General features: G+C 36.4%; 9 protein-coding genes across 21 annotated transcripts; 7 read left to right on the top strand and 2 right to left on the bottom strand.

Annotated features, from left to right (window-relative positions):
* Positions 1 to 932: 932 nt before the first annotated feature.
* LOC127969272 (pancreatic secretory granule membrane major glycoprotein GP2-like) lies at positions 933 to 12,306 on the bottom strand. The gene is made up of 14 exons (XM_052571120.1): positions 12,261 to 12,306; positions 10,475 to 10,867; positions 9,627 to 10,016; positions 9,475 to 9,546; positions 8,039 to 8,431; positions 7,519 to 7,920; positions 7,093 to 7,197; positions 6,807 to 6,991; positions 2,208 to 2,365; positions 1,881 to 2,126; positions 1,495 to 1,657; positions 1,134 to 1,234; positions 1,089 to 1,098; positions 933 to 1,031 (listed from the first exon to the last, which is right to left on the bottom strand). The coding sequence occupies exons 1-14, from the start codon at positions 12,304 to 12,306 to the stop codon at positions 933 to 935; spliced, it is 2,763 nt and encodes a 920-aa protein (XP_052427080.1).
* A 4,618-nt stretch (positions 12,307 to 16,924) lies between these two features.
* Positions 16,925 to 23,412, top strand: LOC127968812 (pre-mRNA splicing regulator USH1G). Its single transcript, XM_052570170.1, has 4 exons — positions 16,925 to 17,242; positions 20,375 to 20,825; positions 21,630 to 22,202; positions 22,944 to 23,412. Exons 1-4 carry the CDS (start codon positions 17,079 to 17,081, stop codon positions 23,226 to 23,228), a joined length of 1,473 nt encoding a protein of 490 aa, XP_052426130.1. The 5' UTR covers positions 16,925 to 17,078; the 3' UTR covers positions 23,229 to 23,412.
* A 3,206-nt stretch (positions 23,413 to 26,618) lies between these two features.
* LOC127968819 (fatty acid desaturase 6-like) lies at positions 26,619 to 36,383 on the top strand. The gene is made up of 6 exons (XM_052570180.1): positions 26,619 to 26,975; positions 29,495 to 29,661; positions 30,924 to 31,104; positions 31,285 to 31,469; positions 33,660 to 33,839; positions 34,678 to 36,383. Exons 1-6 carry the CDS (start codon positions 26,786 to 26,788, stop codon positions 34,825 to 34,827), a joined length of 1,053 nt encoding a protein of 350 aa, XP_052426140.1. The 5' UTR covers positions 26,619 to 26,785; the 3' UTR covers positions 34,828 to 36,383.
* Positions 36,384 to 37,688: 1,305 nt separating this feature from the next.
* LOC127968810 (tripartite motif-containing protein 16-like protein) lies at positions 37,689 to 45,751 on the top strand. Its single transcript, XM_052570168.1, has 6 exons — positions 37,689 to 38,302; positions 41,322 to 41,417; positions 41,930 to 42,163; positions 42,895 to 43,066; positions 43,203 to 43,298; positions 44,563 to 45,751. Exons 1-6 carry the CDS (start codon positions 37,757 to 37,759, stop codon positions 45,132 to 45,134), a joined length of 1,716 nt encoding a protein of 571 aa, XP_052426128.1. The 5' UTR covers positions 37,689 to 37,756; the 3' UTR covers positions 45,135 to 45,751.
* Positions 45,752 to 46,574: 823 nt separating this feature from the next.
* tvp23b (trans-golgi network vesicle protein 23 homolog B (S. cerevisiae)) lies at positions 46,575 to 50,584 on the top strand. The gene is made up of 7 exons (XM_052570188.1): positions 46,575 to 46,666; positions 46,921 to 46,994; positions 48,240 to 48,384; positions 48,487 to 48,576; positions 49,650 to 49,787; positions 49,871 to 49,999; positions 50,099 to 50,584. The coding sequence occupies exons 1-7, from the start codon at positions 46,658 to 46,660 to the stop codon at positions 50,123 to 50,125; spliced, it is 612 nt and encodes a 203-aa protein (XP_052426148.1). The 5' UTR covers positions 46,575 to 46,657; the 3' UTR covers positions 50,126 to 50,584.
* An 810-nt stretch (positions 50,585 to 51,394) lies between these two features.
* Positions 51,395 to 69,531, top strand: LOC127968809 (exocyst complex component 7). Of its 11 annotated transcripts, XM_052570165.1 has the most exons (22): positions 51,395 to 51,569; positions 51,845 to 51,910; positions 52,347 to 52,531; positions 53,388 to 53,493; positions 53,568 to 53,790; positions 55,195 to 55,359; positions 55,569 to 55,580; positions 58,752 to 58,841; positions 60,298 to 60,360; positions 61,584 to 61,729; positions 61,804 to 61,956; positions 62,042 to 62,140; positions 62,924 to 62,986; positions 63,059 to 63,125; positions 64,332 to 64,370; positions 65,402 to 65,467; positions 65,595 to 65,715; positions 65,896 to 65,991; positions 66,071 to 66,134; positions 68,839 to 68,880; positions 68,995 to 69,128; positions 69,205 to 69,531. In XM_052570165.1, exons 1-22 carry the CDS (start codon positions 51,510 to 51,512, stop codon positions 69,305 to 69,307), a joined length of 2,163 nt encoding a protein of 720 aa, XP_052426125.1. In that variant the 5' UTR covers positions 51,395 to 51,509; the 3' UTR covers positions 69,308 to 69,531. The 11 variants fall into 11 exon arrangements, with proteins under 11 accessions (XP_052426125.1, XP_052426116.1, XP_052426118.1 ...); XM_052570156.1 differs by lacking the exon at positions 60,298 to 60,360; XM_052570166.1 differs by lacking the exon at positions 55,569 to 55,580 and having other exon boundaries at positions 51,402 to 51,569.
* Positions 69,532 to 73,267: 3,736 nt separating this feature from the next.
* Positions 73,268 to 102,934, top strand: LOC127968804 (vinculin-like). Of its 3 annotated transcripts, XM_052570150.1 has the most exons (22): positions 73,268 to 73,561; positions 80,875 to 80,945; positions 83,594 to 83,744; positions 83,842 to 83,950; positions 85,118 to 85,240; positions 85,635 to 85,795; positions 89,450 to 89,540; positions 89,623 to 89,770; positions 90,669 to 90,822; positions 90,904 to 91,079; positions 92,271 to 92,461; positions 92,551 to 92,750; positions 94,585 to 94,713; positions 94,808 to 94,957; positions 95,030 to 95,138; positions 95,937 to 96,239; positions 98,256 to 98,282; positions 99,589 to 99,713; positions 100,549 to 100,734; positions 100,815 to 101,018; positions 101,969 to 102,073; positions 102,152 to 102,934. In XM_052570150.1, the coding sequence occupies exons 1-22, from the start codon at positions 73,394 to 73,396 to the stop codon at positions 102,296 to 102,298; spliced, it is 3,228 nt and encodes a 1,075-aa protein (XP_052426110.1). In that variant the 5' UTR covers positions 73,268 to 73,393; the 3' UTR covers positions 102,299 to 102,934. The 3 variants fall into 3 exon arrangements, with proteins under 3 accessions (XP_052426110.1, XP_052426109.1, XP_052426111.1); XM_052570149.1 differs by lacking the exon at positions 98,256 to 98,282 and having other exon boundaries at positions 95,937 to 96,266; XM_052570151.1 differs by lacking the exon at positions 98,256 to 98,282 and having other exon boundaries at positions 73,269 to 73,561.
* Positions 102,935 to 103,893: 959 nt separating this feature from the next.
* LOC127968820 (adenosine kinase) lies at positions 103,894 to 112,047 on the top strand. Its single transcript, XM_052570181.1, has 12 exons — positions 103,894 to 103,966; positions 106,055 to 106,107; positions 107,525 to 107,599; positions 107,703 to 107,756; positions 107,899 to 107,977; positions 108,060 to 108,232; positions 109,085 to 109,193; positions 109,264 to 109,434; positions 109,792 to 109,827; positions 109,966 to 110,080; positions 110,163 to 110,249; positions 111,417 to 112,047. The coding sequence occupies exons 2-12, from the start codon at positions 106,094 to 106,096 to the stop codon at positions 111,539 to 111,541; spliced, it is 1,038 nt and encodes a 345-aa protein (XP_052426141.1). The 5' UTR covers positions 103,894 to 103,966; positions 106,055 to 106,093; the 3' UTR covers positions 111,542 to 112,047.
* On the bottom strand, positions 111,866 to 121,663 carry dusp29 (dual specificity phosphatase 29). The gene is made up of 3 exons (XM_052570189.1): positions 121,115 to 121,663; positions 119,784 to 120,007; positions 111,866 to 112,596 (listed from the first exon to the last, which is right to left on the bottom strand). Exons 1-3 carry the CDS (start codon positions 121,273 to 121,275, stop codon positions 112,379 to 112,381), a joined length of 603 nt encoding a protein of 200 aa, XP_052426149.1. The 5' UTR covers positions 121,276 to 121,663; the 3' UTR covers positions 111,866 to 112,378.
* Between the last annotated feature and the right edge of the window lie 233 nt (positions 121,664 to 121,896).

The raw sequence follows: 121,896 nt of genomic DNA, 5'->3' as shown, positions 1-121,896 counted from the left end.
TTCCCCAAATTCCTCATCACTGCATGAACAGTGTTAGTAATATCATTCTCCATTATCATGCAAAGACATATTTGTTGTTTGCAAAATTAATCATATTTGCATTTAATGTATTCATTACCCAGCAAACATCATCATGACATTTAAACAATTTGGCTATTTGAGGAAAGACTTAACCTCAACCCCATGAGAAATAATGATGCAAACACTGTGGCGACATTCTTTAGATCCTTTATAATTAAAAATAGAAATCACATTTCTCATGCATATTACACAACCTCTGGAAAATGAGCAAAACAATCACTTTACTATTTACTATTCCTGAAGGTAACTGATTACAAAATGTAGACTATGAAACCTTGCTTAATCATTAAAATGAGTCTTTTATCATATGCATTGTTATACTGGAAAAAATATTAAGATGCACTTATAAAATGAAAAATGTACAACCTATTCAGAAATATTATTTTAAGTCTCCAACTGAAATGTTTAATGTCTAAAACTTTTTTTAGGAATATTGTTTAAACTGAACATTAATTTAAATGATTTCCTGTCTAAATGTAGCATGTGCATGTGCAAGATCAGTCAACTAGATATCATCATCACTGATTCAAAAGATTAAAGATGCTCTGATGAAATACTTCCTTGATTCATTTTTTTAAACAAGTTACAGAACTGAAAGGAATTGTAGAACAGGAATAACACATTTAATCATTTTGCATGATTTAAATAAACATGAACCGGATTGTCTTTGCTAATGCAAATCATCAATTTGTTGAATCATTTATTTTTGAGCTCGTAAATTAACAAATACAACATAACAGCTATAACTTTAGGAAATATTAAGAAACCCACAACCAGCATCAGAACCACATTCATTAAAATGGAAGAAGACAATATGCATGTAAAATGCTACATGTTTTAATGAAAATATACTAAAAGAGGGTCAGGACACTCGTCAGATGAATAAATAAAAGCATCAGAGAAGCACATAGAGAAGAAGCCTCAGATACCTTCACTTGATCTGGGACCCACTTATCTGTGAACAGGGAATATAATGCAATCAAATGTTATGTATTCACAGCAGAAACCATTATAAACCTTTAATTAGTGACTAAAATAAATGAAATATTCACCTGTTCCCTTCAGACAACATCAGAGGACCCATGGATATAGAAGCACTGTCATGGAAGTCCAGAGACCTGCGCTCTCTCCACTGCTGTCCAGAGTTACAGTCCTAAAAGAGAAAAGTAAAAATCCTGCTGTGTGAATCCCTGATAAATTTCACTGAAAAAAAACATGATAGAAAGGAGTACACAAATTCTTCAGAACAGCTTAGCCAAAACAAGTTTTTGAGCAGCCTTGAACATTAAACATCCACGCCAACCATTTTAACAAGGGTTTATAAACTGAAGATTCGCAAAACTACACATTTACCTAAAGCTACTTTCTAAAATGTAACATTACTGTTGTATAAAAGAGATATTATAATCTCACCGTTGAGCAGCGATTGCTTGACATAAGGCACAGGTGAACAGCACAGTGCAGGTAAAGCTTAGTGGAGTTTGCAGTGAAGATGAACATCCTGAAGGAGAAACGGCTGGATGTCGAGACGCCGTTCTGCAGCAGCTCCACTGTGTCGTCATTTGGATTGGGACACCTGAGAATAGCAATTATGACAATTAGTATTTATTTTTTTAATCATTCAATACACAAATGCATTGTATTTACCAAAATATGTATTTTTTGCATTAGTTGTGAAAGACAAAGTAAAATCTAATGCAATCCTAAAAGTTATATATATATTGAATTATTTAATCTGTGTGCAAATGAAAATGCTTTTCAAAATGTTACAGTGAGTTAAGCAAAAAGCAGAGCTTTACTCTGTGACGATGAGATCCCAGCGGAGACTGTAATCAGGATCATTCACAGGTGTAGCCCAACACATGTCCATAATTGAGGCAAACTGATGGTTGTCCACCCCTTCGACACGAACTTCCACATTCATCTTCTGGTCCAGCTCTGCATCCACTCTACCAGTGAAGGGACGAGTAAACTCATCATCCTCATATGGAATCATCCGCACCTGATATCTGCCTTCACCAGCCGGGAGGGTCTTGTGCACAACACTGTTGAAATGTTCAAGATGTATCATTTTCACACTGCTAATTTTTATACTGCTTAACTACTGTTGCTTAAAAGATTCCAACCTCTCCAGTGGGTTGATTTCCACGTTCATGGAAAGTGTTTGGGTTTGAGGATAAACACAGCTGAAAGAAAGCTTGAGGATTTTCTCTCTGCTGATGAGACCCTCTGACCTCGGTGTCCCCAGAATAAAGTTATTGTAGATGAAGTGGGTGCCGTTGGCCTGTGGACCACAGATATATTATTTGAACATGTCAATCATTTAATTTCACTCAATAAAGGAAAAGTTCACAGATTTTCATGTCCGTATGAAAATGAATAGTGTCTACTCTGTCTTTGAGGAGGGAGCCTTTGCCAGCGTTCCCCACACTGCTGGATTTGGCGGAGGGAATGGAGACGGGTCCCTATCTCCTTTCCACTTCCGCCAGATCCGGCACCCATTCTCTGTAGTCAGAAGCAGCTCTGCGGTTCCTTCCACCCAGGGAGAGGGATCGACACTCTGCCTCTCTTCCTCCGAGGAGGTCGATGTGGAGTCAGTCGATAGGGATTTGCCAATCCATTCACCACAATTTGAGGAGCTCTTAGAGGTGGTTACTCGCGCGGTGGCCAAATTAAGCATTGAATGGCCCGCCAAGAAAACAACTGAACCGCAGCGAAGCAAGCTCGATGAATGCTTCCTGCGGGTGAGTCAACCACCTCCTAGCCGGGGCTTTCCATTCTTTTGAGATCTGCACAAAGAAATAGCCAGATTGTGGAAACGCCCATTTTCAGCCTGCCTCTACATCCCCTCATCAGATTACTAAGGCCATGTGGTGGGGGTGGGAGAGCACAGCTACAGAGCTCGCAAGCTATCTGTCCCCTGGAGCCGCATCGTCTCTGAAGGCCCTGGCGTTGCCCTCCAAGCTGCTCAGAACAACCTTTGGTATGCGGCAGCAGGGCAGGCTGGTACATGTCTGCACACCATGGCGGTGTTACAGGCGTACCAAGCCGACCTGCTTAAAGAGCTAGACAAGGGAAAGGAGATCAAGTCCCATGATATCTCTGAGCTAAGAAGGACTGCTGATCTCTCCCTCCACGCCACCAAGGAGACGCCAGAAGGTCAGGGCTTCAGAGGGCAGCCTCTGCTGGTGTAGAGCGGTGTACACCACAGTACACAGTGCCCGTCTTGCCTCAGCGCCCTCTGGGGGCAGCGGTCCCAAGCAAGCCTTGTTCTCAGTATCTTCCGCCCATGCGGTATTTCATAGTTCCAAAGAAGGTTGGGGGGTTGTGTCCGATCATAGATCTGCGGGTTTTAAATCGATCAGTTATGAGACTGAAGTTCAAAATGCTCACGATCACGCATGTTGTAGCTCAGATAAGGTCCGAGCACTGGTTTGTCATTATAGATCTCAAAGATGCATACTTCCACACATCCATCCTTCCACAACACAGGAAGTTTCTGAGGTTCACTTTCGGGGGTGAAGCTTACCAATATCGAGTACTTCCCTTCGGCCTTGCACTCTCACCCGCAGGTTCACAAAATGTGTAGATACGGTTCTGGTCCCCATGCACATGCAGAGCATCCGCATTCTCAACTATATGGGGGAACTATTGAGGGGGAAGTCGTGGCCTAATGGTTAGAGGGTTGGACTCCCAATCGAAGGGTTGTGGGTTCTAGTCTCGGGCCGGACGGAATTGTGGGTGGGGGGAGTGCATGTACAGTTCTCTCTCCACCTTCAATACCACGACTTAGGTGCCCTTGAGCAAGGCATCGAACCCCCAACTGCTCCCCGGGCGCCGCAGCATAAATGGCTGCCCACTGCTCCGGGTGTGTGCTCACAGTGTGTGTGTGTGTGTGTGTTCACTGCTCTGTGTGTGTGCATTTCAGATGGGTTAAATGCAGAGCACAAATTCTGAGTATGGGTCACCATACTTGGCTGAATGTCACTTCACTATATCGATGATTGGTTGATTTTAGCTCAGTCAGAGCAGGTTGTGGCTCGGCATCGAGATGTCATTCTCGCACATATGGGGGAGCTGGGTTTGAGACTGAATGCCAGGAAGAGTGTACTTTCTCCAGTTCAGAGAACCATCTATCTAGGCGTAGTATGGGATTCTACCGCAATGCAGGCATGATTAACCCCTGCTCGTATTGAGTCGATCCTCATCTCAGTCAAGAGAGTCAAAGAAGGCCAGTCATTCACTGTCAAACAATTTCAGAGATTGTTGGGTCTAATGGCAGCTGCGTCCAATGTGATACCTCTTTGCATGCTGTACATGAGACCCCTACAGTGGTGGCTCAAGACCAAGGGATTTTCTCCCGAGGGGCAATCCACTTCGAACTATCAAGGTCACGCGGCGCTGCCTCCATGCCTTGGAAATGTGGAAGAAAACTTGGTTCTTCAATCAGGGCCTGGTACTGGGAGCTCCTTGTCACCGTGTAATACTAGCGATGGATGCATCCCTCATTGGTTGGGGTGCGGTCATGAGTGGCCACCCTACCCGTGGTCTGTGGAGCAGTCGCCATCTGACATGGCATATCAATTGTCTAGAGATGCTTGCAGTTTATCGTGCACTGAAGCACTTCCTCCCAGACCTAAGGGGTCACTATGTGTTGGTGTGCACCAACAACACATCGGTGGCCTCTTATATCAACCGCCAGGGAGGTCTGCATTTGCGCCCCCTGTACGAGCTGGCGCACCAGATTCTTGTGTGGTCCCAGGAAAAACTCCTCTCATTAAGAGCAGTATATATTCCTGTGAAACTAAATATGGGAGCAGACATACTGTTGAGGCAGGGGCTGAGGCCTGGGGAATGGAAGCTTCACCCCGAGGTGGTGAAGCAGATATGGAGAGTTTTTGCAGAGCTCAAGTAGACCTCTTTGCTACTCAAGAGACATCACAGTGTCCCCTTTGGTTCTCTCTAGTTCATCCAGCTCCTCTGGGACTGGACGCTATGGTACAGACCTGGCCAAGGTTTCGTCTGTACGCCTTTCCCCCCTATTGCTCTGCTCCCGGGAGTTCTGGTGAGAGTACGCCTGGACGGGGTCCGTCTGTTGTTAGTAGTCCCATTCTGGCCGGGCCGAGTATGGTTCGCAGATCTGGTCTCGCTCCTCGATGGCTCTCCATGGGAGATACCGATCAGGACAGACCTACTCTCACAGGTGCAGGGCACAATAATTCACCCTCGCCCGGAGTTGTGGAAGCAGTGGGTGTGGCCCCTGAGAAGGCACAACTCATAGCATCCGGTCTCTCAACCAAGGTTGTTGGGACCATCCTCCAAGCCAGAGCTCCCTCAATGAGGAAACTGTACACCCTGAGGTGGAAACTCTTCACCTCATGGTGCAGAGACCACCAGCTTGACCCAGCAAACTGCCCAGTTGGTACAGTTTTGGAGTTTCTACAAGCCAGGCTCTCTGCAAGGTTGACCCACTCCATGGTGAAGGTTTACGTGGCAGCCACTGCGGCCTACCACGCCCTTCTTGATGGCCAGTCTCTGTGAAGACACCTCCTAGTTGCATGTTTCCTCCGTGGTGTGCTGAGGCTGAGACTTCCAGTACGGTCCCGTATTCCCCCGTGGGACTTGGTTGTGGTGTTAGAGGCTCTTTGCAAATCTCCATTCGTGCCGATTCAAGATATCTCAGACAGACATCTGACACCTTTCTGTTGGCCATTACCTCTCTGAGTTGAGTAGGAGATTTACAGGCCCTCTCAGTGGCCCCTACCTATCTTGATTTTGCACCTGGCATGATCAAAGCATTCATATACCCTCGAGCGGGATATGTTCCTAAGGTTCCCTTTATCACACCACAACCTGTAGTGCTGCAGGCCTTCTGTCTTACTCCCTTTCGGGAGCCCAACCAAGAGAAGCTAAATTGTATGTGTCCAGTTCGAGCGCTGGACGCATACGTCCACAGAGCTGCCCTGTCTGAGAAAAACAGACCAGTTTCTTGTATGCTACGGTCCCCCCTAGAGGGGTTTTCCTACTTCTAAGCAGACTATTAGTCATTGGATAGTCAAGACTATCAACACCAACTATGAGTCCTCTGGTCGTTCCCCACTGTCGGGAGCCAAGGCTCACTCAACATGGGGTATGGCTGCCTCCAAGGCCTTTCTAGCAGGTGTGTCCATGCTGGACATCAGCAATGCTGCGGGGTGGTACACACCTTCTACTTTTGCAAAATTCTATGGCTTAGACATGCAAGTCACTCCAGGCACTTCAGTCCTCTCGTCCTAAGCTGTGCTCTTCAGATACACACTAGGCAGGGGTTTGGTAATCTGGCAGCGTGGGTACTCGTTCCCCGTAGTGCTTCGAAGCAGCTCGAGTTCCTGAAGAGGAACGTCTGTAGGTTATGTATGTAACCCTAGTACCTCGAGGGAACGATACGCTGCATCAAAGTGCTACGGGGAATGCAAATCCCCAACCTTTATTTAATGCCACAACCTTTTTAATCTGTTTTATTTTGTCAAGGAGCACAGCTCTTTTAAAATATGCCTTTATATTACATAAAAATGCAAGTTTCCTTCTTTGTACAATAGAATAGCTTTGTGAATTAGTCTCTTGTGAACATTATATTTAAATTTGTCAAAAGCTCTTTACATGATAGAGATTTTCTTTATTCTTTTTCTAACAAGGTTGAGATCATATGGATTTTGTTAGCATGTACTGTATGTAATACATCCTACCACAAGATTTGTGCCACAGATGTGTTCATCGTTATCAAAATGGAATTCCACTCTGCCATTCCGCACCGTTCCTCTGCAGCTGGGATCATTGAGGTGCAAGACGTCAGCTGGAAAACCAGCCTCAAAGAGCTGACAGCGAGACACAGACATAGAGCCAGAGCTGCTTTCACAGCTTTCTGAGAAATCTGAGAGAATTAAAAACATCCAAAACATTGCCAGAAACATTAATGATTACTGAATAAATACAGAAAATCCTATATTATTATTATTGTAGAATAAGTTTCACCTAAAGAATCTGGTCTGGTCTGATTCTTGCTACACAAACAGCCATATACGCTGTTTTTCTCTCCACACCATTCATCCTCTGTGCAGTTGAGTTCAGCACAGGGATCTGAAAGTGAGAACCAAAGATGAATGAATGAAATGAAAAAAGTTAATTAGGGGCATAAATTGTGTTTCAGTGTAACTCTTTTATAAATTAATGGCAAACACATCTGTCAGAGTGTGTTTAATGTGATTCTTACTAATCTTTTATTAATTTTGTACACCCTTGTGTCATAAATTGTACGGTATACTGATACTTTACCAGTGGTTGATGTCTCGTTAAGGCCTCCAATATCTGATTTAAAAAAAGAAATAAAACAAAAACATTCCTGTTAATGACACTAATTTTAGTTAATGACCAAAGTGTTTGTGGTTAAAGTATATATACCTGCACAGTAAACTGTACAAAATGGTGTCTTGACAAATTCATAAACATAGTAATTTCCAGGACAGGCTTTGACTCGTATAGGGTGGGATTTGTAACCACAGCAGTCACTCCATGTGGAAGCACAGACCTGACGGGTGACCACTCCATCTTCCAGATGTGGATGAGATCCGTTGAGCCACAGTGGCTCATAACTGCCACACATGCCTTGATTAACACATGATTCGGGCATCTGGGTATTTTGACCATTGTAGAACATCCTGTACCAGCCATTCCACTCCACATTAAAATCACACATGCCATAGGCGTAATAGTTACTATCATAAGGGTTATTTGTGGCTCTCCAAGGGTCATCAAGAATGGTGTAGTTGTAGCAGGGATCAACAATTGGGATGGTGAATAATACTGTCATGAAGAAGAAGAGAGAGAACATTACATATTGCAGACTAAATGGGTTAATATTAAAACCTCAAGATAAGTATTTATAAAAATAAAATAAATAAATAAAAATAAATGAAAGTACCTGCACAATACACAGGAGCTGGGATTGAGACTGTTGGTCTGGTGAATTTGTAGACATAATAATCTCCAGGACAAGCTTTGACTTTAATTGGTTCAGATTTGTAGTAACTGCACTGATCATAGTGAGAACCAAAAACTTCACGAGTAACAACTCCATCTTCTAGCTGAGGATGAGATCCACCAAGCCACAGAGAACTATAACCTCCACATGACATGGAGGATATACACCATTCAGGCATCTGAGCATTTGATCCATTAATGAAGAGCCGATACCAGCCATCCCATTCAACACGAGCATCATCAAGTCCATTTATATAGCCGTACCAATACCAGTAATTGAATGTGCTTCTCCAGTGGTTGTCGAGTTTGTTGTAGTTATTGCACGGGTCATAATCTGTGTTAGTGAGATCAGAAAAAAAATCTATAATATTTCAGTGAAGAACTTCACAAGAGCAAATATGAAAATATCATACACAACAACAATCATGAGACTGAGATTCTAAAAGCAGTGCTGAAAGTATGAGGTTCCATTTGTGCCAAAATTCTGTCGACATGCTGTCTGTCTATGCTACGTGTCGTCTCAACTTACTCCTTTCATCTGTCCTTTTCGTTTGACTGTGTCGTCTTGCGTGTCAATGCTGCATGTGTCATTATCATGTGTTTTTTCATTCTGTCGTTACTATGTGTCGTTTCCCTCTGTCGTTATTATCTGTCGTCTTCCATGGCTATGCTATGCATCGTTGCTATGCGTCGTTTCCCTCTGTCATTACTATTACTACAGTGTACATTTTAGGACAACCTCAGACCTCAGTCATTAAATGAAAAGGCACATGCCTCAGCCTAAAAGGCTTCAGTCATCGGACAAAATGGCATTGCAACTTGACATCAGGTGTCAGGTCTCATACAATTAGGCATCAGACGAAACAGACTCAGATAAAAAAGTCATAAGATGAAACGGACTAAGTGGAGTATCGCGTTGCCCCGCCCCATGTGACGTCACACGCACGCCGTTCAGAGGAAGTGGTATATAATGGTTGATTGATGGCAAAAGGAGGTAAGCAGTGTCTGATTTATTATATTTTATATTTATTTTATATTTATTATATTTATATTTATTATAACGACAGAGGGAAACAATGCATTGCAATGATGCATAGCATAGACATGGAAGACGACACATAGTAACGACAGAATGAAAAAACACATAGTAATGACACATGCAGCATTGACACGCAAGACGACACAGTCAAACGACAAGGACGGATGAAAGGAGTAAGTTGAGACGACACGTAGCATAGACAGACAACATAATTTTGGCACAAATGGAACCTCATATGAAAGTACATGCATAGAAATAGCAACTTATTTAGCTAAAGTGAATGTGATTAGCTTTAATAACCCTTATATATCAATTCATATACTTGTGTTACAACTTACTTAAAGTGATGTTGGATCCAGTGATATTATCTGAACTTACATAGGACACCACCTGTGAAATGTTGTTGACGTCTAAAGAAAAAAAGAAATTATGAGTGAAATCATCTCAAAATTGTATAAGATTTTTTTTAAAAGTGGGAAAAGCACTGTACCTGTACAGTATCCTGAACACCAGAATTGTGGATTAACAAGTTCATAGACATAGTAATTGCCTGGACACGCTTTCACTCTGATGGGTTTTGATTTGTATTCACAACAGCTGCTCCAATAAGACCCTGCACAGACCTCTCTAGTCACCACTCCATCCTCTATCTGAGGATGAGGACCATTGAGCCACAGGTTATAGTATGTGTTACAGCTGAATGAACTAATACAGGTCTCTGACATCTGGATGTTCATTCCATAGTAGAAAAGCCGGTACCAGCCATTCCAGGAGAAACGTTCATCACAAATGTAATCTCCACTTTCATTGTTGGCTCTCCAGGGACGATCCAGATACTGATAGTTGTAGCAGGGATCACTGCTGATGCTGCTGAAAGCAACTGTCATGGACCAGTGTATATATTTAGTAAATATTTAAAAAATAATAATGATGGTGTGTTGTGAAATGCCTTCAAACACTTTTTGTGTAATTGATAACAACAAACACATATGACGATATTACAATTGAATTAAAGCTTAATTAAATACTTTTTCCTAATTTAGGTCACATTTAAGGGCCAAACATAACTCATTCATGATGAAAATGTTTGTATGTTTGTTTAAGGAGCCCAACATAAGAACTTCTGAAAACTCAACATAATATATATTTTTTTAATATGAGCGGTAATAGTCTGTTTAACACAGACCTGATTGATTTGTCTGATCAACAATTCTACTGATTCTGTTTTAAATAGAAATTTTGTTAAATAAATTGAATAGTATTAAGCGTATAGCATAACTGTAAATATATAATTTAAATTTTTTTACAATCTTTTGTAAAGAGATCCTAGAACTGCACCTGCACAGTATGTTGGTCTGTATATCGACACATCTGGCTCGACAAATTTGTAGATGTAATAATCTCCTGGACAGGCTTTGACTTGGATGGATGTGGATGTGTTGAAGCCACACTGGTACCCATTCGTTCCAAAGACTTCACGGGTCACCACTCCATCTTCAACTCTTGGATGAGAACCGTTGAGATACAGTCCAGTGTAACCACCACATCTCATATTACTCACACACCACTCAGACATCTGGGCACTTTCTCCATTCAGATAAAGCCGATACCAGCCACTCCATTCAACAAGGGTGTCATCATAGCCAGTGTCCAGATATTGCCATATGTCTCTCCAATAGTCATTGAGAGTGTTATAATTATAGCATGGATCAGAGCTGGAAGTTGTAAGTTCTATTAGAATAGAGTGAAGACAATCACATAATCAAATTCTCTCTTACTACCTCTTGTAAAACATCAATGGCATCAGAGGCCAAATAAACTAAGAGAAACCAACAAAATGTAATAAAAAGAAAGGTCAATTTGTTGCTTGTCAAATTGTAGGTGGCTCAGGCAAACTGTATCCAGTATATTTCTACATCTCTGTGCATTTAAACTTTCAAAATGGCATTACACAGTAAAGTATTTTGTGTATAAGCTATGTTGGGAAATGTTACTTTTAAAAGCAATGTGTAACAATACTTATGAACCTGGTGGTCGATGAACCTCCGTTTATTCACCACCAGAGGTCATCATCCACAACACAGACACTCAAACTACACAGTACATCCTGGACTACATTTCCCATGCTCCATTTCACCAATCTCATTCACCTGATAACATACACCATGCACCTGAGACCAATCACACACATACAGATCATCAGACAACCTTTATAAGCATTGGACTTCCCCTCACACACTGCCGAGTATTGTTCTGCATATATCCCTTTCCTTGTGATTGCAAGCCATTCCGTGTATGTATTCATAGTCTTTAGTTTTCATAGTCTTGTGTCAGTTTATTGTTTTCATAGTCTAGTCTTTTCCTAGTCCCCCTTCTCGTGTTTTAACAGGGATTACCCCTCTTGTCTACCCCTCTGGATATTGTTCAGTCATCGAAGACCCATGCTAGACCTAGGATTATTCTTGTGTCTTTTCCTCTGTATACCTGTTTGCCAGTGTTTAACCCATGCCTGTTATCACCACGCCTCTGTCCGATAAAAGCTTGCACATGGATCCTCATGTCTCGTCAGCCCTGTGACAACTAAGTTAAATGTTAAATGTTAAGTAACTCTTCATGAGACTCTCCTCCAGAGTTCAGGTATCACACATGCGGGAAACCATCTAACCCAAATGCAAAATTTTCTTTTACAACAGTGCTTAATAGTTGCTTTCATTCATAGCTTTATAAAAGTCATAAATCTTGGAATAGATATGCATTTTGTTGTTTTTATGTAGGGGACAAAATGCAACACAGATTGGGCTGAATTTCACAGACAGAACTGTTTAAAAAATAATAATAATGAAAAAATGTAAAAACAACAAACTTGATTGATGTAACAAGTTTTACATTATTAAACGTAAAACATGGGATTAAACAGGAATAAAGTTAAAGACTGTAATTTAAGTCGACTATAAATTGAAAAATTATTGTACCTGTATGTGGAATGATGGTTGCACCATTTATTATTTCACCTGTTAATCAAAATTCAAGCATAACAACTAAATTTTTTGTTAGGACACATTTAAAATTGTCATTCTACGAGACATATTTGGTCACAGTTATACATGACACACAAAAAACTCACCATTAACCAGCAGCAGCAACACAAACAGTGAGATCAGATACCTCATTGTGACAACCCGATCTGTAACAACATTATCAAGATGATTATACACATGCAAAAGCATAAAAATCGTCTTTTTTCCCCCCCATAACGTTAGGTGTATATGACCTGACAGGAATTTTTCTTTGTTAATAATAATATTTGCTTCCAAAAATACTGTTTGTTGTGCACTATGCAAAACCAATCCATTATAATCAAAACATGTGATGAAATGAAGAGAAATAACTTTACCTGAGGTCAAATGCTACTGCAAAACAAACTCCGGGAGATTCTCTCTTGAGCTTCTGAACACAGTGATGATGAACCGCAGATCTCATGATCTTATCAGTGTCTTTATTAATAATGGTGGGTGGATCATTACGGGAACCAGGAGTTATCTCTAAACAATACCCTGAAGAAGTGTTACATTTCTTTTTATTTTGTGAGAGATTGTATCGATGCTTGCCATTAAATCTTTTGACTTCATTGTGCAGCTCTGTTGTGTACTGCCTGCTCTGATATCACAGTCAAAACAATAGTTAATATATGGTGACCTAGAATCAGATCATGTTCCTGTTTATCTGGATCAGTAAGATTCCCAGCAACAAGATATAAACAATGCAATAGGAAAAATGCCTAAAGATGCAACACTTTTCAAGGGAAAAAAACGGTTGTGAAGCATGAATCCACCAGGAAGTCTTTTGTCTCCAGTTCCACCATTTTCCAGAACTGCTACCAACCTGGAGTCTCAATGAAGGACAAGTGCCAGTTAATAATTATACATCTGAATAGAAGGCATTTTCAGCCCTCATCAACAACTGAATATCATAATAATAATAGTAACTATTAAGTTTGATGTGCAATTGCATAAGAGGACTGGTTTGACATGAATGGATGTCAGCGTCTCTCTAAAAAAAAGTCAATGCTTCCTTTAAAAGAGTTTTAGTAAGATGCAGGAATACTGAATGTTTGTCAGAAGAGTGCTTGTCTGACACCTTCCCAGCCTTTTAACATCAGTTTATCAATATAAATTCTTTTCACCTTCTTAAATTAAAACTCAAAATAAACAAAAAAAGTGTAACAGATGGAATACTGTCCCCTGATGGATTTTTCTCTTTTGGACATTTAAAATGTCTTTTAATATGTTTTTTTTTAGGTTTTATTCATCATTTAATGTCAAAGCATTCAGATATTTGGAAAAACACTAGAGAGAATCAAAACTTTCTGACGGCTTTGCAGTCATGCTGTTTGTGTTTTGATTACATCCAGTCTGCTTTTACTAGTTTCTTACCGTTTTACAGGGGATGAGAATTTAAGTTTTAATTCTCAATAATCACCATAATTGTGTCTAGGATAAAAATCAAGGAAAAATGTTACGTTGTATTTTATTAGAAAATTAGGCATTTAGGGCCATTGACATGTTTTACAGTTTTCCTAAATTTGTGAATTAGATGACAAGATGCACTTAATGTAATGCAAAGAAGATAAAGGGGAAAATGTCAATGGGATTGCAGCCCCTATATGACTGTCTGCTCACTATTATAGTCAATGTTTAGCAAGGTTAAAATGTACATATGTTTTGAGAGATTGTTTTCACTTACTGATGAATCAGTTCTGATGTTTTTTCAGTGTCTTCTTTCCTGAAAAGTATGTCTATGGTAGCAGCTGACAAACTACTACACCTGCTGGAGGTTTTCTCAACAGCGTGGTTCCTGTTCTTCTCACTTGTTTACCATCACCAGGTTTTCTTTTTTCCTTGACGTACGTAACCCACTTCAGCATACACACTTGCACCATTCCATCTCAGTATGTTGACTATTATACAGTCCAGTAGCTGTTTGCATCTACATGTTAATGCAAGTTTTGAGACGTGCTAAAAAGGCTGGATTGAAATGTATTAAGTGCATAAAATCATCAAATATGCACTAAATATAAAACATATGCATGCAATCGAGGCGGATGATTTCTTTATCCAAAAGAAAATATTTGCATAAACTACAGTGAAAATGCATTTACTGAATAAATTATTTGAGATGCAACAAAAAAACTTGTGACTTTAACATATCATACCTGAACTAAACATCTCTAATATTGTTTTAGTCATTCTTAAATGTTTGTCATCAAAATTATTTGCTATAATTACCTTCCCAGAACTGTCACATGATTGCTTTTCCAAACACAAGACAGCATTACAGTGTTTGTTACAGTATTCCATCTGCACATTTTGAGGAACAGTGTTTTTTTAGAAAAACAGTCACAGCTTCCCCAGTTTTAGTCATTACGAACGTAGTCGTTTTCCAGGAAGTCGTGATTTTATGCTCTTGAACACATGGGCTGGAAATGGTTTTATTTGGAAATACGCAATATTCTGATTTTTAATTATTTCCAACTTTGCATGCAAACAAATTGTTGCGGAATTTTAAATGTAACACTCAGTTTGTCGGCTTATTAAAATTCTCTACAAATGTTTTTATTCTGAGATGCTTAACTGATGTATTATTTGAAAGTATCACCTTAATGGATTTTATATTTTCTTGTAGATTTTGTCAGTGTTTAATTGACACACGGTGTTCTCGCCATAAAAATGGCCTTGCTGCTGACGTTAAAAACATATTGCATTAAAAATACATAAATTGTTGGTTTATGTTATAGGCATTGATAAACTAACAGAAACATCACAAGTTTCTGATGATGGAGCGACACAGTTACTGCAGCAGAGTGACTCGACCCTCAGCCAATCAGATCACAGCTCTGAGACACACGTCATAGGTGAGGATGAGCAGGTAATGTATCACTGATGACCCTGACATTTAATCTGTCTTACTTTGTTCTGTCCATATCAGTAAAAAAAAAAAAAAAAAAAAAAAAAAAAAATTTAATTCCGTAGAAGTCTGAAATAGAGGATTGTGATGGAAGTCCGAAACACGTGTCGTCTTCATTGGACTGGACTCCTACTCCAGACTGAGTCAGTCATAAAACCCTTCAATTTTAAACTAAAGTTTGTGAGGACCTTATAAACACTACAATATTTGTGAGGATTTCTTTCTTTATTTATTTATTTTTATTTTTTTCAGAAAAAAAGCATCTAATCTTTGCATGCTCTCTTTCAGGTCCTCTCCTGGAAGAGTAAACTCCCTCTGCAGACTATAATGAGACTCCTGCAGGTTCTGCTGCCTCAGGTGGAGAAAATCTGCATTGACAAGTGAGACACACACATACAACATCATTCACACACTGAAAGAGTTAATCAGGAACACTTTACATAAACATCCCATTTGTTAACATTAGTTTCATTAACTGTGTTAACTAACATAAACAAATAATCTGATAATTCTATTTCTGAAGCATTTATTAATCTTAGTTGATGTTAATTTCACCATTTACAAATACAGTAAGTCAATCAGAAAACATTATATCTGGTAAGATTATTTAGTGGACCTTAGCTATCAATTAATAATTGCTTTTATTTACTTGTTAACAAAGATTAATAAATACTATAACAAATGTATTGCCCACTGTTACGGTAGTTAATATTCGTTTTCTTTTTCATAAAATATCCAGTTTAATGTTGGATCATTAGAAATCATGCAACATTCTGTCATGTTGGTTTTAACAGATTTCTGTTTAACATGTTTTAATTTCATTTTAATTTTAATCTTGGACTTTGGGTGTGGTTTTGAACCCTGTACTTGTGTTGTTTCTGATACATTATGCTTCATTTTCTTCCCAATCCAAATCCGTGAGGATGGACACATGACCCTCAGGTCTCTGACCTCGTGAGCAGTGAGATGAGTGTGTTGATTTATATATAGTAATAGTGTTCTGTGTGGAGGGTGTATAGAAATGCTACAAAAACTCCTGAATGCCATTTTGTCTACTTTTTTGTATCCAAAATAATGGCAATATATGTCAGAAGCCTGTTAAAATCAACATGAAGTGCTGCATAATCTGAATAGGCAATATTTTATCTCTGAATAAAACAGGATATTTACGTAATTTGTTTAATGTATCATACATTGATTAAATTATGAAAAGTGTTTCTAGTTATGCTTGCGCTTAGAACAGAGTAAATGGAGAAATAAGTGAGTCATCCTCAAATTACAAAATTTATAACATTAAATTAATTAAGTTAGAATAGCATGCACTTTCAATAGACCTTTAATAGTCTTAGAAGTGAGAATGACATGTCCAGGCTTCCCATGACTAACAGCCGAGTATTTGATCAGATGTGCTGGGATGAGGTTATGCTGAGGTCACAAAAGGGTTTGGCTATGTTTAGACTGGATTAGTTTAATGTTTGTGTATTCAGTTTCTCAGCTACAGGGAGGAGAAAGTAAGACACCTCAAATGAGAATAATAGAAGTTTAAAGGCTGGATAAAATATAAATAATCTATTTTATATTTATATTGATTTTATTGAAGAAATACAGGAAGTACCTACAGTATCTTCAACACTGCAACATATAACTAGCCATTTACAATGCTTTAATCGTTTTTTTTTTTTTTTTTCTAAATATAATTGCCATTCAAGTCAAATCATTACATCAAACCCTGCATCAATGTTATGATTATAATAATGTACTTGTAACAGAGTGTGATTTTACCTGAATGTGTCACCGAGTTCTCATCTGTCAGGTGTGCGCTGACCGAAAGTGGGCGTGGTCAGTATGGGGCTCCTCCCATAGCAACCGCGTGAGCGTGCTTGCAGTCCCTCGAGTGGAGACGCCAGGAGCGCACGTGAAATCACGCCAAATGAGCGTCCGTGAGCCGGGATAAGAGGGCTTAGCCGCCACCGCCGCCATGAACGACAAATACCACCGGGCGGCTCGAGACGGTCACCTGCACCTGCTGAAAGACGCGACGCGCAAAGATCTGAACGCGCCGGATGAGGATGGGATGACGCCGACGCTCTGGGCCGCGCACCACGGCAACCTGGACGCGCTCAGACTGCTGGTGGCGCGAGGGTGAGTGATGCATTCATTATTCATGAGCTATATATATATATATATAAAATAATTATTCATGCATTAATTTTCTAAACCAAATGACTCGTGAAAATAATATAATTTATTACATTTTTCATCATAAGGGTCAGGTTTTTAAATTAATACATTATATGAAAGCTGAATATATAAGATTTCCATTGATGTATGGTTTGTTAGGATAGGGCAATATGTGTCTGAGATGCAACTATTTTAAAATCTGGAATCTGAGGGTGCAAAAAAAAAAAAAACATTGAGAAAATCGCCTTTAAAGCTGTTCAATTGAAGTTCTTAGCAATGCATATTACTAATAAAACATTAAGTTCTGATATATTTACAGGAAAAAAATTCAAAAGAAATAAAAGAAAGATTGATAGTTTTGACCCATACAGTGCATTGTTGGCTATTGCTACAAACATACCTGTGCTACTTATTATGACTGTTTTTGTGCCCCAGGGACACATATTTGCGAAGTCAAATTCCAGAAGACAGTTGTTATTGAGATTCTAGCAATGTTCAATTAAAAAATATCTTGTGTAGTAACATCTGTAAAGCTTGTGTTGGGTCTGACTGACTCCTCCAAAAACACAGTATTATTTTGCCGACAATGTACCATCTGAAAATCTTAGTATGTGAAAATTTCTTTCATTCTGGATTTTAATGCATGGGGTCTCTGAGACCTCAGCATTGAAGTATTTTTCAGAGAAGATTTGTGATGCATATACTGCACACTTCATATGTCCATATGTACTTCTTTATTGCATTAGTCTGTAAAACACCTTTTCTATTTTGTTCTACTTGAAGCATGTCAAGAGTTTCTCCATTTTTAAAACAATTAATATAATATATGATGCTCTCAGGTCTGGTTATGTCTTGGCATATGCAGTTTCATTAACAGGATGGCAGTTCTGTGTTCTCCTGTATCAGATCACATCTGCACTGAGATAATTCAGCCCTCCACCCAGCCGCTCTCTCGGATGGATATCTGGACTGTTTTATTTGCATATTTACTGTCCTACTGGGCTAGTTAAAATAAAGGTCACATGAGAGAACGATGATAGTTTTCTTTTGAGAGTCACTTCTGTTATAACTGCTTAAAAGTACTACGTCTATATTCAATTATAAATTAAGAACTCTGCATGCAGGAGGGTTGCAGATAAATACTGTAATAATCTGTTATGCCACAGATATCTGAAGCATTCAGCTCAAACTAGCTGGAACAATTTTCTCTTTTTTTTTCTTTTTTTTTTTTGCACACTCATGTTTTTCCAAAACCATATGCAGTTTTTCTTTTTTTTTTTTTTATAAAGAACAAGCTGCATCAAGTTCCTTCAAAAACATATCCATCTGTGCTCCATTGAAAATATGATCTTGTAGGTTTGAAACATGATGGAATTAATATTTGCACAGTTTTCTATTCCTTTTTATAACTGGCTTTACGAGAGAGCAGTGGTGTTTAATTTTCATTAGGTAATTAGATCTAAATAACCTGGCTCTTATCTCGTGACCAGGTTAATAACAGAAGCTAATTGTTCTGCTTTGTGAACACCATCACTGTTCTCTAATTAGTGTTCTGCATCAGTCCCTCCAGACCCCCAAATGAACCAGATCTGTTACTGAAAACACGTTCACAAAGAGAGACTACTGCGGTTTGAGTTATAACAACTCAGCATTTCACAAAGTATGTGTCTAGGACAGAGAATCACTTTGATTTTCATTTATATGTCATGGATTGATCCCATGGAATTGACAATGTTTTTGCCTTTCCTTATATTTTCACATCATTCTATGGAACTGATTTTTACTTTGGTAAATCATGTTTAACTTGACACATTTAAAAAAAAAAATTATCCATTTTCTGAGTAAAACAAAACATTTAGCAAGAAAAATGAATGGCAGCTGCTTGATTTTATCCATCAGGAGTTGGTTATGGATTATGAAACATGGGCATTAGATTTATTAATGGAGTCCGATGGCTGGAGAGGAGAGGTATGTAGCGCCATCCAAGAATGAAAATTGCTAAAACAATGCTTTTTAAAGACACTTCAGGGCCACATGCACATTCATGGAGAGGGATTTTACACATGGCCAGACAGAGAGAAAGATGTTAATGTTGACAGTGAAAGGTCAACATAATGAATTAGGGCAATTCCTCTTCCGCCTGCGTGTTTCCTTGGCTGTTGGCATTTTGCTAACATGAATGTCAGCACCATTATAAACCTCATGCTTTCACGTTTTGCTTTCTGTAGTATTTTAATTTTGTTACCCTACATTGTCCCATAAAACCTCACATAATTTCTGCTGGTCCTTGCTAATGGGTGGTTGCCATTCATACCTATTAAGCACCGAGGTTATACTGGATTATGGACTTTAGTGAGGGCAGACATCTTATTAAATATGCAGAGTATATATACAGCATGTTTTAAATGCATTTGTCTTAACTAAAGTTCAGTTTGTTGACGGGTCATTAAAAGCATACATGATCTTAACACCATGATTACTGGTTAACATGCCTTCCATGTGATACTAACATACAATAAACAGGGTTATGTACTAAATTATCAACATGGTGCCTAATGAATGAAGCACAAACAATCAATTGTATGCAAAGTACGTTTGGTAATGAATACTGCAGGTCTCTTTCAATGCAGATGATGAATGCATTACATGGTGCACAGTTTTTAATGACTTTGAGAGGTGAGTCACGAAGGCAGTGTGCATAGTGTGTGTGTACATGTGTGTTACAGTGGGTAAGTGGAGCTCCAAAGCATCATGTTACGTTTTCAGATCAACACCTTGTCACATAACCGAATGTGAAGGCATCCACTCATGCACCGACACGCACACGTGCACATACAAATGTATTCACACCCCCTATATATATTAGTTTATTGGGTTGGCCAATTAATCAGACAATATTTGGCCATCTTGAGATCATCAGATAACCATTGTGCATAAATATTTTGTATTTATCATTAAATTGTATTTTATATTGGCCATCAGTCACCCTGCTCTCTAAAAATCATTACTAGTATCAGTCACTCACAAACCCATAAACTATGTAAACTATAGAGTTAAATGTAAACGATCTGCTGTTCCTTTGTTGGTCCACAGAGGAGATCCCGATAAATGTGATATTTGGGGAAACACTCCTCTTCACCTGGCAGCAGCTAATGGCCATCTCAACTGTCTGTCCTTTCTGGTGTCATTTGGTGCCAATGTGTGGTGCTTGGACAATGACTACCACACGCCACTGGACACGGCGGCCTCTAGGAGCCGGATGGACTGTGTGCGATATCTGGACACTATCGCCGCCAAGCAGACTACCATCAATCCCAAACTGGTGAGCAAACTGAAGGACCGCGCCTTCCGTAATGCAGAGAAACGCATTAAGAACTGTAAAAAGCTTCAGCACAAGCATCACGAACGCATGGAGAAGCGTTTCTTGAGAGAGAGTGCTGCAATGGACACGTCGGATACAATGAGTTACAGCAGTTTCAGCAGCACCCTGAGTCGAAGGATCCCTCAGTTCAACACCCTCGACTCCAACATGACATACTCACAGGTACTGTACCTAAAAAGTCATAGAACCAGAAAAACTCATCATAAAAGCTTTAATTCTTGGACTTAATCATTAGGTCAATATAGATGAGCAACTTATAAAGCCTTGTTTCAAAACCTTTTCCTGGAGGGCCTCAAGTCTTAATCAAACACTAGAAACCGGCTAATCAAGCTCTAGAAATTCAAGATCACTAGAAACTTCTAGGCTAGTGTGTTTGGGTAGGTTGAAGGACATTGGCCCTCCAGGACTGGACAACCACGATTAAGAGTTAGCATGTTTCCAATAAGACTCTGCATTTTCAATGTATCCCAAAGGTGTTCATTTGGGTTAAGACGGGAGGTTTTCTTTATTGACCTTTTTGCACATGGGCATCATCGTAGTGCAATGGAAAAGTGTCCTATCTTAGTAAAAATGATTGCCTATGGTGATTGCATGACTTAACTTTATGCTCATTAATAAAAGGTGTAGCTAAAATATGCAAACCTGTAATTTAGAAGAAGGTGTCCATATACTTGAACTCTGTTAAACACTTAGCAGTAAATTGTAGCAGTTGCTGATTCAGTCCCCACGTGATTTATCACCATTATTTTCTTGTTTAAAGCCTGGGATATTGCTTTAGAAAGCATTTGTTAAATGAAGACCATACTTCTTAATTAGAGTAGCATAATGCATCTGTGGACATCAGTGCATGCTAGTTCACTAAGAGTAGTCAGTCTTCAATCGCGTGCCTAAATGTGTATGAGGCAAAGTTTGTATACAGTGTGAAATATTACAAAGAATATGACCATTATGAACTTCCTTTTAAAGGCAACGCTTCAGTCCACAACAAGAGGCAGGACCAAGATTCAGCGGCGACTTGAGAAGAAAAAGCAAGGCGACGGAACATTCAAGATTTCCGAAGATGGGCGAAGGAGCATTCGCTCGCTCTCTGGTCTTCAGCTGGGCAATGACGTCATGTTCTTGAAGCAGGGAACATATGTGGACCGACGCCAGCAGTCCAGCCCTCGGCTTAACATCCGCAACATGTTTTCTGGTAAACAGGAAGTCAGGTCAGACGATGATGATGATGATGAGGTAGACACTGTTTCAAGGGCACTCAGTGATCCGGGTCTGTATGAGGCTGCATACTCGGAAATAAGTACAGACTCGGGTAGAGACTCTTTGTTCAACCGCCCAGGACTCGGTACTATGGTATTCCGTCGGAATTATGTGACTGATGGGCTGTTCCGAATGGGAGAGAATGAGGGCAGTGTAGTAGGGAGTGAACCAGTGGGAAAGGTCCCAAATGTCCGCTTACGGGGAAGATTGCCGATCCAGTCACCTAGTCTTGATGAAGTCAGCATTGGCAGCTCATTGAGTCTTCATGAGAAGAACTTACAGGTACAAACAAGAATCACCAGATACCAAACAAATTCCATTTGTCTCCAGGTGTGTTTAATTCGAGTTGGGGCTACACTCTCCAGGATGGCCCTCAAGGAGAAGGGTTGGCTACCCCTGAACTAGATTCTTGTCTTGAACTTGCAACACATAAAGGATAGGCAACTCTGGTCCCGGAGTATAACTGACCTGCTGAGTTTAGCTTCATCCCCAATTTAACAAAAAAAAAAAAAAGTCTTCAGGATTACTGGAAATTTATAGGCAGTTGTGTTTAATGTGGGATAGAGCTGAACTCTACAGGACAATGGTGGTAATCCAGGACTGTAGTTGTCCATCCCTGCACTACACTGCTTTTGATTTAAATGGCTGATTCGTATTCACTTGAGCATTTTGCAGTGCACTTTCAGAGTTCCTGACCTTCCCCAGCTCCACCTGTACAGATCTGCTACAGGATATTTTATATGCTATTTGTGTACAGCATCGTAGTGATGTATGCATCGGCAGTAGCAATTTCCTGGAGCACCAGTAATCTACAACTACTGTAATATCGAATGCATTAACAATTTCATATCCATTACCATGCTAAAATCTTCGGAGAGTTGTCATGATAGAAATGTGGTAATCTGAATCAGTAAGTGTCAATCTGTTGATCTAATCAGTTTATGAGAAGGCACTGCATCTACATCTGGAAGAGGGGCTTTGTGATAATTATATTGATTGTTCTTATGTGGCAACATCCTGTAGGATTTGCCGTGGGAGGATGGAGAACTGGGCTTGGAGGAGGAGGATGACGAGTTCCAGCCATCTTCGGCTCCTTTAGAAGTGTTCCTGGCATCTCAGGGACTGAGTGACTTCCTCTCCATCTTCCATCGAGAGCAGATGGACCTGGAAGCGTTGCTGTTGTGCTCTGAGCAGGACCTTATTAGCATCCACATTCCACTCGGACCTCGTAAAAAACTACTTGATGCATGCAGCAGACGCAACAGTGTTCTGGACGAAGCTGATGGCATGCAGGACACTGTACTGTAGAGTGTGTATGTCTGTTATTAACTCTGCTCCAAAATCTAGTGTACTTTCTTGTTGCCTGCATAAGCAGTTGTTTTTAAAGTAGCATCCTTGAACTAGTTGAACTGTATCTTCTTAAGCAACACAACACGCCACAAAAAACATAAAAATACAAATAAAATATGTATCTGAGATTTGGCATGAACAAGTCTCCCATGCATTTCTCCCCCATGTTAATTCTCTCATATAGAATCAATAACTCAATAACTAGTTGCTTATTAGCATGCATATTCTTAACATACTGGCTATTTAATAGCACTTATAAAGCACATACTGATGCATGACCATATTTTAAATCCCTTAATCCACCCAACCCAATAGCTAAAGATAACAACTACAACAACAACAACTACTTTACAATCTAGATAGAGACAATCTGTTCGCTAATCTACCATACAGTAACTTGCTTTTCCTGTGGAATGACTTTGCTTTTCTGCTGCAGGCGATTGAATAATATTAATCATAGCCAAATAGCTTCATTAAACACTCATTGATTTTGACTGCACTGTGGAATGCAACACTCATCTCATCAATACCAGATTGACAAAATTAAGTCCCAGCCTGTTTGTTTGTTTTGCTAATAAAATATCCTGTTTCGCTTTGAAATGCTTGACAATGTGGTAGAACAGGATTCACAGTGCAGTTCACATTCTTTAAATGCTTCATATACCTGCATCTGGAGCAGAGCCATTGTGTGTGTCTGTGCATGAGTGAGTGAAATGCCTGCCTCCTTGTGGTTGGGAGGGAAAATACAGCTCTTCTATGGTATACCTCACTCTCTAGAAGTTCTACTTGGAAAATTAAGTCTACAGTATATGCTGATTGTTGCTGTTATGAATGCACATGCACACACATTTTTAATCTGAGCTGCTATTTACCATATTGAGGTTCATTAAAGATATCGTGGTTCCTGGTACACCCTGTGAATTATTGCCTTGCATATTGATGCAGTCTTTTAGGACTAAAATTTGCAGAGATAATTAGCATTTTACGCTTTGCAATGATTTTCAACTATAACAATTCAGACCAATTGACAAAGCCTTTGTTATTGCATGATGACCCATCTTGATAATTGATATATTTATCAGTGGAGCAAAAATCTATCAGCGTTTCTGTTTCCCAGATTACTCTAATTCTCTTTTTTATTAATTTTATGTATTAAGTAAGTAGAATCGTTTAGATCCAAAAGTCTGTAAGATCATACATTAAGGACAGATGTGTCCAAACTTAGCTCATCGCTTACTGTAAGTGCAAGCATTGTCTAATTTTTGTGTTTAGTTGTATATATGCTTTGGACAGCATCAATGTCCAGCCAAAAGACATTTCAGTTGTATAAAAAGTTATGTGGGTGATTAGCAGTTTTCATCTTTGGGATTCTGATGATTGTATGCTGTAATAACGGACTCCAGCTGAGAGGTGGTTGGAGTTTGGGTGTGTGAAATCCCTTTATTGGCCACCTGATGTTTGTACAGTTTTACTGATGTATGATTCTGTTGATCGACTGCGGTCAAAGCTTCTCACTCAGTGGGTGAGATGTTTGTTCTGGAGCCGTGTTCCTCTGCTGTCTGCTCATTTATGGGTGTGCGGCAGGTTTTAGAGGCTGATGCTGAAAGCTGATATAATGCTTGTTATTTAATCTGTCCATCCATCACACTCCATCTCCAGACAATTCAACTACACACGGCTAGCCCTTCTTACATGACAGTATGTGTGTTCAGCACCTTACTGGATACAAGTTTATGCTTCTGTGTGTTTTACTGGCTCTTAGCTCAGATTGGTCCTCATTTGTTCACTAATTTCTATGTAAATATTTTGTAAAGTCATTGTCAAACATGAAACTTACATTTTTATTTTGTAAATTGTATAATTTTTTTTAAATACAGACATTTCTGTGTAAATCATTCATAAGTTCACTCTTAATTATTCATAAGAAATTTATTCTGCCTATGTCACTTTTGTTTTGTATTGTTTCATAAAGCACATTGTTTTGTTTTCCATTCTGTGCTCTTCCCTCTTTTCTTTTGTAGTCTTGCATGAAACTCAAAATATTGTCTTTATATTTTACGAATGTCCCTGACTATTTCATGTCATATTTCACACAAAAAAAATGGATATTTAATTTTGATTTGAAGGTAAAATATGACCCAAGACTCATTTTCAGGGTAGCCAAATGCCAATGTTTTCAGTGACAAATTGTGGATAGTTTTTTTTATGTTGATTAAATAAACTGGTCATTATTACTGGCCTGTATTTGATGTTTCTTTTTATTTTAAATAGTCTGCATTCTGTGTATTGTATAGTATTGGAATGTACTTCCTGCCTTTTTTTTTTTTTTTTTTTTTTTGCTGCAACCTTTCTTTTGTCTTCTGCCAAGTAGATTAAAAGAGACAGAATGAATACATGGGCGAGACAGTAGATTAGAGAGAATAAATATTTTCTGTGGCTGTAGGAAGTGTGTGTGTGTGTGTGTGAGAGAGAGAGAGAGAGAGAGAGAGAGATTTACTGTGTTGTTCTTGTGATACAAGACTCCTCATGGGACCTGCCTGTGGATCAAAAACATCATTGTAGGAAAAAGAAAGATCAAAACGCACAGATTTTTACGTAAAAACTTCTACACAAATTGTTGCATGATTTTGCTTTTTTTTTTTGTTTGTTTCTTCAACAAAATGCATGTGCCAATTGTATCCTAAACCCTTGAATTTTAGATTTTAGATTTTTGTTAAATGATTTTATGAATTTTCCATTTTTTTCTTCTGCTGAATTGAACTATCCTTGCATAAATTGTTGATTTTGTGGTTTGACATGTTTTTTTATTATTACTTGTCTACAGAAATTGCAGAATTCCTGTGTAAATTTTGCAATTATTATGTCATTTTATTATTATATATATATATATATATATATATATATATATATATATATATATGGTCTTATACAGAAATGTGTTTGATTTATGTATTTTTGTGTAAAATTGTTCAGTTGGGTGCAAAATTAATTTTTGTGGAATTCATTCACAAAAATGTGTTGTTAATGCAAAACGGTTTTACATTTTAGTGGTTTTGAAATTCACATTGTGTGTGTGTGTGTGTGTGTGTGTGTGTGTGTGTGACATTATTTGGTCCCCTTGAGAAAACAAGCGTATAAAAAAAAATACAAAATTAAGTTTTTTGAAAATCTAAAATTCAGAATTTTTTCTTGTGACTGTAGGTTTAGTTTTTGGATGATAGAATAATAAACCGTTTGTACATAATAGAGGGTCCACATAAAACGTGTGTGGAAGTGTGTGTGTGTGTGTGTGTGTGTTTGTGATAGGATGACGCAGGACTCTTACAGCATTGAGGACACTCCTGCCAACAGCATCGCCGTGGGAACGAGAAAGAAACAGAGAGAGAGAGAGAGAGAGAGAGAGAGAGAGAGATCAGTTTCTAGCGCAGTCAGCACTAAAGTCTCTCAGTGTCTTGTTTCGCTTGCGGGACGATGGTTTGCGCGTGAGCCATGCGTTTCTGAGCTCCAGCGCAAGAATGCAGAGCAATCCAGAGAAGAGGACAGACACCGCGTCCCGGGACGAAGCGCAGGCGGACGCTGAGCGCGAGACGCTGATGATGGAGCTCACGCGCCTGGTGCAGAAGAGTGTGAGAGAGAGCAGCTGGTGGGAGAGGAGAGGAATAGACTGCAGCATCCTCACCGCAGCCTTCATCAGTTTACCAGCAGGTACAAACTTTCACAACTTTATATTTTAGACACACAGGCTCTGTGGGAGAATCTCCAAACAAACAAAAGAAATCAAAATAACAACTAATGAACAACCATGAAAAATAGCCACATTTCCACTTTCAATTCTCATTACTGTCAAGCAAAAATAAAAAATAAAAAAAATATTATAAAATAAACAAATTATGCATTATTTAAAAAATATATAGTATAGTAATTATATATATTTACTGATTTAATGAGAATAATTAAATGAATTACAAAAATATTTAAAAAGTAAAATATAGCTATTAGAATAGTTCGAATTTTACTGAATGAAAATGTCACAACGATGCATATCATGCATGCATAATTTCCCAAAATATAATTTCCTTTTTTATTGAAGATTCACCCATTCACATCTGAAAACACACTTTACTTTGAAACAGTTTTCACTCATAATTTGTAGAAATGTACAAATAATTACAAAGAAATGTGAGGTACAGTATTTTAAGTATCCACTGTTTGCGTAGCCTAAAAATACTTGCATTTTGATTTAAGTTGCTCAGAGTCTAGGGAACATTCAGAGTGTGTTTTTAAGCTGTGGTTGTTTTCATTTCAACATGTCATTGTGTTTACAACGGCCTGTAGGAGTTAAGGTGTGTAATGTCATCAGTAGGGAGTATTTAGGATTCTGTGCGTTAAAATCTAATTGTTGACTAGTTTAGACGTGCCGTCCCAGCCGGTTATTGGATTAAAATTTTCTTTAACACTGACACAGAAAACAAAACTTCAGATTCGTGCCAAACGTTCTTTGACTTTCAATCCGAACAACTTCTTTATATCATAAGCTTTTAAGCTTTGGTGATGGTTAAAGGGATAGTTCAGGTTCAGGTAGTCTTCATTTACTCACTTGTCCCAAACCTGTATGAATTTCTTTCTTCTGCTGAACGCAAAGGAATGAAGACCATCAGTTGCTGGTCCCCATTGACTTCCATAATAAGGAGAAAGTGGGTAGACACTGTTTGCTTACCATCTTTCTTAAACAGAAGAAAGAAACATATATTTTAACATTATGCAATCTCTTGTTGTTTTGGCTTGTATGATAATTTAATTAACGGCATCATTTTTTTTTTTTTATTTAGTGGCAGTCTTTGGATTTTGCCAAAACAAATATAAAATATGACACCAAAAAGTAAAAAAAATAAAAATAATAATGCATGATCTACATGATACTTTTTTAAATAATAATGCCTAGAAACATAAAAATAAATATAACGATTGCTTGATTAAATAATTAAAAGCAAATATTTCTTCAAACATACCAATCATAATACATAATTTAATTAAAAAAGATACCAAATGAAATGTGAATTCAAAATTATTTATGAGTATTCACTGCCAGAGATTATATGTCCAGTGTATTCACCTTATTCCTAATAAACCTACTGCATTTAAAATTATGGGAGACACTTACGGTTTTGGGGAAGTTCTGCTCAAAAAGACTGCAACAAATCATTTCAAATCATGATTGCGCTACCAATAATCCTTATTTTAACTGCTTATCAGAAATCAGGAGAATAACGTTAATAGCTCTTTTCATTATTTACCTCCTGATCATTATAATATTTCCTTTGTGTTCCACTGTAAGTAAATGAAAAAAGTCAACATATATGGTGCATTTGTGGTTTAATTTATGATATAAAGCATAAAAAACTTAAATTTTTCCTTCCAAATCCTCACGCATCTTTCCAGGTTTGTCTTCACACAGATGCTGTAGAATGTAATTGTTACGAAATCAATAAAAAGACATATATAATGATATTTAACATGCACATAATATTGCTAAAGATAGAAGGAGGCTCTTCAGGATTTATTAATGGTATGTTGAAAGTAATTTGTTAATGCTTTTACACTTTTGAATTTCCTTTTAATGATCGATGGTTAAAGGGTGAGTAAAATAATGTCCCCTCATTGTGCTCAGTTTTTGAAACTGTATATTATTGCGCTCATAGAGCAAACCTTTTGCTGATTGTTTACAGTGTACAAAGGTTACAGTGTGAAGTTACTCCCATAGTTTGTGCAAAGCATCATGGGGCTTAAGAAAAAAGTACAGTAGATAAAAAATGCATATTACATGTTTGCATAATGGTTTGCAAAAAAGTGAGATCGCCATCTACTGGCCTGGCATGCTTAATACAGTGGTTTTAGTTGTGTTTGTTTTGACAACATTGTTGTTTACGTTTTTATTACAATTGTTATGTAAATGAAACCTTAACCAACTATAAGAGCATGTTTTAAAAGAAAAAAAAACTTCTGCTTCAAAATTCTGTTACTTGCTATTTATTTGTAACTCATTGAGAAATTTACTTCTACTTCAGTGTTTTCTCAGTAACTCATTTTTAAACCTGTTAGAAGTTACATAATGCAAGCTTTTTGTGTCAAAGCTTTGATTATGTCCCTGTGATCTGTTTGTGCTCATATGTTTGTGTTGATTCGCGTTCCACGCCGCTGCAGTGATGTTGTTCTTGTGTCTGCAGGGTTCCTGTTGTTGGGTTCGTCTCAGACGCTGTACTTCCTGTCAGGTGTTCTGATGATGGGCGTGGCTCACGCTGTCATCACTGTTAAAGGCACACACCTGGCCAGTCACGGCGCGCTCAGCGAGTCTCCGGCTTGGACACACTTCTGGGCCGTCTTCTTCATCGAAGTGAGACTTGCTGCCCATGTGAAAATATTAAACATTGTTAATATAGGAAAATCTATCATTAACAAAGAAAAAGGCATGCTTTTCCATTTTCACCTTAATTCCATGTGTTTTTGGTCATCAGTGTGTAAGTGAAGTGTGTTGCACATGGAGCTAATTCTCTGCAACACAAAAATGCAAAAGTATGGAAAGAATTTCTCCGATTAATTCTTCATGCATTAACTTCATAGATTAAGAGGATTTAGATTAATTTACAGTTTCCATCCTCTCAAGAATGTAAAAGAGTTATAATGTTGGTCATATTCCATGGAATCAGTCTGTGCTCATGTATATACAGTGGGGCCGAAAAATTATTCGATTTTATAGTTTTATATGCAGCATGAACAACAATATGAATGTAATCAGATTTCCGAATCAAATGTTCAGTTTTTAATGACACGAGCACTGGAGAATGATCCAAAAAGTATCTTGAGCTTCATTTGAACCAAGAACAACTGACCTATATTTAGTTTAAAATGTAAATTATTATTATTTTTTAAATTATTTAATATATTAAATATTTACATAATTTAGATATTTAAATGTTTGCTAATTATTTAATTAAAACAGTAAATTAAAGTATTAAAAATGTAACTATTATTTAAAATATTTTATCATTTTAATGAAATTAAATTATATAATCAGTTAAAATGGCACTTTATAATAAAAGTAAAAATTACTTAATACAAAAAAAGTAACTTTTGAAGTAATATATAAATTACTGATGTCAAATGATTAATTGAGATTAATCAAATCCAAAATAAAAAAATTTGTTTGCATAATATATATATGTGTGTCTTCTGTGTATATGTATTATGTATTTAAATACACGTTTTGCAAATATATGTAAAACATTTTACGATTAAAATTAATGATACATTTACAATTTAAATATGTCCTAATCTAAATTTAATTACGAAAATTAAATTATTAAATCATCACATTAAATTAAAATCTCGCATGATTTGAGATGTTCCAAAAAGCATCTTGAGCTTCAGTAGAAGCAGGTATATTTGACCATCTGTACAAAGAGTTACCTGATCAGTGACACTTATGTACTTACATCTGGTAGAAATGGTCATCTGGAAATGGTGCATGATTCTTCATTTACATATCTTTTCTGTTTTAAACGCTGCAAAAACTCTTAAATGAGAAGAGATTTTGATGAGCTGTGGTCTCTTCTGTAGTCTTCTGCATGCATCATGTGAATCTCTGCGGTCTCTCAGGTGTGCGGCTCGTTCTCAGCGCGGGCCGGCGTTCAGGCTCACGTCAAGATGCATCACGCTCACACTAATGTGATCCCTTTGGGAGACTCCAGCACCTGGAAAATCCCCTTCCTGCCTCGATCCGTCTATCTGTTCATCGCGCCGCTGGCCGTCCCCATCATCACGCCCATCGTCGCCATCAGTGAGGCCTTTCAGCCCTTACAGACACAGCGTTTCAGTGCACCCTAACCAGTTAATATGTGATAAAGAGATAAACCATGTGTGATCATTTTGTGCCGTACTTTTCCTTTAGACATCAGAAATGTTCTGAGGATATAAATAACTTTTTGAAACCTCCAGCATATTCTGTCATGTGTTTCAGATCAGATGAAGGGTCAGACTCCGCTCCTGATCCTGCGCACCGTCCTGTGTGTGTGTCTGGGCTTTATATCTCAGTATTATCTGCTCAGGTGTGTGTCGGGTCTGTCGTGCAGCTCCGCTCTGCTGGTCATGCTTCTGTGCAGAGCCATGTTCTCCCTGCCGTACATACACGTCAACATATTTCAGGTGAGATCAAATGCAAAAAGACAGCAAGCTACATTTTTTATATGACTATTATATATTTGGTGGTGCATCAATATTATTGATTTCCATGCTTTCTACAGCTGTTTGAGATACAACCAGAGTATCAATTATTTACACCAGTTATCTTCAATAGAATATGAAAAATAGTTGTTTTTGCATGCTCAGAAAATCCTAATTAAATTATTTACTTATCTTCGGAAAATGTGCATGCTGTAGTTGTTTTGACATGCTCAGTAAATATATCAAACTATTTATATCACTTCTCTTTAGAAAACAATTATTGCTATTAAATAATATATAATAAGTGCAAAAAATACAAATATATTAGTTTTTGCATGTTAAGTGAATAATAGTTACATTATTTACACTTCTTCAGAAAATATCAAATATAGCAGTTTGTGCATGCTCACAAAATATAAATTATAAGCATTTATACCATTTATGTTTTCACGGTTGCTTGGGCTGAACACATGGCTACAAAGATCTTGTAATTTAAAAGGTGTGAATTTCATCAACAACTATCTTTTCTGGGGCCATAGACAACTGTTTAAACCGGATGGCCTCCACCCAAACAAACTTGGTGCTTGAGTGCTCAAGGACAGTATCTACGTCTCCCTCTATCATCCTTCAGCAGAGTGTGTCAATCCATTCAACACACACACACCGGGTCCGTGTCATCATGTGGTTGATATATCCCACAAGGACACTGATAACACCATGCAGCCAAAACAAGCACCGCTCAGGGACATCTGAGCATATCACACCAGTCCTCAGGTCCTTACACTGGCTTCCAGGATTGATTTTAAAGTACTTTTACTCGTATATAAGTCACTAAATGACCTAGGACCGAAATATATTGCAGATAAGTTCACTGAATATAAACCTAACAGAGCACTCAGATCACTAGCATTGAGTCAGTTAGAAATACCAAGGGTTCACACAAAACAAGGGGAGTCCTCCTTTAGTTTCTATGCTGCCCGCAGTTGGAATCAGCTTCCAGAAGAGATCAGATGTGCTAAAACACTAGTCACATTTAAATCTAGACTCAAAACGCATCTTTTTAGCTGTGCATTTATTGAATGAGCACTGTGCGATGTCCGAACTGATTGCACAGTATTTTTCTGTATTTTACATATTTACTGTATTTTATGTAAAATAATTTTCTATTTTTAATTGTTTAAAAATCATTTTAAATAAGTCAATTTTTAAACCATTTTCAGAGTTTTAAAATTGCTTTTATTTTTGTTATTATTTTACTTTCTTTTATGTAAAGCGCTTTGAATTACCATTGTGTGCGAAATGTGCTGTATAAATAAACTTGCCTTGTCTTGCCTAGTATAATTCTGGCCTTGAGCTTTATCCAGACAGCACAAGACCCACTATCATCATAACTCTCTGGTCATACAGTAACACTTCAGCACTACACTATTCTGTCGTCTCTCTCAGGCTCATAAGAGAAATCGTTCTGAGTGTGAACTTTCCATTCTATTCAGCTGAAGTCTGCTTCAATCCATCCCTGTCTTTGTGTGCCTCTCTATCCTTTCCCGCGAGACCCGCTCAATATGGCTTTGTTCTCCTGCTCACGAGGTTCACAGGGTTCAACTACAGAAAAAAGTCAAACGGCAGAGAACAATTCACCCATGATTTTCCCAGGCACAGCAAAGGGAGATTGTACTTTTGCATTGTGCTGATCCTTTGAGGTATTTTTGCTGTTTTAAAGCTGAGACACACAACGATGTTTGAGATCTTTGTTTAGGAGTGAATGCTGTGCTGCTGGTTCATATCAGCAGTGTTTTACAGTATGTGTGTGTGTGTGTGTGTGTGTGTGTGTGTGTGTCTCAGTGTGTGGGTGTGTGTGTGATAAACAGTGTTGGGGTAAAGCATTACAAGTAACGTGAGTAACGTAATCAGATTACTTTTTTCAAGTAACTAGTAAAGTAACACATTACTTTTTATTTTACAAGAAAATATCAGAGTTACTTTTTTTACTTTTACTTTTTAAGGGAGTGACGCAATATTGTAATGCATTAATTTTAAATGTTACTTTCCCCGACACTGGTGATAAATGCATGTCTGTGCTATTCTCATGTGTTTAAGCCCCACTTAGAGATCAAACACGCTGTTTTTTTGTTTTTTTTTTTTGAGCTGGTTTCTGTGTCTCTGCTTTCGCAGCACATCGGCCTGCCAATGTTTTCTGCCACTAACCGGCCCAAACGCATCTACCAGATGACACACGGAGTCCTGAACCTTCCCCGAAACCCGCTGCTGGACTGGACCTTCGGCCATTCCCTCATCAGCTGCCACGTGGAGCATCACCTCTTCCCTTTCCTGTCTGACAACATGTGCCTGAAGGTGTGCACTCCAACCACACACCCCTCCAAATATATAATAATGTAAAAATTATTTTTATACAACTTTTTACTAATAACTTTTAAATTAAATCATTACATGAATTCATTTTAGTTATTAAATTAATTTATAATTTTTATATAATTTTCATATTTTTCTGCATTTTAATTGAATCGTTAAAAAATTATATTAAATTATGATATATTATTAATTGAATTTGAATTTGAATTTAACTTAATTGAAATTATAATATTTTATAATATATATTTATCATAATTTTTAATTATTCAAGTTTATTCATTATATTTATATTATTATTTATTCACATAACTTAAATAAATAAATATTACAAATAAACATTACATTCTTTAGTATAGTAAATTAAATTAAAACATTTTTAAAACTGATTAATATGATAAACAGGATATTTTAAAAAATTACCTTAATATTTAAATCAATTAAAATGCAGCCTTCACAAAAGGGAATAATTTAATTAATAATTAATACTAATTCTATTTAATTAATCTCAGTGAAACAAGATGAAATATAAAATAGAAAATATTAATGGGTAAGGATGATATGCCAGCTAAATATATACAATACAAATAAACAATTCAATAGATTAAATTGTAATATATATGTAATATATAAGTAATTTATTCAATTAAAATCAAGCACAAATACATTTACAGTAATTTTACAGTAACAATACTTTCACTGAAATTATTAAACTAATCAAGCAACATTATTCAAACTAGACTAAAACGGATAAATCAAGCAATAAAGACAATATGGCAGATAAATAGACCTTATGTGAATGTGCATGTGTTGATTGTGTCAGGTGAAGCCGCTCGTGTCTCAGTATCTGAAGGAGAAGAAGCTGCCGTATCAAGAGGACGCTTACATCTCTCGTCTGAGTCTGTTCTTCCACAGATATCAGGAGCTGATGGTGTTCACACCACACATCACTGAACTGGTGGGAATCCAGTGATGACGGGATGAAGAGAGAAGACGGACACGGACATGACCCACGTCCAGATTTTATACACTTTCAACTGGTGCATAAAGGCATTAGAATTAAAGTCCACGTGAAACTTGACTCACAACCTGCTTTACTTGCAGAATATGATATATTTATGAAAGAAACAGGTTATTTGACAAGAAAAAACACGCTAGATGAGACTCAAATAATTGCATGAGCTGGAAAAGAAAGTGCTTTTAGAGATTGATGGATTATGGAGATAAATATTTGTTCGTTTAGAATAATTTGCACAGATGAATCGTGAATAGACCAGGATAATGCAATAAGAAAGTACAAAGGATGGTGTTGACTTTGTAAAAAGCAACGCTGTGCAAAGAGAGCCTCTTTTCATTAACGACTGTGCTTCCTGTTCGCTTCGCTAAATGACATTATTGAATGAAAGGATTGTTGTTGTATGTGCGGATGTCAGATCAGTGGTAATAAAGCACTGCTGTTTTTATCACACATGACCTCTGACCCCAGATCAGCTCTCAGGCTTAATATGCATCTGTATGAACACTAAAAAGATGCAGAAAACTTCACCCGATCTGTGCAGGACACACTTCAGCTTTGGTTCAAGGTTTAGTGAGCTGCCTTTGCTGTCTCTTAAAGGGAAAGTACACCTAAAAATTACAATTCTGTCATTTACTCACCCTCAAGTTGATCCAAACCTGTATGAATGTCTTTCAGCTGTTGAACACAAAATAAACAATTTTAAAGAATGTTGTTAACCAAACAACTGACGGTAGCCATTGACTTCCATTGCATTTTTTTTATTTTTTTTTATGTAAGTCAATGGCTACCGTCAACTGTTTGGTTACCAACATTCTTTAAAATAGTTTATTTTGTGTTCAGCAGAAAAAAATAAACTCATTCAGGTCTAGAACACGACAACATTTTTGGGTTACTATCCCTTTAAGAAACTATTTTGATAAACTGCAAATCTGTGTGAAACACACTGGAGACTGCTGATTTCAATACAGTTTGCAATGCATCATGGGATTGTTTTCTCAGCCATGGTTAGGTGTGATGCTGCTTTTAAAATGTTGGCTAAACGAAAGTGTCTTGATGGTAGTGATTTCATCAAATGCTGTCTAGATAGGCTGCTCGCTAGAATTTGAAACAGTTTTTGTGTAGATTAAAGCAAATGTAGGAGACAGAAATTAAGACTTTCTTTTTTTTATTATAGTTGTAGATAACATTTTCTAACAACAATACCACTGTATAATCTCTAGCACACAGTAGATATGAGTACTTTTAACTGAAATGAATATGTGGGAAATGCAGTTTAATGACCTAAACACATAATAATCATATTCACAGTTGTATGCACTGATAAATGGGGTGCGTTTTGTTTATAATTCAGTGATTTTAATCAAAATCCTTCACCTTTGACTTTCTTCCACTGAATGCTCGTGAATGTAAGTGTGTGATACTGAGATGTGTGTGTGAGTGAATGTTGCTCTCCTCTTTAATTTGAAAATAAAGTTTATACATTTATATAATAAACTGAAATAGATATTCAACTGTTTTGATGTAGCCCTATATTGATTCTGCAAGATTTTCTGACAATACAAGGCTATTTTTATGACTTCAGAAGACTTGGAATGGGGCACACAATTCATATAGATGACTTTCATCTTGCTTTTATTGTTTTTTATCATCTTTCCCATTTTAACTTGCATTGTATGTAAATGGCAGCATGTTTTCCTGGGAACCATGGAAAATAGAAAGTCAGAAGGGACTGGAAAAACATGTGTAAAAATAGTATTATTATAATGAAAACATATTTCAAGTAAATTATCAAATTAAAATAACATATATATATATATATACAAACACACACACACACACATAATATTAATATATACTTTTAATATTTTTAAAAAACTTGCTACGTGTGCTGTGTTAGACTAAACTGCTAAATCTGCTAAATGACTAAATGTAAATGTAAATAAAATTAAATTAATATGTATAGAAATTGTTAAAATAATTATTAAAACAACATTTAATTATGTTTATATATATATATATATATATATATATATATATATATATATATATATATATATATATATTACACACACACGCACATTCCCATTATATTTACATTTTTATTTACTGTTTATTTATTTAAGCATGACATCACTATAGAAACTGCTAATGTCTAGAAAAACACGTTTCTTATGTTCTTTTTTAGAAAAGAAATGGCTCTGTGGCTCTGGGTCATGTGTCAGTTCTCTTTGTCCAGCAGGTGGCAGCACTGACCTTTATCTCGGAGAAGTTTCCTAAAAACCTTATTCTCCTGTTAGACTGAAGAGCCACAACACCAATCTTTACATGCGACTCATTTGAAGAAACATTACAGGAAGAGTCACCAGGGTACTTAATACCAAAATGAACACCTATTTGAATATAGGCCTATAGAAGCATGCATGAGTTTAAAAGCTATAGGCCAAGATTTTCATTGTATAAAGCTATTAATTGACTCGTTTTAATACAGCATCTTAAAAACACAACTCCTACCCTGAAAAAATAAATAAATAAACCGCAAGAACAGTTAGAAGTTTCTAGGTCTGACTCATTTGTACATTGTAAACTGGTTTTCGGGTGAGTAATGAACTATAACCAGCAAACCACAGAAGATTCTGTCAGTCTGTAACAAAACTTACATCATAATTACTGTACATGAAGCCATGCCTTTCTGATCTGCATACGAGCCCCGCCCACATTTCAGTGTAGCCCCGCCCTCCGCCTCTAACTGTATCAGTATGAGAAGAATATGAGGAAATAGTTGCGTTTCAGGGGGCGTGGCTTAGATTCAACTAACTTCTCATAAGTTAGGGCTTGGCTTTAGCTTTAAACTGAAGTCAAAGCTCAAGACTGAAGGAGAGAAACCATGTGCGACGTGGTGCTGCCAGCAGATCTACCCACGAACAGCTTGAGTTCAGAAAAACTCCAGAAGACCCCAGAGCAGAACAATCTGAAGTCCACAGAGGAGATTACCAATGGATCTCCAGAGACAGAAATCCAGACCAATGGAGAGAAAGACTGCAAGACTATTGAAGAAAGCAAGATTCAGGAGGACCTGAAGGAGTCAGAGGACCCTGAGAAGCCTCAGGATGAAGAGGAGGTTCTGGGGCCGAACGATGTCACCTGTGACTCGTGCATCGACCGGCCGTGCCGCGCCACGAAGTCGTGCTTGACCTGCCTGGTGTCGTACTGCGAGGCTCACCTGAGGCCACACCTGGAGAACGTCAAGTTCCAGAGCCACCGGCTGGTGGAGCCGCTGCGGGACATCGAGAGACGCACCTGTGAGACGCACCGCTGCGCGCTGGAGCTGTTCTGCTGCGCCGACGCGTGCTGCGTGTGTCAGGAGTGCGTGACGGAGGACCACCGCGGACACAGCGCCGTGCCCATCACCGAGGCGCGCACGAGGATAGAGGTACGCCTTTCAGTGTCCCCAAATGCTGCGTAATATTTAAAATGAGAATCTACGCTCTAAATATTGTGGTTTTTGTTTCTTATGCTCGCCAGAGCTGCATTTAATCAATCAAAAATACTGTAAAATTTTGAAATATTATTATAATATATGTTTTCTATTGTAATGTGTTTTAAAATATAATTTATTTCTGAGATGATAAGCTGAATTTTCCGCAACATTGCTCCTGTCTTCAGTGTCACATGATCCTTCAGAAAGCGTTCTAAGATGCTGATTTACTGTTCGAGAAACATTTTTTATTATTTTCAGTATTGATATATTTATTTTCAGGATTCTTTGATGATTTGACGTTGAAAAGAGCACCGTTTAGTTTAAATTAGATATCTTTTGTAATATATAAATGTCTTTAATGTCAATTTTGATCAATTTAATGCATCCTTGTTGATTAAACTATTTTTTTTTAAAAATTGACTACAAACTTTTGAACAGTAGTGCATGACAAATTATCAGTTTTAATTTAAGTGATTAAAATGCTAAAGTTTCTGTGAAATAATCTGTTGCTTTGAAATGAGAATGAAAATGATTTGGGGGAATGTATATATTTGGGGCAAAAGGCTCCATGTTGCACAGCCGTTTTGATCGTCATATATTTGGAACCAAAAAAAAAGTGAAATGTGCAATTTTTGCATTCGATGCAAAAAAATAAATAAATAAATAATAAATTCCCAAACACTTCTCTGTCTGCCACTGATCAGTCAAACAGATAGTCCAGCTCCAAAATCATACCACTAGGCCAATGTTGCTGTTTCAAGATGCTCAGACTGGCATGCATAAGATACTTTATTATAAGGTACTAAAATATAAGGCAGAATTAATAAGAGTAGGATGCTGCGCCGAATTCAGCCACATTTGCACTCAACTTACTGATTTAGACTTTAACAAGTTACACTTTACCTTAAAAGGGTGATGATTTTAGCCTCAAACATGCAAACTGCTCCTTAAACCTAATGAATCCTTTCAGTGAAATAAGGAACAGAATGTTGATGCTCTGACTATTGTTAGATCATACAGCACAGTCTCTGTGTTTGATGCAGATCAGATCTCATTCATCTCATCAGATCAAGTTCATTCATCATGCGATCAGGTCACACATACTGTAACAGAGACCTGTGCTCATGACCAGAACCAGATCGTTAACACTCTGTCTGTAACATGACATGTTTTCAAGATGATGCAGCACTTCAACAGGTGGTTTAATGTGTTTGTAACATGCTAAAATCATTCCTTGATGTCTTTTCTTGATGGTTTTTGTCATGTGAAAACTGGGTTTTTTACGGTCAAATTCTCTGGCAAATTTGCATGCTACACAAATAAAGGTGGTTAGATCCGGCTGTGCATGAGCATTCGCGTCACAGGCAACAAGATTTACTCCAAAATTAACATATTTGTCATGATTTGCTCACCTTTATGCAATTCCAAACCTGTATGACTTTCTTTCCTCAGAAAAGAAAGTTCATGATTAACTTTTTCAAGTCAAAAATGGTGTAATGCACAAAACATTATTACATTTTAAAATGAATGTAACAATTTATTTCTGATCAAAGCAGTATTTTCAGCATCAGTCTTCAGCGTCACATAATCTTCAGAAATCCTTCTAATATGCTGAATCGCCGCTCAAGAAACATTTCTGGTTATTATCAGTGTTGAGCAGCTTCATATGTTTGTTAAAACTAGCATTTTATTTCATTTATTTGAAATGGAAATGTTTTGTAGCGTTATATAAGGCTCAAAATATGGCAAAAGCACCATAAAACTAAAACATTTGGCCATATGATTGTATTTCAAGTCTTCTGAAGGCGTGCAGTTTGGTTTAATAATACATTAACAGTCCATGCAATGTGCATTTTTTTTGGAACTTGACAACTATGCTTTCAAATGGAAAAACAGGGTTAATTTTCTGCAAAATGTCACTGTTTTGTGAACTAGGTTGAATACCTAAACTATTCAGGACATCAGAACTGTTAGGAAAACTGTTTTACTGAAAATGCAACGGTTTAAAACAATCCACCCTGCTTGTTAGGGTGTTCCCTGTCAAGGGAATGAGTCTGATGTATTGTCCTCTAGCACAGAGCAGGGAGTGTCCAGGTCTCTTCGAGGATCTGAGGCATTCCCAGTGATGTTTTAGCATGAGCATTAGATTACACAACATACAGAGCACAAATCCTGTGTTGTTAGACGGAGCTAACCGTTCAGTCCAGCTACCTTGAGACAAACTTCCTCTCCGCTGATTAACAGAGAAGCTATGACACATGCATATCTCTTTTACATATCCAGTTTAACCACTACACTGAGCTCATGACATTATTGACTAGTGTGGATATGCATGAGAAGTCAAGCCTTTAATTTGCACTGTCAGTGAAGTTAAATACTTGAGTAGCATTCATAACATCAAATGGCTTTAATGTTAATACACCCCTTTTATTTCAAATGCTGAGCTTGCTAACTCAGGATGAGTAAACAGACTCTCACGTGTGTGTATCTGAGCATGTTTTAACTGGAGACGGGTTCTCATGGACATCAGTGACACACGTCCGCTTCAGGTTTCACTGCACCTATTGTGTGTGGGGTTATCGGGTGGAGAGAAAACGTACTCTTTTTGCTTTAATGTGAGAGTCAAAGCACTATTGTTTGAGATGTCCCATTTAGCAAACCTACACACTGAATAACAGTGACTTCTGCTGAACATGAGCTGTGTGCTCGCTGGAGGACGTTTTTGTCTGAACTTGTCTGTGGAATGCAAAGCAAAACTGAACAAATAGACTTATATGCAAAAGCATGCTGGTTTTGGTTACATGAACTTTTATAATGTACAATATTAATCAGAATTTATTTTTATTTTTTTACATTTTTTTTAAGTATTTAAGTAAGTTATTGCATATTTTACCAGTGACTATATCCTATATATATATATATATATATATTTTTTTTTTTTTTTAATACACAGTACTGTATGTGTTAACAGAGAGAGCTCCAGGACAAACAGATAGACATGGTGAAGACGGTCACAGCAGCAGAAAACGCCATTAACAAGTTACAGGCCAACACAGTGAATATTGAGGTAAAACACCACATTCAAAGACCTAAAGACTTGACTAAAAACTCTTTAAACCCCATTTTACTTCTGTTACCAGGGTGTGTTTTGTATAGTCAGCCACTTTGGCTATTCAAGATCATAAACTCGAGTGTTTAATAGTTCACATATTAACTAGAAATGGGTAATGGAGGTCATTCCTTCTTTGAATTCAGGTTTAGGTACACTGTAAAAAATGCTGGGTCAAAGATGGAGTAATCCAGCTGTTGGGTTACATTGGGTTAATCCATATTTGACCCAAAGTTGGGTTAAAACAGCCCAGCATTTTTAAAATGTAAGATCTGTATATTTTATGTTTTATTAATGTCAGCTTGTATTTGATAGGTCATCACTGACATCCTTAAGAGGAGATATGAAAGAAATGACTAAATGTTTGGAGCTACAGATGAAGATGATGGATGTCATTCAAAGGCATTTCCCTCCAGTTTTGCTCTGGCGGTGACTTTTTCAGTTGTCTCTGTCTGTCTGTTTGGCTGCAGGCGTCTGTGAAGGAGGTGCGTGGAGTGATCGAGGAGCAGTTTAACATACTGCTGGCAGCCGTGGAGCAGGCGGAGAAAGAAGTGAGCGAGATCTTAGAGGTGGAGGAGCGCCAGGCGCTGCACCAGGCCGAAGGAATCCGGGTTCATCTGGAGCAACGCTGCACTGAACTCAAGAAAACACAGAGTCAGGTCGAGAAAATCACCAAGAACAAAAATGACATCGACTTCCTGCAGGTAAGGAGGTTACTTCCTGTTTCCTGATGGGTTGATCATGAAATTAAAGCATCTGTGAACCTGTCAGTTAAAGTTAAAAAGTTGCAGTGCATTGGCTTACTGTTAACTAAAACGATTAAAAATACTGTTGTAAACCGAAAAGGAAAAATAAGCTTAATTAGAAGCACTACAATTACCCACTTAAAAAAAATAAATATAAAATAAAATATCAAATCTGAATAGTAACATAAAACACTAATAAAGTAACAAAACAAAACATAACATGGTTACAAAAAATTCAACTAAAATTAAAATGAAAACTGAAATGATAAAAATAAACACCAAATTTAATAGTGTATAAATCTACAAATAAATTATTTCTCTATAAATATTAGTATTTAAATAAAAAAGGCAACATTTATCATTTTCATTTAGTATAGTTTGATATACTAAAATAACTAAAAGTAAAACTGAAATAAAAATGAATGAACACAATATAGACATATTTTAAAACAAAGATCGAAACACACATTTAATAAACCTAAACTAAAATGAAAATAATTCGACATAAACACTAAATTTCTCAATGATACTAAGATTTTATACATTTAAAAATTTTATACACAGATATAAATAATACTTAAATAGCACTAGTTGGCCAAGCATTTGCAAAATGTGTTTCTGAACTTTTTAAATCTTTAATTGTTTTTCTAATTGTTTCCGGTATTAATTCTATGCGTATTGTTTTCCAGGAGTATTCCCAGTGGAAAAAGGAAGCTGTTGATGTGTCTTTACCTGGTGTTTATATCGGCCTCATGGATCGACTGCAGTCATTCAGTCGCATTATCACACAGTCCACGAAAGAGATGTGCGACAACCTGCTGACCTCATACACCAACAAACTCAAAGACACCTGTAAAAACGGTCAGTGTGCACAACAACAAACATCTCCACACACAAGTGACACATCTTGCTACGAATTTGAGCAATTCAGAAAAATCGAACATTTGTGTTCTATGACGTTTGCTATGTTACTCAAATATCTTCTTTCATTTCACAGATAATGTAGGCATAAAGACGACGGTTTATGCCGTGATGGCGTCAAAAAAGAACATGTCAATTCCGAACCCAGAGACCAGAGACGACTTTCTTAAATGTGAGTGTTTGTGGTGACATCCCCATACTTCCCTAGTTAATTGATTGCATTTATATTTAAGCACTTAGCAGATGCTTTTTTCTAAAGAATCATACAAATGAGGATAATCAAATCAGCAAAAGAGCAACAATTATGAATTCCCCAAAAAAAAAAAATTTAATTTGCATACATTTCCATTAAAAATATACTGTAAAAACCAGGTTCACAAAGGGGATTTTGGAAATCTGTTTTTATCTCTCCATAAATCATAAAATACAGTAAACATCCAGAAACAAACAATAGACTTTTGCCATTTTTCAAGAATTAAACTTTTAATTATAAATCGGGTGAATTATATATGAACAAACCCCAACCTTCAAAATATAGTGAGGAAGAAAACTTTTACATTTGGTGTATGTTAGTGCAGCTGAAGTGGAGAGAAAACTTTTAAAGATTTGTATTGTAATTGAAATATACAGACGCAAATAGATAAAGTGCAAAAAGAAAATCAGGTGGATTGATATACTGTATTAACAAAACCCTCAGTAAAAAACTTCAGGATCTAGATTGGAATACAACTGTTGAGTTTGGTGTATCGAATTTTACGGACTATAAGTCGCACTTTTTTCATAGTTTGGCTGGTCCTGCGACTTATAGTCAGGTGCGACTTATTTATCAAAATTAATTTGACATGAACTGAGAGAAATGAACTAAGAGACATGAACCAAGAGAAAACATTACCGTCTCCAGCCGCCAGAGGGCGCTGTAGTCTACACTGAAGACATAGAGCGCCCCCTCGTGGCTGGAGACGGTAATGTTTTCTCTTGGTTCTTGGTTCTAAATAAATGCTACTTATAGTCCAGTGCGACTGATGCGACTCATACTAAGGTGCGACTTGTAGTCCGAAAAAAATGATGCTGAAGTGGGGAAAAAGTTATTCTGAGGAAACAGTACTTAAAAAATGTATTGTAATTGAAATCTGCAAATGCAAAAACTGTAAGTGTAATAAAATAAACACTTAAATGTTGAAAGTTTTCTTTCCACTAGTCTAAAACAACACATTTTATAGCCCACAATCTCAAATTTATTTCATTGCCTTAAAATGAAAAATGGAAAATATAAACATTAAAAGTAAAATAGTGCATTATGATATTGAAATGACAGTGGCGATTATAATACAGAAACTGAGTCAAACTTCCCAGATGTTACCGTTCTGCTCAACTTTTTTTTTTTTTTTTGTATTACATTACTGTAGACTTGACTTTTCACCCATATTCTCCCACAGATGTCACGCCTCTGAGCTTTGATGCAGATACGGCTCATCAATATCTGCGTCTGACAGAAGAACGGAAGAAGGTAACAAACACCACGCCGTGGCAGCAGAGCTATCCCGAGCTCCCCGAGCGCTTCCAGCACTTCAAGCAGGTGATGACGGTCGAGAGCTTCTACATGGGACGCCACTATTTCGAGGTGGACATGAGAGGAGAAGGCACTCACATCGGCCTGACGTACAAAAGCATCGACCGCAAGGGATCGGAGAGCAACAGCTGCATCACGGGAAACAGCTTCTCCTGGTGTGTGCAGTGGAACGGACGCAGCTTCTCCGCGTGGCACAGCGATGTGGAGACGCCGCTCAGTGTCCCCAAAGCCACGCGGATCGGCGTCTACGTGGATTATTCCGCCGGCGTGCTGGCTTTCTACGACGTGGAGAATGGCATGGTGCTCATCCACAAGTACCAGGCTGAGTTTCTGGAGCCGCTTTACCCAGCCTTCTGGCTTCCCAAGAAGGAGTGCGTCGTGCTTTTGGAGCCAGGAGCTTCCCTGACAACCCCTTCTCCTGTTACCTCTCCTAAATAAAGTGTTTCTGCTTCTCCTATCCACATCCTTTTCCTTCTTATAGGGCCCTGTTTACACCTGGTTTTGTCCACCTTACACAGATACAGATGCAATGGTGTAAACAGATCTACTGTAACCTCTGACTGATATTACATTTTGTGACTACAACAGTGCATTTATACGAGATGCCAATTAAACATGTTTTGTGCATTGATCACATATCACAAAAAATATCCTAAAGTATAACTTTTCAAACATGCATGAAACTATAAATATTTATATATATATTAGATGGTGAGATAAAATATAAAAATATAATATATACATTACATAGATACATATTTGTGCATACGTATATGTGGGGTTTATTTAATATTGTTTCATTCATCTTAAAATAATGTTGCAATAATAATATTGCACAAGTGACAGAACCCATTTGCCGTAGTTGGATATTGACGTTTCACTAGGTTTGGGTTAACGGGACAGATGTGGCTCTTTAATGACTTTGTAGTCTGTACACTATATGCTGCTTTTTTTCCCTTATATTTCACATTTTATGTTACATTCTGTGCCTAGGATCAAACGTGACAACAATAAAACGTTGTCTGTCTATGCAAATAAAACATTTCTACAGTAAAGTGCTGATATTTGTCCTCGTGTTTAACTGCAGTGAGACCGGTTGCACCATTCTAGGATGTCACAAAGCCTAAGGGAGTACAGGGATCATGTTTGACTGAGGATAATTATTACATAACTGCTTTTTATTTGACCTACTGTAAGTTCTATATTCAGAATTATTGTGGGAAAAAAGCAAGAAAGTCAAATATTAGAAAAAAAGAAAGAAAGTCAAATATTACTGCATGAGGAAAATGGCACATAGTGGCTAATGTAAGAGACACTTATCCAAGCAATCAATCATATACATTTTAAATTTAATATACTTTAGTGACATAAGTATCATTAAATAGTTTTATATATATATATATATATATATATATATATATATATATATATATATAATTGTACAGAATAATCCTGACATCAGAGTTTAAATTAAAAAAATAACCACAATGGACCAGTGTATAAAAACATTAAAATATCGAATCAAATGTATATATGATTTTGGCAAATATAGAAATTATTTATAATCATATGTATTTTATAACTTTTATTTTTTATATAATATTATATATTAAATATTATAATATCATATATATCTACAAACATATGCTATTTACAAAAAGAAGTGGAAAAAAAGAGAGTATACAAGAAATATATATATATATATATATATATATATATATATATATATACATATATATATAAATTGCGAATGGGATTATGCACCTAATAAATTTTTTTTTTTTTTTTACTAATTAATTAATAAATACAATTCATTAAATAAAAAATATATATATGTTTCTCTGTTTCTGTTGCTTTGGGGAAAAAAAGTTTTCTGTTCAGGCGCGCTGTAGTGAGTCCTCACAGACCCGGAAGTGACGTGTCGTGTAACGTCAGTAGCACCAGGAACAACAGCAGTCGAAATGAAGCTGGTAAGTAAAAAATATGCTATTTTATTCCATTATCAATTCTTCTCAAACACTGAAGACATGATTTATGTGTACAGTGTGCTTACGTTCCTCTAAAATGACGTTGAAGATAAGGAATAAAGCGGGTTTAGCTTAGCCAGTCCTCTGACAGTAAACAGCTCACTGCCTCAGATTGAGTTTTCCTACCTTTAGGTTTAATTAAATGTTTAATTAGTCGTTATAATTCGTGTTTCTGAGCCATTTTGTCTCGCTTCCAGGACTCAAACGACGATGAAGATGTGGCTTTATTTGATGCTGAGGAAGATTCAGCCGCGAGAAAGAACAAGATCAAGTGTGTTTGTTGTCGTCGTTAACTTTAACTAGTTTTGTGATATGCTTCTGTTTAAATCATGGTGTAGTACATTTTAGGGAAGTCCTCATGTGAAAAATGAGAAAAAAGACGAATTATTAATTAAAATAATATTATTTATTATTAATATAGGATTTGAGTAAATTAATGCATTATTATAAATAAGTAAATGCATTATTGATATTTTAAAAGTATGTTGGCCTTTTAGTAGGATTTTATTAAATGTATAGTAAAATATTATAATATAATAACTACATTTTGTAATAATGAAATATTTAAATAGATTATTGTTATTTATTAAATTTGTTACAAAAAATGTGATGTGTTTAGGGTTAGTTTATAGTAATTATATAATATTGTGATAATTATTTATACCTTTTTTTAAATAGTACAAATATAAAATATAATATTATTAATAGTAATAACAATTATCATTATTATTTAAATATTTTTTGTTATTAATTAAATATATTAAATTATTATTATTATAAATAAGTAAATGCATTATTACAATAAAGTTAAGTTAGTTATTATTGATATTTTAAAAGTATGTAGGGCTTTAAGTACAATTTTATTAAATGTGTTAAAATATCTTAATATTATAATATCACTACATTTTTTAATAATGAAATATTTAAGTGCATTATTGTTATTAATTAAATTGGCCAATTAATATGTTAAGGGTTAGTTTATAGTAATTAAATGTGATAATTATACCTTTTTTTAATTAGTACAAATATAAAATGTATTATTATTAATAATAATAATATTATTATTTACATATTTTTGTTATTAATTAAATGTATTATTATTATAAATAAGTGCATTATTGCATTATTACATTAAAGTTAAAGTTAAGTTAGTTATTGATATTTTAAAAGTATGTAGGCCTTTAAGTACTTTAAATACATTATTGTTGCTTATTAAATTTATGAAAAAAAAATGTAATATGTTAAGGGTTAGTTTTAAAGTAATTATATAATATTGTGATAATTATTTATACCTTTATTTTGTTAGTACAAATATAAAATGTATTATTATTATTATTATTATAAAAAAAAATTATCTTATTAATTAAATCTATTTGTAATCGATTATTTTTCACTCTAATAATGCTGTGTGTTTAGAGTATGGCTTTGGGTTTGTTTATAGTAATTATTGCACATGAGGTGTGTGGGATGTCCTCATGTGGACGAATGAGCTGAATAAACGAGTGTGTGATTCCAGGCATCCGGTGGCATCATTCTTCCACCTGTTCTTCCGGGTCACTGCTATCCTGGTTTACCTGCTGTGTGGTTCAGTCGGTGGATCCTTCATCGCCTGCATGGTCACCATCATCCTCCTCCTGTCATGTGACTTCTGGACAGTGAAGGTATGTGTTTAGAATAACTGATCAGGTGTTCATAAATCATTACAGTTACTGGAGTTAAATCGAGCATTGCTATAACTCATATTTTTATTTGTCTTGTTGTAGAATATAACCGGCCGACTGATGGTTGGTTTGCGCTGGTGGAATCAAGTGGATGATGATGGAAAAAACCATTGGGTGTTTGAATCCAGAAAGGTACACACACACACACACACACACAGTCCTCCATAGAGTGGCATAAAAATATATTGAATATTTTTGTGGTTATTTACAGAATTATTTACTATTATTTACTGACCAAGCCACATTATTTGTTTATTAAATGTATTAAAATATCTTAATATTATTATAATATCACTAAATTTATTTTACATTATTGTTATGAATTAAATTGGTTAATAAAATGTTATATGTTAAGGGTTAGTTTCTAGAAATTATATAATGCTATGATGATTATTTATTTAAAAAAATGTATTAGTACAAATATAAAATGTATTATTATTAATAATAATTATTATTATTTAAATTTTAGTTAATTAAATATATATATATATATATATATATATATATATATATATATATATATATATATATATATATATAAGTAAATGCATTATAACAATAAAGTTAAAGTTAAGTTATTATTGATATTTTAAAAGATTTTATTAAAATATTTTAATATTATTAGAATATCACTGCATATTTTAATAATGAAATATTTAAATAAATTATTGTTATTCAATTTGTTATTGTTGTTATTATTGTTATTCAATAAAATTCTAATATGTTTATGGTTAGTTTATATTAATTATATAATGTAATTTGTGATAATTATCTAATTATAATCATTATTACACATAATTATAATTATTAATTATCTGCATTTATTAAAAAAAATAACAATATTGTAAAATATTATTACAATTCAAAATAAGTGTTTTCTATGTGAATATATTATAAAATGTAATTTATTCCTCTAATATAATGCAGAATATTCATCCTCTCTACTCCAGTGTCACATGATCTTCACAAATCATGTGATGCTCAAGAAACATTTCTGAGTGTTTATTTGAAATGGAAAACTTTTGTGTATTATAAATCTCTTTCCTGTCACATTTAATCAATTGAATGTATCCTTGATGAATAATTCTGTTAATTAAACACCCATCTTTAGAATGCGAGTGCATGTATATGACATACAGTGAATGTGAATTTGCATTTCTCCATTTGTTGTGTTACATTGACATCCTGTCTCTATGTGCTTGCAGGCCGGAGGGAATCAGTCTTCAGCGTCGCGTTCCTCAAACGCAGAGTCTCGTATCTTCTGGCTGGGTCTGATCATCTGTCCCGTCGTCTGGGTCATCTTTGCTTTCTTTACGCTCGTCTCCTTTAAGATCAAATGGCTGGTGAGTTGTGAGCAGCTCGTCGTCTGTCGGTCTTTATTTGAAAGACGATGGTGATCTGTGAGTGATGTTGTCTTGTCTCTCAGGCCGTGGTGATTTTGGGAGTGGTGTTACAGGGTGCCAATCTCTACGGATATGTGCGCTGTAAAGTAGGAGCCAGAACAAACCTGAAGAACATGGCCACAAATTATTTCGGACGGCAGTTTCTCAAACAGGTGTGTTATTATAATTCAAGAACATCTTCTTAATCGTATCCTTATTTCATTATCATCGTGTGATGGTACAGTATCTAACTCCATTTGATTGTCTTCTAGGCTTTCACGAAACAAGAGGAGTCTTAGGAAGGAGCGTCTGCATCTGTTTTCATTGATGAACTTTTAATGTTATGCTTTTTTAAAGATGGAAATGAAGCAAAGGTTGCTTTAGAAGTTGTTACTAATTTGTTTTTGCTTTTTTGTCAACCACGAGCTGTTTAATAATGTGTTTGACATTTAAAATACCTTTAACTTCTTTATAGTTTTTGTTTAATATCTAAGTATTCAGGGTATGTTTTATTATAATATTGCATGACATCATGCATTATGCTTCTGTTTTGCAGACAGTGATAAAAACAGATGTATATATTTATATACTGCTGTAAATTGCTGTATACTCTCTGTAGTTAATTGAATGAAAGTTTGATTGATTGATTGATTGATTGTATCTCATGTTCAGTGAATTAATGGAAATGGAAATAAATGGAGTTTTGCCCAGTGAAGTCAGCTACAGACACCACATAATTAAAACTTGTCAAAATCAAAGTGGCTTCTAATACCATAAGAAATTCCTTTTAACTTTAAATTTTAAATCAGTTTCTTTCTTTTTTTCTTGCCAGACATGTAAATGTCCCCTATAAATATTAATACAATTAAATAATTTAATTTAATGATAAATGAATATCATTATTCTCACATATATTTCAAGATATCTGCACTCTTAAAGAGCTTTAAATGCTTTTTTCTTCCCTCTAAATTGTTATTTTGAACTATTTTATATATAATTACGGTGATTTTTAAATCATAAAATCTTATGCATTGCAAAAAAAAAAGCAATCAAAAATACATTCTGTGGAGGTTCATTTTGATGATTGACCCACTTGGTGAAAATGTTCTGAATGCCGTATTTATTCATTTATATATATTAGTGCTGTCAAACGATTAATCATATCTAAAATAAAAGTTTTTGTTTACATAATATATGTGTGTGCTGTATTTATTTGTTATGTATATATAAATACACAAACTGTATATCTTTTGGAAATATTTACACACATATACAATTATATTTTATATTATAAATATAATGCATAAAAATAAAAATTTAAAATTTAAAAAAAAAATTCTTAAATATGTACATGCATGTGTGTGTGTGTATTTATATATGTATTTATATATACTTAATAAATCTACACTGCACAATTATGTAAACAAAAAGTGTATTTTGGATAAGATTAATCGCGATTAATCTTTTGACAGCACTAATATATATATGTATAGTTTTTTATTGGTACATGTTTGGATTTTCGAAGAAAAAAAACTAAGGACTTTTATTTTGTACATGCAATCGACTTCACTTCCGTTTTCTGCTGTATAGTTTCCGCTGTCTTCACTTTAAACGTTATAATATTATTGTGTATTTTGCACTGATCCTGACGGAGCCATTTCTGTCACATTTCTGCCTCTCAGGATGATCCCAACCGAAGACGCGTCCGCTCGGAAGCGGGAGATTGAGGACAAACTCCAGCAGGTTCGTTAAAAAGAGACAAAACAGGAAGAATGAAGAATAACCCGAGAGTCCCGTGATCAGGCGGCGGATGTTATTAATGTTGTTAATGTCACTCGCGATCAACTAAAATGAGAATCTGAGTATTGTCATTAAAAATAATGTCACAGAGCATTTTAGAAGCTTAATGATGGACAACAAATAATAAAAAATAACAATGCTGTTGATGGGGTGTGTTCACTTGAGAGGTCATCACACAGAATTCGTATAAAGTTACGTCACCTGTATGTTTTCTACAGGAGCAAGAAACTCTGTCTTTTATTCGTGAAAGCCTGGAGAAGAGTGATCAGCTCACTAAAGGAATGGTGAGAGATGAGCAGTAAATAATATTGGTGGAAGTGTGTGTGTGTGTGTGTGTGTGTGTGTGTGTGTGTGTGTGGTTTATGAGGACACATATGTGTATAATGACATGGGCACTACAACATGAACATGGTTTATGAGGTCACTTCCTGTGTCCATGTAAAACAAAAGGCTTTAAAAACATACAAAACGGTGATTTATGAAATCTTAATTGCCAGTAGTTTTCAGTACACCGATTGTACAGTATAAAAAACATTATGAAGACCACAAGTGCAAGTGTGTGTGTGTGTGTGTGTGTGTGTGTGATCCTAGTTTTAAGTTCAGACTAAAATAACAGCAGTGTTGTACAATGATATCTGCTGTTCATATGCCGTTTTCTGATGTTACTTTATTATTTTGTAGTTTATTTTCTGAATGAAAGCATGTTTTGTGTCCTGTGAGGTGTCCATCCTGTCCTCGTTCGAGAGCCGTCTGATGCAGCTGGAGAACTCCATCATCCCGGTCCATAAGCAGACGGAGAACCTGCAGCGACTGCAGGAGAACGTGGATAAAACCCTCTCCTGCATGGATCACGTCATCAGTTATTATCACGTGGCCAAAGACACCGACAAGATCATCCGGGAAGGGTGAGAGTGACCTGAGACTGTTCTTCAGTGATCGACCGATATTTTTTACAGATATAATATTTCAGCTATTTTTAGGACATTTCTAATTAATTCATTATATAATTTTATTTAAAAATTAATCATTTTAATAGTTATAATAATTTAATTATTTTATTTTATGATTTAATAATTATTGAATTATTATACTCCCCAAGGCTGAATAATACACTATAATTATAATATAGTATATTGTATATAAAATTGATTTTATAATTCTATAATACTAATGTATAAGAATGTATAACTTAATTGCAGGTAGATAGAGAGAGATGTGTGTGTATATATATTTAATTTTGTATACATATTTTTTATTTTATTAAATAATAATTGTTACATAATATTTAATTATTAAGATTATATAAACAAATAAAATAGTTTAAGTAAATTAAATATAATTATTTTGAAATCTCTTAGACTCATAAAGACTGCATATAATTGATCAAAAATACAGTGAAAACTAATTTTGTGAAATATTATTAGTTTTAAATAACAGATCAAAAATAGACGGATGGATAGATGGATAGATGGATGGATGGATGGACAGATAGATGTATGTTAATAGATTATAAACTAACAATAGCCATGTTTCCATCCCAAAAAAATATTTGCAAGAAAATTTTTTATTTAATTGCATAAATTCCATGAGGCATTCAATATTGCAAAAACTAGTTTGGAGACGGTTTATGTCAAGAAAATGGGTTTTAAAGGGATAATTCACCCTATAACTACGGTTTTAAATAACAGATCAGATTTAGACAGACAGATGGATAGAGAGGTGTGTGGACAGACTCTGATTGGTCATTCACTGATGTTGCAGGCCTGCAGGTCGTCTGGATGAGTATCTGGCCTGCATCGCAAAGATCCAGAAAGCCGTGGAGTATTTTCAGGACAACAATCCCGACAGTCCCGAGCTCAACACAGTGGTACGTACAGTTTGTCACGCTCTCAAGCTTCTTCAGTCCGTATGAAGCTCCTCAGCGAGGCTGTCCTGTTGCAGAAAGCGCGCTTCGAGAAGGGGAAGGAGCTGCTGGAGGCGGAGTTTCGCAGCCTTCTGACCCGCTACAGCAAGCCAGTGCCGCCCGTCCTCATCCTGGACGCCATCGGAGGAGACGAGGACATGGAGGTGCAGGAGGACGTGACCCTGGAGCACCTGCCCGAAGCCGTCCTGCAGGACATCATCTGCATCTCTGCCTGGCTGCTGGAGTACGGACGCAACCAAGGTGCACACAACACACATGTGCCATTATCTGTGCCATTAATGTCAAGTGTCATTAGTGTTGGTTCTCGAAGTATTTTTTCCGTTCATTTTTCCATTCCATTCCCATTCATTTTTCCCAACGGGTTTTAAAAAACTGGACCAAACCAACCAGTTACGAGCAGATGCACAAAGCTACAAACTAAAACTGAAAAACAATGAATCGTGATTAATCACATTCAAAATAAAAGTCTCTGTTTACACATGTGTGTGTACTCTGTATACATTTATTATGTATATATAAATACACACACACACAGATATGTATATATTACTTTTAATATTATTTAAATATTATATATTTATACTTGTATATTTGCATTTATCTGGTGCATTTATATAAACATAATAAATATACACAGTACACACACATATATAAACATACTTTTATTTTGAATGCGATTAATCATTTTTCAGCCCTGCTACAAACATTTATTAAAAATATTTGAAGATCACTACAATCCCATGAGGCATTGCAAATGACATATCGAATTTAAAATGAGCGTGAAATATAACTATTCATGTTTTTTAAAGAAATAAATGCTTCGGTGCCTTGGTGAGCGGAAAAGAGAGAAATTTAATTTAAATGTAATTATTTAATCAATTTAATTATTTAATTGTTGATTTAAAACACCTAATTAAATAACATAAAATAATTTATTAGTTGAATATATATGGGTCAAAGATAAAAAATATTTTGATGTCAAGATGAAATTACATTTTTATAAGTTATTTTATATGCATATAAAGCGGATTAAATGCAAGTGAACTGTCTATTTTAATGTTTTAAATTAATTTTGTGGGAGAAAAAGAAAGTTTTTCATCATCATTCAGCAAAACAGATATATTTGATTAATAAAAATTAATACAATAAAATTTGTGTAAAAAGTAAATGACTCTTATTCTGACCTTTACATAAAATATATGAAAAAAAATGTAAACTTATCGAAAATTTGAAACTTAAAATAGTCTTTTAATGAAATCTATTAATCTATCAAATCTTGCATCTCTGACATGTTTTCTGTAAATTGAGGTAAAAAAAGTTAAATATAGTATATAATCTCAGAAAAAAAAATAATGTAAAAAAGTTAACTTAAAATGTACAAAAAAGTGAAATGTATTATATAAATACATATTATTTGTTGATTGAATCTGTGGATGCAATGTTTATTTAAAGTTTATACACACAATTATTGTTGTATGAAAACTGTTCTGCACAGCATCATGGGTAATGCAGTTTTCCACCACGAGTTCTGCTATTAATTCACTTGATTATATAATAATAATGTGAACAGATGGCTTTACCAAAAGCATGTATCATTGATAAAGGGTGTTTAAAATCTGATGTCGTGTGTTTGTTTTCCTGCAGACTTCATGAACGTGTATTTCCAGGTCCGGTCCAGTCAGCTGGATCGCTCCATTAAGGGTCTAAAGGAGCATTTCCGTAAGAACAGCGCCAGCTCTGCCATCCACTCGCCCGCCGTTCAGACCAAACGCAAGGAGACGCCCACCAAGAAGCCTCCCAAACGACCAGGTCAGTGACCTTTAATCCTTCACCCCACTAGAGCGGGTCTCTTTGGGTTTCTGCTGGTGCTGATGGATCACGATCAGGTGTATCTGACCTCCATGACCTCGCTTCCTGTCGAAGTTCTCCTCTTTTCCCGTTCCTAGTGTGTGTGTTCATACTAACCGTCTCCTTTCCCCATTTCTCTTCTCTGTCTCACTGGTTTCTGATGATGTCAGTCTACATCCCAGGTAAAGTCACAGCTGTGTTTGTGACGCGTCCATCGCTTGCTTCTGTTTGCAGAGCCAGAGCCACACACACACACACACACGTATATGTAACAGAACATGCTATGATAGGACTATTTACATGCAACGCAAACATGTTTCACTTGTAAAATTTGCTGGTGAAACACACAAAAGATTATTCATGCAGAACGTGAGACAAATGTGTACTTTTGAGGAAAAAATTTACCAAAAAAAAAAACATACAACTACCACTCAAAGGTCTAGGGTCATTTAAGAGTTTGATTAATAATGAAAATGAAAAAATAAATGATAATAAAATATATATGTTTTAAAAAAAAAATGTAAATAATTTTAATTAGTTGATAATTAAATTCATTTGAGCTAAGCATTTTAAATTAACATTTAAAATTGTTTATAAATTACATTTATATTTAAATTGAATTATTATTTTTTTGCTCACCAGGGCAGCATTTATTTGATAAAAAAAAAACAGCAATATTGTGAAATATTATTGTTAAAAACTGTAAAATTGTTAAATATTATTACAATTTTAAATTACTGTGTGAATCTGTGTTAAAGTGTAATGTATTTCTCTGATGCACCGCTGTATTTTCAGCATCATTCCTCCAGTCTTCAGTGTCACGTGATCTTCAGAAATCAGAATAATATGATGATTTACTGCTCAAGAAACATGTCTGATTATCATCAATGCTGAACACTTTAGTGCTGTGCTATATTTTTGTGTAAAGTGATGCATTTAATTTTTCAGGATTCGCAGATGAACAGAAAGTACAGAATTTATTTGAAACAGAAATAATTTCTAACATTATAAATGTTCACTATCACTTTTGATCAATTGAATGCATCCTTGCAGAATAAAAGCATTAATTTCTTCAAAAAGAAATGACCGACCCCAGACATTTGAATGGTAGTGTTTTATGAACCATTTGTATTTCTTGAATGTGAGAAGGCCTTAATACACACACATATACACCACATCAGATGCATCCATCCAGACACACACACACAACTTATATCTCATCCAGACCAATTAATTGTTATTAATCAGAAAAATAGTATATTGAGTAAGTTTCTTAAGACATTCTCCTGTTACTGTATTTTTTTTATCAGCGTGGAGGGCACATTTTGTTGGCTAACAGCTCTGTATTGTGTACGGAGAGTTTAATATTGAAAAAGATAGTTCTTTGTTTTCTGCTAACACTATTAACACTGACTGCATGCTCACTCCTCACCACACGGGGCGCTGTGACTGATCTGCCCTCACTAACACACTGACTCTGTCTTGGTCATGTGATGCTTATATTGCCTAAGAAAACATTTACTGCATATTAACTGCTTAATAAAGGGGTCATGTCACGATAAATAATTTTTTTTTTTTTTATCATTGCACTATTTATTGCTATTTGTACGATTTAGTTAATTGTACTATGAAAAGATTGTAATGTTTGCTACCCAAAAGATGAATGTAAACTATTTTTTTTTTTTTTTTTTTTTTTAATTAATGAATATACATAAGTCTAGAATAACAACCTGTTCCAGGGCCATTGAGAATTAAAAATACACTAGATAACTAGAAACCTGATCTGATATAAAATGATGATATGATCCCTTTAAGACACGTGCCTTTAGTTTTAGTGGCACAATGACTGTCTGATGTGTTTGTGCTGTGATGTGAAACATGTTTTAGATGAATAGTGTGGCTAATGCATTGGAACAGCACTTCTCTTAATGACTGTATTAACATCACTGTTTGTGACACAGTGCTGTGGTTTAATAGCTGTGATAGATTAACCGGTTGTATTTTCTCCTCAGTGTGTGTGTGTGACGTGTTCTTCAGTCTGTTTAGCTGTAGATATTGTGATGTGATGATGTAATGTTTGTGCACCGCATGTTTTTGTGAGTGTGTGTGTGTGTGTGTGTGTGTATGCAAGGTCCAAAATGAACTTTCTGCCACCGATGAGTCAACTGTGAAAATGTACTGGCAATCAATCATTATATATATAATCATAGACACCAAACTCTGTACATAAATTGTTCTTATCAAGACAGACAACTTTCTAATTCACATTCATTAGCTACGACCAACAGGAAGTCGGATATTTTGATTTGAATATGGATTTTGGGAAAAATATAGCTATGAATTAATGCATACTCCTCAGAGGAGAATTATACTATACACACCAAAACCTGTTTACATGATGCCAAAACATTGAGGAACTTAATTATATATATATATATATATATATATATATATATATATATATATATATATATATATATATATATATATATATATATAATTTTTTTTTACAGACCAATTACATTTAATCCATAAATATACTTGTATCATAAAGTGTGATATAATTATTTGCCATACTACATTTTTTCTTCCAAAATGAACAAATACTAACTTAATTGAAAGTAGATTATATTAACTATTAATCCCAGAGTAAAGTCACTTCCTAAATAAAAAAAACTGTAAATAACAACTTATTTATTTTACAGTAGAAAGAAAACATTTAATTCATCAAAAAGGCTTACTAATTTCATCCATTTATTTAAAACAAATAGAAATGTTTCAGATACGCTTTGAATGCAAGTAAATTCAAATCTTTGCTTATATTTTATTTTATTTTTTAAAGTTATTTTTAGTTTAAAGATTTTAGGCTTCCAAGATCAATGTTTGATGGTGAATTTTAAAAGATTCAAAATATAAAATATAATTTTTGGGGTGTTTATGTTTGTAAACTTACTTTTTACTGCATCACAATCTTAACTCACTTAATTCACTAAAATCAGTTCTTTCAGTTTGACCTTATAATGTTGGTAATGTTGCGGTTCCTAATATACTAAGCCAGTTTATTGACTTTTATCAGTGTAACTCAGAGGTTCATGTTGGACCGTGTGTGTGTGTGTGTGAGATAGCTGTGGTGTCGGCTGTAGTCTCGGAGGGATCTGGATTTCTCTCAGTTGTTGCTCTGGTGTCGGTGGACAGGGTTTGAGAAGCCCTTCCTCTTCCTCTTCCTCACGGTGTCTTCCTCTGTTTTCCTCCTGCATCCCTGCGTCTCTCTCTCTCTCTCTCTCTCTCTCTCTCTCTCTCTCTCTCTCTCTCTGTTCCTCTCTGTTTCTCTGTTTGGGTGTTGATGGGCGCAGGCACGATCCGTAAGGCTCAGAATCTGCTCAAACAGTACTCTCAGCATGGCCTGGATGGAAAAAAGGGTTCTAACCTCACTCCTCTAGAAGGTAAAGCACGCTGTCTTTCTGGTTTCCTTCCTCTTCTCAAGCTCTGTCTCTGGGTTTTATTTCTCACTTTTGCTGTTTTTGAACTGTTGCGTTTCCGAAAGCAGCAGTCGGACAACACAGAAACCTATGGGTCACAGCAGTTTCACCCTCAGCGAGGGGAAAACATCCTCCAATTGTCCTGAGAGAGCCACTGTCTTATCTGTGCAATATATGTTTATAAAAAATAATAAAATACAAATATTTTTAAGTTATACATTAATAATTCAAAATATTTTTGTATTCAGTTAAATAATAAATAATAATTTTGTAATTGTATTAATAATTATTTAATAATAAAAAACAATGAGGATTTGAAATGTGACATTGTGAAAACACTTAATTTACACATTAAATTACAGTTTAAGTTAGAGGCAATGAACAGCAGCATTTAACTAAATATTTTGCCACATTGCCATAATATTTAGTAGACGATGTAAAAAATTATGCAAAAGCTAAGTTTGCTATGCATGACATCATACTATCAGTATAGCTATTAACTAAAAATGTCATAATGTGAAATAAAGCTGAAATATAATGTAAACATTAGTTCTGTCAAGCAAATGAACGCAATTAATCGCATCTAAAATGCAAAAAAAGTTTTTGTTTACAGAATATATGTGTGTACTGTGTATATTTATTAAGTATATATAAATACATACACATACATGTATATATTTTGCAAATTTTTATATCTACATGTATTTTTATGATTTATATTATATATGAATATTTTTAATACATGAACATAAAGATTTTCTGAAATATATGCTGGCATATATAATGAATATACACCGTACACATAATAATGTAAAAAAAAAAATATTTTGGATACAATGAATCGTGATTAATTTAGTTTGACCGCACTAGTAAATATTATTGAAAAACGTAAAAATTAAAAATCTTACTATGGCAACTCATTGAAATAAAATAAGTGCTAAAATGACTAAAACTAAATTAAAAAACGAATAAAAATGAAAAACAATGCAGTTAAAACAAAAATGTAATATATAAATATTACTAAAGAATTTAAATGAACACTGGAACGATACAAATCTAAATAAAAAAACATATTATAATAGTGTATAATAATAACGCTGCATCCACATTTTAAATCCGGCTTCCTTCTGTTGACGATTTCAAGTAGAAAGTAGATTTTTTTTTTAGCTGAGCGTGGCAGCAGGAAGATCGTGGTCATTGTTTTCTCTCTCAAACTGAGGACAAACTGTGGTGACATCAGTGTTTCCCATAAGTCTCTGTGCTTTGCTGGGTCCATCGGTGCACTTAGAAGCCCACTAACACCCAGCAGTCGGTCGAGCCGCGTCAGTGTTTGCTTTGTGGGTGGGTGAGCTTGTTCAGCACTCCCTCTGTAGCCCAGGGTGAGTGACCCGGGTCATGTGACTATATCCTAACCAATCAGGTTTCGATCATGACCTGCGAGGGGTTAAGCACCTGTCTGACGACAAGCATGGGGCGGCTGCAGGTGAGTCTGAGCTCAAAGATTATGAAAAAACACATTCATTCTGACTCATTCCTCAGTTTATACAGAACAAATGATGCAATGTGTTACATAAGCCTCAAGTGAACACACATTTTGTGTAAATCGTATTGTTGTGTGTTTAAGATAAAGTGAATTTTAATGTTAATACTGTTACAGTGACCCAGCTAAAGATCACCTGTAAACATGTGTTTGGAGTTCAAGCTGTTATCAGTATTTCAAAGATGCTGTTGTTTTAATTTAAGAGGGTTTATCAATACAATTTCAACAGTAATATTTAGTTCAGTTCAGAGAGTGAGTGATTCATCCTTAAAAATTACATTCTACATTTGATTCTGTTAATTTTAATTTAAAACTAAAAATTAAATAAATTGTATTATAATTAATATATATATATATATATATATATATATTTATTATAATTAATACTATGTAATTTGTTAGAGCTTTATTTTACATTTTAAATTAGTATTAGTATTTCTATTAACCTTTTAAATTCAAAAGGTCTATCCTACATTTAATTTTATTATTTTTAAATGTTATTAATTTTAAACATTCATTTTGTTAATTTTATTTATTTTTAGAATTTAATTAAATAAAAAAGTAATTTATTAATATAAATTTATTTTAAATAATTATTGTTGTCATTGTTATTATTATTATTATTATTATTATTATTATTATTATTATTAAATCTAATTAGTAATTAATTGTATTATTATTTTTAATTATAATTATATTAAATTATTTATTTTAGTTCGAAGAGTCAGTGATTCTGTCAGTTCATTCAAGTCTTTTGATTAAAATATTCATATTCAATGTCCAGTTTGACCGTCCGGTAACATGGATATTATTTATATGCATAGAGAGAGTGATTAAATATAAAGGGAAATTGTTCTGTTTGTCATTAATTTGTAATTAAATAAATTGTATTTATTACAAGTTCTACAACACACTTTGAAAAAGTAAAAATTAAATTTTGGCAGCACACATATGATTGATCCTTATTTCTCATTCATAGCTCTTTGGTGTTAGATATATTTAAAGCTGCCGTATTTATTTACTGCATCATTAGAAGCAAACATCAAGCCGATTTTAATTCTGCTTTAATCATTTTAAGATACAATATATCACCCTTGGTCCACACTGGTCATGTCTGAATGTAGTTTTCTTGAGCTCTGACAGGTGTGTGTGTGTGTGTGTCTCAGGGAAGGATGACGTGTTGGACATCGAGATCGATTCGTACATCCACTGCATCAGTGCGTTTGTGAAGCTGGCTCAGAGCGAATACGCTTTACTGACCGAGATCATCCCAGAACATCACCAGAAGAAGACCTTCGACTCGCTCATCCAGGTGAGAGCCGTGTGTGTTCAGTGTGTGTGTTCAGTGTGTGTGTGTGTGTGTGATCACAGTGTTTGTCTCTGCAGGAAGCGCTGGATAATCTGATGCTGGAGGGTGATAACATCGTCTCTGCGGCGCGGCGAGCCATCATGAGACACGATTACTCCGCTGTGCTGACCATCTTCCCCATCCTGCGCCATCTCAAGCAGACCAAGCCAGACTTTGACGCCACGCTACAGGTAGAGACCGAGCCAGTGAAAAACAGTCATGTGTGCACACTGGAGTGTGGCAGCCGATGATGTCATATCCTGTGTTGTGGTGCAGGGAACGGCTGCCAGCACCAAGAACAAGCTCCCAGCTCTCATCACTTCTATGGAGAGCATCGGAGCCAAAGCGCTGGAGGAGTTCGCCGACAGCATTAAGGTAATCACACACAACCATGACATCAGCTACAGAACTGTATTCTTTTTTATAATTATAATAATTATTATTATTATTTAATTTATTGTTTTATTTAATTTTAAATTATTAAATTTTAATATATGTAATAAAAAATCATAATAAATGTTATTAATTATTTCAAATAATGATTTACTATTTAATTTGTATTAAAAAATAAAAAAATGTGTGTGTATATATATATATATATATATATATAATTTTATAGTTTTATATTAAATTACTAAAAAATAAAAACGGATTTAATTATTTGTAATATTTAAAAGTTAAAGTTATAGTTAATAAAATGTATTACATGTAGTATTATTATTAATAATAATATATAATTAAATAAATATTTAGATAATTATGAAATAATATAATTTATTAAATATTAATAAAAAAATTAATATACAGTTATTTTTAATCATTTTATTTATTTAGATTAAATTAAATTGTAAGCAACATTTTTAGATTTTTTTTTTTTTTTTACATAATTTGCTTTTCAAAATCATATGTATTTATATATCCTTTAATTGAATTATTTTTACTAAATGTTAATATTTCATAATATTTATAATTGTTATTACTTGTTTATTTTAATAATAATAACGGTAATAATAATAACTGAAAATTAAATATGTTTTATATATGCATTTTTGTTATATTTCAAATACAACACATTTATTAGATTATTAAAATATAAATTGCATTCCTTGTTACGCGTTGTTATATGAATGATTATAGTGATGTTCTCTGCTTCAACAGAACGATCCAGATAAAGAGTACAACATGCCGAAAGACGGAACCGTCCACGAGCTCACCAGCAATGTAAGATGGCATCACTGTGGTAGTTTAGTAGTGATGTGTTATAAAAGCAGACTAAGAGGCTCTTTTCCTCAGGCAATCCTGTTCCTGCAGCAGCTGCTGGACTTCCAGGAAACAGCCGGAGCGATGCTGGCCTCTCAGGGTAAAGCGAACAAGAAACAGACACAAACAGACTGATCCAATAGATGTACCCCCTCTATAGCATTTATACATCTCTCAGTAATTCAGTAATTCTTCGAAGTAATTCAGACGCAGATATAAGCTCTGTTTTTATCACATTCATGTTCATGACGCACAGATCGCTGTCCTCACCCTCCTGTCTCCTTATTTGTCACCTGTTCATATTCCCTTCGTGGTCTGCATTTCCTTTTTCTTTGAAGTCTCTCGAGAATGAGAGCAAATTCAACTGTTTTCTGCTTCTCTGCTGTTGTTGTTTCTTCCTCCTTCCTGCAGAGGGGGCTCTAAATAACAATATACTGCTCAAATGATCATTTCTGGGATTATTTATTGATCAGATGTTATTTTTATAGGTTCCATATTTTCATTTAATTTTAATTATTATTATAATTTTTTTTATTTTAAAGCAATATTATTATTATTTAATTAATTAAAATGTAAATATTATTAAATAATAATAAATTAGAATGTAAACTTATATTTTGCAAATTCATGAATTTATGTAGTTTTGTTATATTTTATATTTAATTTATTATTTTGGATTTTAAAAACATTATTAATGTTATTATTATTATTACTTAAAATAATGAATAATTAATTCAAAATATTACTTATTAAAATATTGTTTGTTCGTTATGTTCTGTATATAAAAAAATGCATATGCATTTATTCCAATTAATATTTTATTTATTATTTTATTTTAAAACATTATTTTTGTTGCTGTTGTTGTTAAAATGGTCAGTGAAAATGATCAGAAAGTAACATTATATATTCTCTGTTCATTTATATAATTTAATTATAATTAATATTATATAATTTATTTCGTTTTAATTTTTTATTAATTAAAATGATAACTAATTAATTATGCTATCATTAATTCAAATATTTAATCAAAGTAATGTTATGTTCTGTATTGTTATTAATTTATAAAGCATTGTTATTATTCTTATTATGTTGTGTATTCTCAGCAGTGCATGAGACTCTGAAGCTCCTCCCACTGTGTTCTCAGCCCCGCCCACTCATCGCTGCTTCTCTGTCATTGGCTGGCTCTTAGTGGTGAAGCTCTTCACTAACAGAACTGTTTTAACTTCTCGCCCTCTGCTTCTCTCTCTTGTTCTCTCTCTCTCTCTCTCTCTCTCTCTCTCTGTTCTGCTTTGCTTCTGTCCTGTAGTACTCGGGGACACTTACAATATTCCGTTAGACCCCCGAGGTAAGCGCTCGAGCGGACGAGTAGAGCACATGAAACCACTGACTCCGTTTACTGTCTTCATACGTGTCGTGAATGACTCCTCGATGCACATTATACTAAGAATAACGTTTACAGCCGTGTTTCATTGTTATCATTTATTCATTTATAACATTGAATTATAGTTAATATTTAATTTGTAATATATGTTTTATGCTTAACTGTATAATAATAATAATAATTATTATTATTGTTATAGAATATTATTTTTAAAATCCTCACGTAATATCAATGTAAATATATATGTTTTTTGATATTACATAAAAATTTGTTTTGAATAATATTCTCATATATATATATATATAAAATAGGATATTATAAAAAAATTATGTAACATTAAAATAAATTATATATATATATATATATATATATATATATATATATATATATATATATATAAAATTTGACAAATTTTAAATTATTTTATTAGAATTACTATTATTTAATTTGATGTTCTATGCATTACTACTAAATAATTTTTACAATATTAATTTTTTCCAATGAATATAAACTTAAATTATTTAATATATATATATATATATATATATATATATATATATATTAAATTTTTACGTACATTTTTTTGGACAATTTTTTCCTTAACACTATCATTTAGTAATATTGAAGAATAATAAAATGTAGATGTAGTTAAATCAACCGAACATAAACAATGTAAAATTAATAAAAGAGATACACTCATTCATTCACAGTAAGATTTATTCTGAAAGTGAACGAGGTTGGTTTGATTTGGTGTTGACTTCAGCTCTTGAGCCGTCTCTCTGAATCTCTCATGTTCTTGCTTGATGTACAGCTTTAAATACGATGTTTCCAGGACGCTTTTCTTGTGCTGATTCAAATATTCTGTCATGTTAGACCGCAGGATATGAAACGATCCTCTCTAAGATCTGTAGGATATTGTAGCTTCGTACAGGAGCTGTATAATTATAGAAGAATACTTGTATTTGTGTGTTGAAACGTGTCTCTTCTGGTTTCAGAGAGCAGCTCGTCCGCCAGCAGCTACAGTTCAGAGTTCAGCAGGAGACTCCTGAGCACATACATCTGTAAGACACACACACACACACACACACACACTTAAGAGTGCCACATAACATGCATTTTATATAAGCTTTTTCCCTTCTCTCCTATTCATTTTTCTGGGTTAAATCAGTGTTATTTTGTGTTTCACAGATAAAGTCCTGGGTAACCTGCAGCTGAATCTGTCAAACAAAGCTAAAGTGTATGAAGATCCGGCCCTGCGCGCCGTCTTCCTTCACAACAACTACAACTACATCCTCAAATCCCTGGAGAAGTGAGTGCATTACACTCTTTATACCGATTCACTGACCAATCAGAGAGCAGAGCACACCTACACACTCAGTGCTGGCCAATCAGAAGACAGCATGGATAGAACTACTCTTTTTCTGTGTTGGTTCTTTAGATTATGATAAAATAAATGGTAACGGTCAAATGCTGCGTGTGTGTTGTTGAGGTCGGAGCTGATTCAGCTGGTCGCTGTGACACATAAGAAGGTGGAGAGTTCGTACAGAGAGCTGATCGAGCAGGAGATCCAGAATTACCAGCGCAGGTGAGACCACATGATCCAAACACAAGAACCGTCCTGTGATCAATCAGTGAATGACCTTCTGACCTTCACTGACCTACAGCTGGCTGAGGGTCACCGAGCATCTGACAGAGAGAAACATCCCAGCATTCCAGCCTGGAACCAAAGTGAGATCGTCACACACACACACACACACACACACACACACACACACAGAGACACACATACATACACACACATACGCACACACACAGAGACAGACAGGGACACACACATACACGACACAAACACAGACAGACACACACAAACAGACAGACACACACACACACACACACACAAAAACAGACAGACACACACACACAAAAACACAGACAGACACACACACACACAAACACAGACAGACACACAAACAGACACACACAAACAGACAGACACACACACACACACACACACAAAAACAGACAGACACACACACACAAAAACACAGACAGACACGCACACAAACACAGACAGACACACACAAACAGACAGACACACACAAAAACAGACAGACACACACACACACACACACACACACACAAAAACAGACAGACACACACACACAAAAACACAGACAGACACGCACACAAACACACACAGACACAGACAGACACACACACGCACACGCACACAAAAACAGACAGACACACACACACACACACACACACACACAAACACACACACACAAACACAGACAGACACACACAAACACACAAAAACAGACACACACACACACAAAAACAGACAGACACACACACACACACACAAACACAGACAGACACACAAACACAGACACACACACACACACACAAAAACAGACAAACACACACACACACACACAAACACAGACAGACACACACACAAACACAGACAGACACACAAACACAAAAACAGACAGACACACAGACAGACACACACAAACACACAAAAACAGACAGACACACACAAAAACAGACAGACACACACACAAACACAGACAGACACACAAACACAGACACACACACACACACACACAAAAACAGACAAACACACACACAAACACAGACAGACACACACAAACACACAAATACAGACACACACACACACACACAAAAACAGACAGACAGACACACAAACACAGACAGACACACAAACACACAAAAACAGACAGACACACACACACAAAAACAGACAGACACACACACACACACAAAAACAGACAAACACACACACAAACACAGACAGACACACAAACACACAAAAACAGACACACACACACACACACACACAAAAACAGACAGACACACACACACACACAAAAACAGACAGACACACACACACAAACACAGACAGACTGTTTTTTGATGATACACTTTATTATTTTTGATAATATTTTAAATGAGATTTTAATATAATATAATAATATTTTAATGTAATACTGTAGTGTAGTTTTTGTAGTTTAATAGTTTTAATATGTAAATATTTCTAATTCATTTTTATTTTTTCATTTATTTTTTACATTTTAAATTATTGATTAAGATTTAATTTGTATTCATTTTAACTTTACACACACACACAAACACACACACACAAACACAGACAGACACACACAAACACACAAAAACAGACAGACACACACACAAACACAGACAGACACACAAACACAGACACACACACACACACACACACAAAAACAGACAAACACACACACACACACACAAACACAGACAGACACACACACAAACACAGACAGACACACAAACACAGACAGACACACACACACACACAAAAACAGACAGACACACAGACAGACACACAAACACAGACAGACACACACAAACACACAAAAACAGACACACACACAAAAACAGACAGACACACACACACACACAAACACAGACAGACACACAAACACAGACACACACAAACACACAAATACAGACACACACACACACACAAAAACAGACAGACAGACACACAAACACAGACACACACAAACACACAAATACAGACACACACACACACACAAAAACAGACAGACAGACACACAAACACAGACAGACACACAAACACACAAAAACAGACAGACACACACACAAAAACAGACAGACACACACAAAAAAAACAGACAGACACACACACACAAACACAGACAGACTGTTTTTTGATGATACACTTTATTATTTTTGATAATATTTTAAATGAGATTTTAATATAATAATATTTTAATGTAATACTGTAGTGTAGTTTTTGTAGTTTAATAGTTTTAATATGTAAATATTTCTAATTCATTTTTATTTTTCATTTATTTTTTACATTTTAAATTATTGATTAAGATTTAATTTGTATTCATTTTAACTTTAAAGTTTTAGTAATTGTGTTGTGTTTTTGTCAGTTTTATTTGTTTTTTGTGTGTAAATAGTTTTTAATTTTTAATGATTTATTTTCATTTTAGTAAATTTTTTAATTAGATTCATTTTTTATCTTTTCTGTTTTAATTTTAGAATTTATAATTTTTTTAACTTTAATTTTAATTAAGACATTAGTTTGAGTAAATTATTTGGTTGTGTGTTTTGTCATTTTTATTATTTTTTATCATTTTTTTTTCATTTGTCTAAATAGTTTTAGTGTGTGTTTTTATTTCAGTTAACATTTTATTTCAAAAGGCTTTTTTTTTTTTTTTAGTTAACTAATAATCTTGCACAAATGCAGTTGTAAATCCTTGGCCCCAGTGCATTACAAGCATCGAGTATTAATGAAGTCAGTGCTTTATAATGCAGTCGTTCTGATGCAGTGTTTTGTTGAAAAGGATCTCAGTTTAATCCTGCTCTCTGAATCTTTTCACATGAGCAGCTCAAAGACAAGGAGCGACAGATCATCAAGGACAAGTTCAAGGTGAGAAGCGCCTCTGATGCTCTAGTCTTGCTCAGCAGTTTTTCCTCTAAATCCTGATGCACATGATGCTCAGTGTAAGCACATGCGTGTGTGTGTGTGTGTGTGTGTGTGCAGGGTTTTAATGACGGTCTGGAGGAGCTGTGTAAGATCCAGCAGGGCTGGGCGGTTCCTGATAAAGAGCAGCGGGATGCCATCCGTCAGGCTGAGAAGAGAGTGGTTTCAGAGGCGTACAGAGCCTTCCTTCACCGGTGAGTCCTTCACACACACTTACCAGCCAATCAGAACACAGCTGAACACTGAGCTCATGATTACATGCTTTTACAGATGCGCGAACATCTCCTTCACCAAGAACCCAGAGAAGTACCACCGCTACTCTCCGGAGCAGGTGGAGGACATGATTGACAGGCTCTTTGACACCTCAGCTTAGGCCACGCCCACTCCGTCACCTCATCTTAGGCCACGCCCACTCAGTCACTATATCAATGGAGTCTCAGCTTCCCCTGGCCACAGACATGCTGCTTTCTGCTTCATAACACACTACACAACTGGAACGGCTTTGTTCGGTTTTTTGCTTGCTTTTTGTATAAATGTCTGTATGTATATGTTTTGTGGAGGTTAACTGCAGTAAATAAAGATAATTCACTCCTGAAACCTATGCTGCAGATTTCTTCAGTTTCTTCAATTATGTTTTGAACACAAAAACAAACACAAACTACACACACTACACATACACACACAGGTGTAATGTGCAGTATAAACATCATAAACTGCACAATGATAATTAATAATAATGCATTTATAACGATTAAATGATTTATTGTAATTAGTGTTTGTTTGTAATAATTAGAAATATCTAATTTTTTCTTTTTTTCCCCTTTATTTATACAGAGCTTTAAGCAACAAAAGATTGTGTCAAAGCAACCGAACAACATTAATTAGGAAAACAGTGTGTCAATAATGCAAAATGAGGATTCCTATACATCTGTTGTTATATAAAATGTATATTACACATTTTATTTTAGTTTTAAAGTATTTAATCATATTTTGTCATTTAGATGGATAGATTCCATTAAAATAAATGATCACATATTATATTATAATAAATTTAATTGAATAATATATATATATATATATATATTGTCTTAGCATCGGTTTTGGTCACCGTTTATGACATCAGAGCTTCTTCTTGTGTAGAAATAAGTTTTATCTTGTGTTTTGGTTTTAGAAATCAGTTTTCGTCAAAGTCGTCTGTAAACTGCTTTCGTATACAACAGTGAGCGCAAGCTAGATTCAGTGATTATTAAGTGTTTAATATGGATCTTTTTCTTACGAAAACATATTGATTCGCTGCAGGGGGCCTGACCCCTGAGACACTTTTTTTATATGGAAGGGCGCTTTTATTTCACGTCTTTTGGACTGATGCATGCAGCACCCGCTGACTGCAACAATAGAGCTTGAAAGAACAAAGACAATTTTTTATATAACTCTGACTGCATTTGTCTGAAATAAGATGGTCATATACATCTAAGATGCCTCCAGGGTGAGTTAAACGCAGTTTAATTTTCATTTTTGGGTGAACTAACCCTGGCTGTTTTTCTGGGAGTGTATCTTTAGCCGCTAGTTTCTTATTCAGCCACTGATGGCAGACTAAACACACTGAAGTACATGCACGTGCGAGACTGACGTCATCACTTTCTGTGAAGAGATGAACGAAACACTGGTGCATTTATTTTGGTCTTGCCCACATACCAAGAAACTTTGGAGCAAAGTGTATCAATTTATTGTTGTCCATATGTGATAAATGTAATTATTATTTTAACCAAATTGTAGTTGCATAAGTCAAATTTCTTAAAACAGAAACCAAGCTTTCTGGAGCTTGCTGCTAATATTATAAGAACTATGTTCTCTCAATATCTGAGTGTACAAATAAAAAAGCTGTTAGATCATATAACCTCTGTAAGCTTTACAAGATGTTTATTTATTTATTTTCCTTCTTTTCCCTTTGTTTTTGTTATACTTTGTTCTTGATAACCTTTGACCTCCCTGGCTTATTTGTAATTTGTCCAAAGACTTTATCGATGTGCAGAAAATGTTGTTTTCCTGCTGTATGTCCTATTTTTTATTTTTTTTATTTTTTTTAAGTTTGTGTGCTCAAGGTAATGAGTAATGGCTTCATAATGTTAAAAAAATAGTGCTTCATGTAGTAATAAAATATAAGTAAACTGGTTCAAATATATTATGTAATATTGCTGAAACAATGCTGCATTCATGTGTCATTTTATAGATGAGATCAAAGCAGAATCTGCTGTTTGATATTGAGTTGAGCTGCTTAAACACACACACACACACACACACACACACACACACACACACAAACACGTGTGTTTACTCTGTGCTCCCTAAAGGGACTTCCTTAATTCTTTCCTTTCGGACTCTTCCATATTGGGTCATGCTGCCCGTTGAGGGTCTCTGGACACATTCTTGGGCTGTTTGAGGCGTCTGCAAGGGTTGGAACAGCTGGAGATCCTGTTATTTTGTTATTTCCGTGATCAGAGGAAGGCTCAAACCTGCTCGGATCTGGAATGTGCAACAAGAACAAGATAAACAACAATTATATAATGACAACATTCGTTTTCAACCGACTAACTTCATATGCATTATTTGAGTTTTCAAGAGTTTTAACAAAACACAAGTTTGTGCATCAATAAATAATCATGTGTAATTCATTTTAAAACTTTAAAGCAGTAGCTGTCCCAGTACAATGTCATGACTAACAAAAATATAAAGAATAGGCCTTAAGCAAAAAGTGTACATACTTTTATAAGCATAGTTATATTTTACATAGTTTTTATCAGATTCATCAGTGAATAAATAGGCCTATGTATTTTCCGTCTTACCTAAAAACCATATATTTTGTAAAATTAGATGAATTATATTGTATTGTTTCATTATTGTATGCAAAAATAAAGATGAAAATAGATCCTGAACAGTGCTTTGGTGGACTATGGCAGTCAGAATTCCTCTTCCAGAACAGTAGAATCAAGTTCCCTTTTTAGGCCATGGGAATCTATTACGTAATTTGGGAAGAACTCACGTCTCTAGCAAACGCTAAAAAAGGTTATGGGCGGAGCCAACCAGGAAGAATGACGTTTGCGCGAACCTATCGCTTTCATGGACGCGCCGGCGTTTGCTCTCTGATTGGTGGATGGAGAGTTTGCGTCATCGGGGAGGTTTAGGTTGAGTGTAACGTGGGAAGCCGCGAATCGATTCTTTTGAACGGTTCAATTCAACGAGTCACTTCAAAGAAAGAATTCGTCATCACACGTACTCCAAAAGGTTTTAACAGGTTTTAATTAAATAAATGTGTATGTAGATAAACAGAGTTCATTGAAAAAAAAAAAAAAAAAAAAAATGTTACAATAGAATAGCTGCCATAGCGATTAATAGAAATTGATTGAGTGGCCTATGTTATTAATCAAATTCTAGACAATTAAATAGGCTACTATTTATATTTTGTTATATGTGAGCCTGAACCACAAAACCAGTCAAAAGGGTCATTTTTATTATTATTATTATTGAAATGTATACATTATCTGAGACCTGAAAAAGAAAAAAAAAAGTTTTCCATTGATGTAGGCTATGGATTGTTAGGAGATACAACTGTTTGAAAATCATCTTTAAAGTTGTAAAAATGAAGTTTTTAGCAATGCATATTATAAATAAAAAATTAAGTTGTTATATATTTACAGTAGGACATTTACAAAATTGGCTATTGCTAAAAATATTCCCCAGAGACTTAAGACTGGTTTTGTGCTTCAGAGTCACATATATATATATATATATAAATACACAGGCCTGTATATATATATATATATATATATATATATATATATATATATATATATATATATATATATATATATATATATATATATATATATATATATATATATATATATATATATATATGCATCATTTATAAGGGCTTTGGATAGAAACGTCTGCTAAATGACTAAAATGTAAAAAATGTAAATGTATTAGAATGTTATGAATAAGTAGGCCTTTAGCCTTTACATAGTAAACCTAATACTTTAACTACTGTGCTTTGGTAATATTGTAAATGCTGACAAATTTTATCTGACTCTAGAATCGCATGAATATGAGGTTTGAATAATTTCAACTAACATTAAAAATATATTATTGCAGTTGGATTATTTGCTATTATTTAAAATAACTGTTAATAAAACACACACACACACACACAATAGTCTAGTTTTAGTGAATAAATTCAGTGAGTTGTTGACTCGTAAAGCGTGATGCCCAAACGAATCGTTTTGCGAACTGGAAAGAACCGACTCCAACGAGCGATTCATTCTCTAGACGAGTCGCTTCCACAGAGAGTGAGTTTAGTTGTGTGAAGGAGAGTCAGTGTGTTCTTGAGCGCTCGTTTACTGAGAGGGGAGTCTGGATTACACACTTGGACACAGAGTTTGCGTTCTCTGAAGTGCTCATCATGCCGGTTTTTCACACGAAGACGATCGAGAGTATCCTGGAGCCGGTGGCCCAGCAGATCTCTCATCTGGTCATCATGCACGAGGAGGGAGAGGTGGACGGGAAAGCCATCCCGGATCTGACCGCTCCGGTGGCCGCTGTGCAGGCAGCTGTCAGTAACCTGGTCCGGGTAAGAGCTCGGGGTTTCTCTCTTTATTAGCGCGAATGCACGGGTTAAACTCTCAGGTGGATGTGAAGTATCGTTGTTTGGTGAAAGTTTCCTAAAGTTCTCTCTCTGGCTTTGATCCAAGCCGAATTCCGCCTTTTCCTCTCGGATGTCGCTCTTCCCACTGAAACACCGCTGCGCCACGACACGCACTTCAGTGCATCTGATATCTGACCAAATAAAATGAAACTAGTCTTTTAGCTGATGATTTATGCCAACATTGCATGTTCACTCCCCTTCAGGAACATGAGCTGAGCTGCTCAAGGTTACACACGAATCAGTGCTTCACTCTTAAACATAAAGGTTTTTACTGGCATCATATTCTATATAGAGTTTAAATGTTTGATGCATCAAGAAAAATGGTTCACTTTAAGGTTCTTTGGGGTCTTGTATGGCATTGTTTGGAAACTTTGAGTGTTGTGTGGTCTGAACCACATTCTTTCATGTAGGGTCTTTCATTTTAGATGCAGAGCGTTCATTTGACTGATTCTTCTCACGAGCATCTGACTAACCTCAGATAACCTCAGAGAACCTCAGAGAACCTCAAAGAAGGGTCTACAGCGGTTCAGAGAGATCCACATCAAACCATGATTCTTTAACCTCTGTAGACCAAACCAGAGTCAGAACAATAGCACGTTTTTCGGATCATAGAAAAGACTCACGTTTTGTGCATTTATGATAAATTAATCAGTTAAGTAGATCCTGTAAATTTAAGTACAATATACATAATGCATAAGATATCCCAACACAATAGAATAGAATAAAACAAAATCATGGTGTTTAGTTATATAATTCTATACTGTATACAGCCACTGATGTCTGTTTTTCTTTTTTCTGACTTCTTTCAGTTTTAATTTTTATACATGAAAAGAATAATTTCATTATATATATATATATATATATATATATATATATATATATATATATATATATATATATATATATATATATAAAACAGTATATAAATAATTATCATAAAGATAGGATACAAATAAAAACGTTATTTTGAATTATATATATATATATAATGTATATATATAGTAAAAAATTATTTAAAAATAAAAATATTTATAAAACTAAATTTATAATATGAATAATTAAAATATTACAATTTTAATTAATTAACGTGCAATTATATTTACAAATAGTACATTCATTATTTTTAACCTTAAGTACAATAATAAAATAAAAATGTATACATAAAATGTAATTGTTTAAAAACATAATTATAAAATGATAATAATAATAATAATAATAATAATTTAAAATTATTTAAAAATAAATTTTTATATAAACATTTTTGTAGTTATAGTATTTATATAAAATAATACATTTAAATAAGAATAAATGACACATCTGTAATTAATTTATTATGACCTTTATATATATTTGACCTCAAGCTCTAGTTAATTTTTGGCGCTGGATCTCACATTATGACAGATCTGATCTGCTGTCAGTCTCACGTGTTTAAACAGAGGAAGGGAAGTCTGTCCTGCAGCTGTGTGTGTGTGTGTGTGTGGTTACCTAAAACCGAAACAAAACCTTCAGAAGCCTTTAAATTCATCAACACACTGCTGCTCTTCAGTTATTCTTAGCCGCTGTCCAGAGTTAACTTCAGACTCCTGAAATAACACGGACAGTGGTTTGTCCTCTTTGAATCTGACTTGAGTCTGTCTCACAGTAACTCCATCTGTGCTAAAGCTGAGAAGCTGAGGTTTGACTTAGATGAGCTCATGAGTTGTTCAGGCGTCTAAAGGTGTTTCAGTCTGAATGCATGTGTAAGTGTGACCCCACCCTCTTAAACACTTCCTGTCTGTGCAGTTTTAGAGAGAGGGTGTTGTTTTCTCAAATATTTCACGCCATTGTGGTTTCCAAATATCACTTCAACTCTGGTTCATCTGAGATTTTCTGAGCACTTTACAGCACGAGGCTCAGTATAGAAACAATATTGAAGCTTTATTTGTGTAATTTGGTTTGTTAGTGGTGTTTAGTGTAGTTTGCTTTAGTTGAAGTTGAAATAAAAATTATATCTATTGAATATCTATATCAAGTGATAATTATATCTGTTGAATTATTCACTGAATAAAAAATAAACAGTCAACAATGATAAAATAAAATAAAAAATATATACATATATTAAAACGTAATTATTTAAAAACATTTATTAAAAATATTAATTATATTATTTCAAATGATTTTAATGTAAAATATATTTTAAAAAGTAAATATATAATACTAATAATTCTTAAATATAAAAATATTAATTAATATGCAATTCAAATCTGCTATTATAGAAGTAAAATACAAAAAAGTAAACAAACTAATTGTTTTAAAACATTATTTAAAAATAAAAAATAATTGTTTTAAAAATCAATCATGTGATATAAACATATTTTATATTTATATAATATATTTATGCTTATATAAAATATATATTTTATAAAAAAAATAGCAATTACATTTACAAATATTACATAATGAATTCAGTAAAACAATAATAAATAAAAATGTATACATATAATAAAATGTGATTTGTTTCAAAACATTCATTTCAAATTCATACTTGTATTATTTAAAATAATTAAGAATATAATTTTTATTTTTAAAGTAATGATAAAATATTAATTTTTTCAAAATATTAATATTTGCACCCATCTGAGAAAAATAATACAATCTGTAAAATGTATTTGTTTAAAAACATGAATTTAAAATATATATATAAAACGACTTAAAATCAAAAGATTAAAAGTAATTATACAGTTATTAAATATTAAAATCTACATTATATTTTGCAATTATATTTGCATTAATACTGAATGCATTTCTCTTGTGTTGCCATCTCTAGATTCGTAGATTATTTTCGTAGATCTTGTAGTCAGAAGTCAGTGAGTTTGGATGCCTCCCATGATTTGTCACCGATCTAAAAATAATATTTTCACGTTGTTCCTCAGTGTTTTGCGTAGCAGCACATATTTTGTGGTCAGTGCTGGGAATGTGCTCCGTGTCTTCTTTAGGATCTGTGTTGAGTTGTTCACATTTCTCAAAACCTCCTCCCTGCACTGCAAGAGAAGCTTTCGTTATCTGAAGTCAGAGAAATACGGCTGGATTAGGCAACACTACTGAACTCCTTCACTTCTGGTTTTAGGAGATTTCTTTGAGAAGAAAGGCACCGAAGGAGAAGGGAGTAGTGACCTTAAACAGAAGCCGCATTCATTACGCACAAATCAGTTTTTCAATTATTACAATTTGATTGAATCATTTAAAGAGAATACAGCAAAATTTTAAGCTGGAAACAACAATTTTGGGAAAGAAATTGCATTGATTTCATAGGTCCCTAAAATTTTTATTTTTGTTGAATTTTTTTAATCAGTTGCTGTTAAATCGTATATCGTTTCATGACTTTGGTTAATTAAACAGGTGTATTGATTAATAAAATGTATTTTGAGACCCTAAAATGTAAAAATAATATGTAAAATAAAAAACAATTCCGAAAATGTACAATTCTAGATAAATAAATAAACCTCAAAACAAATAGAATCAAATTTTTATAAAAAATAAATAAATAATAATAATAATAATAAATATATATATATATATATATATATATATATATATATATATATATATATATATATATATATTTCATAGGGCTCTAAAAATTACATATTTTATTGTTGACCTTTATAAATTGTATAAGTTTAAATTATTAGTTTGAATTAATTAGACATGGCTTTTGATTTCTAAAACTTTATTTAATGTAAAAATTCAAATGGAAAAAGAATTGGGAAAAATTTACAGAATTTGTAAAAAAAAAAAAAAAAATACATAGGCTTAAAACTTTTAATAAATTGTTGTCAGATTGTATAAACTTAAATTATACATCCTTTATTATTAATCAAATGTTATTTAACTTAATTCAAATGAAAAAAATAAAAATAAAATAAATTTAGGGAAAACAAAACAAATTTAAATTCATTACACGTGTGTCTTTTGATGAATATTATTTAGTTTAACTATTAAAACAGATTCCAGAAATGAAAATAAATGAATAAAACAGAAATTGTAAAAGCTAAAATAATAATAATACATTTTTAAGGCCTTTAAAATGTATAAAATGTGAAATGTTTATCATATATGACTATATAACGGACAAGATGTGATTCTGTAGAAGGCAGACGTCACAAGTTTACAATCCTAGAGAAGTTGATGTTATCTTGGAAGTGGAAACTGTTGCAATGAACAGAACGTTGTTTTCTGTGAAGCATTGCGTCACATACTTACACTGCATGCGTGTTTATGTACGATGCATTCAGGATGAGTTTGTTTCTTCATCAGGTTTGGAGAAATGTAGCATTGCATCAGTATCTCATCAATGGATGCTCTGCAGTGAATGGGTGCCGTCAGAATGAGAGTCTGATAAAAACATCCCAATAATCCACAGCACTCCAGTCCATCAGTGAACATCTGGAGAAGACACTTGTGGATTATTGTGATGTTTTTAACTCGCATTCTGACGGCACCCATTCACTGCAGAGGACAGGAAACAGAAACTCTAATCTAATCAAAGTGACGTTTCTGCAATTTTCCACCATGATAGTTTTCTCTAGTCTCTTTTTACTCCAAATGCAAGTATTTTTATGGTATTAGGTGCTATCACAACTCAATTTTAAACTATGAAAATGATTGTCTTATTCAATAGAGTCGAGCACAGGAGCTGTGTGTGTGTGTGTGTGTGTGTGTGTGCTCCGAGGGCTCTTCTCAGCGTGTGTGTAGAGCATTGTGAAGCGTGTATAAAGAGCCGTCTGTTAGCCGGACGCGAGCAACTGTTCTCGACTCTGTGAAGTGTATAATGATGGTTACAGGAAGTGACTTCATCATTAGGTGATGTTTCAGCCTGAACTGTTCTTCACGTCCATCCAAACCCGTGTGACTGTCTTTCTTCAGTGGAAATCAAAAGCGGATGTTTTACTGTCGTTGTGAGGTTGTTGAAGTAAAGTAGTTCACATTCCTCATGCGCTATATTCTGGGATTGCTATGTAGAAGAAACCAAGTCAACTTTAAGTGCTATTCACTGAAAATGATTCACTTTTGTTGTTGGATTTGAGTAACCAAAAGGATACATCATTTCAAATAATGCTTGAAATAATGGAATATAACATTAGTGCAAACAAGATTTATGAGATTCACTTAAGGGGAATATTTTAGGAAATAACTATTTTACATTTTGTTTAATGCACTTTATTTTACAGTCCTGTTCCTCATGTACATACTATGTACTTATTATAGTAATTACAATAACTGTGTAATAACTAGGTATTAATCCTGAACCTACCCCTAAACCTAACCCTACCCCATGTATTAACCCTGTATTACCAGAACTGTCTTAGATAAATACACTGTAAGTACACTGTAAGTACATGTTAGTACACGTATTGAAAAATAAAGTGCAACCAAATTTTGTTTAATGCACTTTATAAGACGTGGAATATAGGAATATCATTCATTTATTAAAATTTCTGGATTAGTATTTATTTTAATTATTTATTTTTGAATGAATTTAATTATTTGAAATGTATTTTTGTTTTATTTTAAGTTGAATAGTCATATTTAAATAACTTTTATTTGAATTAGATTTTATTATTAATTATTAATTATTTGTAGGGATTTTGAGTCCTTTGGAATTATTTTTGATGTATTTCAATTGATGTCAGTTATTTCAAATACATTTTATTTTAATTAATTATTAATTATAATAAATTTTTCATGATTTGGGTTGGGGGATAATTAAATTATTACAACTTTGTGTCTATTTTAAATATTTTTTTACATTTATTTTAATAAATGTAAATACAAATATGAATTATTTTAAATGATTTTGGATTTATTTTAATTGTAATAGAATTAATAAGTTTCTTTTAATTATTTAGAATAATTACTTTAATTTATTTCAGTGAATGGATATATTTACTTTATGACCGCGGTCTGTATTACGAAGAACATTTCTATAATTTATGCAATAAATCTCTTTTTGTGTTCCACACAAAATAGTGAAAGATTGAAAGGCAACACTTAGATTTTTGGGTGGACTTTCCATTTAAAGCAGTGTAGGCTTTGACTAAACCTGTTCTTACCTGTCTGACAGGAACACTGTAACCTGACAGCAGTGTGTGTGTGTGTGTGTGTGTGTGTGTGTATTTGTGTGTGTGTGTGTGTGTGTGTGTAACTGCCAGACACCCGTCATCATTTCTATTTCAGCTGAGCAGAAGAAGAACATGCTGCTCTTTTCTGTGAGAAAAAAGCAGTGAAAAATAGAGAAATGAACCAATGTCGTACATCATACGATTTTAAGGGACCCGCGTCTTCTCTAGTGACCAGAATAACTCAGAGATGTGAAACTGGACTTCTTTCTCATCACACTGCAGAAATAAACTAGACTTGAGAGTATACTGAGAACCACAGACTTGGGTTTTTGCATCGTGTTAGAATCCCATCAGTGAGCTAATTTTGGAAGAAACCGGTTAAACGTGGCCTTGAGTTTCCTCAGCGAGAGCATATTATCAAGCAGCAGATGCTGGAGAGCAACCAAACATGAAGTCATGGATGACAACAGAGCTGCTCGTGTGCTGATCTGATCTGGAATTAAACTCTGACTCACACACGAGGAAATGTTGACATGACTCTGAATGAAAGCCCAGTTTAGAAGCTCTTATTTTGTGCTTGGCTTGAGAGACTTAAATCAGCGTAATTACTGACTGGTTATAAGATGACTCAAAGCTAAAAATACTGATTCACAACCCTTTAGTTGCAATGGATGTTAATTTATGTAAAATATCATTGCAAATGTGTGCATTGTGGACAATATAAAGAAAAAATAAATGCAGAAGTGCTACTCTCACGACGGAAACGAATCATTGAATCTGAGCTGAATTGATTCCCTTAAAAGAAATCGAGCTTAGTAGGTTTAATTGGTTATTTATTTAATTGCATGATTATTTATTTGAAAAAACGTCTTGTTTTGTGTTGCACTGAAGAAATAAAGTCACACACTCTGGAAATGAAACATACATTATTATGCATTAAAATATTTTAATATATGAATAATATATATTTACAATAAAATATATATATAATATATTTAATATATAGCTTCTTACAATGCAATGAATCATTGAATCGGAATCTGAAAGCGTTTTATTGAAATAATTCAAATGTATATGATTTTTACGTCTACTGTGTGTTTTGTGTGTGTGTGTGTGTGTGTGTGTGTGTGTGTGCAGGTGGGCAAAGAGACTGTTCAGACCACCGAGGATCCCATCATGAGGAGAGACATGCCGCCTGCCTTTATAAAGTAAGACACACACACACACACACACACACACACACACACACATTCTGTTGAAGGGAAAGGTCATGGAAGGCATGTTAAGTGTGTGTGTTCCTATGTGAATAATGACACTCTGCAGCATCAGCCATGGCTTTGATTCACATTGAATGCATGAACTTCTATTTACATTTATAAATAAATGCATAAATGAATGCATTGTATATCAATTTAAATGCACATTATTTGAGCTAACTCTGTTGTCTCTGCGTGTGTGCGTGTGTGTGTGTTTGTTGAGGGAGGAAGTGCTCTAAAGCAGCTGTGTTGACTAATAAATCAGGTGTGGACATGCCGAAGCAAACACAGCTACACCTCCCGGGAGAATCACTAGAAATCATACCGAATCTCTGCTTTACTCGTGAATTCTGAATTATTATCCTGTTCAGATCATTCAGATTTCTCAGTGTTGTTCAGGATTATATGGGCTGTGCAGACTGAAGTTGATATGCGTTCGGAGACTTGAGGCCACATTATGGACATGTAACAGTGTATCAAATGTCTGCATTACATCACTACTCATTTGCATAAAAACTGAGCTCAACTTAAAGGGACAGTTCACCCATAAATGCCACATCGACTCGTCCTAAACCCGTATGACACAAAAAAGACATTTTAAATAATGCATTAGTCTTTTGCACTCTTACAATGGAGACAGTGCACTTTTAAGGTTCAGATATGTTCAGTTAAAAATACTGAAATACTGGAGCCAAATAATATTCGTGTCATTGAATCTTTTGTCATATTCATCATATTGTTTCTGATTTTGACTAGAGCTTGCATGCTTCAAAACCTACAAAAACACCATGAAATATCATAGCATTGTTTCAAATCTTTTGAAATAAAGGGTAATACTAGTAATCGTCATCTCTTGTGGGATATTTAACAAATAGAGTCAGTGAGTTGAACTGAATCAGTTCGATTCATGAGGAAATCCTTCAAGATGAATCGCAGTAAAATCCCTTCAAATCACCGACTCTCATTGAAAATGAATGACTTCAGTTGATGTGTGACTGCAGATGTCTGTCAGTGTGCTGTTTAGGGAATAACTAAACACAATAAAACCGGAACTAGCTGAAAATCTCCTGAAGCACACACCATCTCCGGCCCAGCAGAGGTTTATCTGTTGGAGTCTGAGCTGCTGATCTCAGAGCCCACAGACGTGTGCTGTCTCTGTGGATGTTTTCAGCTGTTGACTCAGACGTTGTGTTATTCTTATGGTTTCATGTTAGACGCAGCTGCTTGGAGTCATTCCTGAGTTTATTCTGCGGCGCTCAGATCCTGACTCCGGAGGAACGGATGGATTACTGATAATACACAACCTCTGTCTCCCTCTAAATATAGTGTGTGTTCCTGTGTGGCCTGGAGCAGTGATGCTGATTTAAATTCATATGCATTACTGTCGCCTTCACACACACACACTGTCGTGACCTTGCTCTCCTGTCTCTCTCTCTCACACACACACACAGACACACACACACACACACACACACACACACACACACACACACACACATCTGTGGTCTGTCCTGCCACAGAGAAATATGACACCATATAGTCTCCATTCTGCAACAACAACAAAACCCTCCTGACGACAGTCAGACTCAGATGAATAGGACGTGTGTGCGTGTGTGTGTGTGTGTGTGTGTGTGTGTGTGTGTGCATGTGTGTGTGTGTGTGTGTGTGTTGCGGGAAGCAGGGTTTAATATGCCACTCCTACGTGATTTAGAGATCCTGACGGGAAAAAAAGCATGCATGTGGGATTGACTGTGTTTGGGACTCTGACTAATACCAAAACTGAAAAATACATACTAAACAGAAGCAGAACATGTGATGCATATGACCATTTTTACGCTTGTAAATGTAAACATTAGGTTTTCTGTGATGTTCTACATTGTGCTGTAGCAGTTTCTACTTATCTGACATGGACAAGGTTTAATTAAATTTGCAAGAGTGATTTTTAGTAATGGTTTGCATTGTCTGCCATTGTTTTCCTGTAAATAAGTTTCTGGATTTATCCTTTATAAGTGTATACTTTTCAGATTGATGATTATTATTTATTTTTAGTAAAAAAAAAACAAAAAAAAAAAACATTTAAAATATTTACAATAAAATATTTCTAGGAAATATACATAACTACACTAAGTTTTTAAAATAAATTAATAATTTTATTTATCAAGGATGCATTAAATTGTTCAAAAATGACAGTAAAGACAATTATAATGTTGCAAAAGATTGCTGTTCTTTTGAAAGTACTGTTCACCTGTGAATCCTGAAAAATAAAGTTCATCATAGTTTCCACAGAAATTTTGAGCATCACAACTGTGTTCAACATTGCTAATAATCAGAAATGTTTCTTGAGCAGTAAATCATCATATTATTCTGATTTCTGAAGATCATGTGACACTGAAGACTGGAGGAATGATGCTGAAAATACAGCGGAGCATCACAGAAATAAATTACACTTTAACACCGATTCACTTAGAAAACAGCTGTTTTAAATTGTAATAATATTTCACAATTTTGTACGATTTTTTTGATCAATTAAATGCAGCCTGGGTGAGCAGAAGAGTCTTCTAAGATGCTGAGTGTTTATAGCTGTTATTATTTCTCTGTAGGGTTGAGACGGCGTGCACTAAACTGGTTCAGGCGGCTCAGATGCTGAAGGCCGACCCGTATTCAGTCCAAGCCAGAGATTATCTGATCGACGGTTCCCGCGGGATCCTGTCAGGAACCTCTGACCTGCTTCTGACCTTCGACGAGGCCGAGGTGCGATGCTTTTAAAACCCTTTCATGCCTTCATCCCTGTGCGTCTGAGCTCGTGCCTCTGTGCTGACAGATTATCTGCTCTTCTCGCTGACCTCAGGTTCGTAAGATCATCCGTGTGTGTAAAGGGATTCTGGAGTATCTGACCGTGGCTGAGGTGGTGGAGTCCATGGAGGACCTGGTCACTTACACCAAGAACCTGGGACCAGGTATCTGTGTCGTGTTTTATATGCAGTTATGTGGAGCAGGATTTGGACCAATAAGATTTCCCTGTGGGCGGGGCTTCACACTGTGATGATTATGTGGCTGATTAGGACAAAAACAGTGTTGAGTTATCGCCTTATGCATGTTATGTTGCTTTTTGATCATTATTATTACATTTTTTTTTGTTCGTCTATAATTGTTTTTTCTGTTTGTTTGTTTGTTATCTGTTTCTGATTTGTTTGTTTGTTTTGCTGCTCTGTGAAGTGCATTATAGATAAATACTTTCCAGATTGTAAAGATAAAAAATAATAAAAAATGTTAATAATAGTAACAATATTTACAATAAATTATTTAAATAATTCTAGGAAATATAAATAAGATACTGTTCAATATTGAACGCTGTTAAAATGTGCTTTAATTTTTTAAAGTGTATTATAGATCAGTAGTTTCCAGATTGTTGTGTTTTTTTATTTGGGCAAAAAACTAATAAAAATAAATGGTAAATAATATTTAAAATATTTGAAATAAAATAATAATAATATTTCTAGGAAATATAAATAAGCTACTGTTAAAATGTTGAGCGCTGTTAAAATGTGCTTTAATTTTTAAATTGCTTAAATTCAGATTGTTTTTTTTTTAATTGTTTTTTTTTTTTTGATTTATATTTTCCAGAATTTATATATATATATATATATATATATATATATATATATATATATATATATATATATATATATATATATATATATATATATATATATATATATAATTTTTTTTTTTTTTTTTTTTTTTTAGGTAAATAATATTTAAAATATTTGCAATAAATATTAAAATATTTCTAGGAAATATATATATATATTTTTTTAAGAAATTAATACTTTTATTAATCAAGGATACATTAAATTGATGAAAAGTGACAGTTAAGACATTTATAATGTTACAAAGGCTTCCTGTTACTTTTTAAACTTTCTATTTAACAAATTATCTCCAATTATTGCTTAACACTTCATGTTGCATTAGATTTTTTGGGCTGTTTTGCTTCTATAATTGTCTGTGATAGATTAGACTAGATTTGCTCATCATCTCTTATTCTGTTGCTCAGGACTAGACGGGTCAGTCCGTCCGTGTTTAGCAGATAAAGCATCACACATCTGACTGTATTTTGTTCTCAGGCATGACGAAGATGGCCAAGATGATCGACGAGCGTCAGCAGGAGTTAACTCATCAGGAGCACAGAGTCATGCTGGTCAACTCCATGAACACCGTCAAAGAGCTGCTGCCCGTCCTCATCTCAGGTCTGATCTGACCCCTGACCTCTGACCTCTGACATTCAGAGAAATTCATACGTTTATTCACCAAGGATGCATTGAATTGCTCTCGATGTTTTCTATTTGAAACCAATTCTGCTCTTTTGAGCTGTGAATCCTGAAAAATAAAATGCATCCACAAAAATATGAAGCAGCATGTCATCATATTTTCATGATTTCTGAAGATCATGTGACACTGAAGACTGGAGGAATGATGCTGAAAATACAGCGGAGCTTCACTGAAATAAATTACACTTTAACACAGATTCACACAGAAAACAGCTGATTTGCATTGTAATAATATTTCACAATTTTTACTGTATTTGCGATCAAATAAATGCATCCTTGGTGAGCAGAACGTATCTGTTGGTGTCTCACGCAGGCATCAAGATCTTTGTGACGACCCGGACGTCTCAGGGGAAAGGTGTGGAGGAGGCCCTGAAGAACAGGAACTTCACCGTGACGAAGATGAGCACAGAAATCAATGAAATCATCCGCGTGCTGCAGCTCACGTCCTGGGACGAGGACGCCTGGGCCAGTAAGGTGTGTGAGAGGGCAAAGGTCATGGTGTGGTCATGTGCATGCACCTCACAAACACACAAGACGCATGCACGAGGCTGTGACCTTATATTATCTATCACACATATTATACATCATGCATGCATATGCATTCTAGTGTTGGTTGAACATGAAACATATATTGCAAAAGTATGTTTAAATCTAGATTTGAAGGGTGGTGTTTGCAAACACAGGTGTGTTTGTGTGTTGTGTATTTGTTGAGCTGGTTTCAGGTTTTTAGGTTGTGAAGTAAATCCTGAGGTTTGGCTGGGATAGACACGAGCACACTGACAAGTTCTTCCAGATCACTTTAGGACTAACGATACATTAGAACTGAAGTTTGTTGCCTTAAATGTTTGTTGCTTTGTTAACTTGTAAGAGTAAAAATGTTACGGTTGAATGTGCCGTAGGAGCCTTGTTTCTCTAGAGCTGCATGCTATTCATTAACACATGCATGGAAACATCAGCATATCACAGTTTTCAAAGCTTCTGGAATCAGTCTCACAAATGTATTCCACTCCAAAAAAAATGAAAATCAAAGAAAGAATACATGTCTTAAAGAAAAGGAAGAATGTTTTCAGACTGTTAAGATGACAGTGATCACTATGACACTTATGCAGATTTTCATTACTGTTGTGAGGTTAAAAAATATGATTCAGTTATTTAAATTGAATTGAAGAGTTTTGTTTTACTATAATTAGTGTGGACATTTTACAATTTTTTGAGTATTTGTAAAATGTATATATTTTTATATATTTTTATATTAAAGTGATTTTTTTAAATTAAAATAAAATAATTTATTCTCATTTAACAAAATGCAGGGGGGAAATAATGTAAATGTGAGTATATTAAATATATTTTATATAATTTTTTTTTAAATAAATAAAAAGATGTTATGCATTGTAACAATTAATCATGACAATTACGCAATTTTACCCCCATTTTTTATTACTCTTATGTGGGGAAAAAAGCAAATAATTTTTCATTTTTTATTATTATGATATATTATCATTTTTATATAATCGTTTACGGTTAAGGGATTTTTTTTTTTACATTAAAATAAAGGGTCATTTATATTTGCATTACACAATATGCATGTGAATATTATATTTTATATTAATATTAAAATGATGTCCATCCTAAAATCTTAACAGTTTCTTAATAATAATATTTTCAGAAATGTTTTTGCTCCTAATTTTGGTGATGAAGTCTGGAGGTTTTGTGAGATGAGGTCATGTGCTGGAGGTCGAAGGTTAAATCTGTCAGATGTGGCTTTAGTGTATCATCAGTGTTTCTCTCCGTGCATCTTTTCACTGGTTCTTGTTCACATGTGTGCTCTGTTTCTCCTCTCTGGGTTTGTGTTCCTCGCTGTAGAAGGTAAGGATCTGTGCGCATGCGCTCTCTCTCTCTCTCTCTCTCTCTCTCTCTCTGTCTCTCTCTCGCGTGTGTGTGTGTGTGTGTGTGTGTGTGTTCGCAGGTTTGGAGTGAAGTGTGTGATGCTAACAGAAAAACTCATCAGTTTGATCTGATTGGATCCAGTTTATTTGTTTAGCTCTCTTCACCGTACAAGGCAGCTTTACAGATAAGTTTCTGTATTATATTTAGCTCGAACACAGCTGCTGCGCAATATTTTTGTGGAAACTGTGGTGAATTTGATTTTTCAGGATTCACAGCTGAACATAAAGGTCAAAAGAACAGCATTTATTTAAACCAGAAATCTTTTACTGTCAATTTTGATAATTTAAATGCATCCTTTCTAAATAAAAATCCTGCTTAAAAATATATTATTTATAAAAAAATTATATATAATTAAAAAAAATATTGTTTAATTTATTAACAAAATTATATGCTTTTTAATAAACATTTAAATATGTGAGATGCAGCAAAAATAATAACTTTTATCATATAAACTGAGGATTTAATGCTGGAGAAGGAAGCAGAGGTTTGTCACGGCTCACGGATGGCTTCATGTTTAACATGTGTGTGTGTGTGTGTGTTTAATCTGGTATTGCTCTGAGATCGTGTGTGTGTGTGTGTGTGTGTGTGTGAATGCAGGCTCTCATCACTGAACTGTATTATATATAATATGTGTGAATAGCCTGAGCTGATCATTTCCTGTCTTGACTCCTCCTCCTCCACATCATTTCCTGTCTTCTCTTTGCAAAGCTTCTTGAACCAGTCTAAGGTGGTTTTCTGGTCTCCGCTGGTTTATGTCTCTCTCAGCCACCTCAGACTAGCTTAAGACTGGTTTACACACTAATAACTGAGCTAGACACAGACGACACATAGTCCAGCTTTGAGCAGAGCCTGAGAGCGCGGGTTTGACCGATGAGAGCAACTGTGAGGTTTGTGGGTTCGAGTCTGACGCTGCAGGAGTGTTAAACAGCTCGACTCGGAGGAAGATCTGCTTCAACAGAAGCTTCAGGATCACTTTCATTATGGATTCACTTGCATTGAGTAAAATATAATGATAGAAATAATATATACATTTTTCTATTCTTTTTTTTTAATTGTATTTCTAGTAGATTTAGAATGTATATGTATAATGCATAAAAATATAAGTCACTGGTTAACTTCCGTCATCTTCGCACTATGGAGAAGAAAAGCACACAGTTCTGACCAATCTTGAGCTAAATTGGCATCATTCCCTGATCTGTGATCTGACTGAAGTCTAATGATCAATAAACAGGTCTGAATGAAGAATGTCCATTTCTGATTCTTCATGATATTTCAACACAGATTTGTCGCATGTGAGTGAAAAATATGGGATTTGTTTTTGAATGCAGACTGAGAAGTTTCATAAAAAAAATAAGAAATAACTACACTAATTAATATATATTCAGTGAGGTTTAATAATAACTATTAATAAATCACAGACAACTGCCAAAATAACTACAGACACAGACACACACACAGACACACACACAGACACACACACCGACACACACACACACACACACACACACACACACAGACACACACACACACACACAGACACACACACACACACACACCGACACACACACACACACACACACACACACACACAGATAGCCAGACACACACACACAGACACACACACATACACAGACACACACACACACACACACACACACACAGACACACAGACACACACACACACACACACACACAGACACACACACACAGACACACACACACATACACACACACACACACACACAGAGACACACACACAGACAGACAGCCAGACACACACACATACACACACACACACACACACACACACACACACACACACACAGCCAGACACACACACCGACACACAAACATACACAGACACGCACAAACACACACAGACAGACACACACACAGACACAGACACACACACACACACACACAAACACACACAGACAGACACACAGACACAGACACACACACACACACACACAAACACACACAGACAAACACACACACACACACACACACAAAACAGACACACACACACAAACACACACACACACACACAGAGACACACACACACACAGACGCTCCAGAGTCCAGAAGAGTGGTCCGGACGTCCTGATGTGAGATGTTCTGTGTCTGTTGTGTTCATCTGATGCTGGACTGTGAGTGTTATTTGCTGGACGTGGTTTGCAGGACACAGAGGACATGAAGAGAGCTCTGGCTCAGATCGACTCCAAAATGGCCCAAGCCAAGAACTGGCTCCGAGACCCACACGCACAGCCAGGTACCTCCAGGAGAAACGTCTGATTAAATAATCAGACGAGAAGAAGAGGGTGATCATGTTTGCTGATGCTGTGCTGCTGCAGGTGACCCGGGAGAGCAGGCCATCCGTCAGATCCTGGATGAAGCCGGGAAAGTTGGCGAGCTCTGTGCTGGGAAAGAGAGACGAGACATCGTGGGTACGGCCAAAACACTGGGACAACTTACTGAGCAGGTGTCCGAGCTGCGGGCCAGGTACGATACTCCAGATATTTTATTTTATTTTATTTTATTTTTTTATTTTTTTATTTTTTTTATTTTATGTATTCAAAATATTTATTAATTTTCTTTTACAAAAATGATACTGACATTTACAATTAAGTATTTTTTACTTATCAAATATGATATAAAAATATTTGTTTTCGATATTTTAATCAAAATTGTTTATTAAACATTAAAAATAGTTATTTTCTTATCAAACAATAGTAAAATTTTTAAATATCTAAATAACATTTAATGTAAAAATAATTAGGTTGAAGTACTTTGTTTATCAAATAAATTATTTTTTTACATGTATTAGTATTTTTAGTATTTTTATTATAAATCATATTTAAACAATTGCTCAAGTATTGTTTATGATAATTATGTTAAAATAATTAATTTGTTTTAAATAAATAATAATAAATATTTATACAAATATTTATAGAATTAAATACTGTGATTGTCAAAGATAATATAAAAAATATTTATTCCTATATTGTTTATCAAAAAATAATTGTAAAGTATTTACATTGAAACAGTTTTTAAGCTAAATTAATGTTTAAAATTTCTATATATTTAGTCATAATAATTAATCAAATAATTAAGTATATAGTATTTTCTTTTAAAATTGTTTAAATATTGTTTTTTCATATATATATATAATATTAAAAGTAGGTATGTAATTTTTTTTTTAATAATATAAAAACATTTACATTTAGTATTTTATACAATTTAATTTGTATGCTGCATGGTTCAAAGCAATTCAGCTGTATTTGGTTTCTAGTGAGTGGAGGGAAATCCATCCGTGTCTTTTGTCTCGAAGCTTGCCAGTATGAAAGCGTTCTCATGTGTGTGTCTCGTGTTGTGTGTGACGTGTGTGTGTCCTGCGCAGGGGTCAGGGAGCGAGTCCGGTGGCCATGCAGAAAGCGCAGCAGGTGTCTCAGGGTCTGGACGTCCTGACCGGGAAAGTGGAAAATGCGGCACGTAAACTAGAGGCCATGACCGGCTCCAAACAAGCCATCGCCAAGAGGATCGACGCCGCTCAGGTGAGTCCTCTTCCTCGTCCGGATCAATCACGCAGCTGTCTCGACGTCGTTCTGAGCGCCGCTCGTGTTTGTGATCGGCAGAGCTGGCTGGCGGATCCTCACAGCGGTCCGGAGGGAGAGGAGAACATCAGGGCTCTTCTGGGAGAAGCCAGGAAGATCGCGGATCTCTGCGGAGATCCCGAGGAGCGAGAGGACATCCTGCGCAGCATGGGCGAGATCGCAGGGCTCACCGCCAAACTCTCCGAGCTCAAGAGAGCGTACGTATCTCCCAACAGCAGTTTGGGCTCTGTGCGGAATCTTGGCCAGAATCTTCGGAATGTTAGTGAGGCTTCCCGTTCCTTCCCACGCCAGGAATCACGCTTTCCATTGTTTGGCTGTAGCTGGGCAACAGTTTTGCAGATTCACAGACACTTCCAGAGATTCGGCCTGTTTCAGCTCAGATTTAGGATCTTTTTTTAAGACTGATTCAAATCAGCTGTGAACGCAATTATGTTGAAATCCTCTGTTTTATAACCAGCATCTCATTAAATAAATCTGTTGTCTTTAAAAGAGAAGCCAAAAGATTTCCATTAGGTTTTCTGCCTTAATAAAAGATCTGTGGTGTAATGTTTGAAAGCAAAGAAATTAAGACTAAAAACTAGGTTTGTAATTTTAAACTTGTTCTAAAAAAAAAAAAACCATTATTAAATACTGTTTTATATATTATTAGTATTACTTCTTTATTTAAATTATATTATTTGAATAATTTTTTTTTATTAAAATCTTAATATTGATATTATTAAATACTAGTCTATTGTACATTGCAATAGTATTATAATTTAATAAAATAAAATAATAAATAGTATTCAAATAATAAGTATTTTGTTAATATTGTTATTATTAATATTATTAATAATAAATACTAATTGTTTATTTGACAGTACAATAATATTATTATTACAGTAATATTTCTTTAATTTTTGTGTTTTTTGAATAACAAACTATTTCAATAATTATTTTACAATACATTTTTTCATGATTTAAATTTAATAATTTAGTTAAATACAATATTTTAATAATAATAATAATTTAAATAATAATTTACTATTTTTAAATGCTCATTTTTTATTTGACAGTTCAACTAATTATTATTATAGTAATATATTTGTGACATTTGTATAGTATTTTTATTTTTAATTATTATAAATTATTTAAATAGTGACAAATTAGTATTTTTATTTTATATTAAAATAGTAATATTGCTGTCATGCATTTCTCGATTTAAATATTTAAATAATAGTGTGAGTGTGTGTGTGTGTGTGTGTGTGTGTGTGTGTGTGTGTGTGTGTGTGTGTGTTGCATGTGTTAGTGTGTGTCATGTTGGGTCATGTGATCCAAAATAATGTAGTGTCAATTCTAACTGATCTAAAGGTGATCTCTCTCTGGTGTGTGTGCGTGTGTGTGTTCAGAGGTAAGGGAGACACTCCTGAGGCTCGAGCGCTGGCGAAGCAGATCTCCACGGCTCTGCAGAACCTCCAGTCCAAAACCAGTAAAGCGGTGGCCAACACTCGTCCGGCCAAAGCAGCCGTCCACCTGGAGGGGAAGATGGAGCAGGCGCAGAGATGGATGGAGAACCCCTCGCTGGACGACAGCGGCGTCGGTGCGGCTCTCTCTCTCTCTCTCCTCACACTCCGTCAGCGCTGACCTCTTCACATGAGTCTGTGTGTGTGTGTGTGTGTGTGTGTGCAGGTCAGGCTGCGATCCGCGGGCTGCTGGCCGAGGGCCGGCGTCTGGCCAATGCTCTGCCGGCGTCTCAGAGGCAGGGGCTGCTGGGTAAATGTGAGGAGGTGGAGCACCTGATGGGGCAGTTAGCGGAGCTAGCGGCGCGCGGGGAGGGAGACGGTCCTCAGGCCCGCGCCATCGCTCAACAGCTGCAGGACACACTCAAGGTCAGACAGAGGTCATGTGACGTGTGTGACCCTGAGTCTCTGGGGTTTATTTGTAGCAATAGACAACAATACACTGTGTGCGTCAAAATTATACATTTTTCCTTTATGCCAAAAATCATTAGGATATTAAATAAAGATCATGTTCCATGAAGATATTTTGTAAATTTGTACATTGTACAAAACCTAATTTTTGATTAGTAATATGCATTGCTAAGAATTAATCTGAACAACTAAAGATGATTTTCTCAGTATTTAGATTTGTGTGCTCCCTCAGATTCCAGATTTTCAAATAGTTGTATCTCAGACAAATATTGTCCTCCGAACAAACCACACATCACTGAAGAGATCATTTATTCAGCTTCACATGATGTAGAAATCTCAATTTAAAAATAAATTACCCATTATTCAGTTTTCTTTTTGTTTCAGTTTTAGTAATTGTAGTTCTTCCACTTCAACTTATTTTGTTTCAGTTATCTGCCAAGGCAACATTTCTAATTTCAACATTTCAACATTTCTAATTTAATAATTTAGTTAAATACAATATTTTAATAATAATAATAATTTAAATAATAATTTACTATTTTTAAATGCTCATTTTTTTATTTGACAGTACAACAAATTATTACTATAGTAATATATTTTTTACATTTGTATAGTATTTTTATTTTTAATTATTATAAATTATTTAAATAGTGACAAATTTGTATTTTTTTATATAGACTGGATTCCCTCACTATTCCTCACACACTATTCATTTTATATATATATATATTTTTTTTTATGTTTGTTTTCATATTAAATATTAAATATTATATATTTTTTGTAATTTTTGCATTTACATTTGTATGATATTTTTTGTAATTTATTCTACTAATTATTGTTTATAATTAACCAATAATAATTTATATATATATAATAATTAATTCTGTAATTTGTTTTGATTTTGGTTTTTAGTCATTTTAGTTCTTCCACAGTCAACATGCTTTGTTTGTTTTTCATAATAAATACTTCATAATTCATTTTTTTAAATATTTTAAATATTCAGATTTTTATTTGTTTATAAGTTATTATTTCATATAATAATTTTTTTATATTTAATATTAAAAAAATTATTTTATTTTTTTTGATGAAAGTGGAAAATTATCATGGAAACCATGACTCAACTTAAAATGGACTTTGTACCTTTAATGTACATGCAAATACACAACTATCACTCTTTATGTAAGCAAATGTGATAAATGCATGCATGAAACAAATAAGTGCACACAAACCTAGGGTTAGATGTAATATCACACATGCACTATGATACAGTAAAGATCTCCACCTGCTGGTGAGTGAATCATGTAAGATATACTGTATGCATTCACTTTAAATTGTTTGAGGTCAGCAAAGAAATTAATACTTTTATTCATCAAGGATGCATTAAATTGATCTAAAGTGCCAGTAAAGACATTTATTATGTTGCAAAAGATTTCTATTTAAAATAAATGCTGTTCTTTTGAACCTTCTATTCATCTGTGAATCCTGAAAAATAAAATGCATCTGTTTTCAACATTGATAATAATCAGAAATGTTTCTCGAGCAGTAAATCAACATATTTTCATGATTTCTGAAGATCATGTGACACTGAAACTGGAGGAATGATGCTGAAAATACAGCTGTGCATCACAGAAATATATTACACTTTAACACAGATTCACACAGAACACATGTGTTTCAAACAGTAATAATTTTTCACAATTTTTACAGTTTTTTTTTATCAAGTAAATGCATCCTTGCTGAGCAGTTCTGAGACTTCCTTCAAACCAAACCTGTGTTTGTGTGTCTGTGTCAGGAGCTGAAGGGTAAGATGCAGGAAGCCATGACTCAGGAGGTGTCTGATATCTTCAGTGACACCACTACACCGGTCAAACTGCTGGCGGTGGCAGCCACGGCTCCTCCAGACGCTCCCAACAGAGAGGAGGTGCCCCACACACACACACACACACACACACACACACTGATGCTGCAGCACATCTGGTTCCTCTGTGATTGATCGTGTGTGTGTGTGTGATCAGGTGTTCGAGGAGCGGGCTGCTAACTTTGTGAATCACGCGGGTCGTCTGGGAGCCACGGCGGAGAAAGCGGCTGCGGTCGGGACGGCCAACAAGAGCACGGTGGAGGGAATCCAGGCGGCCGTCAAATCCGCCCGAGACCTGACGCCTCAGGTAACAAACACCGGCTGAGCACAGACAAAACTGAGCGTTCAGGTGTGATATGAACCTGTGTATTATCTTCAGGTGGTCTCTGCAGCACGGATCCTCCTGAAGAATCCTGGAAACCAGGCGGCTTACGAACACTTCGAGACCATGAAGAACCAGTGGATCGACAACGTCGAGAAAATGACCGGTGACTAACTTGAACTATGACATCAGCTCTATTCATTTTAGATTTGATGTTTTTAGTCAATATTGTTTTACTATTATTTTATCTAGTTCTATTTTTATTTTTATTTCATTTTACATTTTTGTTATTTAGACCGGATGCTATATATCGTTCTGTGTAGTGAGTTTATTTTTACTTATTGGATTTTAATTAATCTTTGTTTTTCATTTAATATTGTTTTATTTTATTTTTAATCTTTTTAATTCAAATCTCATGTTTAAAAAAAAAAAGTATAATCTATCTATTGCTTATATTTTCATGTATTTATTTAATTTATTTTATATTTTATTTAGTATCTAATACGGTTTTATTTTTATTTTTTTTATTTTACATATTTTTTAAGTCTAGTTAATATTTTTAATTCATTTTATTCTTATGTCAGACAGGATGCTATTTCTAGGATCTATTTATCTATGAAATGTATTTATTTTTACTTATTTAATTTTAATAAAGATTTAATTTTTAAATGTTTTTTTTTGTTAATTTGAGTAAATATCTTTTTATGTCAGACTGGATCTAATTTATTTATTGAATTTTTATATTGCTTTTATTTTTTATTTTATCCACAAATGGATATTTTACCCAGAAAACAAGCAGAGAGCAGTGAATAAATTAGTTACAGTATTTGATCACACTAAATTAGAAACTATAATGTGGTAAAAATAGGCTGAAATCACAATGTTTGTCTGAGTAGGGACAATGTTTACTACAGTAATGGAAACAACAGTAAATGAACAAATCCCACCTCTCTCTGTCCCTCAGGTCTGGTGGATGAAGCGATCGACACCAGGTCTCTGCTGGACGCATCAGAGGAAGCCATCAAGAAAGATCTGGACAAGTGTCAGGTGGCTATGGCCAATCACCAGCCTCAGATGCTGGTCGCCGGGGCAACCAGCATCGCCCGGCGAGCCAATCGGATCATGCTGGTGGCGAAGCGAGAGGTGGAGAACTCAGAGGATCCCAAGTTCAGAGAGACAGTGAAAGCAGCATCAGACGAGCTCAGCAGAACCATCTCACCGATGGTCATGGACGCCAAGGCCATGGCCGCCAACATACAGGACCAAGGTGAGACACACAACATACAGGACCAAGGTGAGACACACAACACACAGGACCAAGGTGAGACACACAACACACAGGACCAGGGTGAGACACACAACACACAGGACCAGGGTGAGACACACAACACACAGGACCAGGGTGAGACACACAACACACAGGACCAGGGTGAGACACAAAACACACAGGACCAGGGTGAGACACACAACATACAGGACCAGGGTGAGACACACAACACACAGGACCAGGGTGAGACACACAACACACAGGACCAGGGTGAGACACACAACACACAGGACCAGGGTGAGACACACAACACACAGGACCAGGGTGAGACACACAACACACAGGACCAGGGTGAGACACACAACACACAGGACCAGGGTGAGACACAAAACACACAGGACCAAGGTGAGACACAAAACACACAGGACCAGGGTGAGACACACAACATACAGGACCAGGGTGAGACACACAACACACAGGACCAGGGTGAGACACAAAACACACAGGACCAAGGTGAGACACAAAACACACAGGACCAAGGTGAGACACAAAACTCACAGGACCAGGGTGAGACAGGGTGAGACACACAACACACAGGACCAGGGTGAGACACACAACACACAGGACCAGGGTGAGACAGGGTGAGACACACAACATACAGGACCAGGGTGAGACACACAACATACAGGACCAAGGTGAGACACACAACATACAGGACCAGGGAGAGACACACAACATACAGGACCAGGGTGAGACACACAACATACAGGACCAGGGAGAGACACACAACATACAGGACCAGGGTGAGACACACAACATACAGGACCAGGGAGAGACACACAACATACAGGACCAGGGTGAGACACACAACATACAGGACCAGGTTGAGACACACAACATACAGGACCAGGGAGAGACACACAACACACAGGACCAGGGAGAGACACACAACACACAGGACCAGGGTGAGACAGGGAGAGACACACAACATACAGGACCAGGGTGAGACACACAACATACAGGACCAGGGAGAGACACACAACATACAGGACCAGGGTGAGACACAAAACATACAGGACCAGGGAGAGACACACAACATACAGGACCAGGGTGAGACACACAACATACAGGACCAGGTTGAGACACACAACACACAGGACCAGGGTGAGACAGGGAGAGACACACAACATACAGGACCAGGGTGAGACACACAACATACAGGACCAGGGAGAGACACACAACATACAGGACCAGGGTGAGACACAAAACATACAGGACCAGGGAGAGACACACAACATACAGGACCAGGGTGAGACACACAACATACAGGACCAGGTTGAGACACACAACATACAGGACCAGGGAGAGACACACAACACACAGGACCAGGGAGAGACACACAACACAACATACAGGACCAGGGTGAGACACACAACATACAGGACCAGGGTGAGACACACAACATACAGGACCAGGGTGAGACACACAATATACAGGACCAGGGTGAGACACACAACATACAGGACCAAGGTGAGACACACAACATACAGGACCAGGGTGAGACACACAACATACAGGACCAAGGTGAGACACACAACATACAGGACCAAGGTGAGACACACAACATACAGGACCAGGGTGAGACACACAACATACAGGACCAGGGTGAGACACACAACATACAGGACCAGGGTGAGACACACAACATACAGGACCAGGGTGAGACACACAACATACAGGACCAGGGTGAGACACACAACATACAGGACCAGGGTGAGACACACAACATACAGGACCAGGGAGAGACACACAAGATACAGGACCAGGGTGAGACACACAACATACAGGACCGAGGTGAGACACACAACACACAGGACCAGGGTGAGACACACAACACATAGGACCAGGGTGAGACACAAAACACACAGGACCAGGGTGAGACACACAACACACAGGACCAGGGTGAGACACACAACACACAGGACCAGGGTGAGACACACAACACACAGGACCAAGGTGAGACACACAACACACAGGACCAAGGTGAGACACACAACATACAGGACCAAGGTGAGACACACAACACACAGGACCAGGGTGAGACACACAACACACAGGACCAGGGTGAGACACACAACACACAGGACCAGGGTGAGACACACAACACACAGGACCAGGGTGAGACACACAACACACAGGACCAAGGTGAGACACACAACATACAGGACCAGGGTGAGACACACAACATACAGGACCAGGGAGAGACACACAACACACAGGACCAGGGAGAGACACACAACACACAGGACCAGGGTGAGACACACAACACACAGGACCAGGGTGAGACACACAACACACAGGACCAGGGTGAGACACACAACATACAGGACCAGGGTGAGACACACAACATACAGGACCAGGGTGAGACACACAACATACAGGACCAGGGTGAGACACACAACATACAGGACCAGGGTGAGACACACAGAAAGACATAAGCTGCATATCAGCACCCATCATCATGAGCACATAGGCAAGAATTATCTTTTTTTTTTTATCTAGTGCAGTATATAAAGTATATATCTAGTGCAAGTATATGTATTTATTCATCAAATACGTTTTAATTATTATTATTATTATTACTACTACTGCTAAATAAAAAGATTACATGTAATAATAACTATTACTATTGCGATATTTATATAATTTAATTTAATAATAATTAATAATAATAATAACAATAATTATAATTATTATTTTTAATAATCATTAATTTCTATTTAATAATATGCAAACATCACTTTCTTTTTTTATCTAGTGCAATAATACTATTGTAGTAGTATTTCTAAATAAAACTTTATTATATGATTGTACATGATGGTAGGGATTCATAATTTATATGAATATTTATATTTATATATATTTATAATAATATATAAATATGACTATGAAATTATCTCATATTGTTGTTGTTGTTGTTATTATTATTTAATATTACAAATATTACGCAAAATAGTAAATACTGCTATTGTAATATTACACTCCTGTGCATGTTTGTAGGGCTTCACAATTTGGCAAAAATGTGGTTTATAAAACAAATGAACTATTATAATATTTTTATCCACTAAAAAAAGATTATTACTTCTAAATAAAAATATTAAACAAAATATGTCGTTTTCTCAATGCATGTGAAAGCAAATCAACTGTAACAGTTCATGTGGAGCATGCTGGGATGCTGAAACCATCTGATCATGAGCTGCTCGCGTGTAACTCAACACAGTGCTGTCCTTCACTTATTTAACTCAATCACAGCCATAGCTGAACCTATGACCACTGTGTTCCTGGACAGGCCTTCAGAGGGGCTTTCTGGACTCGGGTTATAAGATCCTGGGTGCCGTGGCTAAAGTGCGGGAGGCGTTCCAGCCGCAGGAGCCAGACTTCCCTCCTCCACCTCCAGACCTGGAGCACCTGCAGGTCAGATATTTACCGCAGACGCCTCTAGCTGCACGAATTAACTGCACCAAAGGGGTCATTGGCTCCCCATTTTACACAAGCTGATATGATTCTTTAGGGATATAAGGGATATGATTCCTGAGGTAGTGTAAATCAACACCCTTTTTACCCTGTCTAAAACAGCTCTGTTCACAGCGACCCGTTTCGGTGCATGTCCCTTTAAATGCTAATGAGCTCTGCTGGTCTGTGTTAAAGCGCCAGTGTCAATCAACAGTCATGGGAGGGGCCTGGGTCTGTGTGACATCACTCTGCCAAGAATCTGTGAAAAGAGCTTGCTTATTTATTTATTTATTTTTCATTATAGAGTGGTTATTTACACCACATTTACAGCGAGTTAAAAAAGTACTGAATGCATTCAATTTTATTACACGTAACTTAAAGGTGCACAAAGCGATTTTTGCCAAACAATGTTTATATTTGAAAGCACCAAAACAAACACGCCCATACCCCAACAGGACCTTTAATTATATTTGATAAAATGAATGAAATGCCTCGAAAAAATATTTGTTCATATTGCGGTAAAATACTTCCCATTACTAGTGCACTCAAATGGAGCGCTCTCTTCTGTCTATCACTACAAGACACGCCCCCTCACTGCTGATTGGCTAAAAGTGTTTTGAGATTCTTTTTTCACAAAATCACTCAGTGTACCTTTAATTTCTTAACTTATTTGTTTTGTTGTCTTTGTATGTATGGATTTCCGAGATCTGGTGAAACTTTCAACAGCACCTTTACTTGTTTTACCCGCTGCATGTTCAAACAGCCCTTTAAACACCTAATCCTGCTTCTCGTTCAGATCAGCGACACTGCCGCTCCTCCCAAACCGCCCCTGCCGGAGGGTGAGGTTCCTCCTCCCAGACCTCCACCGCCGGAGGAGAAGGACGAGGAGTTCCCGGAGCAGCAGGCCGGAGAGATGGTCAGCGAGCCCATGATGGTGGCCGCGAGGCAGCTGCACGACGAGGCTCGCAAGTGGTCCAGCAAGGTGAGTCTGCTCCAGTCTGCAGGTGGGGTTATGGGTGGTCTGCGCTGACGAGCGGGATCTTAAACCATGGTTTCTTGCAGGGTAATGACATCATCGGAGCGGCCAAGCGCATGGCTCTGCTGATGGCCGAGATGTCTCGACTGGTCCGAGGCGCCGGCGGGAATAAGAGAGCGCTCATCCAGTGCGCCAAAGACATCGCTAAAGCCTCGGACGAGGTCACGCGCCTCGCCAAAGAGGTCGCCAAACAGTGCACAGACAAACGCATACGAACCAACTTACTGCAGGTGAGAAGAGGTGTTCGGAGCTTGAGATTTATTTAATGATATATTTATATTTTTTATTTATTCAGTAGTTAACTTTATCTTTGATGGGATGCCAGCACTGCTTGAACCACATTTTTTTTTTAAAGCTAGCAAAAAAAAAAAACTCAAAAGCAAACCAAACTGAGACCAGATGGAAGATAAAATTTGGATAAAAATTTAATAAATTTTGTTGTAGATTTGTGTACTGAATTATTTGGTGGGGGGGGGGTCAAACTTAATTTTTTTTTTTATGAAAATTGAGATTGCAGTTGCTGTACATAATTCAATAATAATAACAAAATAATAATTATATGCTTATTTATTTATAGTAATTTTTCAGTTGTACTATTAAATTAAATTTATATTATTTTGTTTTTGATGACTTTTATTTCTAAAAAGTATTTTAATAGTTCACTGTAAAATAAAAAATTAAAAAATGTGAAAAAAACAATATATTATATTATTTACAACTGTAAAATTACAGTGATTTCTTCATTTACAAACTTTAAACCATCTAGCTTTTAGGGGATTCGTTAAAGTGACTCTTGTGAATCTATGAGTTGTTTAGTGTTTCATTTGGTGACACTTTTACACCCCTTCCAACAAGATTCACATCAGTTCATTCAGAACCAGATGTTAAATTCATTCAGTGAAGCAGATGGTTCCAACCGATGGTGTTCAGATGCAGCTCTTGAATTTATTTCCTGGTTTTTAGTGAAACTAAAAATTAGATGCATGCTTGAAAATGAGCGAGAATGCTGACTTATCACTCCTATAACAGTTAAAATGGTGCAAACACAATTTTTTAGACTAGGAACAGTGTAGTGGATGCATAGACAACTGGTTATATTTCTACTTTTTAACTGTGTGTTTCTGTAAAAATGACTGTGGAGTGGCAACATGTTTTCATGTGTTTGTGTGTGTTTGTGCAGGTGTGTGAGAGGATTCCCACCATCAGCACACAGCTGAAGATCCTCTCCACGGTGAAGGCCACTATGTTGGGACGCACCAACATCAGCGAGGAGGAATCGGAGCAGGTCAGCTGTCGCCTCTGCTCCTCTCTGAACCCTGTTTGTGGATGAAAGCGCTCTTAATGTGCTCTGGTTCTCCCGCAGGCCACAGAGATGCTGGTCCATAACGCTCAGAACCTGATGCAGTCGGTGAAGGAGACGGTGAGAGAAGCCGAGGCCGCCTCCATCAAGATCCGCATGGACGCCGGCTTCACCCTGCGCTGGGTCCGCAAGACGCCCTGGTACCAGTGAGGGAGGAGCCAGCGCTGATATCCCAGCATGCACTGGGGGAAGCATTACAGTCCAGGTCCACATCTGGACTAAACTATTCCATATCAAAACCGTCCATCTTGAGTGTGGATGAGGGACGTAAACGTGCTCGGTTGCTTTTCTAATGATTTTTTTTATTTGTTTGTTTTGTTGAATCCCAGTTTAATATTTTTTGAGGGAAAATTGAATTGTGGTCGTATTTTCTTTTCTTTATATATATATCATATCATGCCTCAGCCTCTTTGGATGGATGACACAAGATAATATTTGCCTTCACAAACCAAAGCACATGCACAGATTTTGGATTATAAAATCCTCATGATGTGATTTTTGATGCAAAGTGTTCATTGTGCTTATAAATGGTGTGGATTCGTTCAAACGTTCATTCAGGGACACACACACACACACACTCTTCCGTCCTCGTTAGACATCACTATGCTCCATACACTACTACAGAAAGCACACTCAAGTATATTTATATGAGTCTCTTTGCTTATATTTGCCTTTTCTATCACTTAGGAGACCAGCAGTTTAATGTAAATAATGTGTTCATCTTTAAAGACAGCCTGTAAGACCTGATGTGCCTTGTCATAATAAAAGAACTAATTACCAGCTCAATCAGATGTGTCAGACTATATTTGTTGGCATAACTTTATTAAATGGTCAATGAATATGCATTATATATTGATTTAAAGGTCATGCAAATTAGATTGGCCTTCTGAACATAAAGATATTTATTTGACATTAATGTAGACACTCAAGTCCATCTCTGGCACTTTTTACCACAGTTAACCCTCAATGACATTTATTGTGATTCCAACAATTAACTGTTCTTGATCAATTACAATATTTTTTGATATACAACACCCGCAGTTAAAGTTAGAAAGTGATTAAAAAAAGAATGATTAAGGAGAAATTTGGGGAAAATATCCGTTTTTTAATCTAGATATAAATATCAATTTATTAAAAATAATATTTTTATTAAATAGTATTATATAGTTTATTTTTTTAGGTTAAATATGTACACTATACAAATGGAACTCTTAAAAAATATTTATTTTGAAAAAAAAAAATTCTGAACAAGTTACTGAAGATACTGGATGGAATAAATGAGAAAAATAAATAAGCATATAAATTGAATCTTAATAAAATGTATCTATTTTACCACAAATGATGCTTATGAGAAAAACAGATTAATTCTTGAATCCACTTTTTAACACTTTTTAACATTTTATCCAAAGCGACTTAAAATCAACAAAAGAGCAATGATATGCAAGTGTTAGTTTTTAGCTATTTATTATTATTATTATTATTAACTGAAAAGGAAACGGATAGAATATAATTTTTTGCTGTAAGATTTTTGCAACGTTTTTGGAAAAAATGTAAATTAGATAGAAATAATTACACAGACAGGCAAAATCCCCTTTACAGAAAGTATTGTGGTGTATATTGGATGATTACCATTGTATTAACAAATGCACAGCTGCTAAAAGCGTCAAATTAAAACACACAAATGATCTGATCTGAGATCAGCTCGTGCTCTTTCTGTCAGTCTGATCCATAGACCGTAAAAGAAAGGTCTGATCTCAGGAGGATATCTGCGAGTGACTCCAATGCTGTACAGAAGAACACGCAGAGCAAGACACTGAGGTAAAATCACGATGCGCAAGATTTAAGATTGATTTCATGATCTCAGCTCATGCAGTAAATACGGCATCGTATCACGACTGAAACAGCGACATGCATCATGCACTCGTAGTTCTGATGCGAGATGCAGAAATGACTCGAACGCATGTCTGTTTTGATGGTCGCGCGGACGCCTGAACAAAATGTACCAGCGCATGCATTCCAGAGCTCGTGCATCATATATTTGATATCAGACCGTCATATGCAACACAGTGCATGCATGATATTTCCATGTCGCCATGTGTGCATGCGAGACACTGCATGCATGATTATTGATTATTGGCTTCTGTGGCTCGATCCACCGGCGGCGCCAGGGGGGGTCTTGGGGGGTCTCAAGACCCTGCCAAAAAAATCCCTTGACCCCCCATTTGACCCCCCAGCCTCTTCCTGATTAAAAAAAATATATATGCGGGATAAAGATCCAAACATGTTTCTCTTCAAACTACGCAGAACAATAATAAATAATAATTATTTCGACATTTATTCATACACTGAACCGAGAACCGTTTCTGTCGGACGCGTCCGATTCGAGAACCGATGAGCTGATGATAACTGCGCATGCGTGATTCAGCGTGAAGCAGACTGACACAGAGCGCATCTGAACCGAACTGGTTCTTTTGGTGATTGATTCTGAACTGATTCTGTACTAATGTTATAAGCGCGGGTAAACCAAAGGCTTGAATGAAGGGCAATCATCGCCAATGACGGCATTACATCGAGCGCAAAAGAACCGGTGAACCATTTTTTTTTCAGCTGGTTTATTTGATCGAATTGTCCGAAAGAACCGGTTCACTTGAACACCTGCTCCTTTGCCCCTTAAGTGCCCTTTTGTCAAAGCAAAATTTCCTCATTTTTTTTTTGTAATAACATAAACTTTTGTGAATGCCTGCCCACGCCCAATCATAATATTAGTACAATTTATTAATAATAATTTAGCCGTAAATAAAATGACCAACATGATGACCGTTCACCTGACTACGACCTCATCCAACCAGGAAGATTCCTCATGCTGCACGCGCATTTTTTTTTATTGCTAGAGGATATTTTCAACATCGTGGCAGCTGGTAAGTGGTGTTTCATTCTCAGCGAAGTGATTTTGGTGTTTATTTACTTATTATTATTTTACAAGAACGATGTGATGTGAGAACATGCAGATACGTTGTTTATATTGCAGTGTGTAGCCTGTAGTCAAAGAGTATAGAAGTAACTTCTATACTCTTTGCTGTAGTGTAGAAGTAACACTAGCGTGCTGTTTGAGGGAGAAAAGTTTCACAGGCATCGAGGGGTCTGGTCTTTTTTATGTTATTGGAATAAACTTTTATTATATTACAGTACTTATTTATTTTTAACACGTAAAAATAATTATCACAACACTGGTAAGGCTTATTCAGATTTTATCATTCTCTGAATTATCATTATAAAAATAAAAACAATTCAGAAATGAATTAAAATATAATTATATTTTAAATGTGATGCAAATATTTTTTCTACAAAAGCAACAGTGTTTACAACAGCAAGACCACTTTAGCCTGTAAACTCAATAATATCTATCTGGAAATAAATGTAAAAATATCAATGTCAATAAAAATGCATAATATACCTGACATGAAAGTGCAGTGTGAAGGATATGAATAACAAATGTAGCCAGTCATTTGTTTACATTGCAAAGGTGTTTTTGTTGTTTAGTAGCAGAAAAATGCAGTTATTAGCCATGTCCACTGTATTTTTTGTTGGTTTTCATGAGACCCCCCTTGAAAAGACTAGGACCCCCCCATTGCCCCCCCAATCAAAATTGTCTGGAGCCGCCACTGGCTCGATCCTGTCAGATGCACGCAGCGAACGCGCAACATAAATTATGATGAAAGTAACATTCCAGACGGAGCTTAAAAACACACGTGGGCTTGTTGTTAGCCAACCAGAATGATAGATCTCTCCTTCCGCCCATGCATGTGACACAAGTAATCATCTGGAGCGGGTTTCGGCTTCCGGGTTACAGGATCTTGAGTGTGTGAACTGACACATGTGCTCTCTCTCTCACACACACACACACAGCGAGCAGCAGAACAACAGACAGTCAAAGTGTGTGTGATCATGCCTACAATCAGGTAAGACTGTGAATACTTACTGCAATCTCAGTGTCTATGCTTGTCTGCTTCCGGTTTTGGGATTGTGTTACAATGTGATGCAACGTGCTTTATTTCATCATTTGTGACATCTTAAGCATTTTTCTTATTCAGCTTACTATATATATATAATATTAATAACTTACTATATATTAATATTAATAACTATATTAATAAATGAGATAAATATGCATGGCTTTATATAAATGAATGCTTATTTTACACACACAATATTTAAAAATATGCATAATTTGGCTATTATGCATGACACACATGTGCATTCACTGATCACTTGTGTTTGCTGCAGTTTAGTTTTTTTAGTTCCTCAATAAATGTACGCTTGTCCAAGTTGCTCTGTGTGATTTTAATGGATAACTTATTTAGTTTCAGATCTCTAGCAGCCCGGTCCTGTGCATAGTTTAGTGTGTGTGTGTGTGTGTGTGTGAGAGAGAGAGAGAGAAGAGTTTAGTCAGCACTATAACATGTGCTCTGCTGTAAACACAGTCCGTTTAAACCCATTAAACACACACTGTATGTTAAAAGATTCAAAGTGCATTAATTTTCACAATGTTAATTCAAATGTATAATTTCTGTAAACCGTGTTTTTGGTGTTAACCTCGAATGCATGTAGACTTGACATGATACACAACTTGGTGTGTAAAATAGACATTTGTCAGGCTAATATTAGACCTGTGAGTTCATTCAGAGCCATGAAGAGTTAACTTGTGGACCAGAATGCCTTCCTAAAGCTCAAACTGTACCTTAAGATGCTAGCAACACCAAGGTCATGGGTTTGATTCCCAACTACGTAATAAAAGATATACCTTGAATCTAAGTTGTCAAATCTATAAAATACTGTAAAGATAAATCCTAGAAGCTGGAGAGCCAGAAAGTGGTTCTGCAGGGGTTCAAATCAACAACCTTTTACAATGTCAATTTCACAGAATGGAAAAGAGCAGGAATTCTGGTCTATTTGGCTCCTTGGCTAATAAACGCACTTCTCATTCCAAGGCTTCAAGTCTCAAAGGCTCATGGAAACCCGATCGCGTGCCGACCACCTGTTACTGTCACAGAATAGTTCACTCAGGAATCTGCTCATATTTGTGTCATTCCAAACGCTTGAAATATTTATCAGGAAACATGCAAAGAGATGATTAGCAGAATGTGCATGCTGTTCTTATGCATATAATGAGTTAGGTGGCAGTTTTTGCCCATGACAAATCTGTGCTCTTCTATGCTAAATAAATAAATAATGCATATATATATAGATTTGAAATGAGATTGAGTAAATTCTAGATTAAGAATGCATGTTTATTTATATAGCATGCACTAGTTACTCACAGTGCTTAAAGGTTATTAAAATATCAGTGGTTTATTGTGATCCGTGTCTTGTTTGCAGTCAGAATGCTCTGTTCGGGATGGGGAATCCGCTGCTGGACATCTCTGCCGTGGTGGATAAGGACTTTCTTGATAAGTGAGTGTTGTGTGTGAGTTAAAACGACATGCAACCTCATATCCTCCAGCTCTGTAAGTGTGTGATTATTTCTAACTAACTGTTTGGATGTGTTTGTGCGCAGGTTTGGCTTGAAGCCCAACGATCAGATCCTGGCGGAGGAGAAACATAAAGCTCTGTGAGTACTGTCAATCCTCCTCTCTTTTATATATAGCATGCAACAAAATGTGGAATAATTATTTAATCAAAAATGGTGAAATATTCCAATTGCATTTCAGTCAACATACAAAAAACATGTGTGCGCTTTCTTCTCGCTGCAGGTTTGATGAGATCGTGAAGAAGAGTAAAGTGGAGTATCATGCTGGTGGATCCACACAGAACTCTGTCAAAATCGCTCAGGTACATCATCTGTCAGGGAATTATGGGAAGGCTGTTTTATATCACTGATTTTAACGTACGGTCGGTATCTTCTGTGTCTCAGTGGATGATCCAGGAGCCGCAGAAGGTGGCCACGTTCTTCGGCTGTATCGGCACGGATCACTTCGGAGAGATTCTGAAGCAGAAAGCGGCTGAAGCTCATGTTGACGCTCATTATTATGAACAGAGTCAAGAGCCGACGGGAACCTGTGCGGCCTGCATTACTGGAGACAACAGGTCAGATATAAAACAGGTTTTCTGCTCAACAAGGCTGCGTTTATTTGATCTAAAATACTGTAAAAATGTGAAATATTTTTAGAATTTAAAATAACTAATAACTGTGTGAATCTGTGTTAAAGTGTAATTTATTTCTGTGATGCTCCGCTGTATTTTCAGTGTCACATGATCTTCAAAAATCATGAAAATATGATGATTTACTGCTCAAGAAACATTTCTGATTGTCATCAGTGTTGAAAACAGTTGTGCTGCACAATATATATTTGTAGAAATCATTAAACATTACATTTTTCAGGATTCTTTGATATACAGAAAATTCTATTTAAAGGGCATTTATTTTAAAAATAAATCTTTTGTAGCATCATAAATGCATTTACTGTTACTTTTGATCGTTTTAATGCATCCTTGCTGAATACAATTAATTTATTAAAAAATAATAATAATCTCAAAATTGTAAATGTTAGAGAAAATAAATAAAACTTTTTTTTTTTTTTTTTTTATCTTTTTTTATAATTCATACTAAGATAAAACATGAAACAAGACATCAAACCATTGTGTAATATATACCTAACACACTCTAATATAATATTTCCATATTTAAAAATGTGTCTGATGGAATTAGGAAATTGTAACAATGTAACTAACTATGGTTAATTCTAGTATCAACTAAGCTGGATGGCTGATACCAATAACATTACCGATATAGTTGAAGTGTTAAACATCTATATGATTAATCTGTCTCCTAATGCAGTTTATGACAATCCCATCCATTCTGATATAAAACATGATGGTCCTTTGTGGTTTTACAGCCCCTCACACACATGGGATCAGTGTGTTATTGTGTGTTTGCAGGTCTCTGGTTGCAAACCTGGCGGCAGCAAACTGCTATAATAAAGAGAAACATCTGGATGTTGATAGGAACTGGAGTCTGGTGGAGAAAGCCAGAGTTTATTACATCGCAGTAAGTGCTTCACATTGACCTTCATGTGTGTTTCGAGAGATTTAATCAGCTAGTATCGGTGTCTGTGCAGGGGTTTTTCCTGACCGTGTCTCCGGAGTCCATCCTCAAAGTGGCCAAACATGCATCTGACAACAACAAGATCTTCAGCCTGAACCTCTCGGCGCCCTTCATCAGTCAGTTCTTCAAAGAGCCGCTGATGAAGGTCATGCCGTACGTGGACATCATCTTCGGGAACGAGACGGTGAGTCTTCATGTTCCTCGGTGGTTTTTAAGTGCACTTTTAACCCTATAAAGCCTGGCGTGTGAAATCACAGTCAGGGGGAAGAGTTGCATATGTGGTTTTGTGGAGTATCGTATTTGATATTTGAAGTCGATTTTATTCAAAGTCTCAAACTGAGCAAATGCTGTTATTTAGATTTACAAAAAGTGATGAAGTTCTGATGCTTGTGATGTGAATCACTGAGATCTTTACATCAGTAGAGCAGATACTGATATAAAATGATCTAAATATCAGTCGTTGTCACTCTACATCTCCAATATATTCCTTTCCATGTATCTTCTCATCGACTGTGATGATTGCTTGATGTTTGTTTTACAGGAAGCTGCTACATTTGCAAAAGAGCAAGGCTTTGAGGTGAGCGAAAAATACTGTAATGCAATTTTTTTTCTTGCACACTGAAGAAGTTGTTATCATTTTTGGATGAGCTGCTATATTAATATGATCTCCGAACCGTATAACCTCCTCCTTGCTCCGATGCTTGTGTTCCTGCAGACAGAGGACATCGCTGAGATTGCGAGGAGGGTTCAGTCTCTGCCCAAAGTCAATAAGAACAGGCAGAGGATCGTGGTCTTCACCCAGGGCAGGGAAGACACTGTGGCCACTGTGGGTACGTCCAGCAATCAACATCTGGATGCGTTTGGATCATTTGAGTTGTGTTTCCTGAATTGCCTTTGTTTGTCTTCTTTCAGGTGATAAAGTGAAAATGTTTCCCGTTTTAGACATCGACCAGAACGACATTGTGGACACTAACGGTGCTGGGGATGCTTTTGTGGGAGGTAAATGATTCGTCAGATCAATTTTTTAATGAATTCATATTAATTCGGGAATATATTAGCTGTGCAGTCTTTAATATCTTGGAGGTTTTTCAAAGTTGCAAATGGATTATTGCAGTGCGTTTTACAAGAAATTACTGTTTTAGTCTTTCTACTTATAATTGTTGTGTTTCAGTGTGTTACTTGCCATTTTTGTGTAATTATGTGCTAATTCCGAGTGAATATTCTTAACACAAAGTAAATCCTAAACCATATTTGTATTTCAGCGCATATAAAGTATATACAGTATGGATATGTATATATATAAGCAGTACTTTAGAGTATTTAGTCAAGACTTTTCAAGCTGAGTCTTCAGGGCATGGTGTTAATGACTTAGAGAGTTTTGATATAGTGCAACAATGTGATTCGTAAAATATAGCATTTTACAACAAATATAAAAAAATGGCCAACTTGGGAAAATTGCATGGCGTTCAACTCTGTATGTTTCTCCAAATATGAAGAAACAAGTCTTGTGAATTAATTTTTTAAAAATTTATTTATTTTTAGCCAAACCATTCAGATATTATAAGCAAAAATTTCTTTTTTCTCCATATCTCCAGGCCACTAGGTGGCGCTGTGCTGAAACTGTGCAGGGAGCTTTAGGTCATCATTATTGTGACACACTCCATTTTTGTTCTGAATACTCGAAAGCATTGCAGAGATATAACCTCACGTCCACTTTAACAAGCTCTTCGTCAAATTCATTTACGCGTTATTCAAAGACGGGTTGACTAATAAACTTTAATTTTATGTTTTGTTTTGTTTTGTCACAATGTTCCAAAGATGATCTGGTTTGATTTTCATGTAAATTGTAACGTGTAGGAGAAAAGTTATGTCATTAGTTTCTAGCCATTACATTTCAAAAGTTATTAGCATAAATGTGAGTGCAACTTTGGACACTTGGTGGCGCTAGAGGGTTTGAGTTAGAGACTCCAAATTTGTTGTGGTTAACGTTCAGACTGTCCTCTATCCTCGTGCCAAATTTCAAAACTTTTTACCATATTGTATGTGCAGCCATAGACTCAAAGCTGAAGAATTAGGATTGGGATGCTGTAGATATCAAGGCGGCTCACTAAGCTTTAGAACGGAGCCCACACATTAACTTTGTTTGTTTGTTGTTGTTTCCTGCAGGATTCCTGTCGGAGTTGGTTCAGGAGAAGCCGTTGGAGGAGTGTATCCGAGCAGGTCACTACGCCGCTAATGTCATCATCCGGCGAGTCGGCTGCACTTTCCCCGAGAAACCCGATTTCCAGTAACTCCCTCACATATTTCCCAATACGGAGTCTTTCCAGCTCATTTTTTTTTTGTTCTGAAATTCCGGCAACACAACCTGCGTGCCTCAGCATTGGTTTACACACGTTTCCTGTTAAAACGGGCATTTATCAGGATTGCAACGACCACATATGTACAATTTGTGTTAAAGTATGGTTTGTCTTTGATCTGTTTTTACGTTACATTGCAAGAACAACATTTCTCTATTTAATCTATTAAAGATCTCTGATATCATTTAAAGCAAGTGCATTTATATTTCTCAAAAATAAAAGTAGTAAATTAAAATAACAGGATTTTAGGCTAGCAAGTTGACATCTTTCAGGTATTTATTGTTACTTTGAAATACCAAATTGTATCTTAAACGCACAAAAGTCTCTAAATACACATAAGCTGTATCTGAAGTGGGAAATGTTTTCCTCTTGCTCTTTCTGCTTATGAAACAGGACTGTTCAACTGACCAGTTTAATAAAAACATTTTAACTGTTCCAAAGTTGTGTCGTTGTTGTTTTAGTATCAGTATTTTTAATTCGTTTTAGCTGTATTCTTCATATTAAAGTTGTATTAATTTAGTGTTTTTGTTGTTTGTGTTTGTTAGTTATTGTTTTCAAGTATAGACAAGAGTTCTTCTATATATGTGTGTGTGTGTGTGTGTGTGTGTGTGTGTGTGTGTGTGTGTGTGTGTGTGTGTGTGATGCACAAATGCACCAATCCTTGCACAGAACTAAAACTAGACATACCTCAAACTTAAACACTATTCACTGGCTGCCATTGTCTACACCCAGAAATGTAAAGAGAAATAGCTCTTCTCTCAATAAGTGTTTTTAGTGTTTAAGTGTGTTTTGAGCTCTTCTCTGCTCCAGCAGGTGTGTGTCCAGCTCTCTCAGCTGCTTCAGAAAGCCCCAGTTTGGGATGATGCGGCGTCTGCGTTTGACCTGCTCGATGGCGTCTACAACCGTCATGTGCTCGTAGATCATCAAGTAGGCCAAGAAGAGTGTGGCGGAGCGACTGCGGCCCATCACGCAGTGGATCAGAAGCTTATCTGGAGAAATAAAGAGCAAGATGACAACCTCACCCAGCAGAGTTTGGACGCAACTGATGTTAGAATAAGTGACGAAAACTCGGAAATGGGTCTAAGACAGAAGTCAGTCTGGGAATGATGTTGTGATCAAAAGAAAGTGGCACAAATGAAGACGTTTATATTTAAGATTTTTCGTTGTCTAGACTTTCATCAACCATCTTCATGAGGGGCATCCTGGGATGCTTTTACACATATTGAAGGAGGAACATGTGTGATGTGCATTTCTTGATTTTGTTCCAATAATTTCAATCTTTTTATTTTGTTTTGTTTCTTAACCCTTATGCATTGCTGGGGACATTTTTGTCCACTAGGGGGTAAAGTTGAATCTTATTTTGGCCACAACTTTCTCTGTGTTTGAGCTAATGGAATGATTTTTGGTGACAAATCTTCACCGAAATTTTTGAAAAACTTAACGGTACACTGTGGGCGATACACTCTTTCTCACACACACATACACACACAATATAATATGCTGTTATACTCCATATAGCTTCATATACAAGTCAGAAACTAAGCTTTTTTTTTTTGCACAGGCCTATCTAAAGGGTTAATGGTCCCACCTAGTGATTAAGTGTAAAAATTATTTTTTTTACCCTCTTCCCAAAAGGGAAAACCAAAAACAATCAAGAATGCATGATTATATGGTGTCATGTCTTTGCAATCAAAAAATGTCATTATAATGGAAGTCAATGGGGCAAAAACAGCCACCAACAACAAATTAGGGAGAAACAATGTAAATCATCTCGGTTACGTATGTAACCTTGGTTCCCTGAATAGGGAACGAGATGCTGCGGTGACGTCACCACGTATGGGAACACCTCTGGTGTGACGAATGTCTGAAGCCCTATACCATCCCGCCAATCCTATTGGCCAAATGGCGCATAGCACCACCCTGCGCATGCGCACGCATGATATACCTGGGTGCAGCGCGCCATTTCGCTCAGATTTCATGACTGAAGATGAAGAGTTATCAAGGTACGGAACGGCCAGAACCGCAGCATCTCGTTCCCTATTCAGGGAACCAAGGTTACATACGTAACCGAGATGTTCCCTATCATAGGTCACTTCGATGCTGCGGTGACGTCACCACGTATGGGAACGATATACCAAAACGCCTGACGTACCTGATAACTGAGATCAGAGGAAGCATCTGCTCAAGCGGAGAGAACCCGGGAGCCAGGAGCCATCCTCACATCCAGACTGTAGGACTTGATAAAAAATGCTCGGTGAGGACCATCCTGCCGCAGCACAGATATCATCCATAGAAGATCCACTGAGAAAAGCTTGAGAAGAAGCCACAGCTCAAGTGGAATGAGCCTCAATTCCTAAGGGCGAAGCGAGTCCGCGCGCCTCATAGGCCAAAGAAATTGCCTCCACCAGCCAATGGGACATGCGCTGCTTTGTAACCGCATGGCCCTTACTTTATGTCCAAAACAGACAAACAGCTGGTCAGATTCATGCCAAGGGGCTGTACGATCCACATAAGTCTTTAAGCTCTCACAGGGCAAAGACTTAGATCTCTTGATCCAGCCTCAGCAGGTGAAAAAGCTTCCAGGAACACTTACTGAAAGCGAAAGAGGTTAGATGCGACCTAGGAACATAGTTAGGCCTGGGCCGCAGCAGCACCTTCACAGAGCCCGGTGCAAATTCCATGCATGAGGGTGAAACAGAAAGAGCCTGTAAATCCCCAACTCTCTTGAGGGAGGATAAAGCCATGAGAAGAAATGTCTTCAGTGTCAAGAATTTATACGATACGGGCTCCAAGGGCTCAAACGGATGCCCTGATAAACCTAGCAACACAAAGGATAAACCCCATGAAGGAACTCGAACAGGGCGGAAAGGCCTCAGCCGTCGCGCACGCTGTATGCAACGAGAAACTAATGGATGACGCCCCATAGAGGCACCGCCTAAGTATTCGTGGTAAGCTGAAATGGCTGCCACGTAAACCTTAAAAGTGGCTGGTGTTACGCCATCCGAAAAACAATCCTGGAGGAACTCCAGCACTGAAGCCACTGGGCAGTAAACTGGATCCACATTACGATTGCCACACCAGGCTGTAATCAGTCTCCACTTGAAAGCATATAAGCGTCTCGTAGAAGCTGCTCTAGAATTCAATATAGTCTCAGCGGTTCCAACAGAAAGACCGGGACATACTAATGCACTCCGCTCAGTGGCCACGCCCACAGTTTCCACAGATCCGGCCTCGGGTGCCAAATCAGCCCCTGTGCTTGTGATAATAAATCTCGCCTGAGGGGAATCTCCACGGAGAGCCCGCTAGCAGACTGATAGATCCGCAAACCACGGCTGCGTGTGCCATCGCGGAGCCACCAGCAACAGCTGTTCCACTCTGTCCCGCCGTATTCTGCATAATACCGCTGGGATCAAATGAATCGGAGGAAAGCATACACACTGGTCCTGGGCCAGCTGTGAGCTAATGCATCCACGCCCAGGGGCGATGGGGGGCATAGGGAGAACCATAGCGGGCAATGCATAGTCATGTTAGACGCAAATAAATCCACTTTCGCTTTGCCGAATACCCACCATAAAAGATTCACCGTCTGGAGGTGTAATCTCCATTCTCCCTGTTCCAGAGCCTGTCTGGATAGCATATCCGCTCCGAAGTTCAAACGTCCAGGGACATGAACAACTCGGGTCGACAGAAATTTTCTCTGAGACCAGAGAAGAACATGTCTCGCCAGCCTGCACAGGGGGCGAGAGCGTAATCCTTCCTAATGATTCAGGTATGAGACAAACGCTGTGTTGTCTGATCTGAGCAGCACAAGACGGCCGATCAGCAGATTCGCGAATTACTGGAGAGCCAGAAAACTGCCAGTAATTCCAACCGGTTTATATACCAACCGCGTTGTGCAGCTGTCCACACTCCATGGGCTGATAGCCCTTGACAAACAGCTCCCCAACCGGTCAAAGACGCATCCGTCGTGACGGTCTCTGGGAAAGCTCAATCCCCAGCCGAACCCCGGTAGGAGAAACTCGGTTGGCATCCATAGTTTTAACGACATCACACACTCCGTGTCACCGAAATCGTCGGATGCGGAAGACAACGGGGTGAAATATTTCGTCTTTCCGCCCACTTTTCCACTGAAAAGGGGCGCATGTGAAGTAACCCCAGACAAATTACGGGGAATGCCGCTGTCAATCGTACAAGTGGTTAACAGATGGACGCCCTGGAGCCGCAACGGGGCCAGAGCTACATCCATGCATTGAGAAGTACGGGGTCTACGACTTCTATAGCCCCTTTGCTCAGCAGAGTTGACATCTCCTGTCACAACACTGCTATTACCATCAGTCTACCACCGTGGAAAGAATTCAGCGGAAAGAGGCGGGCCTCTAAAAAGCGAATTGGTGTATCCGTGACAATTGTGCGTAACACCCATTGAGAAATGCCGGGCAAGCGTTACACGCGACCCAAAACGATACTAGCAGTTTCTCAAATTTCCGCTTTCTGCAACGTTGTCATACACAATGTCCGTGCACGGAAAAGCCTGCGGCATTCGTGCACAGGGGAAGTGTATGCATAAGAGCTATTGCGTCCCGTTGTGTATAATCCTGAACGTGTCCACGGCAGGAATTAGACCAACGAATTGAACATCAAGCTCTGCCGCTAACTAAAACGGCGGCTGTGCGAGCCGTCATAAATGGGTCGTCTGTGTAAGACCCTAGAATCACCCCTCAAAATCTGAAAGCTGGATTGCGCAGTGTCTGAGGGATTATTAGTTATTATTTATGCCTGGCGTCACAGCCCGATCCAATGCTGCTCGAAGCGCTGTTTGCTGCGAGACAGCCAATGTCAGAGCGTAGGGACTGCAGTGAGTGTGTTGGATGCGCATTAGCGGTCCAACAGCACTCTATAGTGGAGGGCACAGTCCCTGGCGAACATGAAGTAAAGCGCATGCGTAAACTCGCTGCGTTTCGTTGTGTATAATCCTGAAGCGTATCCACGGCAGGATTTAATTCACCAAGATAAAAATCGGGCCACGTCGCCATTGCGAGAACGTGGCGGCTGTATGAGCAGTCATAAACTGGCCATCTTTGCCAGCCTTTTGTACCGCCCCTCAAACTCTAAAGGCTGGATTGTGCAGAGTGTCTGAGGGGGCGCTCAAATGATAACTCAATCCAATGATGCTCGAGGTGCCTTAGCTGCGAGACAGTCAATGTTAGAGCATGGGGACTGCAGTGAGAGGGTTGGATGTGCATTAGCAGTCCAACAGCACTCTCTAGTGGAGGGCACAGACCCTGGCAAACATAGAAGGAAAGCGCAAGCGTCAAACTCGCCGCGTTTCGTTGTGTATAATCCTGAAGCGTGTTCACGGCAGGATTTAATCCAACAAGATGACAGTAGGCCACGCCGCTAGCGAGAACGTGGCAGCTGTGTGAGCCATCATAACTGGCCATATTCGCCAGTCTCTCGTGGCGTCCCTCAGACTCTGAAGGCTGAATAGTGCAGAGTGTCTGAGGGGGCGCTCAAATGATAGCTCAATCCAATGATGCTCGAGGTGCCTTTGCTGCGAGACAGTCAATGTTAGAGCGTGGGGACTGCAGTGAAAGGGTTGGATGTGCATTAGCAGTCCAACAGCACTCTCTAGTGGAGGGCACAGACCCTGGCAAACATGAAGTAAGGCGCATGCGTCAAACTCGCTGCGTTTCATTGTGTATAATCCTGAAGCGTGTTCACGGCAGGATTTAATACAACAAGAAAACATTAGGCCACGCCGCTAGCGAGAACGCGGCAGCTGTGTGAGCCGTCATAAACTGGCCATATTTTCCAGCCTCTTGTGGCGTCCCTCAGACTCTGAAGGCTGAATAGTGCAGAGTGTCTGAGGGGGCGCTCCAATAACAGCTCAGTTCAGTGACGCTCGAAGTGCTTGTGCTGCGAGACAGTCAATGTTAGAGCGTGGGGACTGCAGTGAGAGGGTTGGATGTGCATAGCAGTCCAACAGCACTCTTCAGTGGAGGGCACAGACCCCGGCAAACATAGAAGGAAATGCATGCGTCAAACTCGCTGTGTTTCGTTGTGTATAATCCTGAAGCGTGTCCACGGCAGGATTTAAACCAACAAGATAAACATAGGGCCACGCCGCTAGCGAGAACGCGGCAGCTGTGTGAGCCGTCATAAACTGGCCAAATTCGCCAGTCTCTTGTGCCGTCCCTCAAACTCTGAAGACGAATTGTGCAGTGTCTGAGGGGCGCTCAAATAACAGCTCAGTTCAGTGACGCTCGAAGTGCTTGTGCTGCGAGACAGTCAATGTTAGAGCGTGGGGGAGAACGAGAGGCTTCTCGTAAAGAACCGTAATAAGAGAATGAAATTTTTCCCGAAATAGACACGACTCGATACGTCTAGACGAGACTAGGTCGCGGCGGAGTTAGGCGCGATCCGTTCGGCTAGAGAGGTAGTCAAACGGCATCGCTATATAATAGCATGTCACTAAATCGTGGCAAAAACCCGCGCCGTTCGTGATATGCGCCGATAAGGCTGCTTCCAGGACCTCGAACCTCTTGGTGGAGGTCCGTGAGAAGGGTAGTTTATCCACCGCGTGGATAGCCACATATTAGCACACTGAGAAAAGGGGAAGCGCGTTTCTCCTGTCCGCTCGGAGGGAGAGAACCGCTTATGCCGGTCAGAGCCTACTCTGAGTAGAAGCTGCGGTAGACAACATAGTATAAAGCAAAACTGCTCTGATTACCGCGCTCGAGTAGGGGAGAGCGAGCAAGTGGAAAAATCCAGTGCATCACTGTACTCATAGTCAAGCCGCACATATCGCCCCTAACCAACACCTCGTGCGGGGCCTCGGCGACCGCAGAAGCGAACGGTGGGGGTTAGACGCGAGGCGACTGAAGAAATAGACTCCAGAGCGTGGATTACTTTCTTATTTTACCATAGCCGTAGGCTATCACAGAGAGAACATGAGAGAGGCTGCAAACGAATCTCTCATGAGTGCCTCCCTGTGATAAACCCATATACGGCTCTTACCTTTCGTTGACTCATCGCGTCCGCGAAAGAGGAGTTAACACTGCTCGAAGAAAATCGCTGGAGAACGCGAGATGATAGGGCACAGATGATTCGCTATTCCTGAAGGAATGAAATCTGAGCGAAATGGCGCGCTGCACCCAGGTATATCATGCGTGCGCATGCGCAGGGTGGTGCTATGCGCCATTTGGCCAATAGGATTGGCGGGATGGTATAGGGCTTCAGACATTCGTCACACCAGAGGTGTTCCCATACGTGGTGACGTCACCGCAGCATCGAAGTGACCTATGATAGGGAACTAATGTTGCACAAAAACTAAAAATGCATCAAAGCCAATGTTCCTACTAATCTTTGACATGCCCAAGACTGTTATAAAAAGTTTTTAAAAAAATCCAGCCACAATTACTTTTATATTGAAAATAAGTAATTTTGTGTGTTTTTTCCCCCCAAATCAGTGACATCATTTATGAACTTAGCAATTAAAATCTTGGATTTTTTTTTAAACAGTTTTGATCAGGACTGAAGTTGATTAACAGATTTATGCAAAAAAAATTGAAAAAAAATATGAATCTGATACATTTTTACAGCAGTTTAATTGAGTGTTTTCATCCCGAACATAATGAAAGGGAAGTGAATTTGAACAATGCACAAGGGTTAATAGCTTTGTAAAGCAATTCATTAAAGGGGAAGATTTTCAGATGAGCTGTCCTCAACTTTTGACTTGAATGTCCTCAACTGTCCACAAAAAAAAAAAAAATAATAATAATAAATTATCCACATTAACTCTTTCTGCCAAACTAAATAACTAAAAATATATAAATGTCATTAACAACTAATAAGTAAAAGGACCCAACTCTTTTAAACCAATGAATTTGAATGATATTTCCAGTCATTGTGTTCTCACAAATTCTGCTTGAATATTCAGCTTGGATTTCAACAATGCATACAGTATTCATTATAGAAATAACTTGCAAGAATCCTAGATCTTAAATGAAAAGCAGATGTTGATTGTGTGCATTAAAATAAGAAATCTAGATTTTTAGTTGGCCCCCTGCGAAGTTTGAGGAACCGCTTTTTTAGATCAAATGTGTCAAATGTGTCCAAATATTGCCTGCAGTATGCTGATTCGCTCTTGAGTAATATCTGTTGTGTTTCAGCTCACTCTGGGGGTTTCTGAGGGTCTGGTGGATGTGTTCTGCGGCAGGATAGAAGAACTGGCTGAGGTTGAACGTGGGAACATCTTCCGCCGTGATCCCGTAGTAATGCACGTCCATGTCTCTGTAGTATTCAGCGCCGGTGTCCACACTGTTCCACTCGCCCTCGGCTGCGTTCAGGATGTGTGTGATGCCCATCGTCTTCAGCTTGTATCGGTCCTTTGCTGTTTCTCTTCACAGAGACACAACAGCTTTTAGACACTAGTCCACCATTAAACTACCTTCCCATCTCATGCCTACAGAAAAACTCTCCATACGTCTGCACTTTAAACCTCAACTGTGCACTAGCACTAACATTTCTTACATTACTACAATTTTAGATTTTTATAGATGCTAATATAGACTAGTTATCATACTTTGTGTGCACGGTCTGAAAGTTGGATATGGTGCTAGTCCACTTTCTTCACTGACTCTATTTCACATTTTTGCGTAAATTAAAAACGTACTGGCTTTAGATGCTTTACTGGATTAAAAAATCTTAATGATCGATTTGTTTCCTACAAACAATTTTTATTAGGAGTGCAAAAACATACAACATAGGGTGAACACAAAACACAAAAACAACAATAAAACAGCAATGAAAATAAGCAGAAATGACAAATGGGTAATAGTAGAAGTATTTAAATAGCAATAGCATGTATAATAATAATGCTAATAATATTTTGTGATGACGGCAAAAGTAATAACAATAATAATAATAGATAACATTGATAATAAAGACTTTTTTTTACTTAAGAAAGCAATATATTAGGTATTATGGACTCATGTTTTAGGTAAAAAGGGTCAAATGCTGTGTAAAATTGCTTCCGAAAGTTTTTTAAAAAGATGTTTTGTTTAATAAGATGTTAATTGATTGCCTTTAGTTGTGTGGATTACTTGTGGATTATTGTGATGTTTTTATCAGCTGTTTGGACTCGCATTCTGACGGCACCCATTCACTGCAAAGCATCCTTGGTGAGTAATTGATGCTAAATTTTCCAAATATGATGAAGAAACGAACACATTTACATATTGGATGGACTCTGAAGTTGAGTACATTTTCAGCACTTTTAAATAACGTTTTCTTTAAGTAAATCATAGAGTTGCAGTTTACTATTTAATGTAGCACAATAACACAACTCTGGCTTTGACTTTAGTGATAGTTTAAGGGAAATAATCAATAGGCTTACTGTATAATAGGATGAATGTTATTGAGTGTATTAAGTATGCATCTTTTTCATGTCTCCTGCATTATTATCATCACAACTGATATTAGGGTTAGTCAAACAACACAACTCACTCGTTCCCTATGTAGACGTTAGGCCAGACCTCATTGACGTGTGTGTAGGCGACGCTGCCGTGCGTCAGGTGTTTCTCCAGCTCGTAGCCGTTTGGTGTCACATATTCCTCTTTCTCTTCAGAAACCTCAGACTTCACTCCAAACTTCCTCCTTGAGGTCATCTTCAAACACGCGTTCGATTAAAACAGCATGAGAGGGTATAAACAAGGCCCAAAGGCAGAAGCGTAGATGAAAACCAGGCCGAATGCTGAACTACGTCTCATTTTAGGTGTAAATCAACAGCTGGAGGTTGTCTCCGTATCACTTCTGACTTCAATATCTGTCTCTTTCTCTATTTTTTTGTGTTCAGGTCAGATCAGGAGTCCGTGCTGAGCTGAGTCGACTGCTTTGGGCTGACGAACGGTTGGAGTTGGGTGTTAAATTCTGGGTTATTTTTAGAGGTCTGTTCTACCTTTCTCTCACTAGAGAGAGCTGAACCCCTCAAAAATACATTTATATGTTTCTCAACTGATACAAGACGTGACATGAACACCATAGCACACTAATAGTGCACCCAAATTAATGCTGAGAACTATAATCAAGAATCATGATCCCTTAAAGACTTGTTTGCTCTACATCATTTCATAAATGGCAACTCTATGATTTATTAATTCTTAAAAGAATAGCTCACCCAAAAATGAACATTTGCTGAAAATGTTGTCTTCGTCAGGTCATAAGGATGAGTTTGTTTCTTCATCAGATTTGGAGAAATGTGGCGTTTCAGTGCTTGTTCACCAATGGAT

This window comes from Carassius gibelio, chromosome B12 (genome assembly GCF_023724105.1).
Source record: "Carassius gibelio isolate Cgi1373 ecotype wild population from Czech Republic chromosome B12, carGib1.2-hapl.c, whole genome shotgun sequence".
NCBI classification, from domain to species: domain Eukaryota; kingdom Metazoa; phylum Chordata; class Actinopteri; order Cypriniformes; family Cyprinidae; genus Carassius; species Carassius gibelio.
The sequence above is the reverse complement of the archived record's forward strand: the minus strand, read 5'-3'. Positions and strand labels throughout refer to the sequence as shown.

Bases quoted from the DNA above. Each gene is read 5' to 3' on its own strand.
- LOC127969272 (XM_052571120.1), bottom strand. From the start codon at position 12,306: ATGAGGTATCTGATCTCACTGTTTGTGTTGCTGCTGCTGGTTAATG. The intron at 10,868-12,260 runs GTGAGTTTTTTG...CTATTCTAATAG, and splicing joins GTTGCTGCTGCTGGTTAATG to AACTTACAACTTCCAGCTCT. The intron at 8,432-9,474 runs GTAAGTTGTAAC...TCACTAACACAG, and splicing joins TGGATCCAACATCACTTTAA to ATTATGACCCGTGCAATAAC.
- LOC127968812 (XM_052570170.1), top strand. From the start codon at position 17,079: ATGAACGACAAATACCACCGGGCGGCTCGAGACGGTCACCTGCACCTG. The intron at 17,243-20,374 runs GTGAGTGATGCA...GTTGGTCCACAG, and splicing joins AGACTGCTGGTGGCGCGAGG to AGGAGATCCCGATAAATGTG. The intron at 22,203-22,943 runs GTACAAACAAGA...AACATCCTGTAG, and splicing joins TTCATGAGAAGAACTTACAG to GATTTGCCGTGGGAGGATGG.
- LOC127968819 (XM_052570180.1), top strand. From the start codon at position 26,786: ATGCAGAGCAATCCAGAGAAGAGGACAGACACCGCGTCCCGGGACGAA. The intron at 31,105-31,284 runs GTGAGGCCTTTC...CATGTGTTTCAG, and splicing joins CACGCCCATCGTCGCCATCA to ATCAGATGAAGGGTCAGACT. The intron at 33,840-34,677 runs GTGTGCACTCCA...TGATTGTGTCAG, and splicing joins CTGACAACATGTGCCTGAAG to GTGAAGCCGCTCGTGTCTCA.
- LOC127968810 (XM_052570168.1), top strand. From the start codon at position 37,757: ATGTGCGACGTGGTGCTGCCAGCAGATCTACCCACGAACAGCTTGAGT. The intron at 38,303-41,321 runs GTACGCCTTTCA...ATGTGTTAACAG, and splicing joins AGGCGCGCACGAGGATAGAG to AGAGAGCTCCAGGACAAACA. The intron at 43,067-43,202 runs GTCAGTGTGCAC...TTCATTTCACAG, and splicing joins CAAAGACACCTGTAAAAACG to ATAATGTAGGCATAAAGACG.
- tvp23b (XM_052570188.1), top strand. The intron at 46,995-48,239 runs GTGTGTTTGTTG...GTGTGATTCCAG, and splicing joins GCGAGAAAGAACAAGATCAA to GCATCCGGTGGCATCATTCT. The intron at 50,000-50,098 runs GTGTGTTATTAT...ATTGTCTTCTAG, and splicing joins GACGGCAGTTTCTCAAACAG to GCTTTCACGAAACAAGAGGA.
- LOC127968809 (XM_052570165.1), top strand. From the start codon at position 51,510: ATGATCCCAACCGAAGACGCGTCCGCTCGGAAGCGGGAGATTGAGGAC. The intron at 63,126-64,331 runs GTAAAGCGAACA...TCTGTCCTGTAG, and splicing joins AGCGATGCTGGCCTCTCAGG to TACTCGGGGACACTTACAAT. The intron at 65,716-65,895 runs GTGAGTGCATTA...TGTGTTGTTGAG, and splicing joins ATCCTCAAATCCCTGGAGAA to GTCGGAGCTGATTCAGCTGG.
- LOC127968804 (XM_052570150.1), top strand. From the start codon at position 73,394: ATGCCGGTTTTTCACACGAAGACGATCGAGAGTATCCTGGAGCCGGTG. The intron at 73,562-80,874 runs GTAAGAGCTCGG...GTGTGTGTGCAG, and splicing joins CTGTCAGTAACCTGGTCCGG to GTGGGCAAAGAGACTGTTCA. The intron at 83,951-85,117 runs GTATCTGTGTCG...TTTTGTTCTCAG, and splicing joins CACCAAGAACCTGGGACCAG to GCATGACGAAGATGGCCAAG.
- LOC127968820 (XM_052570181.1), top strand. The intron at 107,757-107,898 runs GTGAGTACTGTC...TTCTCGCTGCAG, and splicing joins GAGGAGAAACATAAAGCTCT to GTTTGATGAGATCGTGAAGA. The intron at 108,233-109,084 runs GTCAGATATAAA...GTGTGTTTGCAG, and splicing joins TGCATTACTGGAGACAACAG to GTCTCTGGTTGCAAACCTGG.
- dusp29 (XM_052570189.1), bottom strand. From the start codon at position 121,275: ATGACCTCAAGGAGGAAGTTTGGAGTGAAGTCTGAGGTTTCTGAAGAG. The intron at 120,008-121,114 runs GTGAGTTGTGTT...GTCTCTGTGAAG, and splicing joins AACGTCTACATAGGGAACGA to AGAAACAGCAAAGGACCGAT. The intron at 112,597-119,783 runs GTGAGCTGAAAC...TTATTTCTCCAG, and splicing joins GACCCTCAGAAACCCCCAGA to ATAAGCTTCTGATCCACTGC.